This window comes from Diadema antillarum, unplaced genomic scaffold, assembly GCF_040938485.1.
Source record: "Diadema antillarum isolate AM-2024a unplaced genomic scaffold, OU_Dant_1.0 seq00000129_RagTag, whole genome shotgun sequence".
Taxonomy (NCBI): domain Eukaryota; kingdom Metazoa; phylum Echinodermata; class Echinoidea; order Diadematoida; family Diadematidae; genus Diadema; species Diadema antillarum.
This window is the reverse complement of record NW_027271207.1, coordinates 895,491-1,025,531: the sequence shown is the minus strand read 5'-3', so window position 1 is coordinate 1,025,531 and position 130,041 is coordinate 895,491. Positions and strand designations below refer to the sequence as shown.

At 38.8% G+C, this 130,041-nt stretch overlaps 2 protein-coding genes and 1 long non-coding RNA gene across 3 annotated transcripts in view; all 3 read left to right on the top strand.

Moving 5' to 3' along the window:
• The first annotated feature begins 8,529 nt into the window (after positions 1–8,529).
• Positions 8,530–83,948, top strand: LOC139727363 (complement receptor type 1-like). The gene is made up of 30 exons (XM_071638323.1): positions 8,530–8,608; positions 11,394–11,526; positions 12,632–12,747; positions 32,833–33,024; positions 34,384–34,560; positions 35,875–36,126; positions 36,715–36,900; positions 38,401–38,589; positions 40,694–40,888; positions 42,904–43,007; positions 43,931–44,099; positions 44,708–44,932; positions 46,943–47,131; positions 48,246–48,443; positions 50,731–50,866; positions 51,480–51,598; positions 53,167–53,355; positions 53,714–53,902; positions 54,818–55,018; positions 69,901–70,140; positions 70,793–70,981; positions 71,592–71,798; positions 72,289–72,540; positions 75,730–75,975; positions 76,707–76,910; positions 78,370–78,653; positions 79,460–79,694; positions 80,570–80,731; positions 81,603–81,761; positions 83,745–83,948. The coding sequence occupies exons 1-30, from the start codon at positions 8,530–8,532 to the stop codon at positions 83,753–83,755; spliced, it is 5,427 nt and encodes a 1,808-aa protein (XP_071494424.1). The 3' UTR covers positions 83,756–83,948.
• Positions 83,949–116,578: 32,630 nt separating this feature from the next.
• LOC139727388 (uncharacterized) lies at positions 116,579–118,708 on the top strand. Its single transcript, XR_011710745.1, has 3 exons — positions 116,579–116,684; positions 117,261–117,467; positions 118,570–118,708. It is a non-coding gene; the product is annotated as an uncharacterized lncRNA (long non-coding RNA).
• A 2,151-nt stretch (positions 118,709–120,859) lies between these two features.
• LOC139727391 (E-selectin-like) overlaps positions 120,860–130,041 on the top strand; it is a 15,455-nt gene continuing 6,273 nt past the window's right edge. The window contains exons 1-4 of the mRNA XM_071638347.1: positions 120,860–120,863; positions 121,629–121,853; positions 122,423–122,611; positions 123,008–123,208. Of these exons, the coding sequence (XP_071494448.1) occupies positions 120,860–120,863; positions 121,629–121,853; positions 122,423–122,611; positions 123,008–123,208 (619 nt within the window). The remainder of the gene's footprint in view (positions 120,864–121,628; positions 121,854–122,422; positions 122,612–123,007; positions 123,209–130,041) is intronic.

The window sequence follows — 130,041 nt, the reverse complement described above, 5'->3', positions numbered from 1 at the left end:
CGCTAGATAATTGATGAGTTAACAATATATTACTCAAGTTTGTTTTATTATTTTCTTACAGCATTTGTATTGAATGTAGATTACTTAAGTCATTTGTAAAAATATAGCTATTTTGAGATACGCTGGCTTCGACAATAATAGGAAATAAGAATAGAGTATCAATGCTAATGCCCAGTTGTTTTTAATGTGTCTTTACGCCAAGTTTTATTGTGAAATAGTGCCATCTCTACACATTTTTTGACCACATTGGAGATTATTTCTCATGGACAAGCCTGTTAAATCATAATGGAAATGAATAGATAAATAGGTAAGAAAGACATTTATTAGCTTTACCTTACCTCCAAGATTTTCTTTTGTTTTTTCTGCCTAAAACTCCTCTCACAGGTCCTTGTCGGTGATACAGTTCTACATCCGAAGAGACGTGTATTTTGTGGGAAATTTACCCAGTCAGCAACGCAGCTAACGAGTTTTTGTTTTGTTTTGATTTCCTTTCATTTCTTTTCTTATGTTTTTTGTGAAGCTTACAAAGCTGATAATGATATGAATTTTACCCAATCTATTTTAGAATCTTTGATTCGTCAGATGGATGGGACTCGGGAACATCCATTACAATTTGTAAGTGTGAGATACGCTTCCCGAGGCCAATATAGCGCATTTTGTGAGGAATTAAATACAGATACAGATTGGTATTAATAGAAGAAAAATGTTTTGTTCCTCGTTCAAAGGCATGTTCAATTTGGCTGTAACAAATCTTTGGACAAACAGAAAATTCAAGTTCGAATTCAAGTTTATTCCCCTTTTGTCCTAATGTACAACATTGTTATTTGAATTACATGTGTCAACTAACAGAAGAATAAGTAAGCATATAAAAATAAAGTGGAATGCAAATGGAAAAAAAGGAGAAGAAAGACGAGGCCGGAGATCGTAGAGAAAGCAATTCTTGTATAAATCAAGGGTTTTCGTAATCAAGATCAAAAAGTAAAAGCAAAATATGGATTTTTTTTTAATGCAAGAATCGACATTATCCTCCTCACTCTCTAAAAATAGTTTTAGTTTTTCCCCATGTTATTTTGAACTCTCCAGCGACAAACGATTTTCGATTGCATTGCGAAGATGACACGAAAACCGGTACTTTTGAACGTGTGTGAACGAGCCTATGATGTTATGCCCATCAACGTAATTATGATGTCAATATAATAGTGGCGCACAGTGGGCCGGGGTGAAGCGAAAGTGCGCCAAAATGGATATTGAGTGACTATGAATGACTTCTCCAACTGGGTAGAAACAATATAGGAGAATACTCTCAAGCTCCGTCGCAATATTTTACATATGTTTACGAAAAAGGAGCAAGTAGGTGTTTGAATGCATATAAAACACGGTTGTTTTGTTTGTTTGTTTGTTTGTTTTTGGGGGTTTTCATGACGTAAGGGTATGTATATTCAATAGTAACAGAATTGGAACGTGAAATGGAACGAATAATTGTGCGAGCTTTGAAATTTTGCGTTTTTATTGTATCAAAAGTGCAGTGCGCCAACATCTTACTTTAATTGCCCTGGCAGGAGTGAGGGAGAGGGAAGGGGCAAGGGAAATATCGCTACCCCTCCCGATCCCCCACTGTTAATAATTTGAATGAAATGGTGCATTTCATACATGGTAGCATGCATGACTACACACTGCATTATTTTCACAATACAAAAATTTTCGTTTCTAATGGAAAAAAAATATTAAAAAGAATGGAGCGTAACAGCATTTGTGTAAGTGATGGTGTCTTTGAACCATATGGACATTTTCTTTCTCTCCCTCCCCCCCCCCTCTCTCTCTCTCTCTCTCTCTCCTGTTTGCAAACAAGCGTATGTGGTAAGCTCTGAAGTTATCCTTTGTTTTGCACCAACAACACCATCACCACTACCACCACCACCACCAACAGCAACAACAACATCAATTATAATTGTAATAGTAATAATAACCATAATGATAATAACTATAACAATAACGATAATAACAATAATAATAATAATAATTATGATAATGATAATAATGATAATAATACTAATAATAACAATAACAATAATAATATCTATACTTTTAATAATAATGATAATAACTCAACAACAACAACAGCAACAACAACAACAACAACAACAACGGCCATTTCAGGAGGCAGCCAACGAGAAACTGCACCGCTTCATTCAACGTGTGAAAGGGGCATTTTCTGCGTTCTTTCAGCTCAACCAGGTGGACTAGCGCCCCCTTCAGGAAACTTTGTTATATCTGTCATTTCAGGGCTCACGCGGGTAAATAATTCCCCATAGAGACATGTGTTAAAAATTCAAATTTCAAAAAATTCTGTAAAATAGCTGGAAGAAATGAGGTGGTTCATCTTCACTAACCTGGATAAGTGAGCTATACCCTGTCATCCATCAAATTTCCAAGGCAGGTTCTTCAGCTCAAACTCTGTCCAAGGGTTAGCAAAGCCAGACTACCAGTTCTTTTCACTCCAAAAAAAAAAAAAAAAAAATCACCCATTTTCCGTACACACACCCAATGAAATATAGTCCCTTCAAATTCCATGAGAAAAGCTGTTATCTTCAAACCAAAATGCAGTCTGTAGAGGAATTCATACTCAATATCTGCAGCTATTCAGTTTTATGCCAAACTACATTAATTATTTTTTATTCTTTTTTTCTTTATTTATTTTGGTATCTTTGGTACGAATTTGTGAAGGGGTCTGGGACATTCCATTTTATTTACAGGTGTGAGCCCTTCATGGTGCGTGCATTCTTGCAAGGGTGAGAGATGAAGACTTTCTGCGACTTGCGCAGTGTGTTCTTCGCCTCCCTCCTGCATGGTACTAGTATACAAAGCTCTGACTATATTTCTAAGATGGATACTAGTAGAATGGCTGCTTCCCATTCCTGTTCACTGTTTGACCAAGGAGGTGCGAGTTCACACCTGAGCTCCCTGGCTAACTAAAATGGTGTTGTGGTGTCGGCATGGGCATGGATTGATGGGTTTACGAATGTACAGAATATTGTTTTGACATGGAATGGATAATGGATACTTCACCCAAATATTGACTACTTTATAACGAAGATTTTGGCGTGCATGATGTCTGCACGTATACATCAGTTTGACTGAATGAGATGTGATTAATCATGTGATTAATCATCATTTTTAAAATCAAAATTGAAAAAAGAAATAATCAAATTTGTTTATTCCATTTCGCATGCATAACCCTGTTCACACTGCATTTCACTGAACAAAATTCTCGGCCTATCCGTATAGCCATATTTTATGTGAATGAACAGACCTGGGCCCCATTTCATTTTTAAAAAGTTGATATGATAGCAACTGTTGTTGAAATGGCAATTGTCATAGTAACGACAAGAATCCAGCTTCCTGATTGGCTGTTGCTATTGGAAGTTGCCATTCCAGCAAGAGTTGCTATTCTAACATCTTTTGAAATAGGGTCCAATCTGATATCATGTCTGTCTTCTCATCGACAGAGATTTTCAAAAGGTTCACGGGCTCAATGGGAAAGTTGATCTCTCATGTAAGGACGATGGGTACATCCGTGATCTCGTCTCATTCGGTCAGTGCCCTTTGTTCCTATGATGAAGGAGGTACCTACTGGTACTTGGTGAGCGTTGGGTCTCCTTGCTCTGATTGGTTATCGGGCTGCGCTGTACCGGGAGTCGTGAACCAATCAGCAGCGGGCTTTCTACGGTCCATCACTGAGTGACGGTGTCAATTGCTATTCCTCTCCTTCCTCCCCCGCCCCCTCCCCTCCTCTCCCCACCCTCTCTCCCTCTCTCGGCAACGTTTCATGGTTTGTTTGTTTCTTTCTTTCTTTATGGCGGGTTCCTGCTTCCACCATTAGAAGTTTGTAAAGTCGAAAGTTTGTAAAGTACATTGCGCAATTCCTCCGTTCCTCTTTGTATCTTTACCCCCTCCTGCATTTACCCCTGTTGCAAACCTTAGCTCCCTGTACTCTAGGACTGTAGCGTTGTTGTTGCTGTTGTTGTTGGTGTTGTTGTCATCGCTTTGTGGGCGTTTTTTTTTTCGATTAGCGTCGTGAAACACGAGAATTATAATGCATGGAAAAATAAATATGTGAATATCGGCAATTGGAAGATAGTTCGTGCAATCAAGCAAGATAAATCGATTCACTCAATCGCTCTTTAGAGCCTATAAAGATGGCGTGCTAGATTTACCAGATAAACATCAGCAAGCATACAAGAAAAAATATACGTATAGATAGATAGATAGATAAATAAATAAATAAATGAATAAATAAAAATCGTCCAACCTGCACACTATGAATTATCATCCATTTTACCGTTTTATTCACTCAGCAACAAGTAAATCGAGAAGGCCGATCATCTCCGTGGGTTGATGAACTGGACATAATCCAGCTGGCATTTTGAGGTAGAGATATCGAAGCGGGACGGGAAGAAAGTCCCCACTTGCCTCGTGAGTCTCTTTCACCCACTACTCCATTCCTTTCAACAACAACACCAACTTTTGGGGGCATGTCATCCGCATTCCGGAGTTTGTGACCAAGGAGCGAGCGTGAAATGTGAGGATCGAAAAGACATGTAAACCTCCATGTTGGCATACTGTTTCCTTGACATACGCGGTGTCGGGTTGACGAATGCCGAGGTGTGAAGTATAATCGCTGTTGGTTGATGACAGCACACCTTCTGCTGGAGAAAGCTTTTGTTTATTTCACCCATTAAACTACATGAGATCTGAATGATATCGGAAGCAGGACAGTGCCATCCTATCACACCTATTTCATGCACCTGTCGCTTGGTATATTATAGGCGAGAGGGACAGACTTGGAATGTGTCGTAGCTCATTAGATTGAACTTTCACCGACTTCTCACCATTATTTTAGTTTATCACACAACGACCTTGCTGAGTGATAGGTAAGTTCAACAGTTTATTCGAGTGAGTCAAATCAGCCATTTGATATTTGCCTTGGCGATGTAGGATTGAGGTTACTTACACATTTCTGGCCCTGACGCTAGACATTTTTGAATTGTTTGAAGTTTCCTACTACTTCCACCACACCAGTCAGTAATGGTATACGTGTATATACATTCACAACCAGTTCGTTCAGATAGTCACAGTCGACCATAGCTTGTGAAGAAAGTGTGAAACATACACAACAGCACACAACAGCAATTTTGTTACTGACTTTTCCATAGTGATATAATATTTATTTGTATATCTCTGTTGATAATCTAACTATGTCTTTATAATATGTTATTATTATTATTATCATTATCATTATTATTATTATTATTATTATTATCATTATCATCATCATTATTATTATTATTATCATTGTTATTATTATCATCATTATTATCATTATTATTATTATCATCGTTATTATCATTTTTATTATTATCATTATTATTACTATTATCATCATCATTATTATGTTCATCACATTGTTGTACCGATTTCGTGACATTTTATGCGAACATTCAATTGTATTCCTGATTATTTTGTTGGAAATGAAATAAAGCAACTTGAACTTGAACTTGAGTAAAATTTGTGAGATTCTCCGGTTTCAGTATTCCATCTTTATATTATATAGATGCAAAGATTTTAATGGCACTCTTGTACTCTGGACATATCTTACTCCGTTTTCTTCTAATGCATTTTCAACTGCAATGGTACAACCATTACTAATGGCATCGATAAAAAAAATCACACAGAAATTATCCGTTTACAACGATCATGCATCTGTCGCTTGGTATATCTTAAAGGGATAGTACAGTATTGGTGGAGATGAGAATTGGGCTTTTAACTTTTTGCGAGATACCAAGAAAACACTTATGAAATAGTACAGAGCATGCCATTTTAAGAGGAATTCAAAGTTTATTTGATGAAAATCGGGTTTGGAATGACTGAAACATCCAAAAACAAAGTAAAACAAAGCGATCGTAATAAAGTGTGGGTCCCACACTTATTAGAATCGCTCTGTTTTGGATATCTCAGCCATTTCAAAAACAATTTTCGTCAAATAAATGTTGAATTCCTCATGGAATTACATGTTCTTTCATATTTCATAAAAGGTCTCTCATTATCTCACCAAAAAATGTTAGAAACCTGAAATTAGGTCTCAACCAAAACTATACGATCCCTTTAATATATTATGAATGAAATAGTATGGGGACAGGACTTTTGTATAAGGCATAGCCTTTCTGTGTGTCTCCCAGCATGCCGAACACTTTCAAATAATATTGTATTCGTAATGTTATACTGATACTTATTGTGATCATTCTTGTCTTTGTTATTGTATGGTGTTGTCAATTTTCTGTAATTTTTCCTCTGTTTTTACTTAAAGTGTTGAATAAATCAAAATCTGAATCTGAATCTGAATAACAGTATACTGCAGTCAGGTAGGCCCTCGGTATTTTTCAACGATATTTCCAACGTTTCACATAATGTATCAACTCAGTCTGATCATTACGTGTTATATATAGCCCGACTATAAACGCCATGCGAAAGCACGGCCTGTCGAGCGATCGACACTGAGGGATAGTTGATCATCAAAGGTAGGATAATGTTCTTTAGGGAAGAAAAAAGAAGCAGTCAAAACTGTCTTGTTGGTGTTTAGCAAGTGAAATAGTCGTATTAATAACAACTACAGCCATAGTAGTAGTAATATGATGAGCACTAGCAGTGAGAGCAGTTTAAGTAAATGTATAGTTAATGTTGGAGGAAGATCATTAGTAATGTTTAATAGGGCAAGAAACGGGAACAAAATAGTGCATGGTAATTGGAAGATTGTTAAAGGACAAGTTCACCTTCATAGACATGTGGGTTGAGAGAATGCAGCAATATTAGTAGAACACATCAATGAGAGTTTGAGGAAAATTGAACAATCCGTTGAAAAGTTATGAATTTTTGAAATTTCTGCTTAGTCACGACTGAATGAGAAGACTACTATAGCTTGTGATGTCACATGTGCACAACTTTATAAAGAAAGAATAAAGAAAATTCAACATATTTCCATTTTCTCACATAACAAAAGAACACTCAACTTCTCTCTTTCGGGAGGCAGGGGGAATAATATTACCCCTAACATACGTCAGTAACAAGTCGAAGAAATGTGCACTTTATTCAAAAAGTAAAGTTTTGTGAAGAATTCTCTTTTTCTTTTCCTTATATCGTTGTACGCATGTGACATCATACACCGTAGTAGTCTTCTCATCCAGCAGTGATTGCGCAGACGCTTTAAAAATTCATAACTTTTGAACGGATTGTCCGATTTTCCTCAAACTTCCACCGATGTGTTCAGCTAATATTGCTGCATTCTCTCAATCCTTATGTATATGAAGGTGGACTTGTCCTTTAATAGCAATCCGGCAGCATCACTCGTGGTCGTGGTTTGTTTAGCTTCAAGGTTTCGGGGGACCGCTAGGTCATGGTTTTACACGGTACTACTATAATGACAGTACTACAAGCAACCTGCTATAGTATGGAAATGTATACCCTCATTCACAGTACTTTGGTTTATCGTAATCCAACTATCACCAAGCTATAAGAGGCAGGATATGAGTCTTCCGCTGGTTTGAAAGACAATCTGAAAACATCCAATCACCATACACTAGAGTCAATATCAGGTGCTAGAGCTCAACATTTAGCTAGTGTTGTCGTATTGTTCGTTTCAGGATTCCAGAATAAAGGTCAATGAATGATAAAGAGATAAAAGCAACGCAATGACAAAAGTTATTTCGTAGGGATTTTTTCTCCTCGTTCTTGCGGCATGTTACGATGTTCATGATCAATAACGCGAGGGTTAACGGGAGAAACGCTTGCCAGAGAGGATAGAGTACTTGACGTATTTGAACTGCATAAATTTTACATCTGTACATTTATATTTGATTTATCAAAGGGAAATATGCCACATGATCTAGTAGAGTATTGCCAAAATATTCAACATCCTTATTCAACAAGGGGCAGAAAAGAAGGCTTGCTTTATCTTCCAAAATGTAAAACTATGTATGGTCAACTCTCACTTTCTTATATAGGAGTAAAATTGTGAAATGCTTTGCCAAAAAATTTGTGAAGGAGTATTAATACCACGAAAATTTTCCGAAGTAATTTCGCAAAACACATTAAATCTGTATAAACAATGGTACTACAAATCAATAATGTTATAACAATATTTTTCATAGATGTATTTAATTTGTTCATTATGTAATACGTGTTAAAGGACCAACACCTACTAGCACCTGTGCTACCTCTTGGTTCTTTTAGCAACCTCACTTGGTACATCATTGCCATGTAACTCTTTTTTAGAAATAGTTTTAGATTACATAATCATTTATCCATTATATATTATAGATTATATTCAATATGTTTTTAAATCTTTTAGACAGTTATGTGTGCTATGTATTAATGTTGATTTATAAACATGTATTCAAACTTTCTTGTACATATGTTGTTATTATCAAACTCAAAAGTGATTACCGTTTTGTTTTTTTTTAATCATATTTTGTAGACATGGTGTCAACCAGAGCAGACCTTTACCGGAAGTTAGTCTTGTGTTTAGTGTTGTTCCTACTCTTCGCCGAGCAGTCAGGTAAGACACTATAGAAAAACCCGGTCGTTTGTCCATGAGGAGTTTTTCTTTTTTAATCATTTTTTGGGTGACTTTTAAGGCCCTCCTCTGTAAGGATTCCGTGAAGCCAGACGTAGTCTCCGCGGGACATATCCCCGACGACAAGATTCAGACCGATCTTTCGGTCAAGTATGATTGTAAAGACACCTGCCTTATCCCCAGAACGTGAGGAAATCGATAAGCTTATCAAAAATACACCAGGAAAGCGGGTGTGGTGCTGACAGGAACACAAACCTGATTATAGTAAAAATTACAATCTCTTGCATGTATATTATGGTGGAATGTGCACAACGGCACCAGTATAATGTCTTTGGTTGAGAGAAGTGCAGAATTCGCTTCCTTTATGTTAATATTTATTTAAATTCAATTAAATTCGGTTGTTATTGTTACTCATTAAAATGTCCGAAGAATAACAGTGCGAGTTTACATAAAATGTGACATAGAAATGAAATCAAAAAGTGAAATTCATAATAGCATAATCCAAACTTATAAGGCATATAAACAGTATGCCAATATGCATCAATTAAAAATCACATCAAAACGCATTAAAAAACACATTAAAAACTAGCACCTATATTATATAGAAATGAGACTTGAGGAATAATGAAAAATATGGCAAAGGAAAAATAAGTGTGGAGAAGGAGAGAGAAAAAAAAAAGAGAAAGGGAGAGGGGTAAAGAACGTTGGCACAAAAAGGGAAAAACGAAACAATGAACATTGATTGTGAAATTGCTTCACATAATTGAAACGTGAAAAAAAGAAAAGTAATTGTACGTGAAATTACTTTCCATTAACATCATGGAAAGTTATGGAAGGAGCAGTCGTGTGTCTTTCATACCTTTTTTATGCGTCGTTCATTCCTTTTATTATAATGATACAACAAATTCGTCACTCCTGCTCGGTATCCAGTTAAAGAATATCACTTGCAAGTCAACAACTTGCATTGGAACAATATCACGTGTATTACACACACAAGTTTCACTTAGCATGTCATACCCATAGCTTTTAACCATGATGATCGTATATTAAACTTGTATAGTGTTTTTTTTTTTCTTTTCTTTTCTGTACAACTGTGCAGACGAGTCTCCGGTGTCAAACATACAGGAAATACCGCTCAGTCACACTAATTAGAATAATAATAGGGTTTAGATCAAAAGATACGAGAATGTTGATAAGGGTAGATATTTTGTTCATTGTTTACATTGGTGTCACTATTTTGTCTTGCTTATAAAATGTAATAGAAGGGTATGCGGGATAAAGTAATTGCACATCAGCATCTTACGGTTTGTTACCAGCTTCATTTTTTCAAGTAGCCTACAAAGGGGGGGGGGGGTGCATGAGGAAGGGTACCAAACACCACCCTCACACCCATCTATAGAAGCAAGTGTTTTGCTCACACCCACACACACACCCACACACACACACACCCACACACACACACACACACACACACATAAAATACTGAGTCCTCCCTTGCGTACATTTTTTTTATAACCCTGCACAAAACTGCGCGTTTATTAGTTACTAATTGAACAATGTGAAGTGAAAGGTCCACAAGCTATATAAATACGAGTGTTTCTGTTGTTGGGATAAACCGGAAGCAATGACGCCGCTTGCTATAGCGTGGGGATATTTGTTTAAATATATGTAAGCAGCTGAAGACACCCAGCTTTTTTTTTGAAAATGTATGCTTGCATGAGTCTGTCTTTCCTCTTTTAACCGTCATTACAAGTCCGATAAGCAATTTTAACAATCCGTATAATTGAACCCCCGTGATCAGTGTCTTATTTTGCATAGAAAATCTTCTTTCATCAGCTACTCGCCATGGAATCTCGGAATAAGCAAAGTTAAGGCCACCTCACACTATGCGACTCTCGGTCGCACGACTGACCGACTTTGGGTCTGAAATAAACAAGCGTGTTTATTCTGAGGCTATTGTGATTTATTTCGGATCCAAAGTCAGTCAGTCATGCGACTGAAAGTCGTACAGTGTGCGGCGGGCTTTAAACGAGTCTGACTCTGTAAAGAAAATAATTTTTCGCGTTCTACCGGAAACATCACCGCGGAGGCTTGACAGTCACCAACTTAGCACAGATGATATTATTAATAACAAAACTGAAAATATATTATAAAGTGATAGTGATGACTATTATACAATGTAATGGCATAATAATCTTAAGAAAAATAAGGCCACAATTATCATTATGAAAGCACAATTTAGTTACCAGGTTATTTTAATAGTTTTCATTGATTTTTATTTTCATTGATTTGCATTTTTTTAAATAAAAACAAATGTAGATGCTTGGCGCAGACGTCGCCGAAGACGAAGGGTGCCACCGCCGCCACCACCAGGTAAGTCTATATCGAAGCAAGTGCAAAACTAATAATATACTCGAGTATAATCATTATTAGTAACGAAATGATTAAATAGAAATGATAATAATATAATAAAAAATAATAATAATAAAGTGCATTTTCTATGCATCGTATTTATCATGACTGATACTGTCGGCGCATGAGAGCCTATAAGATTCAAAACCTTTGTTTTTCATTGCATTGTTGTACTGCCTTAATGTGGATTACCGATAAAATACATAATTTGAACTTGAACGCATCACTGTTGAAATCCTACTTTACCAATCTACAATGTTGCAACAATGAATCTGTCAGATACTGGATGATATGCCTGGAGAACAATCTCTTGATACATCCCCCATCTTCACGAGCTCATATTCTTTGCATTCAGACAGGACAGCACCAACCTTCACTAGCTGTCCCGGCAATATTGGGAATTACTACACCTCTTCGACGTCGACCACGGTCTATGTTTCGTGGACGAGGCCGACGGCCACCGATAACGCCGGAACGCCAAGCGTCTCGTAAGAATACATTAATAGTGAAATGTTTCATGCTCAATTTTTAGTTTTTGTGCCGAAAGTCTTTTTGGTGCCAAATCGGTTCCAGGAACCGTTAAATTTTCTTGCAGACAATTGGAACATAATCTGCAAAAATGATCCTCCTTTTCAGCTCACAAACGCGTTAAACATGTCCATATTTACACTCGGGTCTCAGCGAGGCTGTTTGCTTTGTCTGCAGATGAAATGTATTTACTTGTTACAGTCTCAAACCAGTGACTAATCTTTAGATCAGGAGAAATACTTCCACACGTGAATCATTTACAGACAACAGAAAGTCTCTATGGGTGTGCATCTTTTTTTTTATTTATCAAACCACTTGGTATTTAAAACGTCTTAAGCGGAACAATTTCCATAACTTTCTAATTTTAGATGCCACTTGAATAGGACACCTACCATTCTCTTTGTCTCATAGCTTGATTATTGTATAGACTGTACTTTATAAGTAGTGTATAAGGAAAAGCCAGTGGAGAAAGAAATAAACATTCTTCATTGTCAATTATAGGGACATGGTTACGCAACATCGCAGATGACGTCACTATTCTTTGTCTTGTTTCGTTTTTAGCATGGACTTGATCGCTTTGACTTTCGTCTTTAGGACCGATCAACAATGTCTTACATTAAACCTACGTGTTCCGTCGTTATATCTCACCTTTGAATTGAATTGAGTTTGTTTTCACATTAGGCTTTTAAAAAACACCAACAACATTGGTCACACACACAAAAAAAAGAAGGAACATAAACATGATAGAGAAAGAATGACAATAAGCACACAATAGAGGCTTGTGCATAGTGATCCCTATTAAACTAAATCAATGTGATCACTCGACCGTAGAAGGTTTCATAGTTTTCTATTTTTTGGTGCGATTGGAATGAAACGCTTATTATTCTGTTTGTCTCATTTCATTTATTCAAGCTATAGCTTTAATAGATAGTTTATTATATACATGTAGCTTTATCAAAGTTAGCATGATCATAGTGATCCCCAACTATGCTTGTCATAGACAATTATTTCCCTGTCTTCATGTGTATGAGTAGAGTATGTGTTTGCTATGATATTGACTTTCAGAATTTCAAGCGGAAGAGGACCGACTCATTTTTCACCTGGCAGTCATACCACGATATACACCGCCCGAGATCCTGCGGGGAACACAGCCACGTGTTCGGTCACATTCAGCGTTGTCGGTAAATCATTTTGTTGCTGTTAATCTATTCGAGAAAATCTCGCTGTTTCTCTCACTCCTTATCTCCGCCCCGCCCCCCCCCCCCCCCCGTCTCTTCGTCTCTTTTCTCTCCTTCACACACACACACACACACACTTTTTTTTTTGTTTTTCAACGATGTTTATTCTGTTCCATTCAAAGTAATAGAAAAAAAATAACAATTTTCATTTGCTACAATTGAAATGACGAAAATATACATTTGTGATCATAATAGCAAATTTGCTATTGCTGTACATGACATAACAAAAATTACATTTTCATGAACAATTATCAATTTACATACAGTCACTTCCCCTATGCTCTCAAAAAAATTGCTTAAATTTAACAGTGATAATTCAATTCTTCTAGCATTAATCTTAATAATCATCCAAATGAATTATGCAGCAAAATTATACAGTAATAAATAATGGAACCATATTATTTATCAACCAATACCCGCCCACCTACTAACTCATATCCCTTACTGAGTCCCTATGACCACCCCCACCAGTTCCCTCCCTTCCTGTTTCCTCCCCCACCCCTATCTGTACACATGCAACACACAAACACACACAAACACACCCATACACACACACATACACATGCACCTAATTTGGTTAACTGCTCTTGCCTACACATCACAATATAGTAAATATAGTTATATAATCAGCCCGCCAACAGGCTGACAGGAACGCATGGGAAAGGAGGGGGAGAAAATACAAAACAACACAAGAGAAAAAAAAAAAGAAGAAGAAGAAGAAGAGGAGGAGGAATGAAGGAAAGGGAAAAAAATGAAGAAAAGAAAGAGTGGAATACTATGGAAACATTACTATTTTCTTAAAAGTCACAGACGTTGCACACACACACACACACACACACACATACACACACATACACACACACACCAATTTGTTAGCGGCAAAGTCTCCACAATATCTAGTCGCTTTCAAGTGGAGAACTCTTGAAACGTAACATTTCTTCCTTTTTCAATATTACTGTTTGACCTGTTATATTGACATGTGTATAAAAAAGAATAACAACAATATTCGAGGAAACGTAAATAGATGAAGATTGAACGGAAGCTCTTTTCTCCTCTCGCCTTCATCGTACTCCCATCTTTGTCATTCTTTGTCATATTTGCCTATGTATTCTCTTATATTTTCATTTCAATTTCCTTGTTTCCTGTCACATGGTCATTATGTATGATTTTCTAGTCTTCGTGGTCTTCGGTCTGTCAACTGTGTTGATCCTAAAGCTTACACTTGTCGGGAAACCTCCTGTATTCTGTTTGTCACCGTGTAACAATTTTAATTCTTGATGTACAACCTGCTGTTTGCCATCTGATGAATATGTTTGATTATGATAAATATGTCATGTGAAAACAGTGTTTTACGTGGTATCATATCAAATCAAACAATAATTGGGGGTTGCCTATCTCTATATAGGCATAATTTGGTTGAATTTAAGTACACGAGCGTGGTAAATGATGAGGTAGAAATGGAGTTGCCGACACAGCACACAAGACTTGATTCGATTAATGGACCTTAATTCTGATACGTAACTGTGCAGAAAGCGGGAGAAGTACAAAAAGAACACCGACTTGTGCATTACATTGCGAAATTGTAAAAAGGGAAAAATAAAGATATCATTAACTGCAGCCCGTTATTTTGATCGTTATCTGTAGGCACCAAACAAGCCAAACAATTGCGATATAGAAAATCTAACTTAGGAAACAGGAGGAAGTCGCGTTCATTTATCAACTGTTACAGAATAGGTCCATTTTATTATTCAAGCAAGAAACTTTCAAAAGGTTTCATCGGAAGCACTCTCGGGAAGTAGAGGTGATATTTTCTTTTGTCTTTTGTTTGGGTCTGTCTGTCTGTTTCATAGGACAGGGGGAATTTTGTTGTTTACACAAGCGCAAGTGGGATTGGCATCACTTCCTGTGTATGTCCCTTTCATACTGATGGTAACGATAACCAATCTCTACGATTCAAGGGGAGAGTGAAGTGTGTTTGTGCACTGTATAGAAATTGATATGCCTCCTCCCCAGGGGGTGCCGGAGCTTATGAACCCTCTGCGCGTGCCACATGATATTACCTGCCCATTACGTTTGTGCTACGAGTTGTGCACGTTCGACTTCTTGGCACTGGTGACAGAAAGGGTGAAAGGAGGACACGGATCCAGGACTCAAGAGGGCGCTGTTGGAAGGTGTGATGTGATGCAGAGCTGGTGTGATGATCCTAAAAAGAATGTAGCTATCCGATTGGTCGATTGCCTGTCACATGACATTCGGTTTAAAGTATCATCGCACGCTGTGGTTGCGCATGACTGACGTCACCAATTTCTATGACTCGAAGTTTTTCTTCCCTTACACGGCTCTGATGTCACTATAAACGTTTTACACCTATGTAGATCCTTGTCATTTGATTGTTGTTTGACATCGGTCATTTGTCGCCTTGACGAATAGAGCGCCTTTTATCTTTCACCTCGTGTGAAATATTGTACCATCGACTTCGCTTGTGACCATTCACTATACTTGTATACTATTTTCACTGAAGATCGGCGATTTTAAGCTAGTTAACTGTCAATCAAAGATCATGGCGAATATTGCATTATTTACATTTGTTCAGAAGAAAAACGAACGATTTTCTTTCGATTTCAATTGCAACTGTTATATAAATTTGATATCCACTGTTTACGAACACTGACGAAATCTAAAAATTGCTATGTTCGGCAAACATTCGCCCCTCTTAGATAGATTCCCCTTTACCGAACAGATACAGGTTTTATTCAGACGTCCCGAAGTTGGTAGATGTGTGATCAAATAATGTCACTTGGATTGCGACGTGAATTTGCTCCACGAGATGTTCCTTTCCATGTTGTGTAGTCAAGTCGATTTTTTTTTGCAAGATGAACGAGACCTGCAACAGTTGATTCCAGCGTGTATGATATTTGTTGTTGTATTATTTTTTAGTCAAAAATATAATATTAGAAATTATTGCTCTCGAATACGATGTGAAATTTAGAAGGAAGTTTAGATATGAACACAGGAAGAGGAAAAAAGAAATGCGAGAGCGATAAGAACTTTCCGGAAGTCTTCGAGTCGAAAATTAAGGTGTCAGACGTTTTGGCTCGTGAAAGGTTGTCGAGTTAATTTAAGACACAGAACTCACCCGATAGTCGAGAACGAATTAAGCGGGAAAACCCGTTTAATAGTGTAACAAAAGTCTGTGCAACACTACATCTTCTAGCTGTTCCCGATAATAGAGAACGAATAGTGGGGAAATCCATTTTAGAGTGCAACAAAATTCTGTGCAACAAATCCTATAGGTGTTAATATTTTACCTCATCATCGTAAGAGATAATATAATTGATAATAATCATAGTAGATTTGGCTTAAATGCTGTTACGAAGTGTATAGCGACAATACTAATTATTATGATTATATATTTCTGAAAACGGAAGATGTGAAATAGCATTGGAAGGTGGAAAAGAGAACAAAATGCACGGTCGAATCTACAAGTCATGTCTTCTTTATTTTCCTCAGGCGTGTCGAATAGCTTCACCTTCAGGGAAATTATCTTATTAGGCTGAGCCTGGTATTAAATGGTGATAAACAATGACTTTTTGTAACATCTATAAAATGCATTATTTTTCTCGTATATGTAAAAAGAGCAAATGCATTGAACTGACAAAATTTAATAATAATGATAATAATAGTGACTACTTGTATAGCGCGCAGGTCCACCTTTCGGTGCTCATGGCGCTTATTTATTGGATGCTTCTTTGCTAGTTATGATTGAAGAGTTTGTTCGCAAAAACCGATAAGTCTATTTTTGGAGATTTTGAAGTACGGTCTCTGTTATAAAGTACAAAATAATACCTTTTAAATGATATATTTGTCACTACATATCAAGGTAAACTTTTGAAGTTATGGTCAAAAGAAGCACAAATTTTCTTATTATTCTCTTTATTTTTCTTGACCTTTAATCGCAAATATCTCCATTTGGCAAATATGGACTTATCGGTTTTTGCGAACAAACTCGTCAATTATTTACTTCCTGATTGATAGACTTATAGTGTTTGGTTGGATACATAGATTACTGCTTGACAGAATGACGACCTGACAGACACCTCATAAAGTGGTAACGTACCTCAAATTGGACGATGATACACACCCGACAGAGGCTCTCGTATTGTCAAGATGGTTTTCGATGCCGCATATAATAGAAAAGACAACAAACTACCAAGTCATATTAGTGGGAAAGATTTCATAATTTTGCATTAAATTTCTTTATTCCATTCGAAAGTGAATAATAATACTGACACATTGAATTTCATTCACGACGAGTGGCTATACGTACCTCAAAGCACTGTTAAATCGGTCTGCCACAATCAGGCCTTTTCATTTTTGAGCCAATCAGCAGCGGTTGTACTGTTTCTTTACTGACGGCTCAACAGGAGGTTTCCAGCCAATCAGCAGTGGGTTTACTAATTCTTCGCTGACGGCTTCATCCGTAATATAGTTGGGATAATGGGATTTTTGGTTTTCCGCTGTTTTGTCGCCAAGGACGTTCTGTTGTCCAACAACGAGCTCTACCTTCTGTGTCCACTTTCCGTTCTTTCTCTTTCTTCCTCGTAATAACTGTTTTCATGTAGAAACAAGTAAACAAGCATTGATAATCTACAGTAGTTACTGAATATAGGCCTATAGTATGGCAATGTCATGTACATGATATACATTACACACAAAGAAAAATAGGTTTAACTTTGCAACTTCAAAGGTGCAGGAAATTGTCACAATGCAGGAGCACCTTCACGGGTGCAACTTTGCCGCTTTCGGACCCGAAAGGTGCAAAGTTGTACCTTTACTTTAAGGTGCTCCCATTAATTGTGACATTCTGAAAGGTGCAAAAGTTGCACCTGCCAAGGTGCTCCCAATGTGACATGTTGCAAAGGTGCAAATCTGAACCAATTTTCTTTAGAGTGTACAACAGGGTTCCATCACAACATGAATTTCATCACCATAATGCAGTGTCTCTATTTTAGAAAGAGTGATCTTTTAGGCCTCTACTGTCAAAGTGACGACTGGAAAATGCTTCATATTATGCATAATTATCATTATTCAGAGAAAGTAAATGCAAATGTAACAGCATTATACATTCGCTAACACGGATATAATATATGAACCGAAATTGCGGCACTGTCTCCGTATTTCCAAACAACCCGGAAAGACATTAAATCCCCTGCACTATAAGATCGTGCCAGTTATGATTTCCCATTTTTCCCATCTTTCCCACTGTAAGTGAATTAGTCCATCTGGCGGTGTGGGTAGGAAACTCTCAAAGTCGTTCCTTGCCTTGTCAATCGTGATCATTATTTTGCTTTCTTCTGTGTGAAGTCTTCATACAAAAACAGTTTTGACTTTTACGCCTGCTTGCCCAAGCCGTGTTCCAGTGAGAGTGACAGTTTATTCTTTATGGTGGTGCGGGATATAAAGCAACGATTCTTATATTGGTAACTTGGTATAGTTTGTTCACAACAGCGCACGCCTTGTGCAGGAACTAACTTTTCGATTCCTTGTTTTTCGAGCATTGGACTATAGGTCCTGCATATTGTGATCCCAACTGTAGGACTTCTCTGCATGCAGCCGGACATTGCTACACATCACCACAAATATTGCGTTTGTTTCGTGCATCTGCTGTTACTTGTTGACCAATTAAAGGGCACATTTCGTGGGCACTGCAGCTTAGTGCCACCTCCCCCTTCTCCATTATAACGCTACCATCGCTGTTGAAGATTACAGCTGCAATACAAGCTCATGAATAGGTAAGTTAAAGGCATAATTTACCATTTGCAGATTAAACAAAAACCCAGCATAAGTGCTTCAAAATAGTTCTAAAATGTGAGTTAGGGATAGAAACAACCAGTGTAAAAATTTGAACCAGTATAATCGAAGTTAAGTGTTCTTAGATATATAAACTGTGAACAATAGTTATAATAACATTGTTTCCAGACTAAACCGTCTACAGTTATGGGTTAATGAGAAAAATAGTGATATATCCTTATATTTTATAGGCTTTATTGCAAACATTATATATGGTAGGATGTTTTGTGATACAACTGACCTATACATATGCATCAAATGTGATATCTTTAACATTTTTTAACTCACTGCTCCCAAAGGTAAACAGGACCTTTAAAGGGACCGTGCAGTTTTGGTTGACACCTAATTTCAGGTTTCTAACATTTTTTGGTGAGATAATGAGAAATCTTTTATGAAATATGAATGAGCATGTAATTCTATGAGGAATTCAATGTTTATTTGATGAAAATTGGTTTTGAAATGGCTGAGATATCCAAAAAAGAGCGATTCTAATAAAGTGTGGGACCCACACTTTATTACGATCTCTTTGTTTTACTTTGTTTTTGGATGTTTCTGTCATTCCAAACCAAATTTTCATCAAATAAACTTTGAATTCCTCTTAAAATTATATGTTCTGTACTATATCATAAGTGTTTTCCTGGTATCTCGCAAAAAGTTAAAAGCCCAATTCTCATCTCCACCAATACTGTACCACCCCTTTAACAACGTACTGAGTGATATAAATCAAACCCAAATAAATGCAGGATTCCACTCTATTTAAATGAGTGGAGATATCACTGTCCAGTTCATATCGCTTTGAATTTGACTTGAGTTGTTAGGCATACTTAATTAGAATTCGCTCAACTTGTATAAATGGTCCCGGCTTTAATGGTAGTTGAGAGTAAAAGGGTAGTCACAGTAAACCCCGTCCATGAAAAATGGAGAACAAATATTTCATGACTTAATCCCTTATGTCGTTCTTATGAATGAATTTACAATTTATGTTTCCTTTAGTTCTTTCAATCCTTTTGCTGTTTAAACTTGTCACTCTGGTTTCCATTGTTTCTTTTAAAAGGCAACGATGTCACTACAGGGGCGGATCCAGGAATTCCGTAAAGGGGATGTGCCTTTACCAAATTAAAAAGGGGCGCACGAGTCCCCCCCCCCCCATTTTTTTATTTCTTTTGTTAAAAACACAAACAAACTAAAAAAACTAAAGATGGGGCGCGCGCCCGGTGCGCCCCCTCTGGATCCGCCACTGCACTGGTATATTAAAGCAGTAATTGTTTGTAATGATACACAGTGATGAATATCGTAATAAGAATAGTGAAAACTATACATTTAGTGATGTTTTACAATAGGTAAATCAAAAAAAAAAACATCTCACAAGTTTTAATAATAGATTATATCCCCGCATGAAGTATGTGAGGTTAGTAGGCCTAGCTTGATATCACAGCCCTACACACCTGGAATGGATTTTCTCTCACAAAGTAACGTTTTTCTTCAGTACTGTCCAAAATAAATGTTAACGCAGTGTAGTCGACTATCACAGATTTTAGGATAAAGTCTTTTAATATGAAGAAATAACGACAGAACTAATCCAATTCGAGAAGCGTAAAGATACGTTGTTGCAACAGTTATACATAACAGTACATGATAATAGTTGTAGCGCATGGGGTAACATAGGAACAGTAGCAATAGCACCAATATCGATGTATCATTATGATGGTAAAGTTATAAAAGTAGTTGAGAAGGATGAAAAGGAGAAGAAGCAGGAAGAACAATTATTGTTAGAATATGGAGGTAGATGTCGGTAAATATACGTTTGCAATGTGAAGTAGTAAATACTACAATACAGGACGGAGAATCAGGGTTTACTCGTTTTTATTTCAACGTCACAAGTCTGTGACAGTGATAGTTGTAAACCGCTTGTCATGAACACGATGCACCGCAAAGGCAACTTTATATTACTATCTAGTATGGTCTACTGCCACAGCAGTATAAGGATGCAGGAAAACATCTTTCGCTGTAGTCCGAAAGACAACCTTCAAACCATCCTAGCACTAGAATTAAAATCACAATGATGGTAACACAACATTCAGCCAATAGTTATAATCATAAAGTATGGCGAGATAGTGATTAAGTTTAGGATGGAGATATATACTGCGTGGCAAAATAAAGGTAAAGGCGCAACTAGGCGAATCGTTCTAGATCGAGACAAAATGTTTATGATCGGGTAATTTGATAGGATAATAGCGTAAACACCTTCGAATAAGAGTCAGGATACCATTTCGATACTAATGACTATTGTTCTTTATTCTGCAGACATGGCATCATCTTGCACAGATCTGTACCGAATACTCATTTTGTGTTCAATCTCGTTGCTACTCTCTGTCGACCTGTCAGGTAAGATGTCTTTTTATCCTTGTTCACTGAAACTTAAGGGAAGCGTCCACAGGGATGGATGCAAATAGAGTCAATGATAAAGAAAAAACGACATAAAACAACAACGTGGATTAAGACACCCCCACCCCCCAAAATAATAAAATAAAAATGAAAAGGTCGGGACGCTAATCGCGTGTGGTTGGGATACTTCGCGATCAACGTGTCGATCAGAGAATACTACTTTGCTTGAAGTAGGCCTAAGCTTGAAAGGTTAGATGGACTCACTATACTAGTAAAATCATGATGCATGTTTGGGGATATCATTTTCAAAGAGTTACATTCAGTGCAATCATGCATAAGTGTTTTGTTTACCACAATAGACTGTATTCACTCCTGTTCGGTATCCGGTTCAAAAGTATCAATTACAAGTCAACAACTTATTGATGGAACAATATCATGTGGAACACTGACAATTATTGGTCCTGTTGCCACAATGACCGTGTATTCTTTCGTGTATCCTCATCTACTGGGCGCAGTGCTCTGTGCGTCAGACACGTCTTGACTGCCAAATGTATACCAGGAAATATCAAATGATCTATTCATAAGATACTGTTTTATTGCAACTTATTAGCAAAATTGACCTACATCGACGTAAACAAACACCAATTATTACGTGTATAGTATAAGACATCATGATGATAATCATGGGCATACATACTCGGGTTGGAACGAGGTTGCTCTGTATCACATGAATGTTATTATTATCTCCATAAGTCAAACCAACATAACATTACACATTTGAGAGAATTCATACCGGCCTGATTAGCAAACATTACGCCCCCAAAAGGGGGTCTAAAATCTTCTGATCACTCGATTGAATTATCATTCACCAGTAATGCATTACATAAGAACTTTTATATTAGCGATGTCTGATGATCAACACTCAGTAAGCTCAGTAACATCATAAGTTCAACAATAATAATGATAACTGAAAGTAATTGACAACTGATCGGTGCTTATATCTAACGTTGATGTATATAGGGCAAGTATAGGTGTCAGTCATTTGCAACAAGAACGATGATAATCACAATTGACAAGGATTAAAGTTTACTTATGGTTCTGATAAGTTATAAACATTTTTTTCTGTTTAATCATTGACTTATACTCTTGCAATGTAGACTTGCGGATACTCCGAAAGATAAATATATATTTCATCCAATCATATATCTACTTTCTAAAATTAAAATCTACAGAGGCTTGGCGTCGAAGGCCAAGGTCTCCACCACGTCCACCACGAGGTAATCTCTACGAGGTGTTTCTCCTTTAAAGGCAAAATTTAACATTTGCAGATGAAACGACAAAAAAAAAAGCATTAGTGCTTTAAATAGCTCGAAAATGTGAGTTAGGGATAGGAAAAAAAAACTAATGTAAAAATCTGAATCCGTATAATCGATGTTAAGTATTGTTGAATACGCAAAATGTGAACAATATTAATAATAAAAATGTTTCCAGACTAAACCGTTTACGGTTATGGTTACTGTGAAAAATACGGATATCTTTATATATTTTAGGCTTTATTGCCAAATTTTTATATGGTAGGATGTTTTGTGATACAACAGACCTACAAATATGAATCAAATGGGATACCTTGAACATGTTTGAAATCACTCCTCCCAAAGGTAAACAGGACCTTTAAAGGGAAATCCACTCTGTAAACAAATTCACTTCGATGAAGAGTGCGGCGAAATTGTATAAACAAGCGATTATCATAATAAACTGATCAAAAAACTAAAACAAAGCATTTCTAAAGGTTCACATGCCCTTACGAAGCAGTGATATATTATAATATGTAATAATTCCGTGATGTAATCGCATACTATCGGTATGCACGCTAAAGGAATGGAAAAAAAAAATCTCTGTTGTCATTATTTTGGTTTAATGCTGTCCTACTGTTCAAAAAACCTTAAAGTTCATCAGTCGCCTTTAACATATTCATCAGTGTTGCAACTTTTGAAATTCACAGCAGATTTGATTAAAATAACAAGCAAGCAAGCAAACAAACAAACAAAACAACAACAACAACAACAAACCAGGGGGAAATGTCTCCCAGTCTTTCCCGCATTCATCGTGGTAATACATCATAACTCTTATATCTTGCCTTTAGACATTATGCGACCAATCTTCAGAGGCTGTCCTGGTGATATTGGGAACCGATATACTACCTCGACGTCAACCACGGTCTCGTTGCAGACGCCGACGGCCACAGATAAGACCGGAACGCCAGTCGTCTTGTAAGATTGGCCCAAATTACCACCATTGATACATTGTACTAAGAATTTAATAGAATTGTAATGACAGAGCCTGGATACGTACAGGTCTCTTCTGTGATGAGCTCAAATAATAAATTGGAATCCAGGAATTCCGTAAAGAGGAGCGCGTTTGCAAAATCAAAGGGGGTGCACGCATCCTCCCATTTTTCTTTTTATTTCTTTTGTTTCAACTAAAAAATAAAGGGGCGTACGCTCGGTGCGGTCCTCCCTTGATCCGCCACTGCTACTTCAATACAATTGTAATGACAATTGGATGTCCCTACGGGCCTGTAGTGCAATGTACCGGTGATATTTTCTTGAGTTCTTCAGGCGAAATCCGATGATAGCTCTATACCTATGGGCCTCTGGACATAGCTGAGAAATTACTAATGATAAATCGTGAAATGATTCTTTAGTTTACTGAGATGAGCTCCAGGTATCAACCTTGATACATTTTTATGAGAACCTCGATCAAACTGTGATAACAGCTAATACGTATTATTAGTGATAATCTGTGACCTGATGCTTTAGGCTACTGAGATGATCTCAAGATATCAACCTTGTTAAATTTTACAGAGCACTTAAGTCAAACTCTGATGACAGCAGAATATGCCTAAGGGGCTCTAGACATAACTTTTGGGTTACTTCAAATGTGAACAGGTGCATTTAATATAATAGTCAAGTGTGGCAATTTTCAAGTTCAAAATCAAGTTTATTGATTTCATTTCCACCAAAATAATTAGGAATGCAATAAAATGTCCCCATGTACAGATAATCTCAAATCATAATCACAATCATAATCAAATCGTGATAATAGTACAGATAATCTCTAAGTATCTATCTCTAAGTAATCTATAGATTACCGGTGTAGCGGTGATAGTATCACCGCTACACCGGTGATTATGCATGCTCAAAGTACTATTGTCAAACTGAGATGACAGTATACGGGTCTTAAGTTATCTATGACAATTAATGTTTACTACACTTTTTACCTGGATCCTTACTTACTTAATCAAATTGTGATGGCAGCTGGATATACGGGCCTATAGTGAGATGAGCGCAAATAAGTATTACCAGTGATACATGCTAAATATAGTCGAACTCTAATAACAGCTGAATGTGATTACGGGCCTCTTAGTCTGAAATAGTGGGGGGTTTGGTTTACAGTATACTGAGAGTGTGTCTTACATTTTTTATAAATTGCTTTTGCTTGTCATAAACAGTTTTCTGTGTATAACAGTTGCTAGTGTTGCTGTTGTTGTTTTACTCTGACACCAACTTTTCAGAGTATCACACGGAAGAGGGCCCGGGTCTTCGTTTCCAGAAGGAAGGCATGCCACAGTTTACATTGCAAGAGATCGGTTGGGGAATACAGCAGTGTGTATGGTGGCTGTCAATGTTGTCGGTATGCGTTGATTATCTATTTTATACATGGGAAAGCCAAACCTCGCATTTTTGTGTGTACTTTTATAACTTCTTTAGCAAAAGTTTCTGCAAATCTGACGAACAGGGAAGATGAATTATATCCCCAAACTTTAAGAATTCTCAAGCTTCTCACTAAGAAGCTAGACAATTTACAGAGGTAACAAATCAAGAGTTTCCCATTATGGTGATAATTTTTGAGCGCCCTTCCTATGTGAAAGCCAGCGCGATTCCTGATATACTCATTGTGTCTAAGGAAACGAACAAATTGTTTTCTCTTACCAAAGAAAACAGTAATATGAATGCACTTTCTGTCTTTTTTTTTTCATCCTTTTATATCAATTTCTCTTCTCCTCTATCCCTTTCCTCTTCCTAGCTCTATACTTTGCATTCCTGCCTTCTCTTCTCTTTGTCTTCATCTCATACCCATCTTTTTTTTCTTACTCTCCTATTTGTCCACTCATTATAATACCTCTTCTTCCCAATTATATGTCATTCCTCTGCAATAAGAATATTTCGTGAACATGATAAAATACGCGTATTCTGGAGAATAGTCATAAATTTTCTTCAGTTGAATGTGATTTGTGCATGATACAATATCATCTGAGGTCACAATATTCAAGCTATAAATGCTAACTGGAAATCATTGTCTTGCATGGTATCACATTTCCTTGATACAGCATTTTGATTTCAAATTTCTTGGTAATGTGCAACTTGACATGACATTATGCAAAGTTACGTTTGATTTTGTAATGCTGAAACAATAAATCCGATCGAATCAAACCAAATCATGTCATGAATTTTGCTTCCTTTATCTCGAGGAAAATTGTTGTCGAATAAGAGTGACAGTGACTGTGACGTAGAAAGCGGATTTAGTTTGTTGAAAAAGGCTCAGGGTGACAGATTTTGGGACCATCCACGAATTACCTCCCTAATAGGCGCCAATCAAAACCGACAGAAAATCTAACCTGGAATCGAGCAGGAAGACCGCGTATTTATTTAGCACCACAAATTTGGCCCACTCGCAGGCAAGAAACTTCCGAAGCTTTCAAACTCAGGAAGAATGTAGGTGTTGTTTTCGTTTATGTTATGTTTCGAATTTCGATCTGTGATTAGTTTGGTGGGCCTGAAGACTTATAGCTTACGAGACATTACATCAGTTGTCCTCAATATTTCATTCAACCGCTGTACATAATTTTTAAATCTTTATCATTCTATTTGAGTTTTCGTGACCGAAGGTATGGGATTTCAACATTTTAACAGACACTGGCTAGATATAGCACGATGCGGTAGGTATACATGATCATTATTTTTTCCAAACGTAAAGCCTGAACTACAACACTTTAGAGACGTGCAGCTTTCCCTCCTGAACCTACTGAAGTTTTTGTTTGTTTGTTTGTTTGTTTGTTTACCTCAAGATACAGGTATACCGCCTTCATTTACTTTATACCAATAACTTGTCACATGTTTGATTATTCCTTTTTTGTGTGTGTCTGTATTTACACAATGTATAGTCTGTGACTTTTTTTTTCTTTCATTTTTTTTTTCTCTGGCGTTCGTTTGTAATGGTTATTTTGTGTTTTTTATGTGAATTCTCTTCATTGTATGATTTCTATGTTTTGTTATCATTTCACGGCCTTGCTGAAAAACAGCTTATAGCTGATAGCAGGCTTTTTACCGTGGTTGAATAAATAAATTCAAAAATTCAAATTCAATACATATTGTTATTTCAAGTATTTGATTTAAGATAGGATACGTTACCCTTCCAATTTTCCAATATCATTTAGACCTGGGAACCTTTGAATATAGTGTAGACTGTTTATTCTTTGTTGTTGTTTTTGTTTTTGTTATTGTTGTTTTTGTTTTCATCAGAGAAATGATATTTTTTGTTTCAAACAATATTTTATTTCGATTTCATCATCCATCATTGATTACAATTCAATATTTAATTGTGTTGCTTGCAGCGTGACATTTCAAACGTATATCAAAATATTACAAAATAATTCTTAGGACTGTCATTGTGTAAATTTCCGATTGTTCTACTACTAGTATACAATACACAGTAACTGCTTCACAAATATAATCATCTCCGCAATAATTATAAAATCAATTGTTAATGCCTAATGGGTCAGCACAACCAAAATGTATGTACAATACACATTACAAAATATACCCATTGACTGCGTCCGTATACTCGTCACAGCAGTGATTATGAGATAATGAAATCAATATTGTTAAGGGGTCAAACACAAGGTCTGCATACCTATGCATCAGGTGTCAACAAAAAGCCTACATACCTATGTACACACAATCCAATATACAAACATTTTACAAATCTTCATGATCAATGTCTGTACATAATTCATACCTATAAACATTACCCCTTCATCGCTCACCCGTATAACCTCAACAAACTTCCCCCTCTAAATAGGCATACTCCAGGTATACCTCACTCCAGCACAGATACACACACATATTTGCACGCGCACACACACACACACACACACACACGCCCACAAACATCGAACCTGTTCACCAAACACTCAACAACAAAAAGCACAAAAAAAAAAGAGAGAAAAAAAAAAAAAGGTATCAAATAGTAGTGCAGTAAGTATCCCGTGCCATTAAATGATTCCATTTCCTGCTGTGCAGGGCCAGCGTACCTCGTTTCATAGCTAATTTCCTTTCTTCTTCTCTACTTTCTAACATTCTTTCTCTAATTTCTCTTATCAAAGGGGGCCTGCTCTTTTCCTTCGAAAATACAAATATCATCCATTTTATCAATAATATCAAATGGTTTATGAGTTGTCCTTTTCCAATATCCTGCGTTTTAATACCAACATGAACAGATTGCCAATCTAACTTTTGCATCTGGGGTAAAACAAAAACTTCACTACACAATTTCCAAATCTGATTGACTTTCCTACAATGAAAAAACAAATGTTCATAAGTCTCAACCTCAGAATAACAAAATGTACATTGATTATCTCCTACAAAACCAAAAGAAAATAACTTAGCTTTTGTATATATTAAACCATACAACATTTTATATTGAAATTCACGCAGTTTACAATCAAGAGTAGACTTCCGAGGCCTCAGAAAAATCAATCTAATGTCTATTTCCTCAAAATTATATAAACCAACTAAATTATTATATGCTGATGATGTTTCAATTCCATCCCTCATCAATGCTTTATAAATACGTTTTGATGTTATATCCTGTATATGATATATTTTATTCTGCAAATATAATTCAATTTTCAGTTGAGTATCCTCCATATTCATTTCTCGCTTTAATGTACCTTTCCATGATGACGGTAAAGCTAAAAATATTTCAAACATTTTTCCAATCATTTCTTCACTAAATCCTAATCTTAAAAACTCCCTTCTCCCTTTAAAGTCCCCATTTACATCTACCAAATGATGAACTTTATATACATTCCTAAGAAATAACTCTTTATCAAATATTGTATGTCCATCAATCAAAATAAATTTATTATTAAAAATTACCTCATTCCTTTTTGAATCCTCTTTCAGAATCAAACTTCTACTTCCCATCCAAACCTGCAACATATCATTATAAAATTCTGGTAAAATTAGCCTCAACAACCCTAAAATTGCCTTACTATAAAAAATCAAAATACCTCCCACCGATTTAGTGAAAAACTTAAAACATAACTTCCACTTCATACTATGATCCCCAGAAATCAAACGCTTAATCCACATAATTCTTTGTGCTTTAACAAACACTCGAAAATTAATGAACTTTAATCCTCCCCTATCATAATCTAAATACAAAATATTCCTTTTTATTTTATCTCTACCCCTCCAAATAAAATCAAATACCACCCTATCTAACTCCTCAAATACCCAATCAGGTGTTACCATGAGTGAAGAAATATAAATCAACTTTGGTAAAACAAAAACCTTTACTAATTGAACTTTCCCCATCAGCGTTAAATCTCTCTGTTTCCACCATGATAATAATCTCTTTATCTTACTCAAAATCTCCTTATAATTCATAACTTCTTTAACATCAGGGTTCAAAGAAAAGAAATTGAAAATAATGGATCGATGAATATGGCTAGAGACGCACTAGGAAGTTGAGGCTGGTCTTGATGCTTGTGTGTGTGTATGCGCGTATGTGTGTGTGTATGTGTGTGTGTGTGGGGGGGGGGGGGCTTGGTAACTGAGAAGATTGAATGGCAAAGTATACTAGTACTTTTGGAAACGGAAATATTTGAACTCAGAGCTACCAAAGAGGGAAATACCAACGTTTATCCCCCTTGAAGGCGTGAGGATGCAACGATTGGAAATTACCATCTTAATTACCAACTGGTATTGATATAACTGTAACCTATTCGGTGTGAGGATGTACAGGTCAAGGCTTCAACATCACTCAATAGTCTGTTTCCGCACACTGGCTCTACACACTTCCATGCGCACCATCTATAACAGTACTCGGTATCTTGCTATAACGGCAAATAGCAGTATATATTCACCCCTTGATTTTCATCGTTTTCCGCTCGAGCGAGTGGAATAGCGCCACCTTCAGAGAAGTAATTATTTTGTCACAATGTAAAATTAATAATTGTTACTTGTTTCCTTTTACAGATTGTGGAAGGACGGGGCACTGTAGAAAGTGATGGTAAATGAAGGTTTTCTGGATAAACAAATGCAATACTGTTGTTTCTTTTTTCCCCTCTGCATGGTGCGAAGAAAGTGCATCGTTCTGTCCAAATCGTCATGATGAATCAGTTGACATTTACTATAGTCTCCTTTACTTCTTGGCTGATAAACATTGTATGTGCTGGGATGCACGGATTGGTGGATGGATAAAACGACGGTCCGACAGAATATCGGATGTAGGCCCCTATAGAGACAGTAGATTATGATAGAAATAATGTAGGCCCTATTATACATCCCACAGGTGAAGTTAACGTGACAGCCTTAATGCGATATATAGTATATACTTAAAAAAGCAAAACAAATATTTTGTATATAGTCTCGTGTTGCAACTTGCAATATTTACGACTGCAAACACATTTTACTGCACATTCGCAGGAAAAATAAATGTGATCAACAAGGAATGTATTACATCTGTATCAGGCCTGTTATAATCAATAGTCGAGTGGGGTTATACAGTTCGCTATTCCCAAGGTTCGTTGAAAACAAGCAATTTCGCTCGTGATTAAAAAAAATGACGAACACGAGACATTTGAAATAATATCAAAGCATGATTTTGAGTGCATTTCTGTGTAGAAAGATAGTGGTCCAGCATCAGTGAATATTATTGTAAGATGGGGGGGGGGGGGTGAGGGGAAGGGAGGGGTGGGGAGAGGGGGCGGCTACGAACCTATACGCCCACAAAGAAAATTGCTGGATACAGGTAGCACAAGTTGTGTGGTGATAGGTGTCATATGAATGGCGGACAATGACCGCATAAAGGAGGAAGTTTTGCTCTAGTCATGACCACTGGAACAAGAAAGAGGAAACGGTACATGCAGCGATGAAAGTTTAAGGAAGTCTTCGAAGTGATCTGTACATGCAACGATCAAGTTTGAGGAAGTCTTCGAAGTGAACTGCATCCAAATGATGGATAGTACCAGCGTTTCTGGATTTTTTTTTTTGCGTTTCTTTTTTGTTCGGTTGAGTTAAAACTATCAATAGACTTTCCTTATAGTAGGGGAGAGCGGGAGAAGTGGGACATCATTTCAAGTTCGCTGATTTTCTTCTTATATCTTTTTATTGAAGAGATGATTACATTTCCTTTCGGGCTTGCATGAAGATTCATGTGGTATGGGTTACATAAAGAGCTATAAGCTGGGGATGGCACTGTTCTCAATTTTCTGCAGTTGATGACAAGAAAAATCCTTATTTTGGGGGAGAAGTTGACCCACCCGTGGGGAAAGTGGGACAACGGCAAGGGAGAAATGGGACTGTAGGGGTAAAGTGTGACATCCTAGATGGTCTATAGAAATGTCAAATTTGGAAGGCGTAATGAATCATTGGTAATGAAAACAGTCAAACATGCTTTAAAATGATCTTTATTTCAACAAAACAAGTTTGAACAACATGTTTGAAAATCTGAACTGCTTTACATGTAATGCTATTATTAGGGACAAATGGGACACGTTGTCCCAACTGTCCCTCACATGACATAATTTTATATATAAATATGAAGGAGGACTGCTCAGTAACCATGCAGGCATTTGTCAAAAACGAGTTATATTAGTTGCATGTTAATAAGGCTCACCACCAGCTTCAATTGTGCCCTTGAAATCATGAATACAAAGACAACAGGTTAATTAACTTGAATTTTTAAAAAATATTATATTTTGGGGAAAATTTTCAATAGCAATGTATACATACTTAGAATTTGCCGAACTGCGTGGCTTTCTTAGTATAATGTATGGTTGCTAGGGGCTTATTGTAGATATAAGCTAATCGCTGATTTGTTGAACAGTTTTTGATTCAGAGAACATGTCCCACTTGACCCGCGTTCCAACTCACCCCGCTCTCCCCTACAGGGATAGTACAGGTATCAGAGGTTAAAAGTCGAGGACCCATAAGGAAAACCAGGTTTTCTGCCTTAAATTAGTAAAAACTTCTCAAAGCATAATTTGAAGTAATTCAGCTTTCTGTTTTCTAATGCAGATGTTGCTAATTAGAGAGGAAGGAAATGTAGCTGATTTCGCATTAAATCAGCTTGAAATTGTTATGTATATTTTATCATCATACAGTCATGTTATGATTAATAAAACAGACAGATGCCATATAAAAATCATTCTTAAAGGGCCTGTACTATGTGCTTGCATTGTGAAATTATTTGCAATTCGCTCTCGGGGTCCAATAAATGGTTTTGATTGAATGAATAACAATGAAAATCACGAGCACTATTATACATTTTGCATGCATTTTATGCTAAATGCAACGGCGCTTTGTTTATTTCCCTCCTACAGTGTCAGTAAAATTTATGCCATTGTTTCAAGTGAGTGATGTTTTGAAATCAGATAAATTTAGTTTCATTTAGAAACTCCTGGAAAACTATGAATGTAAGATGGCAGTAACTCGAATGAGGTTGTCCGACCAAAGCTTATTTTCATTATGCATACTATTTATTGTATTATTGTATCATGGTTAACTGAGGGAAATAAATATATCTGATTACGGCCGTCGTATCTTCAAGCTATATGCTTTTGACGACAGTCTTCTGCATTTATACTCTCAATACTCTCTAAAAAAAAATCGAGTGAAAATTTTCACTCTAAAAAGAGTGAATACAAAAAAGAGTGAATTTAGAGTGAAATTGGAGTGAATTTTGAGTGAAATTGCTCATTTTCGCTCATTTTGGAGTGACGTCAGGGATCACTCGAAGATTTTGGAGTGATCCCTGACGTCACTCCAAAATGAGTGAAAATGAGCATTTTCACTCAAAATTCACTCCAATTTCACTCTAAATTCACTCTTTTTTGTATTCACTCTTTTTAGAGTGAAAATTTTCACTCGATTTTTTTTTTTAGAGAGTACATGATGTGCCATAATTCAGTCTGATCATTTGATTCACTTTATCCCAAGTGGATCCCAATTGACTTTTTCTCTTATTCTTTTCTTTAATCTGTACACGTATATATCTTAGTTTTATATTCCGATGTACACACTGTATGTTCTATTGTCTTGTCAGCAAAAAGAAATGACTGTATTTCATTTGTAATATAAAATATATTCGATGCAGAAATTCCTTCTAAGTTCATTTGAATTTGAATTTGAATTTGGAAAAAAAAAAAACAGCTTGCAAAAGTTAATGCACCTTTACGAAGTGTTATCACTGTGGAGGGCCAGCAGCACCGGTTTTTGTTTTGCTTGTTGTCTTGTTTTGTTATGTATTGTGTATTTTGTGTGTGTGTGTGTGTGTGTGTGTGTGTGTGTGTGTGTATGTGTGTGTGTGTGTGTTTTGGGTGCAAATTGGGTTCAAATGGGGTTCAAGTGGGACAAGCTACACTATCCTGACGAAAAATGACGTGAGACTATTCATAATCTCTCTTTTCTCTCATCCATCCCCGTTTGTTTCATCGTTCTGCAGTTATCCTCTGTCCGTCAACCCCCTCAAACCCCGCTCACGGATCGGTAGGCTGTTCGAACTCGAGGAGTGTTGGGTCGCGATGTACGTACGCGTGCTCCACGGGCTATCGCTTAGTTGGTGGGTCCTCGGTGCGGACCTGCACCCGAAGAGGCAACTCGGCTTCGTGGAGCGGCTCAGCACCACGATGCGAAGGTAAGTCATGTAAATTTCAGACTACTGACACCAGTGTTTCACGATGGAATTCCATTTCCGGATATTTGTAAACTTAACTTTCGCGCGCGAACAATCGATATAGTTTGGGGCCTACCAACGAATCAGAGTCCACGCTTTATGGTGCAGATGCGGGTTATATGCACGAGTTGTGTTCATAAAATTGATATTAATAACTATATTGGTAGCTTTTCGAAATTGTCTCTTGATTTTTAGTTTGTGTCCGAATAATTATGAACAAGTTTCTGGCTTTTAATTCAAGATAATTGTGCTATCATGACATTCACCTGTAATATACAAAATCACTTCATGATACAAAAAAGTATTATTATCATCTCATTAATTTTACCATCTAAATTACAACGAATACAGTCGAGAAGATATATATCTCATACATATATATTCATATATTGACAGACACCTATACATACATAATGTAATTATACCTATGTATGTATAGTCAGGAATACGAAGTGATACAGGAATCAGGAATACAAAATGGCACACATAACAGTGGAGGACCCCCACAGTTAAACACGCACACACCATCGGCGTTGTAGATATTAAAAACAATGGCCCGAATTCTCAAAGGCGGAATAACTTTATTACACCGCTTATTCCGCCGATTTTTGACGCCTCTTATGCAAATCAGGCCTTCGTGACGTAAAATGACGCGATTTATTCCCCGGAATCTATTATCAAAGGTGGAATAACTTATTCCCCGGAATAACTATTCCGCGGAATAGTTATTCCAGCTTTGAGAATTCGGGTCAATGTGAATATCAAACATAATCATGGACACACGCACACGCACGCGCACTCACATGCACACAAAGTGTGAAAAGTGGATTTGTAAATGAATTGTGTAAAAAAAATATTCAGAACCTAGAAAGTATATGGGAGAGGGGGAGGAATAGTGTTAATTGTCATTTGATTTAGACATTTTTTTAATTACTGCTTTCTTTCACAGAATAATACGGATGGCAAAATGTTGTCTTTTGCATTGATTCAAGAAGAATATCGACAACGGTATTTAGGACTTTCTATGATAAAATCTTCCAGTTTGAAAGACAATAATTCTAATCTTGGAAGGTTTGATTGTCTTTGTCTCTTCTAGGAAGATATTCCCATACTCGATTTAAAAAGTACTGCAACAATGTCTTAGTTATAATACAGGCATAATTATAGAAAATCATCTTTCGATTATTATTATTTATTATGTCATTATTGATATCAATAATAATTACTTATTCTCGTATTCATATATATTCTTTTACCCATTCATTTATCCATTGCTGCATTCATTATGTAATCCAAAAAATGAATTCGTATTTGACTCAGTGGTAACCTGCGGGGCACTCACGAACCCGGCCAACGGCAGGGTGACCTGTAGCAGCGGTCACTCCTACAACAGCCGATGCACGTTCACCTGTAACAGTGGGTATTCGCTGCGAGGAACCGGGTCGCTCGTCTGCCAGGCTTCAGGCAGCTGGTCCGCGTCAGCACCTACGTGCGCGGGTAAGTTCACGTTCTTAATTTTGTGACGTCTTCCATGAAGAATTGGCATGAATTCCTCAACTTACATTCCTTTAAACTAAAAAACTTTAAACAAAACTTTTTAACTGTCATGTGGCTTTTCATTACCTGTAGCTGTATTCATAAATAGCAACAGTATTTAGGTAAATGGTTACAAGGATGCTATTAAAGTAATGCTATTAAAAATGGTAAAACTCGAGGCCACATCACCAGAAGAATGGGGAAGCTGGGAATGTGTGCAGCTCCCAAAACTATTTCGGCTCGCATAAATAGCCCCCTCCCCCCCCCCCCCCCCACACACACAAAAAAAAAACACCCCACACTATGGGTTTTAAAAAGGTAAAAAAAAAATCACACACACACAAAAATGAATACATACCACAAACATAACATTCCGAGACTATTAATTTTACCGTCCCGATAGTCTTCCCGCGGGAAAAGGGAAAGGAAGGGTGCATTGAGCCAACTTTTAAACACTATGTTGTCGATACAGGCCTACCCTTGACCATGCAGGATCCCCCCCCCCCCCCCATTAACTTCAAATCGTTGCGCGGCTTCTGAAACTTTATGTGATCATTTTATTATGCATGGTTATGACTTTCACAGTTCAGTTCAGTTAAATTTAATTCAGTTCGATTCAACTACTTGAAGCAATCATTCTTTGATTAATACAAAGAAACATGTACTGGGTTTAATAACAATAGATTGATGTGATAATTCAATTGTTATACATGCATATGCGGGGGATATGTATTATTGTCATGACAGTAAGTGCATGGTGGTCAAGGACCCCAAGAAGCACAGCTTGTATTGATAGGGCCTATCAACATAGTGATATAGGCCTATCAAATCATGATACTGTACATTTTACTCACAAAAAGATTAAGAGCAAAAAGGTCACAACACAAACACTGAGGACGCAAAGTAAAATACATGTAACTCTACTCTTTTGGTAATAGAAGAAATCCTTTGCAGAAAATTTCTGAAGCTGGATTCCGTAATGAGATTCCCAGAACATTTTTTTGTTGTTGTTGTTGTAGCAAACTGCAAATGATAAGAATAACAGTGGTATGGCTGCTAACTATCGAGCTGATAATGATTAATGAATTGAATATGATAACAATTAGTTGTCAATAGGCAAATCATGCTATGACCAAAACCTAGAGGCCTGGAGATAATCAGTTCTGTGATTCTAATAATGTTCCAGCTTATAGTTGGATGATTGGTCCGACTATCACACAGTCACTGGTCACGGAACTGTCTACAAAATTTTATTCTCTTCTGTCCTGCATAAAGACACAACAAACCCAGCGTTTAGGTCGTGTCCATCCTCGTTTACCACATACGCCTCCAATTTGGCCACTTCGGCCACCGTCAGATGGCCAGCAGTCACGGTTTCGGATAACTCTGGCGCGACCATAACCCCGCGACAGACAACAGGGCGAGGTTCAGGAAACAGTTTCTCAGAGGGAGTACACCCCATAACCTACACGGCAGCCGATCCAGCTGGTAACACCGCAACCTGCTCTTTCTCTATTACGGTAGCAGGTGAGAACTGTTATGTTCATAGCATAGTGTATCATAAAAGTAGTTCCATTTATAATTTTTCTTTCTTCAAATTATTCATTCATTGGGGTGGAGCTGCACAACGTTGTGATGCAGGCCCCCTACGAGTAAGACGATGTTGATAATGGCAGGGATGGCCTTCCATAATATATCATTGACTATGCAAGTTTTTAGTCGTGGTGGCCGGGCCGCGCCGGCCGCGCCACGGGCCGCAGGACGTAGGTACAGTACGTAGGCACGCCTACACGGCCGGGGTGCGCGGCCCGCCCTGGGTCGTTTTCGGTCGGGTCGTCATGTCATTAGCTAGCTTCGTTCAGCATCAGCAGTGGAACGCCGCCACCTGCAGCTAGCTAGCTAGCTAGCTGCGCCTGCCTGCACTGCCTGTTTGCCTGCAGCTGGCGCCTCAATAGATAACGCACGATCCTAACACCATGGTCACATTTGGGTTGATCAATCTGATTATTAATTATAGATCTTAGTACGTAGATCCACTAGTGGCAGTAACTACCCTTGTGTGTGCTCTCTTTATTCTAAAGTTCTTTGAACGTCTTCCGTTCTTGCATTTTGCAGTGATCCGATGTTCAGCACTTTCTGCGGTGGAACCACTCAGAGTTAGCTGTCCAAATGGGCGCATCAGGGGTTCAACCTGCTCCTACAGCTGTGGCACTGGCTACCGTCTCCAGGGGCGAGGGTCAACGGCTTGTTCAAAGACGGGGACTACGGGCTCCTGGACCAACCCAGCACCAACTTGCCAGAGTATGTGCATTAAATTGCTTTTGTCTTCTGCTGGGAAAGTGCTACATTAAGAGCAACAATAACATTATAGAATGGAGTCACAGACTTTTTAAAAGATAGGGTCAAAATTAGCCCGACCATACATACGCTGTGTACAGCGACTGGGCTGTGTTTAAGATCTAGAAAATCTCTAGCGTTAGTAACAGTTAGCGTTAGGTCAAAATGTGAATGTGGGTTATCCAGCACATTGAGTGAAAATGGCTTTATCATCGATAAGTTCTGTACTGGTATTCATACAAATTACAAGTAAAAAGCCAGGGGCCATCCAGGAATCATTAATTGAAACTGAAGACAAGAACAGTTACCACACATGCTTCGCTCATTCTGTACGGTAATGACACTTGAAAGAAAGAGGACTTGCCAACTTTGCTAAGATTAAGAAGAAGCTGCAATACAATTGTACTACCCTATTCAAATACACGAACAAGGTTTCTATTCATTTTCAATCATGGCTTGTTCTATCTATCCAGGTTGAAATGCATAAATTTATACAAAGTTGTAACTTGTATAGAAATCTACATGTACATAGATCTAGGTGCCTAACTGTATTTTATTGAACCTAATCCTAACATTAGTGACAACAGTAAAACCCTTCATATTTATTGTTTTTTCTATCTTCTGCACTTTTTTTTTTTACCAATCTGTGTGATTTTCCCATTCACAATGGATTGACTTTACACAGTTGGGAAGATTTTGGTTTCTTTGAAATTAAAAAGCAAGTTAGTTGTACTTTTACTAGGGGCTACTAAAAACAGTAGGCCCTACATACTGCATGTACCATTTTTACAGCATTTACAACATGCATTCAAGACTTATAGAGATGCTACAACACACTTTTCAAACAATTTTCATTATTGCATTTGAAATCCTTTTTATCTCTTGTGTAGAAAGTGTTTGTGAAGTAGGGTCTAGTATAATAAAGCAGGGGTGGATCCAGGAATTCCATAAAGGGGGGGGGGGGCGCAAATAATATTTCTGGTGGTACTTCCGGGTTTCATCTCATTTTTTCTTTTTATTTCTTTTGTTTTAGCAACAAATAAAGAGGGGGGACGCACCCTGTGCGTGCCCCCCCCCCCCCCTGCCCCCATCCGCCACTGTAAAGAGTCGTCCAGAAATAACTAGATTACATTAGCCTATGGAGGCAAGAAGCAGAACAAGGCATGAGTCAATTACTTAAGAAGTTTGTCATGGACATTTTGCTTTCTAGGTACTGGTTGTACAAACCAACCTGGAATGAGGGTTTTTATCCCTGATTGGACTGTCACTTTAACATATCTAAGTATCTAAAAAGTAAAATTGGTCCATTGATATGCTAGACATTTTTTCTTTTAGTTTCAGATTTTACCTTCTGATAGACTGCTTTTTTAAACGTGTTTCTTGATGTCTTGACCTTTCATTTAAGAAAGATAAAGATTTCAAAGGAGTGAGTGATTATTTAATGTGAATGTGACTTCTGCATAGTTTTGCAGTGCCCTGCACCCAATGTGCCAGCCAATGGTAGGGTGGTTGGATCCTGCTCCAGAAACTATGGCTCTACCTGTAACTATGCTTGCAACACTGGCTATGCCATCAACAACAGCCAACGCCGGTGCACTGCCAAGCGAGGGAGCACAACAGCATCATGGCAAGGAGCCGCTCCAGTGTGCACAAGTAAGTTTCATTGTCACGTTTAGTTTTCTTAGCTGCCAACACTGTATTTGAAAAAGAAGGAGTATGTAGTTTTTTTTTTTACACAAGGTTTCTAAATACACCTCAAAATGACACTTGTAGTACCGGTACCCCTCAGAAAGACAACATGAAGTGTGTTTGTGTGGTAACACAGCTTGAGCAGACAAGGTTGTTGTTGTTGTTGTTGTTTTTTTTTGCATTGCTTTTTTGTTGGTTGTATTGTTGAAAGATATCTAGATCAAAGTGTATAATTTTGTGAATCTTGCAACTATATATGTATATATATATATATATATATATATGATTTATTATATTCACTATCAGTATCATCTCCATCACTTTTAATATCAAACTTTAGTACTAGTAGTGACAGGAATACCGGTTTGAGTTTGGAGTAGATCTGATGAGCGTTAAAGGTCTTGGTCAAGTTTTGATAGGAAGCTGCATATATTCAAATTATCAAGCTTGGTGCAAGCATGAAGTACCACAGATCAATGTATTCAGTAGATCTTGATACATCCTGTTGGTGTTAAAAGTCAAGGATCATGATACCATTTGTGTATGTTAATATATAGACATATGTCTGACAATAGAAATCACATGTGGGAAATAAATCCAGCTATCCTTGGTTTATAAAGAATCATCTTTTAGGAATAAATAAGAAAATGTGCCTGTCTTTTGAGTCTATCAAACTCCGAATACATTCATGTTGGAATGGAAAATGATATCTTTTTGGAGGGCATAATCAACCAGCTTTACTGACAAAAGATTTTATAATGTATATCATGTTATCACCGTGATGGACTACTGCAAATGGTTAGAAGGCATTCAGTAAATTGCACCAGAAATCTCAACCTTGAAAATTTGTAATGACTTGTTGTAGACAGTATGTCCATATCTAACATAGATAAGATGCAGTGCCTTCCATGCATTGATTTTACATAACTTGGTTTTCATTGCTTTTTAGGAGTCAATGGTGCAAGTCTATGAGAGAAATTAGGAACTTTATATATCTCCAAATTGCCTATGACAATAATTGGCACTTGTAATGGCTCTTGATGAATACATTCCTTTATAGTCCTACTTGATTGAGTTATTGCTTCATGCACTCATTTTTTCCCATCTAGTTTTCCTAGTGCCTTGTTCAGTACTGACAATCATTTCAAGAATGACTAAGGTCACAGTACAGTGCCTTCAAAAGTCTGCCACTTGAGTCTTGACATATTCAGAGAAATCTGAGTATGTAACCTTGTACTAAGAGCACTAATTCATAGTTGGCTTCCTGTTGAAAAACAAATGAACAAACAAACAATAATCTTTATAAATCCTACTTCATGTACATCACATCCTGTATTGAAAGTCACACGCCCCAGTTTATGTGCAAGACTGCATTTCCATTTTTCAGACCTACACTTTACTCTCTGTCACTAGGACTAGGAATCCACAATTCATATGTACCATAAATAAAGCACTCATGGGGATATCACACTTAATCTGTCATTGGCCCCAAACTGGAACAATATCACCCTCCTACTAAATCAAATATCTTTAACTAAAAAACTTAACAAACTTATTCAATTTTGCATACTAGTAACGGGTCAAGTGTAAAATATAATTTCCTCTTGGTTCTCAATGTGTGTGTGTGTGTGTGTGTTTGATGCAAATTTTTCTTTGTCATCCCCTTCTCTATACACTAAAGCACCATAAGCACCAGATGATGGACTTAATAGCTGTATGAGTAACCACTCTTACTTGTATTGTCATTGTAATCGTCACATGATTCATCATTCAGCCCAACCTTGGCCCATTAACAGCACCCAGTGGGACACAACGGGTGAGAACGAAAGGGTAAGGGGGCTGTATGGTATTGTCTTTTAATAGCAATTGTTTCCAGGTAGGTAATTGTCCGAGGTACCTATTGCCCAGGTTTAGATTCATCTATCCATCAATAAACAAGCTGTCAAGTAACAAATCTAGATTATAAATTGTGTGTTACCAAGTGCAATCGGGGGTGGGGGGGGGGGGGGGGCTAATAAAGCTGTGTTGTTACTAATTTTAATGCCTTTCAATCTTTTTCAAACCACAGGAAAGCACTGCACAAAGCCACACCTAACACCGGCCCTTAGCATCTCCACCACTGGAGCCTGTCCAGCCGGTAATGTCGTCCCCACAGGCAATCGGTGCAGCTTCTCCTGCTCCGCCGGTTACTACATGCAGGGAGCGAGCGTCCTGACCTGTCAGCATGATCGCACATGGAGCGGCAACCCGCCAACTTGCCACCGTTAGTGAGATGACATTAATTTTGTGGATCTTGTTGCGGTAGAGAATACTGTTACAGTAAAAGGATTTCGAGTGTGAATGTTGTCAAGCTGTGATATTTCTCGTGACTTGGTACTCCAATTGTTCTAGATTGCATTTTTATCAGTTTGCAGTAGCAGTTGAAAATAAAAATCACTATGTCAAACTGATTTATTGGCTTCTTCCTGTTTCGTAACATTTGCAGTGTAGGATCAGTACTGTAGTGAATATACTTTGGATTGTGTCTGTGGAATTTGTATATTGTTAAAAGCAACTGATTAGGAAACCTGGGGGGTGTTTCATATCAATGTTTGTCGGCGCTGACAACTTGAATCACCATAGTAACAGTCAGTGGCCAGAGCATCTCAGCCAATCAAATTGGTCAGCGCCGACAGTTGTCGGCGCTGACAAGCGTTGATGAAACACCCCCCAGATTTATCAAAATGCAAAGGAATGACCCAAGGGAATTTTCAGCATATAAAACGGGTACAATTATCAATGCATTAAATACCTTGACATTACCAAGTGCTTTGTCGTCTTGTCTTCTATACAGTAATAACTTGCCCCACAAGTGCCTTACCTGCACCCAGCAATGGACGGAGACAGGGTTGTACCAATACGCGAGAAAATTATGGCACTGTGTGCACCCTGGCGTGTAATGTTGGTTATCTGCCCACGGCACCTGTACAGCGTACGTGCGCTGACGACGGTGATGGCGACGGAAATGGATTCTGGCGAGGAGAGGATCTGAGTTGCACCAGTGGGTGACTTGTGATCATCTGAACATCTTGTTTTATAATGCCATTTCTCCTTCATTTCTCCAGAAAAATACATATGCATACCACTTTTCAGTTGCACATTATGCAGTAAAAAAAAGATATATTCGTTTGTTCAGAGTATAATACAGATTTCCTTTTTGGTTTTGATAGTTGAGCTAGAAAAACCTCTGCAAATCATTCTGTCATAAATTTTCATTGTCTCTCATTTAGTGCTTCCCTTAAAAGAAGTTTGTTGGTGAGATACTATTCCACAGTCACAGAAATGAAAATTGTCACCTTTTGGTCTGCTGCAGTCATCAGAGATTATGCATTTTAATCATTTACCTGAAAAAGCATCGTACAAAGTCTTTCTTACTGTTTGCAAAATTGAGCATGATTCCTGGGTTCAAGGAAATACAATTTTGATGGGGGAAAAAAAATGCTTTCCTTGATTCTCATTTGCAAGTTGTGACATGTCCACAACCACCTGTCCCGGCCAATGGTGCCATCGGGAGCTGCGTCTTCCAAGGAGCGTCACAGAACGTTGGGGGGCGACAGAAATTCAGCACTCGCTGCACGCTGACGTGCAACTTAGGATTTAGCCAGACCGGAGGATCATTGAGCCGCGTCTGCCAGGCCAGCGGGGCTTGGGATGGAACCTTACCCACCTGTGAAGGTGATTTTAACTATGCCCAGTTATTTCCATTATTTCATTGACAAGTCTTGTGTGCTTGATAATGCATTTATTTAAGCTGCTGGAGACTATAGTTCTAAGTATACTCGGGCAGGTGTCTTTGGGAAATGCATGTTATAGCTAAACCAGCCCGTCCTCAACGGGTTAAATGAGCACATGTAAGTACAAACACTGACAGTGAAAGTAAGAGCATCATGGTGAATTGGTAGTTATTCATTGAAGTTGCCATATCTCAAAAATGGAGAACAATAACTGGTTTATGTGGACTTAATGTGGTTGATTTTTTACTCACTGACTCTACAGTTTATATGTAGAAATATCCCACAGAGGTCTTTCCTATGGTTGTATCTGTAGAACAAATCCCCCCCCCCCCCCCACACACACACACACATACAAAAACAAAAACTCAAACTTTGTGTAGAGTTGCACTTGCTTTACTTTGCTTCTATATCAAGTTTGTGCATGTTTTCACTAAGTTGAGATCATTGGTGGAAGGAATTGCCTTTTGGTGATTTTAAACACAGCTGTTGTGATCTCCAAACACAGATACCACCCAGCCGGAGCTGACTTGCCCAGGTGACAAGACATTTGTGGCAGGAGAACGCTCAACATCTGCCCCAATACCCTGGGACTCATGGGAGCCAGTAACAGTGAGATAAAATGTGGCCTTTTTCTGTTTTATGCTATGATATTAAAAGAAGCCCTCATTGATGAAATATTATACAGTTTGTATATGTCGTACATTGTAATATTTGGTAGACAGCAATTCTGACATATCTTGTTTGTGTTTTTGGTTCATAACAGTAACTATTTATCTGTATGCTTTATAGTGTACAGTGTGCTCGGCCATTATGATGAAATGGTTATAACAAAATTCCAGTGTGAATCCAACGAAATAAAAATTCAGACCTCAACATTATCTGCTCTATGTTTTTTGTTGTTTATTTGTTTGGTTATAATGAAATTTCGATATAACGAAAGAAAACTGCCGGTCCTGAGGACTTTGTTATAACTGGAGTCCACTGTATCTAGTATATCAGCACTTGGGTTTTGTCGTCAAATATTAAGTTTGGCAGTCCTACCAAGGTTGGTTCATGCTGCCAAAATAACGTCTAATTCAACTACTGCATACAGTTGTACACTGTTATTTTCGCGTACAGATATTTTTCGCGAATGAGGAGGTCATGGACATTTTTGCGAGATGTTGTTTTTGCAAATTAACACAGAGGCCTTCATAAACGCACTACTAACCTAGCGTATGGTGACATTTTTGCGTGTTGTTACATTCGCGATCCAACTGTGATTCATGATATTTGCAAAATTTCGACCCTCGCAAAAATTACAGCTTATACAGTATTCCATGGCATTGTACACTTCATGCTTCCTGCTCAGTTTTTCTTACACGTCAAATCCACACTGTAGAATGCTCAAAGTGCATCACTCCATGCTACGTGTATACTATAAAGATATATCTTTATATATGTATGTATACATTATACACTGTTTGTTTGTTTTTTTGTAATGTGATGAATTAATATGCTTTCCTATGACCAACGCCCATCTCATTTTCTAGGGTAGAGACCGCGGGGCTCCCCTCCCTGCCACTCTAGATACCATAGATGGTGTGGCAGTTGGCCCCGTCAAGCCAGCCACGCTTCAAGAGGGTAGTCACAGGGTTGTGTACACCTCCACTGACCCGGCAGGAAATTCGGCCTCATGTGCATTCAACATTCGCATCCAAGGTGAGAGTGCAAAAACCTGACACTTCTTCTCAACATTGCTATATCCGTTGAGTCAAATGAATTCATCAGTTTATCATTCTCTACGCCATTATTATTTTTCTTTCCCTCAAAGGAAATAATTATGCAAACCACCCTCCTTGTCACATTTTTAATATGTCAATGCAGATTTTTGTAAAAGTTGTTATTTCGGAGCTTGTGCCTACCATCTTACCTCTCCCTCCCCCCCCCCCCCCCCCCCAAAAAAAAAAAAAAAAAATGTTGAAACATAATCTCTTCTTTGCACAAGTTTGATGTAACACAATGATTTCAAAATGAGGAAGAAAGATTAGGAGTTTGCACTAGCACCATGTGTATGCAATCCTTGAAAGGAATACGTACACATGGTGTTACCACAAATATCTCTTTCTCATTTACATCACCACGCAAACTTTCAAGCAACACAAATTTCCAACTGGTCCTGATCTCTGGGCCGTCCTCCTTGTATGCCTTTTACTCTCATAATTTGTAATTTTGTGTCAATGCATAACCGCATCATTAGTCTTCTTACCAAGATACAGCACCAAAGGCTTTCCAGAAACCTCTCTCTCTCCCTCTCTTTAATCTCACAGTAAGTCGATGCCCACCACTTCCAGTCCCGCACCATGGAGTAACAGCTTTGACCCCAGGAAATGGCAGGTGCGATGGCGCAGCTCTCTTTGGTTCCAGCTGCCGAGTCACCTGTGAAGTCGGCCACACACTCTCTACCGGCGCGGCCTCCAGCACCAGGCGTTGCGAACGTGCCAGTCCCACCACTCTGGCCGGGTTTTGGTCGGGACAATTTGAAGTCTGTAATGGTAAGTCTTGCTGGTAAAGAGATAACAGTAACTGCTTAAAAAAAAAAAAAAAAAAAAATCTTTCAGATGTGAAAGATACCTGGTAGTGAATCGTTAAGTGCACTTTGAGCTCTCTTCTGGTTTGTTCTGCATAACCTTGAGGATGAACTGATTTTGCTATAACACACATTTAGTTCTAAGAGACCCAGTCCATAGTGTGCTAGTCTTCAACAGGTTAAAACTTGTTATGAACGGGCTATCACTATCAGAACCTGTACTTGTTATCATGTTAAAACTTGTCTACAGTGGACTCCCGTTATAACAAAGTCCTCCCGACTAGCAGTTTTCTTACATTATATCAAAATTTCGTCATAACCGTCGAAATAAACAATAAAATACATAGAGTAGATACACTGTGGCCTGAATTTTTGCTTTGTTGTAACCAGAACTTTGTAATAACCATGTTCGCTATAACAGGAGTGCACTGTAGATGTGAAATATATTTGAGTGAATGCGCCATATATCCTAATGTATATCAATCTTGGGTTACATTAAAAAGTGCATTTTGTTCTAGTGGCAGATATCATAACGGATAATTGTGTGTGCTATTTAACAGGTGCTAAATGATTGTATTTTTTATGCCTCCGCCACGAAGTGGTGCCGGAGGCATTATGTTTTCGGGTTGTCCGTCTGTCCGTCTGTAATGAATTTTGTGGACAGTGTAACTAAAAAACGTTTTGAGGTATCCTAATGAAACTTGGCATGTATGTGTATTAGGGGGTGAAGTTGTGCCTATCAACTTTTGGGTGCACATGCTCAAGGTCAAAGGTCAAAAGGTCAAGGTCAAATATGTAAAATTTCACTATTTCCACCATAACTATGCAATGCTTGAAGATATTTTCTTGAAACTTAGTGTATACATGTATTACCCAATTAAGATTCACTGGTGAAAGTTTGGGGTCATGAGATCAAAGGTCAAAGGTCAAAAGGTCAAGTAAAAATATTAAAACTTCACTTTTTTCTCCGTATCTTGGAAATTGTTCAAGGTATCTTCATGGAACATAGTATATATACATGTACTGACTGGCAGTGATTATCTAGAGAATTTAGGGTTCATGGGTCAAAGGTCAGGGGTCAAAGGTCAAGGGCAACACTTCGAAATTTTACTATTTCCCTCATATTTATGCAATGCCAGCAGGATTATCATTTTTTTTTTTTACACTTGGTGTATGCATGTATAACCTAATAGAGATTCTCTGGAAACTTTCTTTTTTCTTCTTTTTTTTTTGTTTGCCTCAAAGGTCAAAAGGTCAAAGATCAAGGGAAAGTGCTGAACTAACTTTTTCCTCCATATCTCAGAAGTGGCTCAAGTTATCTTGAAACTTACTACATATTTATGCATGTTGTGCCTGACAGTGATTATCCTATGAATTTTAGGGTCAAAGGCCAGATGAAAATGGTACAAATGAACTTTTCAATACAGAAATTGCACTTTTTCTCCATACCTTGAAAATTACTCAATGCATTATAAACTTATGAATGGGTCAAAGTCAAGTTAAAGTCCTTAGATCCCCAAATACATGCTCTCCTATTCATCCAATTAAACCTACAAATGTAGATCAAGGAAGGTGAATATCCAACATATTTGTGACAAACTTGTCATTTTAATATTTTGCCAATTTTGTGACAATGTAATCACACATTGTCTACATGTACTATAGACCTATTAGGAGAATCATGCATTATGGCGGAGGCATACCAGTTGCCATAGCGACATTTCTAGTTCGTTTAAATGCAAAGATTTTCCATTTCTATTCTTTTGTCTTTTTCCCTTGTCCTCTTTTTAACCAGTCTTTCAAATCTCATTAGATTTTGATGTTTATAAGATACAAGTTGATAAGCTCTCAAAGATGTGAATTTATCAGACCAAAAAGTTTGGCTGCAACGGAATCCCTTTGTTTTGATGATAATGAAACACACTATTTATGCATTGTTAACTTATGAGGTATATATATTCTGGTCTATCCACAGTGAATAACTGCACCCTGCCAGCTGTCACCCATGGGTCGGCTACTAACTGCCAACCACCGAAGGTACCATACCAGACAGCATGCGTCTTTGCTTGCGATGACGGTTACACCACGCCCTCTAGGGTTGAGAGCCTGAGAAGGACTTGCCAGGCTGACGGGTCTTGGAGTGGAAGTGACCTACACTGCACTGGTAAGATAATCACTCTCTCAGACCAACAGAATCTGGAATCACACAGAATTATTCTCCCCTTTAAACAGTATGAGAGTGGAATTAAGTGCCTTCCCTCTATCTAAATGCATCCTTTACCTATGATTACCACAAGCTTTGTAATTTGTATATTACTTTGTTGCTTTCATTTATTCATTTATTAAGAATCAGAGTTATTATTAACCTTTGCACCGTTTTATAGAATTTGTTATCAGTGACAAGTTGTAATAGTTGTTTACAGCTACTGAAATCCTTGCATCTGATTGGCTGAGAGCAAATTTGCCATAGAAATGTGGAGGTTTTCACTGATAAACATGTTTTATGAAACGAGGCCCTGCATGGTCTGCCTAACGTATATCTCAATACGTTAATGTTTGAACTGAGAACGTCTGAACATATTGAAACAAAACCAAATCCAAATAAACTCAACTAAATGCTTATGAAAATAGCAGAATACACATTTGTTCAGCCAGACTCTGAGATTTCAAAAATTTGTTTCATGTCAATGTTAAAGCAATCAGTTAACTTATTGTATTGGTAAGAATAGTTTTAGTGTTTAATGTTAAAGGTATCATTTTAACTTTTTGTGGTTTTTTTAAGTGAAGAGAAGAGGTTGTTGAGGTGAGGTAAGGTAGCAATTCTGCCACTATTCAGTTCCAGGTAAAAGATCGTAAGCTCCACTCTGCAAGCCATTGATATTTCTGCACCATTTCTCTGGTGATTTGATATTTTGCAATTGAATAGTATTGCTTTACTTAAACTGAAGGGGTCTGCTCCTTTGGTATTTCAATCTGAAAAAAAAAAATGGCTTCATTCTGTAATATTTTTGTGCATATATGAATGTGTGTAGTGTATTTTAGGGAAAGGGAGGAGGTAGTGTTTGTTTCTTATGAATACCTAGAATATGCAGTAGAATTCAAATGGAAATAGTATTTACTATTCTGTTGTTGTTTTGATTAAGTTGAACCAAAATTCAACTGTTTTGATGAATTGTATACATGGAGTTTTCATTTCCCCCTTGAGATTGTAACCTCTATGTCCATTTTATAGCCATCAGGATGTCATTAATATGTCTCTCTATCCTCCAACCCAACAGTTGTCAAGACCTGTCCAGCCGAGATGAGGATACCGTTTGGAGAGGTGATGCCACAGCAGTGCTCTACAGCCAGTGCCGTCCCCTTTGGCACCAGCTGTGAGTTCTCCTGCGGGCGGGGATTTCAGCTCCGTGGCCCAGCCTTGCTTGCCTGCAGTACGGAGGGAGAGTGGAACCACAGCGAGAGACCCTACTGCCAAGGTACCATCATCTCAATTACTGTAGCTCCTCTCTTTTCATGGTGGCCATTTCTTGAAGCTTGTTCCATTGTGCCAGAGGTTAATTAGGTGACCCCTCTGAAAGCATTTTAGTAAGACTACAAGTACTGCCCTTGAATCAGAATAAAATGCCACTGAAAATAAGATGAAAGAAAAAGTTTTTTAGCTTTACTATTTGTGGATTTTCCCCAATGCTGCCACTACCAACAAAAAACAACAAACAAACAAAAACCCACAAAAGAATTGTGATAGTCATAAAGGTAAAATCAGAGGTTCCCAAACAATTGTTCCATAGTTATAATACAGGTCAGAAGGAATCTATTATGCACAGGACATTTGCTTATGTGCATTATGTGATGTCACATACCTTAATATATCACATGTTAAATACACATTTACAAATATTTATATTATTTGTCCAAGAGATACCAGTTATGAACAATATGAATAGTCTTCACATTGCAAGACAATAATATTGTCAGCTTTGAAACCTTCATGACGTAAGCTTTCCAGAGGTATATATAACTTATGTGGTGTAATGCTTACAAATATTGTCAAATCAAAACTTATGCATGGGTACTGTGGTCTAATTCAGAAAACTATGAGTGGGAATACAGTGTAGTCTTTATGTGTACAGCATTGTTTGATCTCGCTTACATGTTCACCAATTCCTTTAACTCTGAACGCGCCAATAGCGATTGTCAAAACTAGAAATATCACTTAAGGTGATTAATACCCCCGCCCCGTGACGACAGTCTTACCCAAGGAATGATCTTTCCTTGATCTTCTGCCATTTAAATGCCGTTACCATGGCAACGCAGCTTCCGACACGTCCGAAAAATATGTCTTGCACATCTTCCCACCAAGACTATTGTGTGTGCCACATTTCATAAGCTTTTGTCAAAAACTGAGCAAGTAGTTCAATCCACAAGATCTTTCCTTGATCTTCCACCATTAATATGCCGTTACCATGGCAATGCAGCTTCCGACATGTCCAAAAAATATGTCTTGCACATCTTCCCACCAAGACCAATGTGTTTGCCACATTTCATGAGCTTCAGTCGAATACAGAGGAAGTAGTTCAATCCGCAAGATCTTTCCTTGATCTTCTGCCATTTATATGCCGTTACCATGGCAGCGCAGCTTCCGGCACGTCCGAAAAATATGTCTTCCACATCTTCCCACCAAGATCAAGGTGTGTGCCACATTTCATTTGCTTTGGTCAAAAAACTGAGGAAGTAGTTAAATCCGCAAGATCTTTCCTTGATCTTCTGCCATTAATATGCCGTTACCATGGCAACGTACTTTCGGGTACTGTCAAAAAATGCGTCTTGCACATCTACAACCAAAGGCATGCATCTGTACCAAGTTTCATGGAAATTGGGCAAAAACTGAGGAAGTAGTTTGCAACACAAAATTTTCCATCATTTTGGCTCATAATATGTGAGCTGTTACCATGGCAACATACTTTTTGTCACTGTCAAGAAATGTGTCATGCTGACCTATATCCTAAGACAAACATTCAATATGAATTCCATGAGAATTGGAAGAACACTGATGAAGCAGTTTTGCCATGAAGCATTTTGCCCTATATTTTACCAATAACATGCCGTTACCATGGCAACGCACTTTTTGCCACTGCGGAAATATGTGTCTTGCACATTAACATATTCAGATGAACATCTGTACCTAATTTCATAAAAATTGATCAAAAACTGTGGGAGGAGTTCGCGACGCAAGATTTGTACCCATTTTTGCCCATAATATGCCGTTACCATGGCAACGTACTTTTGGGTACCGTCAAAAAATACGTCTTGCACATCTACAACCCAAGGCACACATCTGTGCCAAGTTTTATGGGAATCGGTTGAAAACTGAGGAAGTAGTTCGCGACGCAAGATTTGCAACGGACCGACCGCCCGACCGACCGCCCGACCGCCCGACCGACCGACCGTCCGCTGATTCCTATATACCCCCTTCAAACTTCGTTTGGCGGGGGTATAAACATACAAAGAATAGTGAAAGGAAGCGGGGCAAGACCAGGGGCTGTGGGATGTTAGGTTAGAGTTCACAGACTGTAAGAGAAGATCAGTGTGTGTAAGATAAATGAGGTCATTGTCCAAGTTATTGCTGCTATATGAACTATCCCATTGATGAATTATCACAGCATTCACATGAATTGCGAGATTGAATGAATTGGTAGGTAAGGGTTAAAGGAAAGGCCGTAGAACTTTGACTTACATTGGGCTCTTATCATTTCCCAACCTCAGATGTGGAGGCACCAGCTTTTGACGTCCCATGTCCCCATCACATCAGGGTGGATGCAGAGAGAGGGGGTCTCCAAGCTCACGTCGACTTCCAGCAACCTGTCGCAAGTGACAACTCAGGACAAGTGAACGTGACAAGGTACGACATAGCTGGAATCTTGCCCACAGAGAGAGATTGATTTGATTTGCATTGAACCCATTGAAGACAGACTGATTTGGTACAACATGCATTTCCCAAAGACGCTTGCCGGCGTATACTCGGGACTCGTCCTCAACATGTTAAACAAAATCCAATGTATACATGTAACACATCAGCACAGACTTCCATTAGATTTTGTTGTTAACCCTTCGAGAACGGACTGATTTTGCTATGACAGGCATTTCCCATACCCTTGCCCAACTATGTATACTCAGGACTCGTCCTCAACTGGTTAACTTTCATGTGTTTATGTCTTTAGAGACATTGATTTGCAAACTTCCGTGTATTCATGACAGGATAGAGTTTGATCTGACTAAACATACATTAGATAAGTCACTGGTCATTTTCCAAGATACTGCATTGGCAGTGAAGAATAAAGTCATATTTTTAAAAATCTGCACATTGCAGTAAATTGTGACAAACAATTTTCCTTAATGTACTAGTGGAATAATGAAACTTCAAAATAGGACAAGAGATGAAAAATTATGAATCATTTCACTTTAAAACAAAGAGAAACTATGTGTTTTACATTGTATTTGTGTTGTTTATTCAGAGTGAATGGCATTTTGCCGCCAGACAATATTTTCCAGGAGGGAGAGACCAGAATTAGTTACCTGGCAACAGACGCAACTGGACTGGAAACAAGATGTAATGTGGTTGTTACTGTTCAAGGTTGGTGCTGTTCTTGCTGCTCATAATCATAATAATAATGATAATACAGTCTCTTTTATCCAGTCTAACCTCATTCAGTATTGCCTAGCTCTGCTTTACCAGAGAGACTTGCCATGATTATTACCCTAATGTTGCCACGGGTACTGGCCACATGGCCTTTCCAATGTGGCCACTGGCCTCCAATTTTGTATCTGCAGTAGATTTTCAACTGTCAGCCACAGACCCATGCAGTGTGCTGTTATAACAAACATATTTATGCCTCCGCAACGAAGTGGCCGGAGGCATTATGTTTTCGGGTTGTCCGTCCGTCCGTCCATCCGTACGTCCGTCTGTACGTCCGTCCCGTTTTGTTTTTGTCGATATCTCAAGAACCGTGTGGTGGTTTTACATCAAACTTGGTATGAGGGTATATCCTTGGGGGATAATACTTTGTGTGGATTTTAGGGTCACAGGGTCAAAGGTCAAAGGTCACAGGTTATTTTGTGAAAAAAAAATTTGAAATTTCATGTTTTTCTCCATATCTCGCAAATGGTTCAAGGTATCTTCATGGAACTTAGTATATATGCTTGTACCGATGGGCAGTGATTATCTAGGGAAGTTGGGGGTCATGGGTCAAAGGTCAGGGGGTAAAAAGTCAAGGTCAACTCCTCAAAATATCACTACTTTCCTTATATTTATGCAATGAATGAAGGGTTTTTTTTTTAAACTTGATGTATACATGTATTACACAATATATATTCTGTGGGAAGTTTCTTGCCAAAAGGTCAAAGGTCAAGTGAAAGTGCTGAATTGCACTTTTTCCTCCATATCTCAAAAGTAACTAAAGGTATCATCATGAAACTTACATATTTATGCATGTTCAACCTAACAGTGATTCTCTTTGGAACTGTGAGGTCAAAGGTCAAAGGCCAGGTTTAGATAATGCTATTTTCACATTTGATACTGAAATTATACTTTTTCTCAATACCTGGAAAAATTACTCAATGCATAAACTTATAAAAGGGTCAAAAGTCAAGTAAAATTTGTCAGTTCCCCAAATACCTGCACTCTGACATTTTAATCATTCATCCAATTGAACCTAGTTCTAGGAAAGTGAACATTCAGCACATTTGTGTCAAACCTGTCATTTAAATATTTTGCCAATTGTTTGAAACTGTCATCACACATTGTCAAGACATTGTACTATAGACCTATTAGGAGAACCATGCATTATGGCGGAGGCATATCAGTCGCCATAGCGATATATCTAGTTTTATAATGAAACTCAAGCTATAATGAAGTGAAAATTCAGGTCCCAAAATAATTGTCGACTTCTTTATACATGTAATGTACTTAAATGATTATTTGGCTTTGACAAAATTTTCATATAACAAAAACAAAACAAAAACAAAACAAGACAATAACTGCCGATCAAAAAGGCTTTCTTGTAATGGAAGTTGCCTGTACTCTTTTGAACAACTTTCCTGATAACTCTGCTCATACAAAATGGGCAGTGTTTTGCATTTACATAGCTCGTGTATAGATGTAGTCATGAAATGTTTCTTTTTGTACCCCATTGGTCTTTGCAGTTCATCGTTGCGGTTTTCAGCAGCCCCTGCCCCATGGCTCGGTGGTTGGCTGCCAGGACCCCTACGTGGGAAGTCGGTGCAACTTTGCCTGTGATATAGGACACGACCTGGTTGGCCCAGCCATGGTATCATGTGACCTGTCACCTGATACGAGACCCGTCTGGAGTGATGCAAGGCCAGTTTGTCAAGGTGGGTGTGTAAACCACATGTATCTTGTTCTTGCATTGACAAGTTCTGTCAAATGCTTATAATTGCAACTGTATATACCCCCATCTCTGATGATTTGACCATGTGCTATTAGCTGAATGTATGACTGTATACTAGTGTAAAATGTTTCAGCAGCTTATATTTACATTCCAGATTTGAAAGGGTACTGGAGCAAGAAAAAAAGTGTCATTGAAATGAGCTTATCGAGACTGGTATAATAAAGCAAAGAAATATGTATATAGCAATTGCAAAAACAAAAGAGAGAAAAATATATATGCATGATTGGTATATATACCTTAAAACCAGTGCTTTGTATATCTTTGTACTCGTCTCTACATAGTGCGAACATGTCCGCCCCTACCTGTCCAACCACCGGCCACGGTGTCTGGATGTGGGCGGCCAGGTGTTCCTGCTCCATATAACACACTGTGCACCTTCCACTGCCCACCGGGGTACCAAGGAGTGGGACCAAATGTTACCAGGTGCAAGGCAGACGGGGTGTGGTTCTCAACCAACTTTATCTGTCAACGTGAGTCACAAGTTCTTCCCTGATGGGGAAAGCAAATAAAACCTGTACTTTTCCTAACTCTGTACCATTATAACTTTATAACAAAGTGCCTCATAGAATCGCCATCTTTTGCGTTTGAGGTACGCACCATTTTTGATAATTTTCAGTCCTGTTATTAGTTAAAGACAGGGAGTTTCTCTTTAGTCTCATAAAAAAAGTTTCAGTCATCAATTACTTCTTATGTTTGCCGTCCAGTATAAAACAAACAGTTGTGTTTCTGCTTTTATTTTCTTTGTGCTACTTCAGAAGGATACATGTATCACATTAATCTGGCAACCTCTTTCAGTTTCATATAAAATGCTTGTGTATCTTGTCTCCCTGTCTGTATGTGTCTATATGTATGTATGTATGTCTGTATCCACATTTTGTGCACAGTGCTCTCATATTAAATAGTGTTGAATAATCAAGATATATGCTGCAGGATCTTTGCAGAGAGCAGGCCTTTCTCAGTAAATTGTAACAATAAATAAGTGAAGAGTTTGTTTGCAAAAACCGATAAGTCCATATTTGCCAAATGGAGATATTTGCGATTAAAGGTCAAGAAATATAAAGAGAATAATAAGAAAATTTTTGCTTCTTTTGACCATAACTTCAAAAATGTGCCTTTACATGTATATGTAATGACCAATATATCATTTGAAAGGTATTATTTTGTACTTTATGACAAAGACCGTACTTCAAAATCTTCAAGAATGGACTTATCGGTTTTTGCAAACAAACTCTTCAAGTAGTGAAAGCTTATACTTGTCCCTACCCTATAAATTTGCAGTGAGTCACTCCAACCAAGTTAATGAATGTATAGAGACAAATAGACAAAGAGAAATATTGACTAAATCTTTACACCTTGTAAATCTGTTCAATGTGTCTTACCTGCAGGTAAAGCCTGTCCACCCCTCGTTGAGACTGCACAGATCACCATTGCACCGGCCTCGTGTCTCAATGACTCACGCTATGAGGATGTCTGTAACTTACAGTGTAGGACTCCTGGTTTTGAGATTGAACCGGCGCAGCTGAGCGAAACCGTTTGTTCAGCCAGCCAGACATGGACGAAAGATGTGAGCCAAGCCATTTGTGCAGGTGAGAGCTGCGTACTAGAATACAACAACTCACTCAAATGGTTAAGTTTGACTGGACGTTTGCTTGCCTTTCATATTAACTAACTACGGTGGACTCCCGTTACAATGAAGTCCTCGGGACAGGCAGATTTCTTTTGTTATAAAGAAATTTGGATATAAGCGAACAAATAAACAATAAAGATATATACATGTAGAGTAGATAATATTGCAGCCTAAATTTTTACTTCGTTGTGAGCAGAATTTGGTTACAAATTTGCTGTGTGCGTATGCGACTGCATGTACATTATGCCTGCATGTGGCAAGATGGGAATTCCCTAGGAAAAAGCCAATTACAGCATCAGATTTCCTCACACCTGCTATACGTCATGATGATGTTATGATGTACGCGTAGCGCCATACATACTCCTAACACACTCTCCCCACAAATGAGAGAAAAACATGTTTGAGGTTGAAGTTGCATTCATACAGACAAAATAGCAGGATAACGATTGCCATCCAAATGTCAGATTTTTTTTTTTTTTTTGCGCCCATTCACACAGACAAAAATATTCCAATAATTATGCAGATTGGGACAGGTCCACCTTTATGTGGGTTGAGTGAATGCGGCAATATTGATAGAACACATTATTGAAAGATTGGAGAAAATCAGAGAATATCTTCAAAAGTTATGAATTTTCAAAGTATCTTCAGTCACTGCTAGATGAGAAGACTACTACAGTATATGTGACCCGCTACAACAAAATGATCCTAAAGTCGGGTGAGGTCGATTATTTGAAAATTGCATGACATAATTCCCTAATCTTTCTGCTTTAAATTGATATATAACATTAATTATAAAAATAATCGGCTGCGGAGATATCGATGTTTAAAAGAGAGCATGTCGAGACGTCTGGGAAATCACTGTTTCGAGAAAAGCGCCCTAAAAGTTTTCCTTTCGACGCAATCGCAATCAAGGGACACGCAAGTCAGTTTTCAGCTCCGGACAATAGAAGGTAAGCCCTAGCAACCCCCGAAAAGTTCATTCAAGCACAGCTCTGCGGTCTCCTCACCGACCAATCAGTGACCAGGATGAGAGAAGCGGCTGAGCATAGAGCAACCCGCCTGCACGCACCAGTCGACTGGGCAGTGTGCGAGCTTCACGCTTCGGTTAGCAGCAAGCAGCAAACCGACCAATGAGATCACTCTGGTCGGTGTTAGGGGCGGAGCCTATCTGTGGCGCTCAATCCAAATTTTCCAACCAGTTTCTGCTTCGCTGAAACGCCAAAAAACATGGCTCAGAAAAACGCTATTTTTTGGTCTTTCCTTTCATCATTTTGCGTCAAAATTTCGACAAATGATAGAAGACATGTCAGACTCCAATAATATGTCAAAATCAGAAAATCGTAAGTTTTGACAAATTTTAATGCTCTGACTTCAAACTCGATTTCACGGCTTCGACCGTGCGCGACTTTAGGACCTTTTTGTTGTGGACATAGCGGGTCACATATGATGTCACTGGCATAGAACGATATAAGGAATATATTAAAGGGAATTTCACAAAATTTTGCTTTTTGAAAAAATTGTCACTAACGTGTGACATGTTAAGGTAATATTATTATACCCCCGCCAAACGAAGTTTGAAGGGGGTATATAGGAATCAGCGGACGGTCGGTCGGGCGGTCGGTCGGGCGGTCGGGCGGTCGGGCGGTCGGGCGGGCGGTCGGTTGGGCGGTCGGTCGGGCGGTCGGTCCGTTGCAAATCTTGCGTCGCGAACTACTTCCTCAGTTTTCAACCGATTCCCATAAAACTTGGCACAGATGTGTGCCTTGGGTTGTAGATGTGCAAGACATATTTTTTGACAGTACCCAAAAGTACGTTGCCATGGTAACGGCATATTATGGGCAAAAATGGGTACAAATCTTCCGTCGCGAACTCCTCCCACAGTTTTTGATCAATTTTTATGAAATTAGGTACAGAAGTTCATCTGAATACGTTAATGTGCAAGACACATATTTCCGCAGTGGCAAAAAGTGCGTTGCCATGGTAACGGCATGTTATTGGTAAAATATAGGGCAAAATGCTTCATGGCAAAACTGCTTCATCAGTGTTCTTCCAATTCTCGTGGAATTCATATTGAATGTTTGTCTTAGGATATAGGTCAGCATGACACATTTCTTGACAGTGACAAAAAGTATGTTGCCATGGTAACAGCTCACATATCATGAGCCAAAATGATGGAAAATTTTGTGTTGCAAACTACTTCCTCAGTTTTTGCCCAATTTCCATGAAACTTGGTACAGATGTGTGCCTTTGGTTGTAGATGTGCAAGACGCATTTTTCGACAGTACCCGAAAGTACGTTGCCATGGTAACGGCATATTAATGGCAGAAGATCAAGGAAAGATCTTGCTGATTTAACTACTTCCTCAGTTTTTTGACCAAAGCTTATGAAATGTTGTTAGGCGGGGGTATAACCAGTCGCTGTAGCGACATTTCTAGTTTCTCCTGCCTTCTGAAATAGACAAGTCAAGGGCTCTTTTATTATGCAAGAAAAGTGAAAATATGTGACCGTGCACCTCAAAACGAACATAAAGTCGCACACATTGATTTTGCGTGAGGACTGAAAATAAGTGAAATGGGTCAACCCTGCCGAACTTGACTTTTTCATATTTTCTGAAAGAGAGGGTCTTCTTTTACATCATGCTAAAATTTGATATCATAAAACGGGCAGAAAAGTGTGTTTTTTTTTAGCAGTTTATCTCGAACATTTTTGGTAGAATAGTATGATTAGGTGTGTCTTTAGAATCCCTTTTTCATTTCTGGAAAACCTTGTACACACTCTTCACTTTCAACTCTAATAACTTTTAAAAAGATAATGCTACTGCTTTGAAAGTTGGTACTAAGTATGGACAGAATGTGTTAATGAGGAATGCTTAATTTCAGTTTAATCTGATAATCCCTTCATTGTTGTTACTCTGGTGGTTTACTTCCTGTTTTTTTGTCCCATTCATCTCACAGCCAGCACGGTTTGGTAAAGATTAAGCGCTTGAATAGACACTGTACTTCAGAGCCTCTTTTCTCAGTTCACACTTTTCCTGAGTTTGTGCTTTCTTTCCAATATTTAGATAGGTTAGGAGAGTCCATTTGATTTGAGTTATACATCATTTTAAAGCTTAAAGTCTGCTCTTTCAGAATATGGCATTAACTAAAAATTCATGTCTGGCGACTTTTTGTTTGTTTTGAGGTGCAGGGTCACATATGTTGAATTTTCTTCTCATCCCGCAGAACTGAGTAGAAAAACTTTGAAAATTCATAACTTTTGAACATGTTGTACAATTTTTCTCAAACTCTAACTGATGTGTTCAACTAATATTGCCGCATTCATTCATTCCACATACACTTGTAGCTATGAAGATGGAGTTGTCCTTTAACCAAACTGCGCAATCCTGAAATGTACTGTAAAACAGTGACCTTTGCCTTGTATTAGTGTGCTGTTAAATTGTGTGAATGACATAGCAAAAATTCTTGAGATTTCTCCTCTATACCGTAGGTGCGAATTATTGTGCAGCAGTGTATATGTATCTCAATTCAAATGAACGCAATGATTTTGAAACAGTCACACAATTTCTTGGGATTTGGATCGCGATGCCGATTGCGCTATTCAGTGGGAATTTCATGTCCACACTCAGGCAAAAACCTTGAGATTGGGATAGTGATGCAAGTCTCGAGATTTGTATCCTGCTAACTTGTGTCAGTGGGCATCCCGCCACAGTAAGCCCATAAAAGACCAATTTTCTCAAACAGGAGGAAATATCAAGAGCTACCAAAAATAAACTGTAAAGGCTTTATACATGTATGTATTAAAAGCAGTTCTCCGAAAAGAGAGATCTTTGCAGTGATGGTGTCCTGTGTGTTATAGCCAAAGTCACAACGAAAAATCACTTAATACAAACTGTGATGTACATTTGAAGGGGTCGGTGCAATATATTGTAATGCTAACCCACCCAATAGTCATGTTGAGATAATCGCTGTTGAATGTTTGGAAAGTCCATATGTTGTACATTAATAAAACATGAATGCATGCATTTTTTACCATCTTATTAATTGAATTCAAATATGATATTTTCACAGAGGTTAGAGTGGAGGTTAAGGATTATGAAAATGCATGTAACTCAATTTTGACAAAAGTGTGGGTTAGCACTATCATACAATTGTACATATTGCATCAACCCCTTCATTTGTAAAAGTACTGTGGGTTTATGGTTTCAAACCAAAGGGTTGCTGTACCTCATTTTCCATTTCAGTTTTAGGGGTTTTTTGCTTGGTTTGTTTTGTTTTTGTTTTTCTACGGTGTATACTGTAAAAGTGGATACTTTTGCATATAGAGTAATTTTTTGCGCTCAGCCGGACAAGATGAGGTTTGCATGTTTTCAATTCCGCAGAATCATTAAGACATCAACTGCAAATGATCATACATTGTATATGTGACTGTGCACCTCAAAACAAACAAAAAGTCGCCAGACATGAATTTTTAGTTAAGAACATATTCTGAAAGAACGGACTTTAAGCTTTAAAATGGTGTACAACTCAAATCAAATGGACTCTCCTAACCTATCTAAATATTGGAAAGAAAGCACAAACTCAGGACAAGTGTGAACTGAGAAAAGAGGCTCTGAAGTACAGTGTCTATTCAAGCGCTTAATCTTTACCAAACCGTGCTGGCTGTGCAATGAATGGGACAAAAAACAGGAAGTAAACCACCAGAGTAACGACAATGAAGGGATTATCAAATTAAAATGAAATTAAGCATGCCTCATTAACACATTCTGTCCATAATTAATGCCAACTTTCAAAACAGTAGCACTATCCTTTCAAAAGTTATTAGAGTTGAAAGTGAAGAGTGTGGACAAGGTTTTTTCAGAAATGAAAAAGAGATTCTAAAGACACACATAATCACACTATTCTACCAAAAATGTTCGAGATAAACTGCTAAAAAACACACTTTCCTGCCCGTTTTATGATACCAAATTTTAGCATAATGTAAAAGAAGACCCGCTCTTTCAGAAAATATGAAAAAGTCAAGTTCGGCTAGGTTGACCCATTTCACTTATTTTCAGTCCTCACGCAAAATCAGTGTGTGCGACTTTATGTTCGTTTTGAGGTGCACGGTCACATATGACAAGCAAAAATATTTGTGTGCTTTTATTCTCGCACTAGTTTCTGGTTACGCAAACTGCTCAAAAATTTCAGCACTGCAAAAATTTCCACTTTTACCGTATGCAGCGTAATACATGTACTGAATATTTATTGTCCCCGCCGAACGAGTTCGAGCAGGGGACTATGAAACGGGCTCCGTACGTGTGTGTGTCCGTGTGTCCGTCCGTCCGTCTGTCCGTCCGTGTGTCCGTGTGTCCGTGTGTGCGTCCGTGTGTGATCAAAATCTTCAATTTGCTACTTCTCTGTCATTTATGAGCCAATTTTGATTCTGTTTGCTTTATATGATAGCACTACATGGGAGCTTTGAAACTTCTACACAGAATTTCAGTCGTGACCTTTGACCTTGACCTTTGACCTATATTGTACATTTTGCTACAAAATGCTACTCCTTCGCCATTTCTAACCCGATTTCGATTCCGTTTGCTTTATGTGATGGCACTAGGTGAGGGCTTCAAAACTTCTACACAGAATTTTGACCTTTGACTTCTTTGACCTTTGACCTTGATTTTTTGACCTATATTGTACATTTTGCTACAAAATGCTACTCCTTCGCCATTTCTAACCCGATTTCGATTCCGTTTGCTTTATGTGATGGCACTAGGTGAGGGCTTCAAAACTTCTACACAGAATTTTGACCTTTGACTTCTTTGACCTTTGACCTTGATTTTTGACCTATATTGTACATTTTGCTACGAAATGCTACTCCTTCGCCATTTTTAACCCGATTTCGATTCCGTTTGCTTTATATGATGGCACTAGTTGAGGGCTTCAAAACTTCTACACAGAATTTTGACCTTTGACTTCTTTGACCTTTGACCTTGATTTTTGACCTATATTGTGCATTTTGCTACAGAATGCTACTCCTTCGCCATTTCTAACCCGATTTCGATTCCGTTTGCTTTATGTGATAGCACTAGGTGAGGGCTTCAAAACTTCTACACAGAATTTTGACCTTTGTCTTCTTTGACCTTTGACCTTGATTTTTGACCTACACAATTATATTGTACATTGGCTACAAAATGCTACTCCTTCGCCATTTCTAACCCAATTTCGATTCCATTTGCTTTATGTGATGGCACTAGGTGAGGGCTTCAAAACTTCTACACAGAATTTTGACCTTTGACTTCTTTGACCTTTGACCTTGATTTTTTACCTATATTGCACATTTTGTTACATAATGCTACTTCTGGCGGGGACATATGTTACGCACCGCGTAATTTCTACTTTTCCTTGTTTACCTTGCCATGATTTTTAACAGGCAGTGTTTCACACCCACAAAAACACACAATGGAAAATCTCAAACTTGGTAAAATTGGTTTACAAAAATGTAATTTTGCAAGACACATCATCATCGAAACAGCGTTGCTTACAATGTACATACAGTTGTATATATGTAAGTATCCAAAAATTTCAAGGCAAAGTCAAGCACTCTGAAATCAAACTTTGATTTAATGAAAAATGGAAAAAGAACATTTTTCTTTTCTTGTTTTACCACATACCAGGCAAGATTGGGGTCAGTTTCATTTTTTTTTCTTTTGAAGTAGTTCCCATTTGAAGCATTCATTTATCTTTGTCATGTACTATTCACATGTTACAATGGAAAAGAAAGAAAAAAAAACCAGCTCACTTCATGACTTAATGGAGTAAGTTTGCCATGTTTGAAATGTGTCATTCTTTGAAATCTCCATAATGATGAATACTATGACACTTTCTGTAAAGACACCTGCTTAATGCAATACTGTGATGTCGAAATTTCAGAAATTGTTGAACTTTCATAACACACAAAAATTTTGACAATCGGGATGTCACTATCGAGAAGTCTGTAAACAAATCTCGCTATGCTATTACACTGTAAATCAATTCTCAGTGTTTCATTTCAACATTAATTTTATGCGTTGGGTACCTTTCACAGAGCTACCAAGTCTCACGCATTCTGCGTGAGACTCGAGCATTTAGGGGCCATCTCACGATCTCACGCATGGCACCCATTTTTCTCATGCATCGGGCGAAGTCTGCAACTTGGGCCTATAATAATGAGCACAGCTCAAAAGATTAAAGTGATAGTTACAAATGAAGGTACATTTCCCTTTTGTCTATCAAAATAAGTAAAAAATAGTCACTTAAGTATGCACCTGATCGCACCATTAAGAGCTAAAAATTGAAAGGGCTCCTTACCATGGGAGGCCACAGGGGGGAAAAAACCCCTCTCACACCCTCGCTCGCGCGCACATTAGCATGCCGAGATGCCGAGTCATGAAAATCTCACTCATAAAATTTTTTTGAACTTGGCATCCCTGCTTTCACAAATGAGCAATAATACCTACATGTTGTATTTGTCTGTCAATTACTGTACTCCACAAAAGTCCTGATTTTAAAAAAAAAGAAGAAAAATTGACTCGCTGAATATGGCATGTACAGTACACTTTGCCTGTTGGTATGCTTTCATATCAGGAGTTCTTCATACTGGGAGAACACAAGTAGAGTGTACATATCGTCGCTGGGGCGACAAGACCTCGTATACGATCTACAAAATGTCAAATGCTCAGGAGAGCCAAAAAACATGGCGGCCAAAGCACTGTAGCGAATGGGATAGTCTTCCCTTTGACTTGCCGTGGTGACTTCATTTTTGGAGTGAGACAGTTGGGATTTGAACAGGACATCACTTAACCCATTATTTGACCATTAATCCAAAAAAGTCATTTTCACCAAAATTTCAGATACAAGGTCTTGTCACCCCAGCGACGATATCCTGATCTATATCTCTTTGAATAGTATTTGTTAGTTTAGAATGAACATGAGAAAGTACCTGCCTTTAGTAAAGTTAAACTCCACTCATCCTTTGGATGATAACACAATTAAACAGAGCCAAGAGTCAACCAAACAACATCTAACAGGCAAAAATTAAGGAAGATCCAATGTATGACATTGTAGTTTTCATGCTTAGTCAGAATTTTAAAGTCAGTCACAATGCCATGTAAATCTGATGAAATGATGATGTTAGCATCTCATTACCCTCGTTTTCATTTGAGCATTGAGAAGGTACAATGGCAGTAATTCAACAACTGCTGTAAATTGCTTATCGAACTCATCATTCTGGGTTATAACAAGTCCTTCTTGCCATGTACACTGTACAAATTACATGGACAGTTTGTATTTGCTGCATTTTATATTAAAGGTGAATATTGTCTATGGGAGACATGCTGGACATGGCATTTGCATCTCATTTGTATCAGTACAGTGGACACCAGGTATAACAAAGTCCTCAGGACTAGCATTTTTTTTTTTTTTTTTTTGGGGGGGGGGGGTTATATCGAAATTTTGTATTAACCAAACAAATAAACAATTGAATTACAAAGAGCCGACCTGTTACGGCCTGAATTTTTATTTTGTTGTAATCGGAATTTCGTTATAAGAGGAGGGCACTGTACATGCAATCATTAAAAGATCAGAAACTAGAAGAGCACTTTGAGAGCACATACCTCTGCCAAGCAGCTAATTTCCACCACTGGATCTTGTTCTTTCCTTGAAGAGAGATCAGCGATTTCCACTCACATATATGCATGCTGAAATTGCCTAGTTTCCCAATATAGAAGCCTTTTTTTAAGTCATCAGCTTCAAGCTACACTGTGCCTCGCCGAGCAGAGAATGAGCTTTAGTGTGCATATGGAAACCTCAATATGCAATGCACAGCTTGAATTCACAAGTTCATTGACCCTATCTGCCAAAAGTTTTTTTTTTTTTTTAATCCTTCATAAATTCATAAAAATTCCCGGATCACTACCAAAATTAAATCTTCTGCTCCTTGTGTCATCAAATTTTCCTGCACAAGTTTCATTCAAATCTTCACAGCTTTTTAACTTATTTTGCACATAGACAAACAAAAAAAAACAAACAAACTAAACTAACTAACAAACAAACAAATCAATGCTGATGAAAACATAACATCCTTCCTTGGCAGAGGTAATCATAGAATTACTAAACATTCTTGCATCTGATTTGGATATGACCCATCTGGCTTATATTACTCTGTGCATTGAATTCAACTTGGATTAATTCATGGAGTAGCATTTCACTTACAGTACATAGTTCAGAGATTTTACAATTTCTGAAATCACTTTTCGCTGCTCTTGCTCTTTACTTTAATAATGTCTCTCCTTGAAATATGTACAATGACTTTCAGTCACAGGACATCAGTCTGTCTTCACAGTCAGTAGATACATTGTATGTACCACGAGCACTAGGCCCTGCCACACACATGAAAGTATCATGCCAATGCATGTTTCAGTTGATTTTATCAGAGTTAAAAAAAAATGAAGAAATCTATAAAAATCTGACACAAACATAAATCTTCATTTCTATAAAGCTTCAAGTTTCATTTGCAGTCTCATCTCTCATAGCACTCAATAATTCAGTGTTGAATGATGCCAAATAATGCAAAACCTGTGTTTTTGGTTGAAATCATTTTATAGACGATAAATAAGTTCCCTCCCTGTCAGTCATTTTGGTGAACTGTGACAACACAGCACAAAATTATGTGGACAGGATGCGCTTTCTTATCTTTTTGATTCATTTCAAATTGTAATTACAGTGCACTCCCGTTTTCACGAAATGCTCGGGACCGGCAGTTTTCTTTCGTTATAACGAAATTTCGTTATAACCGAACAAATACATAACGAAAACAAGGAACCACGTATATATATCATATTATGTTTGCTGAATACTCATCATACACTGGAAAGCTATGTGAAATGTAATGGGATAACTGTATTCCAATAATAAACGCAAGTTCCCTTCAGAAACTGTGCGTGACACAAGGAGCGAACACACAATGGTGTGAAGCGTTCACCCATGCACAGACGCTATAAATGCTTGTTCTGTTACGTATTTTCGAAAGCAATTCGCATTTCGTTATAACGGAGCACATTTCTTTTGTTTTTCTTTGTCTGTTGTGCTCGGAAAAGACTTCGTTATAACGGAAATTTCGCTATAACCGTGTTCGTTATAAGCAAATTTTGTACCATAGACTTTAATGGTGATAATTTTGGGACCAGAAGATTTACTTCGTTATAACGAAATTTCGTTATAACCGTGTTCGTTGTAACGGGAGTGCACTGTAGTAGATTTTGTGCGCAGGTCAATGGGAGGCTCTCGAGGCGAATACATTTTAACTCAATCTGACTGAAATTGTGGTTTGCCCAGCATCACAATTTAAAATGGGAAAAACACCTGAAACCTAAAATATCAGCATATAATTCATCTTCAATGAAAGTTTGAAACTTTTTTCTACTCTGTTTCTTGGTCATTTCTACATTGTTGATTAAGAAAACAAACTTGAAAAGATCATCAATTTTCATCGATGTGTGAGCCTCTTTTTTGATATCTAGTTTGCTTTAGGGTTGCTCTGGATTTAGGCCAGGCCTTGTATCTAAAGGGTTAAGATAGTCAAGAACTGTTGTCTTTTTATCTGTTCTTTCTCTAGCAGCACATTCCTTTTCAACTTTGGCCTCTAAGTCCAAACAGCTGTTCAAAATATTGTCATCATAGTCCTTTCTGACAAGGAACCTCTTGATCTCCCGAACTGCTGCCGCTACGTCTTCAATCGACGTCAAGTTCAATTTATCGGCCATGGTATCACAATTCTCACAGGGATCCATCTGAGGGAAGTCTCCAGACACCTCACTGGCATTTTCCTCTGCTGCTTCCATCTCTCCTGTCTCATCCTCCTCTTCCTCTTCATTTCCATTCTTGACCTTCAACTTCCTTGAGGAACCGTCCTGCCGAGTGGTGAAACGCTCTCCAGGCTCACCTTCCTCCACTGATCCATTGCCGTCATTCAAGAGTCCGCAAGCAACAACTCTCTGCAGATGCCGGTATTTCTCCACAAACTGCCACCGCGTCAGGTCGACCTCGTCTTTGGGCGGTTGGCTTGGACGTTCCATCCCCTCCGCTAATATCATGTCGCTGATTTGTTCATTTGAACTCGAGTGTGTCTTTGCAAAGACAATGCCATGCCGCTTACGGAAGGACTCCAGCCATCCATTGGATCCCTTGAAGCCCTCAATGCCGAGCTCCTGGGCTACTTCCAAGGCCTTCTGCTGCAGCGCGGGACCGTTGACTGGGATCATCCTATTGCCAGCCTCCTTGAACCACTCATATACCCTAACATTCACTTCCTCGTTGCGGGTCCTCCTCAGCTTGCGCTTCCTATCCAGCGGCGAATTCTGGGCGTACTCCTCAATCCATGTCTCTCTATCCTTCAGGATGTTCTGCACTTGGGTTTTCCCACACTTGTAACCCTGGAGGTTAAGAATCTCCGTGATTTTCCTCGCGCTCAGTCCCTGCTCGTCCCGCATTCGGATGACCTCAATTTTCATGTCAAGTGAGAGCTGATGTCGACTCAGCGATCCGGGATGAATGCGTTTTCCCAACACAGTTGTCATTCCAGGGTATAAGAGTTTGGTCATGGATGTGGGTTGGAGATCGTCTGATTCAGCAAGTGCAACAAAGGCATCTTTTGCAGCTGTGACCAAACCCATGCTACTTTTTCCCAACTGAGAAAGTATTGTATTTTCACTCTGACTAGTCTTGGGGTTTTCATCATCAGCCTCTTCAACTGCAGATAATGTTCCCAGTGGTCTTGCACTAATTGCTCCCAAATTCAATGCTTGGCATAGTGCAGATTTGTCCGGTGGCAACGGATCGGCCGTCTCACTACAATCATTGTGTTCATCTGCGTGACCATTCACAACAACATTTGGAGCAGACGCTACTTCTGTTTCTGTTCCATCCGATGAAACTAAACTTAATTGCAAGTCATTTTTGCTCTCCTCCACATCACACGTAGTAGAATCCATTGTAGAACTGTGTGTCTCTGTGTCTCTGTGCTGTTCAATTAGCGTTGACGAAACTTGAGTGATACTGAACAAACTTGAGTTAATATTTTTTTAAAGTGTAAGGCTCATGTTAATCCAGTACACATAGCCATGCAGAATAGCCTGACCAGAAATTACTACCGGTATCGCCATAGACTCAACTTCTGGTTTCACTGCTCAAACATAGATTTCTGTTTCATCACTGTTCTCAACAAATGGTAACACAAAACAAAGCAGTTGCATTTACCCATAAGATGGCTGCAGCGTTGTACGGCAGGTGTTGTGTTGACAGTCCTCACACTCACAGCTGTACAACGTTAAGTGATAGAGAGTACACATACAAGAATGTCATCGGCTTGTAAGTTTGTTGCTTGATCCAATGGCAGCAATGACAGGTACGTGCAGGTATAGCAGACTACATAAATGTGTGTGTTCTAACTTGTCCAGAGATCAAGAGATGGTAATGGCTGCACATCTTATGAATTTATTGTGCAAATCATGATATGTGCACAAGCACAGCCAAGCAGCTCGATAAAGAATACCCATACACACGTAGACCAGTAGTACAGTACGCAGGTTTATGTTATAGGAGCATTGTGCTGTGTGTAACAAACCTATCGTGCACCCATCAGTTTGCAGACTACGCAGTAGGGAATAGGAATCCCTCCACACAAAGGCCCATGCTTCCTCCTTCATTCCTTGCATATGAATGTGTGTGTATTTGTGTGTGTGTGGCGTGTGTGTCTATTCCGCGTGTGTGTCATGCGAGTGCATTTATAATGGCAGGGGGCTCTGTGTGCAGGGAGTTCCCACTTCCCTATTAAATGTGTGCATAACTTGTATGCTAAGCCTCTGCAGTACCATACACAGAGTGTTCCACTGCACTGATAGGCCAGATGGCAGCACTGAATTAGCCAATCAGCTTCCCTCTGTGCTATCACTGTGAAAAATACACGGGCCCTGTAATATACACACACATGCAGTTCAGTGCCACACACAGATAAAGTGTGGTAGTGTAATAGGAGGATGGAGAAAACCTGCAAAACCCTGTGTGTGTGTGCTTTTGAGGAGTGTGTGTGTGGTACTGTATGTTGTGTGTTTGCAAATTGGATCTTCATGATAGCATTCACATAGAGCTGTGTATCATGAGCATTGTACCCCTCTCTCACAGACCTGTGACCTTTGTGTCCAGTCAGGAGGGGTTATAATATGATTAAAGGGAGGAGTCATTCCAAAGAATTCAGAGCTCTGTGTACATGCATGCACACTAAAGCTACCAAGGTAAGTTTTCTCAAGGAGATATGCCCTTGGTTTTCTGCCTCAAGTGCATATAGGGCCTATTGGTGTTGCTGTTTTGATTGCACAGATGGCCAGTGATATTTTTTGTTTGGGGTATATATTAAAAGGGAATTCAATTTGGTCTCTGTTGAGAATTGTTTGTCAAAAAATAACCTAGAACATTTTGTAACTGTATTAGAAAAAAAGACAGGTTTTAAGTAATAATTTTTCTACACTGTAGGCCTACCTTCTATACAGCAGTTTATTATCAATCTCTCATGCATGATATACTTTAACTGGTAAATTTGCTTTTTGCTTTTACAAATGGGACCTAGGGGTGCGTATGTGTGTGTGTGTGTGTGTGTGTGTGTGTGTGTGTGTGTGTGTGTGTGTGTGTGTGTTGTTTTGTTTTGTTTTGTTTTTTGTTTTGTTTTGGGTTTTTTTTTGGGGGGGGCGGGAGCATTAAGAATTGCACATCAGTATACAGTTGATATATTTCATTTTTTCTGTTGTCTATGAAAGTGCTATCCTCTACAGTTCCTTTTCACTTTCATAACCCATCTTCAATCAACACCATCTTTCTTGATGGTGACAATCAAACATAATTATTATCTTACCATTCGAACATTGAGAATTAAAGGGGATAGCTAGTAACTGATCAGTGGGAATCAGTGAGATTGCTGGGGGATGATTGTTCCAGTTCTTGAGGGATTCATTTAAGAGTACATTATATATCTATTGTTGTGTGAAAATTATCTGCTTCAGAATGGTCTCATATTCAAGTAAAATGTGCAGTTTAATGTTTCCAGGCTAGCATGCCTGTACAGTGACGGGGCATTAAACAATGAATCCCACAAGGATTGGAACAATCATCCCCCAGCATTCCCAAGCACTGATTCCCACTGATCAGTTACTAGCCATCCCCTTTAACCCATTGAGGACGGTTTGATTTTGCTACAGCACGCATTTCCCATACAAGCTTGCCCGAGTATACTCGGGACTCGTCCTCAATGGGTTAAGGGTTTCTGGGACAAACACTGAACTATAGGGCTTTCTATAGTTAGTTGGTAGAGCACAGGGCTAGCAATCTGGAGGTCTCGGATTCAAATCCCAATGGAATCTCATTTTCTCTGCTCATTTTCCACTAATAAATTATATTCCTTTCTGGTCAGATTGCTAGAGAAACATTTTATATTAGATTTTGTTATCTTGATTGCCAATTATGCTTATTTTCATTGAATGTGTGGAATTGTTTGTATTCTCCTCTTAAAACTACAATTATTTTTTTTAATGTTTCTAAAGGAACCTCGATCTGTTCTGTGTATGCTCTCGTTGTCTCTCATCTCTCTATTTCCCTCTCTGTTGTTCATTCTACCTCATATTTCTTATGATCCTCCTCGACCTGGAATAATACATTATCTAAAAAGCTAATAACAGTCACCTATAAGAGCTGCAGTGATTTACAAATGTTTTACAAGTTTTCATTGCCTTTTGATCAATATCATTGTTTAATTATCTATTTTATAATTTCCCACCAGATGTGGAACCCCCAACCTTTAGTGAATGCCCAGGAGACATTGTGGCTTATGCAGATAGAAGCTCCAACCAGACCAACGTCCAGTGGCAACTTGAGGCATCAGACAATAGTGGCATACGCCCTGCCGTGACCTGTGACCGACAGCCAGGGGTCATGACCTCTGGTAGGAATGAAGTGACCTGTACAGCTGAGGACGATGCAGAGAAAAGAGTCACCTGCCAATTTGATGTCATCATTCGAGGTGATTTTATTTGTACCAACTTCAGGGCCCATTTACACTGGATAAAAAACAAACAAAACAAAACAAGAATTAAAAGGCTAAAAACATTGCAGTATGATCTTACAATATAGTAAACTATTTTAGAAGACAAGTTGTTTTTGTATGCAATGTAGCATTTCCCTTGACTTTTCACTGACATATGTTAAGGGTAGCATTTATATTCTCCTTCTTTCTGAAAGAGGTAAGAGCTCAATCATGTAATGCTGGAAAAAAAAGAAAATATGTTGAATTTGCTTTAAAATTTCTCTACATAGTTCTGCATATATGTGCGTTACAAACTGTACTAGTTTTCTCATCCAGCGATGACTGCAATAAAACTGTAACAATTCATAACTTTTGAACAGATTGCCTGATTTTCTTCAAAACTTCAACTAATGAGATCTATTGATATTGCTGCATTCACTCAATCAACAAGCATATTTGGGTTTCATTCTTTAAATTTCAGATAATTTTTATAATGGCCTCCATTATTTGATTGCAGCTTATGAGTTCGTTTTGGTTTGACTATAAGTGAGTGGTCAAATTCAAATAAGAGTTTTCAAAAACTTGGATCTGGAAAGACAAAACACCCTGAAATACAAGCCAACAACAAAGGTTTTTGTCTCAACTGTAGTGCGCAGGTGTCCAGAGCTGCAGCCGCCCATGTTTGGTACCCTGGCTGGGTCATGTGACACCTCCTTTGGCTCTGTCTGTCATGTGACCTGCCTGGTGGGCTATTTCCTGGTGGGCTCTTCCGAAGCCAGCTGTGAGTTTGACGGCACAGATATGCACTGGGAGGTGCAAGAGGAACCACACTGTGAAGGTAAATATGTACACTATTTGATGTAAAAGCAGAAGTTTTTTTGCCAGTATTCTTTTGCTCATGGCCATGTAAGATAAATTTTGCATGTTCATGATTTCGTGGATGGTCAATACAATTGAGCAATCACTTAACAACTCACAAATTGCGACAATGGTGGAAAAACTTTGACAGCACAGTCCTTACATACTACAGTAAATGTATCTGGTCTGTAGTATGACAGAAAATTACTGTAAAAGTGGATATTTTTGTGTGGTCGAGTCATTTTTTCGCGCTGGGCTGGGTAAGATGATAAGGTGTTTTTAATTCTGCAGAATCATATAACAAGCAAAATTATAAAGCACAAAAATTTCCACACCACTAAGATTTTCACCTTTACAATAGCTCATGCTGCAGGACTAGTAAATGTGAAGAAACTCCAAATACTTTAACAGTTATACCTCTACACTACTGTAGGATTAAGACATAAGATATAAGTACATATAACAAGCAAAAAAAAAATATGTGCTTTAATTTTTGTTATAGTTTCACATTGCCCAATATCTGCCAACGAACAGTAGTTTAAATAAAAAAGGTCTTGAACTATGATCATTGATCTTTGTTTTGCCTATAGTCATCGGCTGTGAACCCCTGGTAATTCACCCCAGCGTGGTGGTCTCACCGGAAGAATGCACAATGGCTGACAGGGTTCACGCGGGCACTGTCTGCACAGTGCACTGTGACAATGACCTCACCCTCTCCCCTGATACCGGGTCTCTTACCTGCCTTCAGAGTGGAATGTGGGAAGGTGGAGTGGAGCCAGACTCTTTGCTCTGCTCAGGTGAGTTCCCCTCCTTTAGTTTTCAGTCTCTCCATTCCAGTGGTGGATCCAGAGGGGGCGCACCAGGCATGCGCCCCCTCTTTATTTTTTGTTAAAACAACAGATATAAAAAGAAAAAAAAATGGGGGAGGAGGTGCGTGCACCCTCCCCCTTTAATTTTGTATAAAGTCGCTTCCCCTTTACGGAATTCCTAGATCTGCCCCTGCATTCATAGTTTGTGTGAGAGAGATATTGGTGAGACTCACATGAGCTAGCTAGCTTAACTTTGTGTTATAAGATATCTTGAAGTCAGCAAACTTTATAAGCCTTATGTATGCCTACTTATATTATGTATATATACACATACATCTTCCTTTCCTCTATGTCCTTTTTATCAATTTCCATGAGATGTTTTAATTGGACCAGAGCATTCTCATTAGATGACCAATCAGAATCTAGCATCAAGAACTCTTTCACTTCCCACTCAATTCTATCCCTGCTTTAATTGTAGATTTGCATGCTCCTGTCATTACGAGCTGCCCCACCCAGGAGATTGTGGCCACGCGCACTGAGTTCTGGGGGGCAGAGGTGACGTTTGACTTCCCAACAGCCAGTGACAACATCGACAGGGACCTTCAGGTCTGGACATCGCCCCCTGACCTCCGGTCCCCGTACAACTTCACCTCTGACACCAGGTGTACGGTCTCTTTTCAAGATGCCTCCAACAACAGTGCCTCCTGCATCTTCCAGGTCAAACTTATCAGTGAGTGGCACAGTAGTTGCATCATATTTCCATAAGTCAGACTACAAGCAGGAATGCAATCAGCTTATTAGGTGATCCGAGTATCCTCTCGGATCACCTATTGTATCTGTACAGATTCTTTCTTCTTCTTTATTTCTTTCTCCTCAAATCTTGTGCAGAGGTTAACTAAAAAATCACCCTACCTATCACTTTCAAACTCATACCATATATGTATCATGTCCTAAGGACGACAGATCTAGTGTATCAATGTGATCAGTTCACCATGACGTCATTATGACGTCATTATCTGAAATCACGTTTACATTAATATCTCATAAATGGAATGGAATTTTTCAATGAAATTAACAGATCATATAGTTCAAGTCAAGCTCTATTGACATATTTCATAACATTTAGTCACGTTCATAGTAAACGAGCGCGTACGCGCACGTTGAAATTTAAACATGCTCTAATCATCCTCAAAATTGTTTTGCACACGTTTCAGGTCATTTACAGCATTTCATAAAAAATCGACGTACGCGTACGCGCGCGCATATATGCACGCACAGCTCATATGCAATAGAAATTTCCCGTTTTATCACACGGATCGAATGTCTGAAATGTCAAGGAATATTTCTACCAAGTTTCAAGTCATTCCGCCTCAATATGACGTCATACGGGCCCGACAAAGTTGAAATTCCTCGCGCGCGTCAATGGTGATATACAGTGCAACTACACCAAAAAACCGCCAATTTTAAATCCGATTTACTCGTCAGGATGGACGGTGACCCCCAATTTTCTTTACATATTCTGAAAGCTGATGAGTTGTACATGTCATTTCATGGGTTGGTGATACTAAAAAAATGATTAAAAGATATCAAATTTCTTAATAAATAAAAAAAGTACATTTTCAAAATGACGTCATCTAATTTCAAGTTCACTCGAGCATTTTTCACTTATCCTTTGCCAATTTTCACCCAAATTTCAGTATGTTGTAGCTTATTGAATGGTCTTTCATCAATATAATAACACAAGTTTGATTGGATGATGGCATCACCTCGTAAAAATGGATTGAAAGTAACCTTGTCAAATTTGACCAGTTTACGTGTAATCTCTATGGGAGTGCAGTTTTTCTGGAAATGAAAATTGACATGACTATCTTTATCGAGCACTAGCTCACTTATGCTTTGGTGAATTTCTCCAAGATTTTAACATGTTGTAGCTGAGACTTTGTGCTATCGTAAATGTGCCTTTTGTTTTTTCATATGATGTTGGGATCACGTCAAAAATTTACTTGAAATTAAAGCTTATCTTCGATGTATTGAAATATTTCTTTCTTTCTGCAACTTTCTTTGCAATAACTCAAGAAAAACACCCTATCACCACCATATTTTGCACATGTTTAGTTCATGTCACGAACATTATTTCATAAAATAACAACTACTTGATCAGACGCCAACTTGGGTATGTAAATTAGGGTCAAAGGTCATAGATGTTTCATCCTGTATCTTGGTGAATACATGTCCTATCTTTCCCATATTTTGCACACGTAAAGACCATGTTACAAGAATCATTTCACAAAATAACCACTTTTTGCTCAGATGCCATCTTGTCTGTACAAATTGGGGTCAAATGACATATGTACTTCTTTCTGCATCTTCGTTATGACGTGTTTTCTCTATGGGAGGGAATTTTTTAAAATGTGAAAATTGACATGATTGTCTTTATCGAGCACTAGCTCACTTACCCTTTGGTGAATTTCTCCCAGATTTTAATATGCTGTAGCTGAGACTTTGCGCTATTGTTATATGCCCTTTGTTTTTTCATACGATGTCGGAATCATGTTAAAAATCTTGGTTGAAATTAAAGCTTATCTTCGATGTATTCAGATATTTCTTTCTTTCTGCATCTTTCTTTGCAATATCTCAAGAAAAACACGCCCCATCACCCCCATATTTTGCACATGTTTAGTTCATGTCACGTACATTATTTCATGAAATAACAACTACTTGATTGGACAATATCTTGGGTATGTAAATAAGGGTCAAAGGTCATAAATGTTGCATTTTGTATCTTGGTGAATACCTGTCCTATCTTTGCCATATTTTGCACACGTATATAGACGATGTCGCAAGAATCATTTCACAAAATAACCACTTTTTCCTCAGATGCCACCTTGGGAGTGTAAAGGTGGGTCAAAGGTCATATGTATTCGTTGCTTATCTTCGTTATTCAGTGTATACAGAATTTGGTACCAAAGATGGCAGATATGACTCCCTTTTCTTAATGAGAATCCAAACGTCACATGGCCAATGTAGCTAAACACAGATGAAACTTGTATTGTCATGCCTATTGCGATCAGGACTCGAATCATTGATTAAAAAAAATCGGATCACCTTAATTTGTCAGTGATGACAAATTACAATCTCTAGTTTAGACATTGGAGTCCATCTATTGTATTTCCAAGTTAGCATTATAAATCATCGTTATGACATGATCTTGGTCGTAATTTCCATTATATTCATATGAATATTGCATTTATTGTTAAACCTGTATTTTATTGTGTTTTCATGGTAATTGACACTAAGAATAGATTGACAGCTCAACGAGTCAATATATTGCTGTACTCTGGTGTAGTCATGCTACTTCTGTTAAACATGCTGCTCATCCTGTTTGTTTTAATATGTCTAGGTGCTATACAATAAACAAAAGAGAAACAAACATATAAATCGCCTACTGTTCATTTAAGTCAATGAGTAGGCCTAGTTTGTCATATGGCTACAAGTACTGTAAGCCCTTCTGTTATTTTTTCTATCACACCTTTCTACGTTCCCTAGATCTCCTTCTCTATCCCTCTATCCCTCTCTTAAAAATGATAATAGTAATATGAAAAATTTTACATAGCACTTATGACAAAAATATTTCTAAGTGTTTTGCATTTAACAATTAAAGAGAAACAAACATATAAATCGCCTCCAGGTACACTTGCAAATGTAGTCCACAATTACATTATCACATGCTCTGTTCTGGAAACTAGTGGATTTTCAGTTTCTTTCTGAAAATGCCAATGGATGTAGAGGACTGAATATGAGTAGGGAGGTTGTTCCAAAGGTGGGGGGGGGGGGGCACAACGGAAAAAAAGCACTATAACGGTTGTGGATGCGAGGGCTAAGTTTAAGCTCTTCTCTCCTTTTCCTCCTCATTTTCCAGGCGAGGTTCCGCCCAGGGTTGAGTTCTGCCCGCCTGATCAGAACATCACCACCACCACCAAGCTGACGGAGGTCCGGTGGGACCTGCCAATCTTTACTCCACTGCCCGGCACAGACATGATAGAGACTTGCAACCAAGCGAAGAACCCCGCCCTGCTCCCATGGGGGAAGCACACCATCCTATACCAGGCCTCGGAGAAGCAGAGTGGTCTGAAGGCCGTATGCAGGATCACCGTTGCCATCACACGTACGGATGATGAATTCATAAGATTATAAAATAGATGAGATGTATACTGGTGTTCTATACATTCTTGGTGAAGTTAGAACAAAGAAAACTCTTATTTACATAAAATTGTACCTTTTTACCACATGGTAATGGTGCTTGATTGAGTTTTTCACAACTTATTGTTACCCCAGTCAATGGAAGCAAACCAACACATACAGTGCACTCTTTTCATCAAAGTTAGTTTTTGTGATGTAACATTTAGAGGGAAATTCAGGCATCAACCAAATATTTCAACCATTAAGGCAAAGGATATTTGAAACAGCATGACGTGAATCACAGTCTCTTTTACATATGCATTTGTTATCAGTAGCATAATTTTTTTCAGTAATATGTATTACCCCTGTTTTAGCAATCCTGTGATGCTTTGCATGTGATATGAGGGCCACCTTCCTTAAAAATATGGATTGTCTGTTGCTATTGATTTCTATTGATTTATGATATATATGTTATGTTCGTTCCTTAAGTTGCAATACAAGTTTTGTAATATGTACTCTATATTTTGTTTCATCTTACTATTTACTTCGTGATTGAGTTTCTCCTTTCTAATTTTTCTCCATGACAAGATGCTTAGTGCGTGGAAACTTTAGTAATAAGCACTTTATAAATGATATTTGTTATTATTATTATTAAAGTGAATCAATGCTGCCCACAAATGACTAAAGCGAATTATGAATAAACTTCCCTCCCCCCAGCTGTCCCATGCCATGAACTCAATGTACCAGCCAATGGAGCGCTGGCCTGTGATGACGGTTTTGCCTACGGTCGCTACTGCACGATGACATGTAACAGTGCCTACGACATACCCCGGATGAGGTCCAGCCTCGCCCCACAGAAGCTCTTCATCTGTGGCATGTCTGGTGTGTGGTATCCCCACGCTCGGGTGCCTGACTGCTCAAGTGAGGATTTCAAGTATTTCTCTTTTTTTTTTTCTGTGACAGTACTTAACCCGTTGAGGACGAGTCCCACGTATACTCGGGCAGGTGTCGATGAGAAATTGCTTGCTGTAGCAAAATCAAACCGTCCTCAACGGGTTAAGCAGAGAGATATGTGTCAGGGTGGTCTTTGAGGGGTTTTGCAATGTGGCAGCAACATGCTTCAACATATAAACAACAGCCTAAAAAATATCAAACATTCAAAACACCGCATACCAATAAGTGATGGCATTCAGAAAAACAAGAAATTTGCAAATTCGACTCGGGTGTATCCTCAAACCTACACAAATCTAGCCAGAAGATATTTACCTTTGGATTTCAGCTCATTATCTAGCTGTGATCAAGTGTTCAACAGTAAGGCTAAGTAAGCACCAGAAAGTATACTTGTTAAGTATCTGCAACCCTAGAGATTCCAGGGCCTGGACCCTGGGCCCAGAGGCACAACAGACCTCACCAAAATGGATTCCCCAATTTTTTTTTTTTTTTTTAAATCCATGCAGCATGCTAGAATTTCAAAATATGGACCACCCTGCAGACTAGGTAAAGTTATCATGGCAAATGATGATCGAAGTGCTAATAATCAAGGATGAAAACATGAGTTTAGTTTTGCAGTTTTCGATGATAAGCTAATTTATTTTACTTGGGGCAAATAGGATTTCTTTTTTTTTCTAATGCATACATATCATAAGCTGCAGTGAACTGTAACTGATATTACTATGCTCACATTAAAAGAAGAAAGAAGGTGTTTTATAAAAAAAATCAAGAAGTGAAGGACTTTAACCCGTTGAGGACGAGTCCCGAGTATACTCGGGCAGGGGTCTATGGGAAATGCGTGTTGTAGCAAAATCAGTCCGTCCTCAACGGGTTAATATGTCTTTAGATTTTTTTCTTTTTTTGTAAGAAGTGGGGAGTAAACATAATCCTATTTATTGGATAATGCAGATGATCACAATTGATAAAAAATGTGGAGACTGCATTCACTAACTTCTTTGTGTGTTTCTTCATTCTTCAAAGTAGTAAAAAACTTGTTCCATAAAAAAATCAAGTTTGTCTTTATAATATACTAGAAAGCTTATCTTTATCTAATCATCATAATATTGTTGAAGTCACATTTGATATTTTCTATTTAAAAAAAAAATTATTTACAAATTCTCAAACCTTTAGATACATGCTTACAGTGATGAAGAGAGTAGGAAAAACCTCTCTAGACTTTGCAAAGATACATATATTTTTTTTAACAGTAAAACTGTCAAAATCTGCAGAGATGATAATTCCTTTACGACTGCAAGAGAAGAAGATATGAATATGTCAAGCTACATGCTTTCCCTGGTGCAGAGTATTTGTATCCTTTAAAAAATACAAACAAACAAAGCAAAAACCAAAACCCAAGAGTGGTGACTTTATGTATGCTTCCATCCACCAGAGGTTAAGAGACCACATAGATTGAACCTGCCTCTCAGCATCATGTACTATGGAGGGGATTGTACCTCAGACTACGAACAGACTCACACGGAGATATCCCAGAAGTTCCTGGACATCATCAAGCAGACCGACTTTGCTGACATCTGCACCAGGAACAAATTGTGCACCCCTGAGCACATCCACATCACTTGCGGAGCTGGGAAAACGAGGCGGAGGAGGGACATTGACGGTGAGATGGTGTGGCCAGATGACTCCAAGGAGGGAAACACCACCATCCTTTCCATGGTAACGTGCATCAGCATCATTTTAGCTTGGACTGGGGTTCATGCTCCAATGTCTTTTTGTAAACAAGTTGATACTAATCATTTTTTTTTTTTTTGATACAGGATGATACATGAATAGTTGTGCAATTAGCATCATTCATACAACCGTAGCTGGAAATCTTCCCAACAAGGTCTTTTATCCTAAGAGAGAGGGGGGAAAATGGTTGGTTATGCCAGCTGTTATAAGTATGAAAATAATGGGAATGCAGAACTTCAGTTGTGGTATATATATGACATTCTGCAAGCCATATGTACTGTATGAACCAGAATATACTCGGAGTCATGAAATATTCAAACAGCAAACCAAAAGAAGTTTCACAAAAGTCAACTGGCACCATCTCTAAACTTTTAATAGAGTTGTTCTATAAAAAGAACAGTTTGTGTTATGACGGAAATAACCATGAATGAATACCATATGACAAGTTTGACACTAATTCAATTCAACCATTCAAATTCAACCATTAAAAAAAACAGTAATTCACTTGAACTTTCACATCTTTTTTATGTCTCTGTCCTGAAGAAATGCTAGAGGCATGATTGTAATTTCAGTCATGTTTCTAGCATCAAGAAACTACCAGGTATGCAAAAAGCAATCTAGCTTCTGGTGCTCAAAATGATAAGCACATAAAGAATACATGGTAACAGGCCTTGTGAAAATCGAATTAGCAAAACAGAAACAATCTCCCCAGATATAAAAGCCTTAATAGCACTATTTGACTGACATGAAATCTAGAATGAGTGTAGTGTCCTTGCTTGTTCTATGTCTAGATACTGACTGTGCCTCAGGGGAACAACGAAGTTGTGGAAAATGAGAAAGTAGAACGTCAGAGGCTGCGAGAATTGAGCCATCACTTGGGGCGTGGGATCGAGAGCTTGATTAAAGGGGTCGGTGGAAGACGGGATGACTGGCAGTCGACCACACCTTCTTATTCGTTGCTGCTCGAGGAGCTGTTTGTGGATTGTGAGGATGGCTACATTCCAAATCATGACCAGCTAACATGCGGTGAGCCAGAATTGAGAACACTGATCATAAAATGAATTAAAGTATGGCACTGATGTGTTAGCCTTTGATATAAACCACGTTGTTGTTTGTGATCAAAAGGATGTCAGTGTAGTTTAGGAGTCATGTGCAGGCAATATTTTTGAGTAACCCGTTGAGGGCGAGTCCCGAGTATACTCGGGCAAGTGGCAATGGGAATTGCGTGTTATAGCAAAATCAGCCCGTCCTCAACGGGTTAATGATGAATGCACAGCCTTGAGCTTGCCTTGATCGGCAGTTAAGTGTGGATGAGCATCAGAGTCCTAATGCAAGGACAGGTAACTTTTCCTTCCTGTGCAATTTCGTGAAACGGCTGAGTCAGCCAACTTAGTACGAGGCATACTTTAATAAGTACTGGCATGAAAATTGTTCAATAATCAAATGCTCCCTTGATTTGAACTTAAACACAATAAGCACATTTTCAAAGATTTGATATATCAATTAAATTTCACATTTGGTGAGAAGTAATACACGACGTCATGTTTGAAAATGAATACAACAGTATATGAATTGATGTATTCATTAACCCATTGAGGACGAGTCTCGAATATACTCGGGCAGGGGTCTGTGGGAAATGCCTGTTGTAGCACAATCAGTCCATCCTCAACGGGTAAATAAGAGTAATCTAGTCACTTTTCTATAAGGTAAATGAATGGAATTGGTTTTGGATTGTGCTTCCTCAATGGAGAATATGACATGACCAAGGCTTGCCTGTAAAAATTTAGCATGCACGTGGTATGTTTTGTTAAGTGGAGTAATTATTTAGTATTTGGAACTTTGCTTTGAAGTTTACCTTTTTTTTCTACTGTATCTTCCTGTTTTGTTCTCTGTTTATATAGTGGCATGTCCAACTGGACATTACTTCAAGCAGGAATCTGGAGAATGTTTGGAGTGTGAAATGGGGTCTTACCAAGACGAGCAGGCACAGAGCCAGTGCAAGCCTTGTGTGGATGGGACGTGGACTAGGGAGACAGGAGCAAGGGCCGTTTCAGATTGTGAATGTAAGAAGATTCTCTGCTGCTTTAATATCTTTTGTATAAACTCATTCCCCTTTCCAGGATACTTTTCATTTCGGAGACCATTAACCAAGTCTCTAGAAAAGTCAAGCAGACCAGAAATGATGAAAAGAACAAACCTGGTAAACTGTGTTATTACTTGTTTCCAGAAATTGCAAAAGTTGCCATCAATTAAAGGCATGTACTATATAATTGATTGTACAGTCACCGTTCCTTTTTATACAGAACATGTTATTTTGTGTGTGTGTGTGTGTTTGTGTGTGTAGCCTTGAAGATATAGTCAGAATGCGCCCCAAACAAGCTCCAAATTAAGCTGCAAATCAAAACAGAAACAAAAAATCTGTTTCAGGTACCTAATTGTTGAAAAATATTCTGACTAGACCAAGAAAACAAAATCATGCTTGGAGTGTCACTGTATATTTCAGTGCAAAATGTATCCATACTTTATTTTTCTTACTTGACACCAGTTAGTGTCCTATGTTATGTTTTTCTCTTGTGTCCATATTGCAAGTGTTTGCAATGACAGCAAGTACTGTAAATTTGATACAGAGTGTGATGTGGAAGTTTTTTTTTTTTTTTTCAAGCTTCACAATCCATTAAACTATTGAGAAAATGAAAACCTGTGGATGTTGTTAGAGATACATTTATAGCTAATGTCCAAAATACTCTCTGAATTGTAATCAAGTAATGCTTGCTAAAACTGGCTTTGTTCAAAATAAAGCAGTCATGTGAAAGTTTCTCTCTATGTGGCTTGGTAAAAAAAAAAAAAGGAGAAAGAAAAAGAAGCAATGAATAGAGATATTTTCCACACGTACAGTAAGTCAGTGTATGCTTTGATTCCATTCCCACATTTCAGTCCAGTGTGAAAAGGGATACTACTCTGCCTCTGGGTTCGCACCATGCATCCCATGTGAAGAGGGCCAGTACCAGCCATTCAGGGGACAGACGGGATGCCTCTCCTGTCCCGCGGGAAACACATCCATTCCTGGAGCGATCTCCTCGCAGGATTGTCGAGGTGTGTCTCAGATCCGCCATGTCTTCACATTGCAAGCATGTCTCTCCTTTCTCCACTATATACCTGTAGCAACCATATTGATAACTGTTTTTTTGTGGCTGTAAAAATATGATCTGGAGGGTGTTTCATAAAGCTGTTCTTAACCCGTTGAGGACGGACTGATTTTGCTACAACACGCATTTCCCGTAGACCCCTGCCCGAGTATACTCGGGACTCGTCCTCAACGGGTTAAAGTTATACAAACAACTTAAGAGCGACTGGTGATCAGTTCTCGTGCTGAATTATGGAAATTCTGATAAGTATAGCACAACAGAACTGACCACCAGTCATTCTTAAGTCGTTCGTAACTTAAAGAACAGCTTTATGAAACAACCCCCGTTTCTTATTTGGTTTGTTTGTGTGTTTGGCTCGTAATTTAATGATGCATAAGCACACGGACGATGCAGTTATGGATGAAAATTAACACCCACTACTGTCTAAGCTGTGCAGTTGGCACATATTGAGTGACAATTGAGTGGCAATTGGCACATAAAACCTCATTTCGTTTACACACTGCCCAAATCCCTGGCACAGGAAGGGTTGATTTGACCCATGTAATGTTCTTATCTTGTTAGACAAACAAGATATAGAGCAAAGAAAATGACAACAAAATAAAAGTCTGACATTCTTACTACTACTACTACTACAATGTTCTACCCAAGATGAACTGAAGTGAATTGCTCTGCTGCCACTGTGGTCTCCCAGGCCCCCCTCCAGATCTCGGCCGTCGACCGCGCGATCGCGACGAAAATTGGCACACACATTGCCTATGATGTACTCTAAAGTACCACAAAGTTAAATAAAAAAAAAATCATTATTTATGCTAAATTATGTTAATCTATGCATAATGATGCATGAAATCATACAATTTGGTATAAATTACTAGATAAAGCTCAAAATGGGCATATTTTTGTGTAAATATTCTTTTAAGTGTCCTGAGCAAATATAGGAGAAAAAAATTGTGCTATCAGAAAAAATTTCTTAAGTATTTTATTGTTTTTTTATTTCTTATGTATTTTGTTGTTTTTTGGACTTTATGTTTTTCACTGTTTTTTCGATGAAACTTGTCCGCGACATTGTTCCGAACAAGGAAGTATGTTATTAATTGATTTTAATCGATAAAACCCCAAAATACTCATGCTTTTATGAAATTGGCCTGTAAGCACAGTTTGCATTGAAATTGTACACAAATTCATGTTTTTGAGCAATTTTTGGTCTGACATGCAAGTACATATTTATGCGCAACTTCGGAACCGCGCGCCCGGGCGTCGTAAATTTGGTGTCAAAAGATGCGAGAGACTCGAAAAAAAAAATTCATGAAACGTCGCGGCGATAGCTTTTCGCGTTAGCGATACATTGCGCGGAACGTTGAGGGGGGGCCTCGGAGGCCCCCCCCCCCCCCCCCCCCCCCCCCCCCCGGCCTAGTTAGGGTTAATTGAAGAGGAGTTAGAAAGCTGTAGCTCTTATAGTGAACAAAGCTCTTCACCATTTGATAGTATATAATCACTCAGAGTGAATAATAAACACTGTAGGTCCAGATTTGGGGCATTCATGAAGGGCTTTTGAGTATACAGTGGACTCCCGTTATAACGAATTCCTTGGGACCGACATTTTTCTTTCGTTATATCCAAATTTTGTTATAACCGAATAAACAAACAATAGAAATACGTAGAATGGATATTGTTGCGGCCTGATTTTTTACTTCATTGTAACCAGAATTTCGTTATAACCGTGTACGTTATAATGGGAGTGCACCGAACTCAAAAGTCCTTGGGGAAAAAAAAAAGAAAAGAAATTAAGCTGTTACTATTGTAGACTGCCAATAATTGCAGTGTACAATGACAATGTAATGGAGCCCCAGATCTTTCTTCAGTATGATTCATTTTGCTTTTTTTTTCTTCTCTCTCTCTCCTCCCCCCCCCCCCCCCCCCACTTCCTATACAGAGCCTGTCTAATCTGACCGTTCATCACAGTGGATCGGGAACGGCATGGATGAAAGTTGTGTGATCCTTCGTCTTCGAACACCAAGTGAAATGTTGTGATGAAACCATAAACCATCTTGGCATTCAGACAAAAAAAAAAAGAAAAAAAGGAATGGTTTTTCTTTTGCCTGAAAATATCTATGCTGGTAATGTTGAGAGAAAAAAAAACCCAGAAATTATTATGGAGACATTTCATAACTCTACCCTGTACTTTGATGATTTGCATTATGTCACGGCTTTTATAATGCTTTCTATAATTCTAAACATTCTCTCTGAGTGAATTTGATGAAGTACATGAATGCCATTTATTGGTAATCTGTTTGGGCTACAAGACTTTTGGCATGTCTTCAATCCTGCATTAAAAAAAAAAAATGAATTCTTGCTTACACATGCTTGAAAAAAGAAGAAAAATCCAGTGTATCTACTAATTATCATAGTGTTTTGTAGAATGCTTGTAAGATATGTTGTGAATGAAGTCATCTGTGGCCTGAAGGTATGCTACTGGATATGTTATTTGCTGTTCTTAGTCGTTTTGTGGGGGTAGGTGTTTGTAATGGTCTCAGAATGCATCTTACAGCTGCTGCTGTAGTGCATGCATGATTATTATCATTGCTTAAAATTGTTTATTTGTGGATTAGAAATCTTTTCACATAAGCATGTTTACTTCTCAAGTACCCAATTGTTTACACCTTGACGGACACGTACTGTTCTTTGGTATAATTGAATGAAGATATGCTATATCCCAAAATGTGCATTACTGTAAAACATGATATATTTGTGGCATGAAATTTTCGCGAATTGGAGCCGACGGCCTTTTTCGTGGCATGAGATTTTCACGATTTGCCACTGGCATTCAATGCATGTAGTGTAGACAAGAACTTTCATGTGCATTAATTTTGTGAATCTTGGTGCCATTAAAATGCATGCGAACATTCCTCATTTTACAGTATTGTAAGTATGCATGCGAGAATAAAAATATGAAGTTACATAAAAGCAGGTGCTACTCATTATCTTTGGGCTAATCTGTGATTATTGTGTTGTCATATACGTATACAAACACCTACAAACATAACAGAAACTTTTCCCATGGACATGATGTTGCAGAATTTATCTCATAGTCAAGATCCGATCCTTGTCTTCTTCACTGTGCTGAAAATCCACTGACATGCTCAGTCCTGTGTAGTTACTGGTCAGAACAAATTTCCTGAAACAGACCATCAGTAGATATAGATTATGCAATTTCTTTTGTTGTTGTTGTTGTTGTTAGAGTGCAAATGGAAAGCTCACACATAGTGATTTATAATTCCTTCATATTTTCACCTGAGAATTGGACCTATTATAGCAATCACATTCACATATCGTTGCTGGGGCGACAAGACCTTGTATCTACAAAATGTCAAATGTTCAGGCGGCCAAAGCACTATAGAGCGAATGGGAAAGCCTTTCCTTTGACATGCTGTGAGTGGTGGCTTCATTTTTGAAGTACGACACTTGGGATTTGGACAGGACATCACTTAACCCATTATTTGACCATTTATCTAAAAAAGTCATTTTCATCAAAAATGCAGATACAAGGTCTTGTCACCCCAGCGACGATATGTAATTTAGGTAAAGATATATCTCATCATAAACATCCTACTGGCTTGTAGTTACATATAGAATATTGAATTTGAAAAAAAAGATACTCATGTCAGTGATGTAAAAACCAAGACCTGCTTCCTGTATGAGTCATTACTACAAGAAGAAAAAAAAAACAAAATGTGTCAGACCATCAGGTCCTTATGATCCTGTAATTTATATTTTAGTAAAAATTTAATGGGAGCTTGAATGTGCAGGAAGAAGGCACCTTGTTGTAACTAGCCCAGGTGCCATGTCACTGGTCGTTTAGTTTTCTGCAGAATTTATTTACCATTTTGTCTATCAAATGCATGATCGCAGACCTCTTGTTTCGCCCAAAATCGTACAGCTGTATCATCACTTTCAGATGAATGCCCATTCCTGTATGTATGCTGAATTTTTCTTTGTACAATATGGATTTTTCATGAAATAAATAATCATAAAAAGTGACAAACTGTTATGATTCCCACAGGATTTTTTTCTCTTGTTTTTCATGCACGCTACGATGTTTTCCAGTTTGGTAGGCCGTATCAAGTTCTAGTGTTAAATGTTGAATTTGAAGAGTTACTCTTGTTCTCAAAAGTTGCTGGCAGTTCCTCTTGTTTAATGTAAAAATGAAAGATACATGACTCGATCACCCCCCTACCCCAATAAAGAAAGAAAACATATCAAAAATAGATAAAAAAAGAAAATTGATAAATGAATGAATACATAAGTAAGTACATAAAAATACTTGAGTTTGTGGACATATACCAGCTCTTAAATTGTACTTTAGGCCAAAGCAGAATGCACAAAATACAGCACAAGGTTTCTGACTTTTAAAAAGTGTACAATGTGTCATTGTGTGTCCAAGAGTATGGCTGTCTGAGACATTGTAAAGAGTGATGTGATAGAGAGGTCAGTACTCTCACATCTATACAAGACTAGGCCTATCTGCAGAATATATTTGTTTTTTTTTTTGTTTTTTTTTTTTGGGGGGGGGAGGGCTGCAGGGCTAGAGGTCAAGGTCAATAGGATCAATATATCACTGATTAAGTATTCTTCCTATGTTTTTTTTTTTCATGTTCTCTCTTTTCAGTACATGTCATCATCATCATCATCACCATCAAAGATTACATTATCACAACTGTTATCATCATTATAGAAATTATCACTGTTATCATGCGGTTATAATCATGAACAAAATGTAACACTGATGACAAGAACACATACAGCAATATACCAGTATTACATGAAAGGTAGACAGCGACAATTAAAGGGGAAATAAACCCTATAATCATACACATGGATTGAGTAAATGCAATAATATTAGTAGAACACTGAAATTTTGAGGAAAATCAGATGATCTGTTCAAATGAAATTAATTTTCAAAGTTTTGGTGCCACCATAGCTGGGTGAGAAGATTACATACTACAGTCTGTGACATCACATCGCTTATGGAAAACAGTAATAATACAATGAAAACATAAAAAGGCAACATATTTTCAATTTCCTAGCACAATGAAAGAGCACATGACTCGCCTCTTCAGAAATCAGGGAGAAGAATGATACTACCTGTAACATTCAGTAATAATTGGCAAGGGAATGTGCACTTTTCATCAAAATAATGAAATTTTGTGGAATTTCTGTTACATTTTCTTGATATCTTTTCCACGTGACATCACAATCTGTAGTAGTCTTCTCATCCAGGGATGGAAATATAGAAACTTTAACAATTTTAAAGGGCAAGTCCACCTCCATAAACATGTGAATTGAGTGAATGCAACAATATTAGTAGAACACACATCAGTGAAAGTGTGGGGAAAATCGGACAATGCGTTCAAAAGTTAGGAATTTTTAAAGTATCTGCGCAGTCAGTGCAGGATGAGAAGACTACAACAGTGTATGATGTATGGTCAGGATGACATAAGAAGAATATAAAGTGAATTTCACAAAATTTCATTTTTGTCAAGCCCACCGGAGGTGCGAGGAGACTATAAGGGATCGCCTAGCTGCGGCGTCTGTCCGTCCGTCGTCCGTCCGTCCGTCGTCCGTCCGTAACGCTACAAAAAATTGAATAACTCTCTACTAAGCACTCCAGTTTCAATCAAACTTGCAGGGAATAGTGGTTATACGTACGAAGTTACACATTTTACCAAACATGAAGGTCACCTCAAGGTCAAAGGTCACAGGCAGGGGTCAATGAACTTTAGGGCCCAATGTTAAGTTTTAATGATGCGTTTCAATTATGGCTCATAACTTTTGATCCCTGTATCCGTTTGTGACCAAACTTGGATGGTAAAAGTCCCTTACGGAGTTGAAGGTCATCACAAGGTCAAAGGTCACAGTAAGGGGTCAACGAACTTTTAGGGCCCAATGTTAAATTTTAACGGAGCGTTTCGATTATGTCTCATAACTTTGATCCATATGTCCGTTTGTGACCAAACTTGGCTGGTAAATGTCCCTTGGGGAGTTAAAGGTCACCACAAGGTCAAAGGTCATAGGCGGGGTCAATGAACTTCCGGGAGTTAGAAAAACATTGATTTCTTCTACACGAATGGGTGAGACACAATTTGGCACTTGCCTTGTTTGAAGAAAGTGCAGACTTCTTCGACTTGTTACTGATGTATGTTAAAGGTTATATCTTTCCCCCTGCCTTCTGAAAGAGGGATAGGTCAAGCGTTCTTTTATTATACGAGAAAAGTGAAAATATGTTGAATTTTCTTTATATTTTCTTTATATCGTTATATCTCAAGCTCTCGCTGATGTCTTCTACTAACATTGATACATTCACTCAATCCGCATGTTTAGTTGGATTTCATTTTCGTTTAAGGAAGATGGTCAGGTGCTTTAATTTTCAGACAAGTTAAGATGCTTGGAAGTGACATAATTTTGTGGGGTTTGAGCTAAAGTAATCGATTCAGTGAATTCCATGTCTTATATTTTCAAAATTTAAAATGTTCAATTAAGTTTCCACAAAAGTCAGATATTTGCATGTGGAAATCATGAGTTTGTGTTAGGGGTGAATAATTATAGCGAAATCTGTAATACTTTTTCTCATTCTGTGGGGGTTGGGGACTGCCCCTTACTATTCAAAAAAAGTATGCTTATATGTATGTATGTATATATATATTATATTATATATATATATATATATATATATATATATATATATATATATATATAGATAGATAGATATCAAGTGTAAAAACAGTCGAATAAACACCGCAGGAGCCAAAAAATTTGACTGACGTTTCGGTCAAAGACCTTTATCAAAGGTCTTTGTGGACCTCTTTGTCTTTTTTTTTACTCTGATGAAGGTCTTTGACCGAAACGTCAGTCCAATTTTTTGGCTCCTGCGGTGTTTATACGACTATTTTTACACTTGATATCTATTTACTACACACCGACGCAGAACTTTCATATTTTGATATTATATATATATATATATATATATATATATATATATATATATATATTAATCAAATATATATATATATAATCATATATATATATATATATATATATATATAAATGACAGATTATATATACAGTAAAATTAAAAATGAAGCAAGTCGGCATAAAAGATGATAGTTTAGCGTGTTCGTTTTCGCTCACTTTTGAAGGGACGTGCTAAATTTGATTTTTTTTTTTAAACCTATGTTCAACAAAAAGCGTCTTTTTTCCTGATTTTACTGTATATATAATCTATATCTAATTGTCAAAATAAGCATGTCACAAGTTGGTACCTCATTTATGGAATTACCCACGTCGAATACAAAGATCGAGGAAGTAATATTTGCATATTGTATATTCTTTAAAAAATTGCAACAAACCCATGATTCCGAGGGTTCAGTCGGAAGATTTTTCCTGTCGGAGGGGGAGGGGGGCTTTTAATACCACTGACCCCCTGACCCTCGGATACCAGGAGCGCTACCTTACTAGAGCAGTCTGTGGGTTGCGGATGTGAAGGGAAACACGCAGAGTTATTCTATGAATAAAATATTATAGCGAGGACTCGTGTAGATTGATCGACAAGATTGACTCAAAGGTCTGTTTCATCACCATCGCGGGATGACAGCAAAAAATACCCCAAACAACACATTTTCCAAAAGTAATGTTCTGTTATGTTTGTTTGGTTTGTGTGTGTGTGTGTTTGTTTGTTTATATGTTTGTTTGTTTGTTTGTTTGTTTGTTTGTTTGTTTGTTTGTTTGTTTGTTTTTCGAGCAGACAGATAAGAGACATATTTCTTCATATATGGAGAAGACTACATTATCTCGTTCTCGGTTTGCCGACAGAAAATTGCAAGGAGTCCACACGAAGCAAACCTTTGGTCCGTTGTGTAAATTTGACAGTATACGAAGGCATACAGTTGAATTTCTGAAGCTTTGCTCATTCCCTTATCCCAGTAGATGACCGGTACAGAGCAAACAAATGAGGAAGTATCAAAGTGAAAGAAACTGACTTTATGGAGCTGTGTAATGATCGAAAAGATTGGAGAATAACAGGAAAAGACACCAAATCTACCGGCGTCTCTGATTTCCGATGGAGTCGGTTTTCCCCAAAAGTCTTCTTTATACCTTCGAACATTCACTTTTGGCGACCAATCTAAATCGCTGCCATTGCGGAATAAGTCAACTGAAAAATCTTGGCTGAGAGTTTTGTGTTGTATAACATCCGTTTATGTGAGAAATAGAAGTAAAAACTCAAGTGTCAAGACGGCAAAACGGAACTAAAGCTCTTGATGTTGCTTGCTCAAGTTTAAGCAAACTTCCATCAAAGCGCAATAAAGTCATTTGAAGATTCCAAGGAAGTTGCTCTTACTTTGTTTGCCAAGAACCCACACGGCAAATCTAAAGATAAAGGAATTCTCAGGTTCAAAACGTACCAATGTCATTACTTTATCTACTAGTACCGTCATGAAGAAAGCATCGAGGTCCAAGAGACAGAGTCATAAAAGCCTTATTCCCTTTGATCCTAAATTCGATGCAGCCACATGAAATATGTACCAAACTGGATCTGCCACGCAGATAGAAAAACGATAGATTCGTGTTTCTTTGCATAATGACCAGCCACATGACTCTCAAAAGAATCCCTATGAATGAGTGGGAGACATCATGGCACGAATCGAAATTGTGCGATGTAACAAAAAAATATCAAAATCCCTTGACTGGACTTGTCTGAACAATAATGTGAAATAGCAATTTGCAGAGAATTATATTTGAAGACTACACCATATCAGTGATAAAATCGGCTTTTATAAGGTTACAGTTTTAAACACTTTCCCAACACACAGCTCTGATTTACACTTTTGCGCATAATTTCTGGACGGGATTGACTTTTTTTTTATATGTTTTATCATTCGGTAAAATTTCATTTCATTCAATACAAAAAAACAAACTAACAAAATGTACCTGACATAAGAGTTGGATCTTCAGATTGCTCAGATAAATGGCAGCATCAAAGCCCTATCAGCAAAGGCTTAAATGCACCTGTGGAATTTTTGTGTGCATCTCTCGAAAAACTGACAGCTGTATGAATAATTATACAGCCAGTTGAAACTCCAGCTCTTGAACCTCCTTGCATGAATGCCGACCGAAATTACCGAAACGCAGACCAAAATAAACGCAGTTGCCTATAATATCTGCACCTCTTCTCGCTCTCTCTCCCCCCCCCCCCTTCTCTCTCACTCTCTCTCCCTCTCCCCTTTCTCCTTCTCCGGTATATCTCTCTGTTTTTTATCATTCTGTCTCCATCTCTATCTCTTTATTACTTTGTATATACAGAAAATTGTGTGAAAGGTGAAAGCAGCTCATTTTTTATTTTGGTTTTTTTTTTATTCTAGAGTAAGATATACAGCGCCTATAAAGCAGCAAAATGATTTTGATTGTCCAACATTTACTGGATTTACTGAGAGAGCACGACTATATTAAAGGTTGCAGGTAATACGGGCTAGCCCATGAAAAAGTCATCTACGATTTTTTTAGTGAACTCACTGCCGCCCTCTTGTGACAAGTCGTGCCCGTTCGTTGTCATCATGGGCATCATGAAATTCTTAGGACCAGCGTCTCAAAAATGCACAAAGAGGATAATTTTATTATTCAGTTCGATAAATCAAAGACAGGTTGGTTTGGCAGTGATTTGGCTTCCCTTTTGCACATACTTCTGCGTATGTTTTTAGTTGTGTTAGTGGGAGATTAAGCATGCAACTAAAACTTTTACCCACTAAAAATCACCATAGCTGTGTTATTTACTCCATTATGTATAAAGCATGGTTGTTACTAAAAAGAACATTTTTATTAACACTGCACGTTTTTCTCAAACTAATTCAACATTAACTAAGAGTTGTTAAAATTAATATCAGGTTTTCATCCAGTACAGTCGTTAGTCTAATATCCATCCCTTAGTGCAGGACTTTGTCCTATATTCCTTCTCCCACTTTCCTTACACTCTTTACTGCGATTTGGTCTTTTCTGTTAAGAAGGTGCGTTTTAATCCCGTCGATCCTTCCTTCAGCTAGCAAATATTTTTTCCCATTTGCGTTTTTATTTTCTGTTCATCATACTTCTGAGCATGGACAGATAGACAGAGAGACAGACGGACAAATAAATATATAGGCATTCAGACACACAGACAAATAGATAGATGGATGGATATATAGATAGGCAGACAGATAGATAGAAAGATAGATGGATAGATAGATAGATAGATAGATAGATAGATAGATCGACAAATAGAAATAGAGGGAGAGAGAGGGGGGATGGAGAGAGGTGAATACAAATCAAATGACAGTGATGATGATAAGGTCTAGGGCAATTACCCCCTGGACAATTACCCCAAACCCTTCCCCTTGCCCTACGCTAATCCTAATCCTGAACCTAATCCTAACCCTAACCCAAACTCTAACCCTAAACCTAACCGTAACCCCAATCTTTACTCCAACCTTATACCGGTCTTTGGGGGGGGGGGGGGGGGGGGGGGGGGGGTAATTGTCCTCGGGGGTACTCAGTAATTCCCCTGATACGATGGCGACACGACATTATTTTGCTCCTACAACAGTTGCTCTGGTCTTATTTTCTCCAAAGACTTAGGGTTAGGGTTGTGATAGGGTTTTAGGTTTAGTTTGATGTGAGGATAAGGATTAGGGTTAAGATTATGTTTGTGGGTAGAATTTATGATTGGCTTAGTGTGCAGATATCTAATGGGAGCAACTGTCGCAGGAGCAAACTAATGTCATGTTAACGGAACCACTGACACACATACATACGCACACGTAATTAATGAACACAAACGCGTGCACTCTACTTTCCCTTGATAATATTTTGGTTGTTTGTGTTGTTGTTTTTTTCTCTGAGCGTTTTCTCTGTATTGATTCCTCTTCTCCTAACATTTCGATGACTATACTAAGAATGACACAAATTTCACAGAGCATGAAACGAACCGCGTGATAGGTCAATAGGACGGAAAGGTTGCTGGTAAGCAGGTTGTCAATCACTCTGATTGACAATCTGTTGTATAGTTTCCCCGCCCACCAGTTAGATCCTGGAAGGCCGACACGTTGTCTTTCTATGGCAGAAAGTCATCTAGCCAGCCACAGACCAATACGGACTTTGTTATCAATTCCTCGGCGTTTTTTTTCCCTGCTCTGGCGGCCTTGTATGCGCACATGTGTACGACCCTATTATATATCACGCTATAGCTTCAACCTCCGTAGTGTCGTCAAATTGTCATAGTTTGTGTCCACCGGAAACGGAAAACAATTTACCGCGGCGCGCAAAAGAGAAAAACGAAACACAACAGCTTAGAAGGAAACAAAATGTGTGCTGATTCTCGCTCACTTTCACCTCAGCTTGGACTCTGATCGAACATGCTTCACTCTGTCAAGCAGGATCAGGACCAATCATCGTTAAACTGCCTAGGATTTTCTTCGAGCCCCAACTAGTGCTCATAGCATTCTTTCATGTTTATATAGGAAGAGAACAAAACAATGGCCTCGTCTGCCGCCTGCATCAAGTCCTTAATACTCCTAATGGTCATCTGTCTTCTTCCGGGAGCAGGTAAGTTTTTTTTATCTGATCCTGAGTGATGCTTTACCTTTCTCTTCTTCTTTTAAAGAATAATAACCATGTTGGCAAGCGGAATCGGTCCACAGTTTGCATACTATAGCTGCTCTCAACTCTCTCTGTATACCATTTTCCTCATTGCACGTTCACGCTGAAAAAAACGGGTGAAGGTTTAAAGGGATGGTATAGTATTGGCTGAGGTGAGAATTCAGCTTTTAAATTTTTTCGAGATACTTACCAACCATTTCATGAAATTATGAAAAAGCATGCAATTCTAAGAGTAATTCAAACTTTATTTGATAAAAATCGGTTTGGAAGTGCCTAGTTGAGATATCCAAAAACAAAGTAAAACAAGACAATTCTAATAAAAAGTGGGTACCATCTTTTATAAAGATTGCTTTGTTTTGGATATCTCAGCCATGCGTTATTGGAAACAAAATTTCACTTGAATTTGAATTTAAACTTTGATTTGAAAACCAATTTTCATCAAGTAAACTTTGAAATCCTCTTAGGAGAATTATAAAGTATGCTCTTTCATATTTCAGTAGAGGTTTCTCATTATCACAAAATAATCATCACAACAACAACAAAAAATCGTTGAAAATCTCAAGCCAATTTCAACCGAAACTGTATCATCCCTTTAAAGGAAGGAAAGCCAATCGGGATCGCGTTCGCTCATTAACAGGACAGGGGGACAATATCAACGAATCTTGTGTACCAGCAATGTTTATACAAATCACATAATTCTAAAATGTGCATAGAGGATTCAATGAGTGCAGTGTGTCTTCACACCATTTTCTCACTCCCTTAAGTCATGAAAGGGGGGGGGGGTCGGAAGAGAGGAAGGTTTCTACTCAAGTTACGCTCAGACCATGTCCGTATCCTGCCCAGTGGTATTCATATTGCTAATGTCAATGACCTGTAGTCAAGGGCAGACTACAGTTTCATCTTGTTTTGGTATAATCTGGACTCAAATACTTGTAAAGTTCCTATCAATCTGCATGGAAGAAAACTATATATCCAGCCTTTACGTAGTATAGTAGAATGGATTTACTTTATGTTGGCCAAGGATCAATGCGCCCCAGTTACCCAACGCTTACAAAGTGTGTATTATTATCGTATATCCCGATCGTCAACCTCCGTAAAAAGTTATCTCTGAAAATTCGAAGCCCGTGCCGTAATACACACACACACACACACACACACACACACACACACACACACTTTTTGTTTTATAATATTCTTTATTTGAGTTTCATTTCAATATCAAATCCATATTAGCAATGAAATTAATATTACCAACAGCAGCAAAAAAGCAGCTGTATTCTTCTTTCTATGCTGCTGAATCATTTTTTCAAGCATAACAGTACAATATATTTGGGTTTTTTTTTCCAAATCATACCATGTTAATTTTATAAGAAAAATGACATGAAATTCTGCATAACTCTCAGAAAAAGCTATTTTGATCAGCCTAATCAAGCCAATCCAAATGTGCCTTATTACACACATACCAAAATAAGAAACTGTGCTACTACATCACTTTTTCAACATAACTTCCTTCTTTTTTTTTCTGCAGAGCACACGCTATAGGCCCTATACATAAATATATCAGATGAAGTATAACTCTTAAAAAGGAAAAAAAATGTCTTGATCAACTTGATCAGATTGCTTGATCAGATTACACACACACACACACAAACACAAAAATACATGATTTATTATGTACATGTACTATGTAATATATCAAAGCTCACTACATTTTCTTCGACCTCCCTCCTTTAGTTTCGTGTTTTTTCCTTCTGACCTGTATATTTGTCTTTCTTTTTTTTCTGGTGGCAGCGCAGCGGTGCCAAAGATGTAACATTAGCCTACTCATCTTGATTGCAGCGGTACTTATGTGCCATGATAATCCACAGCTGTCTGAAGGGGCTGTTTACCCTTTTACCGGCAGCTCCTCGGTTTTTCCAGGGAGGTGGTACCTCCCTGGTTTTTCCGAATTTTCTGTATGTATCAGCATGGACCTACGTCCATGGTATTAGTAGCAGTTTATTTGAACTGACATCTGAACGAACACTGCCGCGACGTATTTTCTTTCTCCCAACCCCCTCCCTCCCCTCCCCCCCCCCCCCTCTCCCTCTCTCCTTTCTCTCTGCCTCGCATTACTTTCTTTACATCGTCTTGACAGGGGGTAGCAGAGAGATGCCGCCTCCCTGGTCTTGGGCAGTTTCAGGACTGCGCTAATAAGGGGAGGGCGTTGTACCCCCGTGGTGTGCATAGTTTTGGCTGAGACCTAACTTCAGGTTTCTAACATTTTTGGGTGAGAATGAGAAACATCTCATGAAATATGAAAGAGCATGTAATTCCAAGTGGAAATCAACATTTATTTGATGAAAATTGGTTTTGAAATGGCTCAGGATATCTCAACCATTCCAAAACCAATATTTATCAAATAAACTTTGAATTCCTCTTAGAATGGTATGCTCTGTACTATTTCCCAAATGTTTTCTTGATATCTAAAAGTAAAAACCCCAATCCTCATCTCCACCAATACTGTACCATCCCTTTAAAGAAAGATTATTGAAATGAACACGATGGACATATGTGAACCAAAAGTTGATCCAAAGCCGAGGACAGTAGGAGGTTTTTGAATAAAGAAATAGCTTCAGCTGGACGCTTCAAATGACAATCTTAATGACCTAAATGATTATGATGACGTATTAATTGAAATGAATTGAATCAAACTGAGTTACAAAACATATCACTGGACAAAACGACATTTAAAAAGACAAAAAAAAAATCTTCCGAAATCTTTTGAAAGAAAGCTACATAAGAAGATGCGATGATGCATGCGAGAGCTGCTGAAAGCGTATGACGGAGCCATATAAGAAATGCTTGTATATTTATAGTAAGTAGGCGCCTTCAGGTGAATGCGCCCTAAAATTAGGATAAACTTTGTGAAACATAAATCATCCGTAAAGATAAAGGCATTCATTATTTGCTAATGTTACTAATACTAAACAATTAAAGAAAAAACATCTGAAGAAAAGAAAAGATAAGGTAATGAATTATCGTGTTTAAGTACTTCTCTAATTCAGGGGTGAGGAAAAGGTATAGGACCTATATAGACCTGTAGAACTGAATCTCAATCTGCCTGAACGCCAGGGGATGGAGAGACAATCTTGTTGGTAAAATCAGATGAAATGGTTTCTTTGTCGTAACTTTTTTTTTTAACAATGAAGGTTTAATCTACTTTCTAAAATGATGAAGGAGCTGGGCTAAAGTGACGTCATCAGAGAAGGTATTCAAGACTTTGGTACCATGACACATACTGAGTAGTCTTGATTACGAAATGCTTTTTTTTTTTGTGGAAGAGCTGTTCTAAAGTTTTATTTTTGTCTGCCTTACAGCAAGAGACAGAACATGATAAATTTTCATAATACTTTTTTTAATGACAATACTGATTTTTTTTTTTCCACAGAGAAAATGTGAAAGCCATAGTAAATGAATAAAAGAGCAAAATAGGAAGGAACAGGGCAAGGAGACTCTTTCTAGGAGCAATGCCGAGGGAATATAATTATTGTGCAGATGACATTTTGCGGACAATACAACAACAACACAAGCCTTGTTTTGAAAGTTGTTGTTTTCTTTGAGCTCGAAGACGTTGTCTATACCTGACTTTTGCTTTCTTTTAAGCATTATTTTCATCTTTGCTTTCCATTGCGCAAAATGTTATCCACGCTGCTGTTCTAAATGTTTTATATTTTCTTTATCTGAGGGGCTCTTTTCTGGATATATTTTCAAAGCTTTGATTGTATAGATCACGATTCGTGATAAACTATTTTCAAGATAATTATCCAGAATAAAAGAATGAAAACATTTAGAAATCAACATGTTCATTCACCGAGCCAGCCGTTCTCAACAACAATGAAAACTTAACTCCTGACATTGCCCTGGATCATCTTCTTACCGTAATAAGTCTGTAGAAAGGCAAAATCATGATCAAGCGCATGTAATCATATTTGTATTTATGTCTACAAAACACACCTTTTATCGAAGGACTTTTTCCACAAAAATCAGTTCTCACGAATTGAAAAAACAACATTTTTTTTTCCCTTGGGGTACTTGTCAGCACAGAACCAAAGTGTAACTATACCTTATAATACAGTGTTCCAGATTGACAGTGCTAGTAATGGGATTATGTAGGATGATTTATATTCATCTGCATATAGATACTAGTAGACGTCTTGTTTCTGGTCCATCTCATTCAAAATGTTCCTCTTTCTTAATGCTGTTGTTCCTGACTCTGCCATTTGTCAAAACATTGTAATTCCGTTGGATAACATCCGCTTTTTTATAAGAATATTGGGTAAAAACACACACACGCTCACAGCTCACAAAGGAATGACACGCAATGCGCTATCCATATACGTGCAAATCGCGCTCTATACTCCGACAACGGTATGCGTAAGATAGAACTGTAAAGTTCCTGATATTATCCCTAAATTTCCGGGGCAATTTTCCACACACTTCCGTGTGGGTATTACACATGAACCGGACCCACCGGCCAGGCTTTTCCCCTGCGTGGGTTGGGTAACATTGGTTATGAAACTTGCACTTGTAAACTCAAAGTTGTCTGCCTTTTGATGTGGAGGAAAGGGTCACTTTTCTTTTTAATCATAATGATAATTTATGAAATCAAGTGATAAGGCCAGGATATTAGTGATATTCTATACGTTCGCCCAAAGGTTTTAGATCAAGTGTTGATATTCCCCGACGTATCCTCCTTCAGTTGTAGGATGATACTATGTCACACTATACAGATATTATCTAAACATCTTTGCAATTATAGCAAAGATGATGTTATATATTAGACGTGTGTGTGTGTGTGTGTGTGTGTGTGTGTGTGTGTGTGTGTGTGTGTGTGTGCGTGTGTGTGTGCGCGCGCGCGTTTTATTTTGCTTTGTTTTGTCTTTTAATTTGCTTTGTTCTCTTTTGACTGGGAACTGAGGGGGACGGGATGTCTGTGTGGGTTAAAAAGGATGGGTTGATGGGACTTTGGAGATGTTATTTTCTTGTTTTGGGGTAGTTCATAGTAGCATAATGGTTAGGAAGGGTATAACTTCAGGGAGAATTATTTTGGGAAGAGATTTAATTTAGATATGATATGCTTCCTTTTTGGTTTCGGTGATTGCTGTACTATTGAACACATAGGGACATTATCCCTTTGTGTAACGGGCTATATAAGCACTGTCTATTATTATTATTATTGTTTTTGAAAATTAAGATGCTTGATGGAGATATTAGGAAGATAGCAAAGGTCTACGTATAGGGACGCAAGTGGCTTTATGTAAACTGTAAGTCTGTATTTTGCCGGACATCGACCACTTCCCTGTATAAATAGTCGGCATGATCACATTTCAACAATAGGATTAAGATGAGATTTACCTTATCCTTGACTGAGTGTAACTAAAGACGATAAATTCCCTCACCCTTTTCACATCCCCCCCCCCCCGTAGGGTTGACTTTGTACTCTTTTGATATACGCCTAGGATGAAATATGAATTGTTAAACAATGATTATTCCAACACAGTACCCCGCTATATATCCTTGACCTTATAAAAAGGACAAGTTCACCTTCATATAGATGTGAATTGAGAGAATGCAACAATATTAATAGAACACATTAATCAAAGTTTAAGGAAAATCGGACAATCGTTCTTAAGTTGTGAATATTTGAAGTTTCCGTAAGTCATGGCCTGATGAGAAGACCACTACAGATTGTCACATGTGTATAGCGATATAAAGAAAATGATTATAGGGAAAATGTGACACATTTGCTCTTTTCTCGCATAATAAAAGAGCACTACAATAATTATATCATACACTTGCCTCTTTTAGAAGGCAGGGGAAATGATATTACCCTTAAAATACGTCAGTGATAAGTTGAGGGATGTGTATACTTTAAAACAAACTCTGTGAAATTCTCTTTATATTTCCCTTATATCGTTCTACGCATGTGACATCATAAACTCTCAGTCCTCTCACCCAGCAGTGAATGTGCAGAAACTCTAACAATTCATAACTTTTCAACGGATTGTCTGATTTTCCTCAAATTTTCACTGGTGTGTTCAACTAATATTGCTTCATTCACTTAATCCACATGTGCATGGAGCCACAGTACAACAAATTTTCTTGTAGCTCCTTGAACAGTGATGGGTTTTGAGACAAGTGTTGCTGGACGTTATCGCGTTTTACTCGCAGGAACAATTACGTTTAGGAAAAAAACCACAATGCCTTTTGAAGGGAGGGTATAGTATCGGTGGAGATAAGGATTTGGCTTTATTATTCTTTTGCGAGATACCAAGACACCACTTATAAAATAGTACAAAGCATACCGTTCTAAGAAGAATTCAAAATTTATTTGATGGAAATCGGTTTTGGAATGGCTGAAACAGGCAAAAACAAAGTGAAACAAAGCGATCGTAATGGAAGGTAGGTCCCACTTTTTATTATGATCACTCTGTTTTGGATATCACAGCCATTTCAAGACTAATTTTCATCAAAATGAATTGTGAATTCCTCTTGGAATTGCATGTTCTTTCAAATTTCATAAGAGGTTTCTCATTATCTCACCAAAATGTTAGAAACCTAGCTGAAGTTAGGTCTCCACCAAAATTATACGATCCCTTTAACTTGATGCTATATCATAACAATGAGGGTAATTGAGTTCTTGACACTTCTCTTATTCTTTTTTTTTTTAATCTGTCATCTTCATCTAAACGTGGTCGGCCTGGTCGCAGAAGATTATGATCTACGGCTAACTCCGCAGGAATTTTGTGTATCGATGAAGACCATGGTGCGCTCCTTTGTTTTTAAAGAGAAAGTTAAAGGGATTGTATAGTTTTGGTGAAGACCTAAATTTCAGGTTTCTAACTTTTTTTGGTTATATAATGAGAAACCTCTAATGAAATATGAAAGAGCATGTAATTCTATGAGGAATTCAACGTTTATTTGATGAAAATTGGTTTTGAAATGGCTGAGATATCCAAAAAGGAGTGATTCTAATAAAGTGTGGGGCCCACACTTTTACGATCGCTTTGTTTTACTTTGTTTTTGGATGTTTCAGTCATTCCAAACCCGATTTTCATCAAATAAACTTTGAATTCCTCTTAAAATGGTATGTTCTGTACTGTGTCATAATGTTTTCTTGGTATCTCGCAAAAAGTTAAAAGCCCAATTCTCTTCTCCACCAATACTGGACCATTCCTTTAATATACCTTCGACAGTATCAAGGGGGAGGGGAAACAGCGTCGAAAATGAAAAGTATAATAGGGGGACACTTCTGTTAATTTATCCCCACGAGAAAACCCAGGTCACTGTGATCCATATACAACCTCTCCTCTTTATTTGTGAGATCAAACTCCTTTTCATTTCTTTCCCTTTTTTTCGTGTTTGCGTGCAATCTATACGACACCAGGGGGTTCACGCGGCCTTATACAGGGGAAATCCCTTCTGGTCATAGGAAACGTAAAGGCCTAGCAGGTTGGTTAGGTTTCCGAACAGGTTTGGAAATAAAGTTGAAGAGCTCCTAAAGCTGATTGCCATAGAAACAATACAAACAAAGAAAGAAAAGTGAATCCAAACAGACAAATAAAAAACAAACAAAACAAACAAACATATACCAGTGGGGGAAGGAGGGGGCGGAGGTTGGAAGTCCATTCTTTTTGTGCTTTGACATAATCTCATGAAGGGGAAATGGTGGAAAAACAAAAACGGAGACTAAACGAAAGAACGCACCTCTTTACGGAAGTCATTTTTTCCCGATTGGGTTCGCGTCTTGCTCTTTACCTTAGTTTTATTCATCATCATCGTGACAAAAGAAAAAGTTCGTAGTTATAATCTATGTAACCCCATTTGGTTTTTTGAGGAAATCAACTTCAAACTGATATCGCTGGCAATAATTAACAAACCAGAGAGTGAGCAAAACAAAAGCATTGTAAGGCAGTTAAAGGGATGGTACAGTATTGGTGGAGATGAGAATTGGGCTTTTAACTTTTTGCGAGATACCAAGAAAACACTTATGATATAGTACAGAGCGTACCATTTTGAGAGGAATTCAAAGTTTATTTGATGAAAATCGGGTTTGGAATGACTGAAACATCCAAAAACAAGGTAAAACAAAGCGATCGTAATAAAGTGTGGGTCCCACACTTTATTAGAATCGCCCTTTTTTTGGATATCTCAGCCATTTCACAACCAATTTTCATGAAAATAATAAACGTTGAATTCCTCATAGAATTACATGCTCTTTCATATCTTATAAGAGGTTTCGATCTCACTATCTCACCAAAAAAAAAAAAAATGTTAGAAACCTGAAACATCTTACAATTTTGCCATCAAAACGTGGTCATGTTTTCTTCAATGGTCATGGATGGAGCCAGATTTGGCAACCTCCCCATGCCGACATTTCGAAAATGGCCCATCATGAAAAATTTATGAAATCTGAACGTTTGACATTTCATGCAAATTACATCAGACGCTTGCGGCATCAAACAAGAATATACAAAATGAAATCTTATCTGTTTAATGTTCCTCGTCATTTTTTCGTACGTTTGCAAGAATGTATGATTATCAGAAAAAGTTGGGTTTTTTTTTCTGTGGGAAATAGAAATAACCTCGGAATGGCGGATCGTCAGGACGCAAGAAGATGTTGATGCTAGAGAATACCAGCTTTGATGCTCGATTTCATATAAAAAAGAATCCTTATAGTGAAAAATGTGCAGGTCAGTGACAGACTCGTATTGTGATGACATCATCATTATATTGCTTGGATGACGAGAAATCTTGTAAACATAATTACAGGTGGCCATCTTGGTATGTTCTGATGTATTTTCGATATTTGTTTGTTTCTCGTGCTCTTTTTGCTCTCACTTCCTTTACGTCCCACTCCTTCCTTTCATAGTTTTTGTTATTAGGTTCTTTGTTTTCCAAGAGCTCAACATCATTTTTATCTAGAAACCTATAATACAGGCTTTGATTTTTAGCAGGCCCTCCACATTATTTTCATGTTTGTAAAATGTTCTTGTCTTCTCTTATGGATATGGCGTTATGACTTGTCTTATGTTCAATCGATTGTATCATGCTTGTGTTTGAAATGTGGAACAATAAAATCACATATTCATAGTTGTTTTATATGTCTCATTAGCGACATGTATAGGTATCATGGGATTTTTAAAGGAAACCCAAACCAAAAGAGAAATGGGGATAGAATGAAAGCAGTTACATTAATAGAACGTATCAGTGAACGTTTGAGGAAAATTGGACAATCAATGCAAAAGTTGTGCATTTTTAAAGTTTTGGTGCTGGAACCGCTGGATGAGGAGACTACTAGAGTTTATGACGTATGTGTGGACAACAATATAAGGAAAATATGATGGGAATTCCACAAAAATGCATTTTTTCATGAAAATCATTCCATCAATTTGATACTGACATAATAATGATAGCAATTATTCCCCCTGCTTTCTGAAAGCGGATAGTCAAGTACTCTTTCATTATGCTAGAAAAGTAATTTTTTGTGGAATTTTCTTTATCTTGTCTTTATTGTTAAAATACACCCGTTGTTTTTATATTTATCATGTAATGCATTCATAGGTTAATTCATTAATTTCTTTGTCTTTCCACTATGTCTTTATTTCATCATCTTTCCTTCTTTCTTTGCTGTTTTCTCCCAGAGTCTGGATGGTGGAGACGAAGAAGAAGAAGCCCCTCTCCTCCTCCTATAGTGATTGGTAAGTTAATTCGGATGCACGTCACGAGACCGACACCCACGAGTCATACAGCCCACGAGTCTTACAGCCCACGAGTTATACAGCTCACAAGTCATACAGCACATAACTTATACAGCTCACGAGTCATACAGCCCATTAGTTCGACACTAAGCTATCAAATAAGGCACAACGAGACCAACACATAAAGCCCCGTGGTTGTATTTGTCGAACTCGTGGGCTGTGTTTACCTAGTGTCGAACTCATGGGCTTTGTTTGCCTTTTGTGTCGAAATCATGGGTTGTATGGCTCCTTAGCTGTATGACTCATGGACCTGTTTTCAATGTCGAACTCATGGGCTGTATGACTCGTGGGTGCCGGTCTAGTGGGATGACCCCGTTAATTCTCGCTTCCGTTGCTTGTGTTTGTTTGTTTTTTCCCCCACGTAAGCAAAAGACTGCCTACCATCTTGGCATCAATTATTGTCATCACTATTATTCAGCACCCCTTATTGTAAGGAAATTATATAGTCTTGGTTGAGATCGGGATTCAATTTTCATTTTGTTTTGGTGAGATAATTAAAAAATTCTCGTAAAATATGACAACGCATGCAATTCTAAGAGGAATTCAAAGTAATTTGATGCAAACTGTATTGAAATGGCTGAGATATCCATAAATAAAGAGGTCCTAATAAAAGGTGTCTTACTTTTTTATTGTTCCTTCGTCATGTTCGTTGTTCATTAAATACTCAGTAAACTTTCAGTACCTCCTATAAAATTGTATACTCTTTTACATTTCATGAGTGGTTTCTAATCATCTTGCAAAAAAAAAAGAAGTCAAAATCTGAATCCCCCATCTCAAACAAAACCATACAGACCAATTCCAATCTGATGGGAATTTCTTACTGGGGTATGCCTGACAAACGATAATAATTTAGGCTACCAAAATTACCCCTGAATGAAGCGAGGAGATTGCCGGGGGCGGGGGGGGGGGGGGGGGGGGGGGGAGTGCCCACATTAGTCGTGGCCCTATTCAGGACCTCAAAATATGGAGGATGATCGAATCTCGTTTTGACATCATATCTTTCATTGTTAGAAAGCAAGAGAGGAGTGAGAATAATCGAACCATTCTAAAATGTGATTTCATTTTGTAGTGTTTTATTACATTCAGATGTAATATCACGTTATTATACACTTTTGAAAATATATCCAAATCTGGCATTAAGTACATCAATTCCCTTCAATGCAATAAAGATGTTATTACTAGCTTTAAATCCTCGGTCTATGCAAGTCCGGACGCGTGGGGTGTGTAACGCAAACTTGGGATCGACGCTGCTCTTGAACCTTTCAAATCTGAGAGGAAACTCCTAGATTTAGAACGTGGCGAGTGTAGTTTCATATATACACTGTGTGTATGTGTGTGTATGTGTGCGAAAAAAAAGGAGACATACATAGGTCGTATACTTAAAGGGAAGGAATACAGTTTCAGTTGAGATGGGGTTTGAGGTTTCCAACTTTTTTTTATGCTAGAGTCTATGATGATTCTATTTTGGAGATAATGTGAAACCTCTTATGAAACTTGAAAGAGCATATAATTCTAAGAGGAATTCAAAGTTTATTTGATGAAAATTGGTTTTGAAATGGCTGACATTTCCAAAACAAAGTGATCCTAATATCATAAGAAGGTGAGACCCACCTTTTATTAGGATCGCTTTGTTTTACTTTTTTTTTTTGGGGGGGGGGATTTGTCAGCCATTTCAAAACCGATTTTCAGCCATTAAACTTTGAATTCCTCTCAGAAATGTGACGAGTGTTTGCCTTTTAACATTTGTAGTCATAAGCATCTCACAAGAAGTTGATTCCCACCTTAAAATACTATGATCCCTTTAGAACATGTGGACATGTAAATAGGGAAAATAGTGATGCGACAGGACTAGGTTTGGTAGAATTATGGCGCCAACAGTGCAGTGTTCGAGACACCGTATAATTTCTGAGTCTTCACGGCCTCTATATAACACAAGATACAGGGTAGTATGATTGTTTGGCCATACATAGGTCAAAGGTGTAGACCTACTCGTCATAACAAAACCCACTAAATGTGATGGAATGTAAACCCATATTGATTTGTTTTTAACAGAAAAGATCCCGCCTGTTTTCAACGTGCAATGCCCCGTGATGCTTGGGAGCTTCCGGGCCACTTCGGTGCCGATGCGAGTGCCGTGGAACGTGCCTACAGCCACGGACGCGCAGTCACCGCCTGTCACTGTTGAGTAAGAAGTCTTTAGAGATGGCCACGGCCAGAGTCTCCCATCCGTGGATTTTGAATGGTTCCTTCCATAATCTCTCACCTCCCGTCCGTAGTAGAACTATATACAAGTATTCCGTCTGATTGGTCTTTGACCAGTATACAGTACTCCCCCCAAAACACACACAAACACACCCACACACACACACACACACACACACACACACACACACATTCACAATAATTATCATGCATATGTATTGAGTGGTTCACAATATACAAGCTTGCTTTTTTGATCTGTCAATTCTTTTTTTTCTCAACTGAAGCATAACCAACTTTGTATTTTTTGCCAGTATGCATGCATATCTTTATCTGTATTTATCCTTTGCAAAGTCGAATGTGGTATATGCTTATGATATAATTCCTGATTTATTCTGTGTTATGTTTTGTTGGAAAAAGAAGAATGAAAATAAATGAATTGAATTGAATTTATTTTGTTCTGTGTTATAGTCGATACGGCCTTCCGCCCAATTCGTTGTTCTCGGAGGGTGATCACGTGATAACGTATCAAGCAAGGGACACCGTCCCAAATTACAGTTACTGCGAAATCAAATTTTCTATAACCCGTAAGTATACCATACCGTACTATGATTGCACATTGCCGTCATATTCATGCACCGACATACCTACTTAAATGCATTTGGAAGGATTTCATCTTTCTTTCTTTTTTTCGGGGGGGGGGGGTGGGGTGGGGGCTCCTGATTAATATCCTTAGGTCAAAATGTCGAAGGTGTACAAAAACAAAAACAAAAACAAAATCAAACATTCCCTGTTTCTGAGAAGCTTCATAGTGAACCTGTCTCTATCCTGTTATCGCAATTATAATATTGCATGGAAGGGCCATAATGCGTAAATAAATAATTCTGCCAGATTGATGCGATCAAAAAATGAACTGCGACTTTGTGGTTTTTCGAGAGTGACCGACACCCAGTATCTTAATCTGTTTCCATGAAGAATGATAATGAAGACCGACATATACATTTCTGACAACTAAACGTTATTTATAGGGCCTACGTCTGGTCCATTATTATTAATCGTGCTCCTTGGTATATTTATTTGTCTGTATTGTTGTATGGTCTGTCCGTTTGTTTACCATCTTATACGAAGTTGTTTGTTTGTTTGTTTGTTTATTTGTTTTTGTAACCCTTTAGTGATCAAGTGTGCTACGCTGTCCCCGCCACCGAACAGTTATGTGTCGTGTACTGAGGGAAACCTGGTCGGATCATCTTGCACTTATACCTGTTTTCAAGGCTACACTCTAGAGGGCGGTGTCAAGAAACGATCGTGTGTCGAGAGGAGCGGAACCGCGGCCTGGGTTGGCTCCCCTCCTCGCTGCGTAGGTAGGAAAACAGTTTGGTCCGATTTCACAAGGGTAGGCCTATATAACTTAAATCAAATTCATGGTTTCAGATTAGTTAACAGAAAACAAACAAACAAGCGCGAAATAGTCGCATTTTCATGCGCGTGTTTTGGTACAAAATTATTCGCCATGTGTCAAGCATCGGATCTTCTTCTTCCTAAATTCTTCTTTTCCTTGTCGGTAGTCTACTTCCTCCAGAAGGTCTGATCACTATGAACAGTTTAATCCGATATGCAATTGAAATTCGCGTAATCCGTGGACGAGATAAAAGAAGCTATAATGTTACTTTTCTGGAGTTAAATTAATGTGATCAAGTTAAATCTGGAAAAACCGACTAGGAAGCCAAGCAGCAAAAGAGTTTAAAAAGAAATGCATAGAGTGAATGTCAGTGGATTTTTTTTTTTTCATGAAGTGTAATGACCTCATATCAATTGTGCAAATCAGTTGATGTTGTCATCGCCCCACAAAATTATTGTTCTGTCGGTTCTTTTGGATTGGATTGGATTGGATTTATATGTTCAATATTTCATAAAAACCATATAAAAGCTTATAAACAAACAAAGAAAATACACAACATATCAAAGTACAAAATGATACATTACATTCAAATTCATGTCGTCTATATAGAGTTACTGAAATGTCTGCAACGAAGATAAAATATAAACATCAACATCAGAAATTATGGAGCATTTTATATGTGATACTCTTTGTAAATAAGGATGATATTAGGGTCCATGATTTGGCAGCTATAGTTACCTGTTCCGGAGAAATCTAGGATAATCATTTTAACTCTGATGCTTGATAAAACTTACTTTCTCCTCGAATTTTAAGGAACTATTGTATGTTGTATATCCCCATGATAGTACGATCCATGAACAGGTGTCACAGTGGGATCTTTGGCTCTTGTCGCAAGCCCCACTTTAAATAAGATAGGATGCTGGTCGTACATCTGAGTTACCATAGCAACCACTGGGAGGTGCCTGTTCTCATGATGTACTGCTGCTGGATTCTTGGAGGAAGGATACTGCTGCATACACCGTATGCAACTGCCGCCCCGAGCGCCGCCGCCGCAGCCGGTGGGCACGCACGAATACGGTGCGGGGGGATCTAATCTTGTTAGCGACACATACACGACGCGTCGTCCTGGATCCTACCTGGATATATAGCTAGCGGGACCACGGATCAGAGCCAAACTCAGGCTGCACTAATGGCATGGGCTTTTATGATGCTTTGTTCCGACATTGTTTTAACATCTCTCCAATTATTTGTTTTCCTCACTGACTGGCCTAGAATTGACCTGCCCAGCGACAGTGGTGACCTCGCCCCCTGAAAATGGTCAAGTCACATGCACGAATCGAAACGTCTTCCAGAGCGTGTGCTCGTACACATGTGACAGCGGCTACAGCATTCCACCGGGCCAGACCAGGGACAGAGTGTGCACAGCGAGCGGCTGGACGGGATCACTGCCGACCTGCGAAGGTAAGCGATGTCAAGGAGGTAAAAATAACCTCCTCAGGCGATATCAAGCCCCTTGTTGGTGAAACCTTGTATCTTCTGACATCACAAGGTCATCATACGTAACTCTATCTGAGACTTTTTTTCACCTTCTTTTTAAATTAGTACAGTAGTCGGGAATTGCTACCAAGTATTCTGTTTATGTTCCCTTCTCATTCTGCAAACTGACGGAATACACATATTGCACTGTGTTTCACTCTTGCCCTCACACACACACAAAAAAAGGTTTTCTTTTACAGTATTCATACAGCCGATTGGGATGTGAAGTTGAATTGACATGGACAGGTACCACGACATCATGATAATTGTTATGATACCATGATGATGGCATATTGACAACTTAAAGTTGTACGATTTCAGTCAATTAAAGGCAGGTCTGTCCTTGCTTGGAACATGTTGCAGAGAGAAAATAAGAAATACTTTCTCAGAATTTAGTTGAAAGGACATCCTACCACACCTGTAACCATGGTAACTAAGGTATCAAAGATGTGGTGTCTTTCATATGGGACAGTAATTTTGTGTGTGTGTGTGTGTGTGTGTGTGTGTGTGATTTTAGTCATATATGCAGAAATTTTGATTTAGATTGTTTTGACAGCAATACATATGATATATATGAGCCTCATTCTGGCAGTCAATCTCATAAGTAATGTAGAAGATGGTTATTGCCATTGCAGTGATCCATTTTCTTGCTTTGTTTCTATCAAAAAAGATCAAATCGGCCTATTAATTGCTTACAGTTTCTTATTAATACTGTAATATTTGTTTTCCTTTCCCCTTCTGATTTATGTTTTCCATATCCTCTCTGTCTCAATCTAAGTTGTCCATCTTGTTGAGTTCTGTTCATTTTTTCGCATCTTCTGCTTTCCCCATGCTCCTCCTCCTCCTGTTCCTCCTCCTCCTCCTCCTCCTCCTCCTCCTCCTCCTCAATCCTCTTCTTCTTTCTCCTCCTCCTTCTCCTCCTGTTCCTCAATCTCATTTCCTTCTCCTATCTACCAAAATGATAATTTTATCTGTCACATTATTGCTTCGCCTTTCATTTGCTCCCACTTCCCCGCTTATTTGAGTTCCCCCTCTACTGGCAGTTGCTAATCATCTCCCTGCATCCTCCCCCTCAACCTCCTCTTCGTGTTCCCCATGCCCTCTTCTTCTTTCTCCAAACTTTTCATCCTCTCCCTCTCAGGCTGTTGCCCTAGCTCTCACTCCTTTCTCTGCCCGAATCCCACGCCATCTTCCTGTCCACTTCCCCCTCTCCCCCAATACCCTTTCCTTCCCTCCCCAAATACCCTTTCCGCATCCCTTAAAAGAAACCTGTACTGACATTTTCTACTTGTCTGGTAATTCTAATCTACATTTTTTGATGCCTACAACTGGAAAGAGAGGATTCTAAAACCCAGGATAAGCCTGTAATGATTTTTTGAAAAAAATGAAAACGAGCAAGCCAAGGAACGATCCACACAATTTTGCATACGTCACAGGTGCCAACCTCCGAATTTAGCAAAACGAACTAGAAAGGTTCTACACATGTCAATTTACTGATGAAATCTCATACGAAGTACTGCAAATACTGTTATTTAGTAAAATTGCAATATGGAGCTGAAATAAACATGTTAAACAATATTTATTAATTTTTAAAAGGAATCTCTTCCAAAGCTTTTTATTTAGACCAAATTTGTGGGGAATATTCCAGATATGCAAAATGAAATTGGCATCATTGTCTGAACGTGCTGCCCATAGAAAACTATGTGTAAAAAAAGTAACGTTGCACTAACTATGCATTGATGATGAGCGATAATGGTTCGACATCACAGTTCAAACTATCTAACGAAGATGAGGACTGAGTGATTCTTAAAATCTAAATCCAAAAAATAGTCAACGGCAATCACGGTTTACGCCTAGTTAGAAGAAAACGGCACTCAGTACATATAGACTCTAGACTAGAACTAGGATTAGGACTAGTGAGCAGTCAAGGACCGAGAAGACTCTACTCGCCGCTCCGTCGACAGCTAGCTGTACGTGCACAGCGCTAATAATAGGCACAGCGTAGTAAACGTCTCGTATGCAATACATACCCCGAATGGCCCTGCTGCCAGAACTTGAAGAAAGTCCAGACGAAAGTCCAGACTCCAGGGTCTAGCGTTGCCGCTAGAGGCCCTTGTGCTGCAGGCCCTGTTGTTTCTGTGCTGAATTTTGCAAGTAATGTACCGTAAAACGGAGTGAATAGGAACAAATTTAAAGTATTCATGATTGTATTTTTTTTCATGCAGCCCAGAGACTCAATCTTATGTGGGGATTTTATGTCCACCTAAAATACCTTTAATTTGGTATTGTGAAAGAAAATAAATATTTTTGGGAAAAGTATGTTTTTTGATAAAATGATGCTGTCCCTTTTGACCCCAAATTTGGGGTCAACAGGGACAACACTAAGTTTGATCCAAAAAAAGCTGTTTGGAGGCATTTTTTTTTTCAATCCATCCAATGAATTGGGTTAAGAGAACAACTACAGAGTTTAACAATGATATACAAACATTTAAGAGCAATCTATTCCATTGTTAAATCAATCTTTAACAAAAATTTCAACAGCCCAACAAAATGAGCTGATATAAAAAAATGTGACCCATCAGGTCAAAGGTTAAGATTGAAAAGTAAGTCAAAACTTTACTAATCCATTGAATTACACTCAAATATCAACCCATTTCTTCTTCAAGTGGCAAATCATGATGTACAATCTTATTCATACACTCTAAATTCAGTGTAACTTGACTCTATGATGTCGAGAATATTTTGGGAGTTCTTACAGCAATTATAAGCTGGCACCTATAGTATGGGTCTGACCCAAACAGACATGTTGTTGGCATTAAAACATGCAGAAGACAGAGAAAAGGGTCATGAAATACAAGTGGAAAAGTCCTAGCCTGTCTTAGGCAGTGAAAAAAAATACCCAAGAGGGTGGGTGGGGCCAGGGTTCCCAGACCCTTCCTCCCCAAGTTAGGGTTAAGACAGCGAAGTTCACTCTCATCTATGTATACAAAAGTGAAGCCACATATCCAAAGATCTTATTGCTCTCTTGTCAAGAGATTTAGAATAAAAATTCACACTTTTGGAAATAGCTGGACATAACAAACATTTAGAGCAATTTATGACATTATAATAGTTAATCATACAGAAAATTTAAAGGGCCAATCAAACGACACCATGGTGTCCCTATTCACCCCAGTCTAACTGATTTTTTGCTCAAGAGAAGAAAAAAAGTGCTGTCACAAATTCCTGTTGAAATAATTATTTCAAAATTAAAGGTATGTTGTAGGACCTAATAGGCTAGATTCATGAACCTTTTTTAGCAGATTTCATTAATCAATGGCCACAGGAGCAGAAAAGTTTTGACCGCCCTGATTTTTTTGTGATTTTTTGAAAACTTTTTATTTGGACCTCCAGTACCCTTTAAAAAAAAATTCACATCAGGAGGACCACTTTCTGGACACTGTTGGATGGTCCTTCCATCCTGTGATAAAAATAAGAAAAAAAGTTCAAGCAAATTTGAAACATGCACATTCAAAAAACTTTTCTCGGTTTTGTCCCTATTCACCTCGCCGTCCCTTTTCACCCCGTTTTACGGTATCTGCTTTATGGATTTTCAATGTTTTTGTGGTCGAGATAAATCTCATGGTGGTCGTATTAACACCAAGGACTAACATAGATCTAGTTTTAGTAGGACCCATACCTCGGAAGAGTGGCCCGACCACGTAGATACAAACAGTGCCATTGCCTCGCGATCCATGCGCTGGTGTAGGCTTAGTGCTAGAGTCCTTCCGTATCCATGTAGATATCTCAAAATTCACCCAACCAAATTGCACCAAAATCACAAGAAGTATTTTATGACTCCTGTCCACTTGCTCACGCTAATTGGAACCAAATCGCAAGTTGAGAAGCGTAAGTGAAGTTGTTGACTTTCCTGTCGTCGCTAAAAACAATCTGCTCTGTACGACTAAACAAGAGTGATCGCGGCCGGCGTAGTGGCTCTACTTGCCTGCGCACGCACAGACTGAAGTTAGCCATCTAATATCATGAGACAAATCTTTCAAGTAATCGGGAGCAAGAAATCAATTTATAAATTATTTGAGCTAAGTTGAATGAAAAATAAAGTTTGTAAATCACACAAATCGCTAAAATCATGACATTTTTAAATTTAGTTCCCGCGTAAATTCCCCGTTCGCACAGCACTAGTCGGCTAACTTCAGTTCTAGATTGTGCATATCGCGTTTACCAAGATCTCTCGCGAAGTGTGAGGTTTTTTTTAGTGACAACTTGAAATTCGGCATCAATATTGATACTTCTCGATTACCGATTTCGTTCAAATATAATACGGTATTTTGAAATATGCTTAGAAGTATATCCTGTAATTTTGGTGCGATTTAGTTCAACGAAATTTGAGACAGCTGCATGGATAGGACAGTACACAAGTGCCGCCTGCTAGCTAAATTGGGCCTAAGCGTCGTCTGCTACTCGGCACGATTTAACGCACGCGTATGCGAGGGCTTGTAATCAGTGAAACATTTGGCACCTGTGACATCACGACATCTGGGCTCGTCAGCTCATTAGCATAATTCTCGCCAAAAAATTTCCATTTTCGACATGAAATTACGGACTAAGTCGTTTTGAAATTTTGATTCTGTTTGCACCGCTGGGTCTTTTAGAATTAAAAGTACAACATATAAAAAAATAAAAAACCGGTACAATGCCCTTTTAACCACTCCCCCCCCCCCCTCTTGTTGCTCCTCTTTATCTTGTTCTCATCCTTGATAATTCCTTAACATCTCTTACTCTTCATTTCCCTTTTCCCCACCCTCAAACTGCGCAGACACTTCTGCTCCCAGCTTTGAAAACTGCCCGCCGTCACAGATCTTGTATGCTGCGGACAGGCAGGAGACAGGGGTGGCCTCATGGACCCCACCCACAGCCATCGACAATTCAGGCAGCAGCATTACAGATGTCAGGCATGATGGCCCCACCCCGGGGTCAAGATTGCCTCAGGGGCATTATGTCATCACATACACTGCTCAAGATGAGAACGGGAATGAGGGTACATGTGTGTTTACAGTCACAATACAAGGTAGGAATTGGATTGAATTGAATTAATTACATAAAAAGCTCAACCACAAGACACAGGCATGTCATGGGCAGAAAAAAGAAATCAGCTGTTTAGCAGAAAATGAATATCTGTGTTCTAGATTTTTCTAGATAATATCTAATTACTACTAGCTCTGTGCCTCCCTTAACTCTCCATCCTGCAAAGAAGATGTACATACATAAAAGGTGTATTCAGGGGAATTGATCTCATCTTTAGCTGTGCTCTAGAAGACCTTAGTACCAATTTCTGTATTACAATATAGTATTTGTTTTGTTAAACAGTCAAACAAAAGTGACAAAAAGGCGATGTCGAGAAGATAATAAATACTACATCTGGATTCAGCTGCATTTAAAGGGTCCTTCGTCAGAATGATAGTTTCCTACCCTTTATCCGATCCTCAAAAAAAGCTACGAGTACATGGTTAAGGTAGAGGACAAACATGCAACAAGTTCTGTAGCACTGTAAGATATTGTCAGTCTTAGTGGCTTAGGTTTTCTGTGCCACTTACTCAAGACTAACTTGCACCAGTTGATAAAAACGACAAGGCAAAGGGGTGAACACGCAGCTGAGTGGCAGATGTATGGAACTCTCTTGCACTTTCACCCCTTTGCTTCGCCATTAAGTCTCACATAAAACATGTGGTGTAGACTGTAGGCTCACAAGTTACAAGGCCTTTACATAAAAGCTACGTCAGATCAAGGAGGAAGTAATGCCTCCTTGAATAGATAAACCGAAACCTGGCCAGTACTCGTGGTCTTGGCTGTCTAGAGTGGTAAAAGTTCCAAAGCTTCATGCAAAAATTGCTACTTTAATTGCATGACATAACATATGTAACTGAGCTGCCCAGCTGAGGTCTGTGCTGTCACTTTCATTTTCACTTTCCAGTCTTTCCGATAATTGTTATCACAATATCTTTTTCCCAACTTGAAGTCATCCACTGCTCCACTATCCCCATCTCACCCGGTCTGCTGGCTAGTTGTCCCCATGGCAACCTGAGGGGATCGACCTGCACCTTCAGCTGTAGCCTTGGTTACCGTCTCCAGGGGCCAGATACCACCACCTGCCAGAGAGATGGACTGTCTGGGAGATGGACCAACCAACCTCCTGTCTGTGAAGGTAACAAAGTCTACAATTTACAATTGTTGTGCAGTTGTGTTCCTTCAAGCAGGACTCCTGAAACAACAACGATGTGTGTGTTTTCCTTGGTTGATGCTTTTTTTTTCTCTCTTTGAATAGAATTATGAGAGTATGTGAATGAATGAAGAAGTGTTAGCACAAATTAGCAGAGAGGAAAATACAAGATTCACTGTAGGTCCTATGTATGTATGCATGTATTTATTTATTCATTTATTTTTCACTGTGATTGTGATTCCATTTTCGGGGATGAAGGACTTCATATATGCAAAAGCTTATGGCTGAACATAGCTTTTGCTGTCTGTATGTATGATATCTAAATTCAAACATGTGCATAGTACATGATTGAATGGTAAACAATCATAAATTCCTATAATGTAAGGTGAGTATTGATGTTTGGTGCAGGACAATAAATTGAAGATATTGAATTACCAATGAAGGTACAGTGTATGTGAGATGCTTGTTAAATTCTTCCTCAATGCATTCCTGGAATTTGTCAGGAATTTATGAACCAAATGCTAGTAGAGCAGACATTATACTAACCACAAAGGCTAAAAGAAATTTACATCATGGAAAATGCGAGTCCATATTTGACAAGGTTCAAAGTTTTGCAATATTGTCATGATTGCACTGTTAATTGAACTCTTAGAGGAAGCAAATAACCTTTGTAAAGTTGCTTGCATTTCCTCTTCATCTTTCCTGTTTCAGAGCTTCAATGTCCAACCATAAATCCACCAGAAAATGGAGCATTCCTGAATGGTCGTGCGTGCCAACGCTCCTACGGTACATCCTGTTACTTTGAGTGTCTTCTGGGCTTCCGTATTAACAACAACGTGCTACGGTGCGTGGTCCAGCCAGGAAGTGAAGAGGCATTCTGGGAAGGCACTGTACCGGAATGTGAAGGTACCACGCATATTGTGACAAAAAAGGAAGCTCAAAAAGTTCTGCCCCTAGAAACAAAATGGTCCCCAAGTAAATTGTATTTCCAAAGATACTAAAGTTAGTTGTGGATGTTCATACGGAAAAACGAAGGGCTGCTAATTTGATATTAAAGATCTAGTTAGCTGTGGATGATTGGATTTACACTGTATTCTGCATAAGAGTTGTGGAATATGCCAGGATGAACAGACAAAGATTGCATTTTTTTTTTTGAAAGTCAGTCCCATTTTGTGAAAGATGTAACATACATTATGTAGAATCACAATAACCATGAAGTTTAACAAAAACTTTTTAAAGCTTTCATGATTTCAACATGTAAAATTTGATGATTTTAACAGTAGTACCTCTTTTCTTTTTTTTTCTCATTACATCCTTTCCGCAGCAAACTATAGTTTTCTATGAAATTCATTGTAAAGTAAAACCACTTTCCAACAAATAGAAAAACTGATCTTGAAGTACAACTGTACGATACAGTTATACAAAGATTTTATGTCACATTCCTGCAGATGTTCTATTTGAAGAGGGATGCAATGCAACTTTATTTGTTTGAAAAAGTTTCTGCCCCTTTGGCAGGTTGGTTTTTTTTTTGTTCTCTGTAGTGTCCTGGATTTATAATCGTACATGTTCCGTTCAAGTCTGTATGATTTTAAAGACTATGTATTTTTAGTAAAACACAAAGAATGTATGAAGGAATGAGCAGACTTATTCAACTCTTCATCATCCATATAAAATCTGCTCCATTCTATTTTTTTTCTTTTTTGTGAAAGGTTATTTGCTGTGCTTAAAGTGCACCATTGATTACCTATATCTTCAAAAAATGTTTGTGGATATGATTTATGTGTGGTCTCCTCTGCCTCATTTTGTGTCAGTTTTTATGTTTGTGTGCATCTTTGTCTTTAGTTGAAACTTGTGACAGGCCCAGCCTGACTGGTCCACTTGATCTCCATGACAACTCCTCTATGTGTGCCACAAGTGTTCAAGTCCCAGCTGGGAATGATTGCGAGTTTGAATGCAGCCGGGGCTTCGTCATACAGGGGTCAGCCACCACCACCTGTGGATTATCTGGCACGTGGGAGCAGCCACTACCAACCTGCGAAGGTGTGCTTTCTCGACTTGAATTTAGCTTCGTATTGGAGAGATAGATCTATTGTAACCAGACCTAATTGATAGGCCTATGCTTTAGTTGAGGCTCATAAAGATTCTTTGGTATAGAGCACATGATTGCTTTCCTGAAATGATTGGAAATATGTTTTAATCAGTAAAGTGCTTTTCACTCCTTCTGTACGTTATAAACACATTCAATGGGTGGGGGAAACATTCTGATACATACAATGTACAGCCATAGGAGTGGCATCAACCTTGTACATCATTACTTCAGGAAAATTAATACTATCCATCCCTTTCATGGATTGACTTTCAGTACATCAAATACTTATTAGCATAACATGAAATCTAACTCTTCTGCTCATATACATTGCATCTGTAGTCTTTATTTTGATTTGGTATTTAATATTTTTGGTTGAAAGAAGATGGTTTCAATCAGCAGATTTGATTACAGCGAGATTGATTTCACGAAAAAATTGCAAAGTCTTGGAGAGAAAATTGTTTAGACAAGATAGAAACTGTGACTCCCTGGAAGCCATATCTCCACCATATCATCTCTTCTTCCCCCAGCTGTGACCTGCCTTGGTAGCAACCTGCCACCCCCACTCCATGGGGGAAAGAGCGGCTGTCCTCATGAGAGGGAACAGTACGGCACAGTCTGCACCCTCTACTGCGACCTTGGATACCAGCCCAGTGAGACCACGCCCATCATTCGGGAGTGTCTTGACGACGGGGAAGGAGGCGGCCTCTGGAGTGGTGGACCCATTTCATGCTCAGGTGCTACTTTGATCGGTGCAAATGTATTGCAAAATCAGACATTTCATGTGCATGAAGCTTTCGCAAAATTTGTGTGGAGTCAAGATTCACAAATGTCAAATGCACACAAAAGTTTTTGTCTACCCAATGCATTGAAGACCAGCGACGATTTCATGCTGCAAAAAAAAGGCCATTGGCTCCAATTTGGAAAGTTTTATGCCGTTCATGTTTCTGGTTCTACAGTATTTGTCGATAGGCAAAATGTGTTTTACATTTCACAACCGTAACATAAAGTTGCTAGTCCGCATTGTGTATTTTCGGGGGGGGGGGGGGGGGGGGGGGGGGGGGGGGGGGGGAGGTTCAAATGTTTTTTTTAAGTGAGTGAAAGCTTACAAAATGATATTCCTTTTTGATTTATTTCATCAGTCATAAACTAAGACCAGCTATTTCTAAAAGAAAAAAAGAAAAAAAAGATTAAGTGGTTTGAAGGCAGACAAGGCAGCGCTACTAAACTACTGTACCTATCTGTATTTTTCAACAAATCTAGTGTAGAGAAATCCATAAGTGTTTCATGATACACTGTGCTGTTGCCATATGTATTGTACTCCCTTTTATGGCATTTTGCAAGTAAGGTGAGCCACCAAATGTTAATAGCCTGTTTATTTATTTCTTTTTCTTAACCGCATCATCCAAATCTAAGAAATAGACACCATTTTACAAGAAAATTAGTATATTAACAATCATATCTCATTTATATTAATTATGAATATTGAGCCTTTTAAGAATTTCCCTTGTCAGGGTGATGCAAGAGCATGTTTTCGTGTGAAGGCTTTAATTTGGCACTCAGATCAAACATGAAGTTCATGCTAGGATACATTAGAATGTTGAAAGATACCCATACTCCTACACAACACACCGAAAAAAAATATAAGAAATGAAAAGTAAATCCACATACTCATATGTTGTATATTTCTTCTTGAAAGAAATGTAACAAGTTCTTCAAATGTGAGATGGGACTTAATTCTAATAAAAAACCAAAATGATGATAAAATTTCTATTGATTTTTTTATTTTCCCCTAGCTTTAACCCTTGAGTTTTTTGATATTTTCCCTCTCCTTCTCAGTTGTTCAATGCCTGCCACTAGATGCTCCAGTAAATGGCCACTTGGAGGATTGCACACTGGATAGTGAAGCCAGCGATCCAACGCTCCGCCAGGACTACAGGACCATCTGCACCGTCTTCTGTGATGAAGGCTACACCCCCATGGGCACATCCTCCCGGCGTTGCCTTGCTGATGGCAGATGGGATGGTGTGCCACAGACATGTGAGGGTAAGCTGATGACACCCCCCCCCCAGTAATATTTTGGTAATATTCCAGTCACTTCTCTGCCTTCTTGAACTTCCCACCTCATCACTCTCCGTATGTACCCCATCATTCCCCCACCCTATCACTCCCCACCCCCCATCACTGCCCAAACCCTACCCCTTGCCTGCCCCAATGCACCTCCAAGAATTCCCTGCTCCCACAAACTGAAATGTATCCATGTCAGATGGCTTGAATTTGCCCCCTCCATTCCCATCATTGATGATGATGATGATGATAATAATGATGATGATGATGAAATATCATTTATATCATAGGCCTAGCTAGCACTATTTATCTGTAGAAAATTCGAAGGTGCCTGGCTCCCACAATGTGTCCCATATCATTCACAAAGTTGCTGGAAAAAATAGGACTTTTCTTCGGATTTGAACGTATTGAAGTTGTTACAATTCTGTCGTGGAATTGGTAGAGAAGTCCACAGTCACGGCTCAACAGAAGATAAAACTCATCTACCCCATGTCCCCGCAATCTAGATGTAACCATTTTAGCTGGCGTTGCAAGAGGCATGGTAACCAAAGATAGTAGAGATAACAAGATATGAAGGCGCGCGAATAAAAATGGACACAAAATGGCTACCCTACATGACGATACAAAAGAGAGCTAAGTACAAACTCAGTACACCTAGAAACATCATTCATTGCCAAAGGTAGTGGTATTTTTATTATCTTAAAAAGATTTAAAAATTACAGTCATAGCTTTTTATCGATTAAGGGGATTATTTTGAAGAACGAGATTTTAAAGTAATAAGGATTATTTCGTGGAGGTAAAAATTTGGCAACAACATGATCTAAAAATAGAGTTCAGGCTACACTCCCCCAAAGATGCTTGATAAACAAGAACAACTTCAAAGACATCGCGCGTCTCGGGCAAAGATGTACATCACCTGAGACGCGCTATCTTAGAAGTTATATACTGTGGTCTCAGGTGATCTGCGTAATACACTTGAGGACTGCGCGCTGTCCATTTGTTTTGTACAGGATTAGCGCGCATTTTCGTGTCTTATTAGTTAAGCGTCTTTGATGGTAACCAAACCTAGATGATAAATTTCTATGTGTACCATTCTCCCCTTTCATTTTATGACTTTTTTTTTTTTTATTGACAGATCACACAGCACCTGCCATTGACTGCCCACATGACAGAGTGATCTTTGCTGAGTCCGGTCAATCAGTCGGGACAATTCACTGGGATCAGCTGGAACCTGTACAGGTATAACACTTCCCTGTCTCATACGATGTCTACAGTTTAGGAACCTACATATTCTCTGTTCTGATTTCCTGTGTGAGTTTGAAATTGATCAAGCCATGTGAGAATTAGTCTCTTGGCCAGTTGTTTTATGTATAATCTCGAATGGAGTGGAGAACTTGCAAGTATCTTGTGTACCCTGCCATTTGTCAAAAGAAGCCTACACAATGTGAATATGTTTGTATCAGGTTTAGGGCACTTTGTGAGTTTTACATCGATATAATATAACCTGCCCAAACAAATTAAACAAATTCCAGTGCAGGCAATAGATTGCAGGTCAAACTACAGACTGTATATTGATGATTGTAGACAAGACTAAATTGTAGTTGATACTTTGAATTCTTGATTGATAATCTTTATGCTGTAACACACATTCATTGATTGTTTGATATTTTGCTCTCAGGCGACTGATGCCAACACTGTCATAACTGCCCAACTGGAAAGCATTGACTCGGTCCCTATCACTGGATCTAGACCGACCACGCTGGTGGAAGGCGATCATTCCCTGGTCTACAGGGCCACAGATGCTGCTGGGAACAGTGACACATGTTCATTCGATGTACAGGTCAAAGGTTAGAGGTCATCTCATGCACAGGGCTGAGTATGATGAATGGAGTGCACTCTGGATATCTAGACCTTGAACTTCCAAATTGTCTTCAGGATAGTATATTCCCTATTAGCTTGCAGGTCTTGCAAAGCGAAAGTTTAAGTGTAGCTAACCATTGCTAATCATCTGAAATAGACCACTGGGAGTTTATATTAGCATTTGCTTGTTTTTCCAATGTGTATGGGTGTGTGTGTGGGAAGGGAATTACTGATCACTTCAAAGAATTTTGGTACCCAGCTCATGAGTAGTGAAGACATTTCTTCTGAGTTTTGACATTTTCACATAGGATCTTCATTCTATGTCCATAGCTGCCAAGTCTACCTGATTCTGTAGGATGTTCTCTAAAAAGTTGAAATATGTCTTCATGTCCGGACATGAAAATGATTAAAAAAAAAACCCTCCCTGATTTGGAATTATTTTTCCCTACTGAGATGCATGTAAAACACAAGTGTCACCCTAATCACTCTACGAAAACTCCCTGATTTTGATATTTGAATATTGGCAGTATGTTTTAACTGAGGGATAGCACATTCTTGCCTCCAGAAGGAGACATCATAATGTATCACATTTCTTAGCTACATGGACTGACACTATGGGCATATGAACTCATGCCCCATAGATATAACTCAGGCACACTACTGGTTTAACTAAATTGCTGCTTTTGGATGCAGAAGTAATGTTGTAGTCAGAAGAAACCTTTGGAAAGAGATCAACATACTGTAAATACTCTTGTTTTTGCCTACAGATTTTTTTTTTTTTTTTTCAAATGAAGAGGTCAGAGACATTTCCTGCGAGATGTTGTTTTCGCGATTCTACACCGAGGCTATTGTAGGTGCAAGCTACTTTATTGTAGGCCTACATGGTGATAATTAAATGCTCATGAAAACAGCAGCTTGTACAGTAAATGCTGATCAGTTTAAATTATTCTTCTTTGTTATTTTATTCTCAGTTGTGAGATGCCCTCCACTGTTTGCTCCTGGCAATGGTGCAGTGACCTTATCTTCAGGTCAAGGGTCATGTGAGGGCGGGGCCGTGCTAGGGTCAACATGCCAGGTAACGTGCAACACGGGCTTTGACCTCTCATCAAATGAGACTGTTGCCAATTTGAGGTGTGTACAGCAGGAAGAGGGTACTACCGTTGGTACATGGGACACTCCACTGCCACTCTGTGAAAGTAAGCACTTTCTCTCTCTTAATCCAGATTCAATCATTCATCAGTTTTACGACCCTGGCATAAATTACAGGGAAACTTTATATCAGTTATTTTCATAATTTTTATTCCTTCATGATTTTCATTTCTGCTGTTCCCTTGTTTGATTTCTATCTTTCTTTTTTTATCTCCGTTTGTTTTGATGTCTTCTGTCTTTCTGCCTGTTATTATTCATGTGATAATGCAATTCTAGGGAAGTATGAATTTGGTTTCCAGCAGCATTTGTACTTGTACATGTGTGTTGAAAGATGAAGCAATGTATTGTAACATTATGGGTAATCAGTCAACTTCAAGGATAAATGTTAAGGTCAAACCTAAAATTTATACCACGTGCAAAAAACAAAGAAAACCAGAAGTGCACTGTAATTACGACCCACCCATGTCAAAAATGGCATTTTTGGGATGATTAACTTTACTACGTGATAGGCAGTATTTTACAGACATTAGGATCAGAGCAACGAATTTCACTTTATGTGCTATGCTCTGTTTGTCATAAAGACAGTCACGTTTATGAATTGCTACGATTCTTGCAGTTGCAACCTGTGAGGTAAATCCGCATGTGAACAGCTCAGTGCAAGGGTGCCCATTTGCCTCAGTGAATTACGGAGAGCAATGCCAGTTTGTGTGCAATGACGGCTTCCTGACATCAAGCGGCATCAAATCTGTTACCAGGATGTGTCAGGAGGATGGATCACTGAGTGGAGAAGAGCTCATTTGTGATAGTAAGTTATTCCTCTCATTATCATTCCACATCAAGTTTGATCACGATTTCTCTCAATTCCATTAAAAAGACACTGAATGTAGAACACTTTCCCTGTTGTAAGTTAAAGAACATGGAACTTTGTGCACACTGTTTTGCTTAAGTTCAACAATTCATGATTAGAAGTATGAAAAGTATGAGAGGTATAATGTACATGCAATTTTGGAATTCTTCCACATCAGGATGCGAGTCTGAGCTGATGCATGATCAGTGCATTATTAGAAACATGTCAGCCACAAGCCCATGTCATTAGTAAGTAAATGAACTTTGCAGTAAAGTCCTTTGTTTTGGTAGAAACGAGAATGAATGAAATAGCAGCATTCATTTCAATAATGGATTCGCACCTCTTCAACATCAGGGCCAGTCACATGTCCATCTGGGTTCAGTCTGGAGCATGGTACCATTACACCAGAGATTTGCACCGCCAGTGATGCTAGGGTACCGTACGACACACCCTGTAACTTCCACTGTCACAATGGCTTTCTTCAGTATGGACCCTACGTGAAGACGTGCACCGCAGATGGCTCGTGGAGTGACAGCAGGCCCGTTGTCTGTGAAGGTAACCCCTTAACTTTTTCTATGCCCATATACAGTGGAAACTCGATATAACGAGATGGTCGGGACCGAGTCGTTTTCCTCGTTATAGCCGATATCTCGTTATATCAGTAGGCATAAAAGAAAGCATAACATAAAGACATTAATTTGCACATGTGGGACTATACCCATCATATTTCAATCAATACTGATAACTTGATATTGCGTGAGAGGGAATTACTCACCTTTATGGGTAAGAAGATGTTTTTCGCCAATGAAATCCAATATCAAGAATGTGTTTCCTATTAATTGTAGGTGTTTAATTTGTAAATTTATAATTATAGCTTGCGATTGTGTCAAGATCGTCTGTGGATTGGTACACGTGTATGTGGTTATGGTATGTGTGTGTGTTGTGTGGAAAGATTGAATACGGTCTGCACAATTCTGTGTGTGTATAGTTCTGTATGTACTGTACATAATGATTGCGTGTGTGTGAAGATGGGGATTTCCCTACGTAGAAAGCCAATCACAGCATCAGATTGCCTCACACCTGCTAAACGTCATGATGATGTCATGTATACATATATGGCCGTCCCACCACATTTTCTGCATGTATCAGTGTGCGCGCACACACACACTTACACGTACAACATGCAGTGCTAGCTGGAGTGCACTGAAGAAAATAATTATGTGTGTACAAGACAGTTTTTGGCGCATCGAGCTTTACAATTTCGGAAGATGATAGCACAGGTGAAGTAAAGCTTTACCGAAGACATTTTGCTTTACCTCGTTATAACAGGTTTGATTGGCTATGTTTTTCTTTGTTTGGAAGTCACAAAATTTATCTCGTTATAGCAGTTATTTCGTTATAGCCGATCTCGCTATAAGAGTAGCATTTTACATAGACTTGTGTGGAAGGGAATTTGGGACCGGGAAAATTTCCTCGTAATAACGGATATCTCGTTATAGCAGTGTTCGTTATACCGAGTTTCCCCTGTATTCCATTAGTAATTGCCTGTGTCGAAGGGTTTCTCAGAAGACGACCGCAATAATAAACCGAATACAGTGAATTATCATTTCAACTCAAGTGGGTCATCCGACTCTTTTATTCAACCAAAGTACGAAAAGGAAGAAAAAGGAAGAAAAATACAAAACAAATTTTTTTTTTGTATGTAAACAAATTGTTATATTATCCTCCTTTCTGCTAAGTCCCTATATAAGCGCATGCATTTCTACGTATGAAAACCCCCCTATGAATAAAGTCCCTACATTATCCATGGCACTTTCCCGTTGTCGATAACCGCGCGATGCCTGTACAGGGTTGCTCATGCGAAGCCGGATCCTGGCGTCGGATACGCGGTTCACGCGAGGTGGCTGACGCCTGTTCCTGCAGTCCGTCGCGGCGTGAAGCGTATACGGGTGTGGCAGCACGGCGTGGCCGGATACACACGGTCGATTGGCGTGGGTATTGTCCGGTTCGCGTGTGTCTGCCTGGTTCTGTCCACAGCGGGGCGTGGGATTATACTCGAAGACTCAAAGACTGGGCGGTATCCGACTCCGGATACGTCCTCGGACAAGTCCGGATACTCCGTGCCTGGATACGGACGGCTATGAATATAACAACAATCCCTTGTCAAAATACATTTCTACCCGACTATTAATCCTCAACTCCTATAATACAACATTTATGTTCACCATTGCAGGACTGTGTTAAGGTACAAATGTATCCGAACATCCTCAGCTTATTATCACATTAACTTTCTTCTTTCCTGTTCATTTTGACCCTTCTTACAAAAAATACACACAAATTATGGCACATTTCGGTTCTGTTGCAATAAATTGCCATAGAATGAAATACATAAGTACAGAAATACTCGTTTTAATAAACCTCTGCGAATAGATAAAAATTCACACCATTAATGGGACAGTTATCACTATCCAGCGATAGAATTCATCTCCCAAGTAATACAAATCTCTCCCGTAAAAGCTCACTCTTTTCTAGCTGCTTTTACTAACTTTGCATATATGCTCTTTATACTGTATCTATCGTCGTTCCAACATTCATATCCGAATTTCACAAAAAAACATACTTTCTCTTAACATTAATTTCTGTGTCTGAATCGATTCACAGCTACGCTTTATCGATCCTCATACATATCGTCCTTGGCGTAGATGTGTGTATCAACACAAATCGATAATATTACTAATATCATAATTATTACAATTATCAGAAAAAATGTCGTAGCAATTACACCAGCAACAAAACTCATCGTTCAGGATTAAAATCTAATTGCCATTTCTTTCACTCAAATGATCTCATTTTTGACGTAATACAAATAACCTAACCCTCTCGCTACCAAACCAGTCCTCCTTCTGGCTTAAATAGTTTGGCTCATTACGTACACAAAAACAAACATCATTTCAAGCTATATTTCAAGAACCTCACGTGGTGTATTTGCTTTATACTCTTTCACATTACCATTTCTTTCCTACTATTCTAATCAATTAAAACAAAAAGGGTTTCTTTCCTACCGGGTGCTAAATTGAGTAATAATACCAAATTCTGCAAACTTACAGCTTCTCGGTTCCTTTTCCTTTTTGAGTGACGGCCAGCGGTGTCTACGGGGAATGCACCAAGCGACGCAGCCGAATTAAATGCAATGATGCTCAGGCCCTGTTCTTGGCTTGTCAACCCGTCTGCGCACCTTCTCGCCAGCAAGCCTCTAATGCAACTGTCCACTCTCACTGCTCACTCACTTCACACTCACACCCTAACCATACATTCCTGTCACATACTATTCAAATCGTATTTAAATTATTATTCCAAAATATTTGTCTCCAGATCACCAGCTCCCTCTATTGACACCAAAACAAACTATACTCTATCACCAATGTCAGATTCATTTTGACAATTTACCCCCTTTTTCAGAAAATATTTTGGTGAAATTAGATTGCCCGTGTGACATTATCATTCTACGTGAGTGTTGGCGTCTGGATGAGGTGCTCATTCGACGTGGGCTCGGGGCCGAGGTCGTCGACGTCCTCGTCTTTCTCGTCTTCCTCGATGACGGATACGCCAGCGACGTCGTGGCTTACCAGTCCTGCTGCATCTTCGTCGTGGCGGCGATGATACTGCTTGAGCAGGTTGGCATGGAACGTCGTCGTCCTCGTCCCGAGGTCGATCCGGTAGTCGAGCTTTCCAATCTTGCCTACTACCTTAAAGGGGCCCTTCCAGTGCATTAAGAGCTTGTTGCGGTCGGTTGGTAGCAGCAATAGTACCTCATCTCCGACTTTGAATGACCTGGGTCTCGCCTTCCTGTTGTACTGCTCTCTGTACCTGTCATGGGACTGTTTCAGATGTTCATGCACCATTTTGCATGTGTCCTCCAGTTTCTCCCTGAGATCCATGACATACTGATATGTCGATTTTGTTTCCGGCTCTGCGTTGTCGTCGGTCCATAGCTCCTTCACAATCATCAGAGGTCCGCGTACGGCTCGTCCGTACAGGAGTTCAAATGGCGCAAATCCCGTACTCGCCTGTGGAGCCTCTCTGTAGGCAAACAACAACGCGTCAATGTACCGATCCCAATCCTGGGGACGCTCTTCGCACATTTTCTTCAACATCTGTTTCATGGTCCCGTTGAACTTTTCCACCAGACCATTACAGGCCGGGTGGTACGGAGTAGTGGTGATGTGGCGGATGGACATCAGTCTGCTCACCTCCTTCATTACGTCGGACATGAACTGCGTTCCGCGATCCGTTAACATCTCATGTGGGAAGCCTACTCGTGAGAAAATCGTGAACAATGCTTCCGCGACTGACGTGGTGTCGATGTTTCTAAGGGGTACTGCTTCAGGATAACGAGTGGCGTAGTCCATGAGTGTCAGTATGTATCTGTTCCCGCGTGACGTCACCGGCACTATCGGACCCACGAGGTCTACCGCCACGCGATGAAATGGTTCGTCTATCAAAGGCGTGGTTCCGAGGGGGACTTTGCTCACCTTCCCTTTCTGCAAAGAACGCTGACACACATCGCAGGATCTGCAGTACCTGACTGTGTCTGCTCCAATGCCGGGCCAGAAGAAGTTTTGCAAAATCCGCTCCGTTGTCTTGTGTGCGCCGAGATGGCCTCCGAGTATCGACTCGTGTGCTAGACTCAGAATCTGACGTCGATATTTGCGAGGAACCACCAGTTGGTTCGAGACTTCCTGCCGCTCGCCGCATCCTGCTCTGAACTCGCGATACAGCAAGCCCTTTTTCGCAATGAAGCGTGACTGATTCCCATTTCGGCTCGTCTTCACCTCACTACTCTCCGCTTGTTGTCGAATTTTCTCCAACGATTCATCATTGCTCTGCTCACGACGAAACTCGTCGGCTGTTGCAATGTCTGCCTGCCGTGGCACTTTCATCGCTCGTTGAGGTTTGGCTGCCTCCCTGCGCTGTGCCCTAGTCTCCACGGCTAGCCCACTATCCGCCTGCCAGCTGCTATCCGGGTCGTTAGGCTCACGAACACCTGCAACATTGCCCAGAATAACATCGTACACAGGGTTATTCATGCACAGTACTTCTAACTCACCAACGAAGAAGGGAGAATCGATCATGACTGTGGCGACTGGGAACTGCTTCTCGGAGCCGTCGATCAGGATGCATGTCCGTTGCGATCCGGTCATCTGATCCGCTCTCACCAATTCCGTGCGCACCACCGCTGTCGAACAACCGCTGTCACGTAGTACGTCCACGTGCGTTCCGTTTACTATGCCTTGTCTCACAGGCATAGCTCTAACTGGCTGCTCTCCACACGCAACACTCATCAGAGGCAGATCCAAATCCGCTATCCGGATATCCGGACTTGGCTCTGCACAAGAAAAACATGAATCGATTACGAGGCATGCGTTACCGTGCTCTGACATTTGACGCTTACCCTCTGAACCGCTGCTACGAGTCGATACCGGGCTAACATCTGTCTCATCCGGTCGACCAGCTTTTGCTCCGGTTCGCATTTCCGGAGTGCGGTTGTCGGGCTTCTTGTCGTCAGCTTTCCGGTTCGGATCCGGTTTCTGTCCACCCTGGATTCCGACTGCAGCCTTTTCTTTCCTGGTCTCTCGGCTTCTGCAATACCTGGCGATATGCCCCTTCTTTCCGCAGATGAAGCATCCGTCCGGGCGGGGAGTCGTTGCTCCTCCCGGTTGGGGTCGAGCATCACCTGTGGAAGTGTTAGTACGAGATTCAGGTTTAATGTGACCTCGGGACTTACCACCCGTCTGCCCTCCGAGATGCCATCCCGAGCGGGCCTCAATGAACCTGTCGGCGATATCCACGAAGTCGTCTATGTCAGTCGGCTGTCTCTCTTTAATGAACGTCTCCATATCCTTGGAGCAGACGTTGTAGAACTGCTCGATGAGCACCAGTTGCACCATCTCCTCGAAGGTTGGCTTGTGGCCGGATAGCTCCAACCATTTCTCGAGATAGCTCCGTATCCGTATCACGAACTGCGCTGCTGTCTCTCCCGTTTCCGGCTTTGCCCCACGGAATTTCCGCCTGAAGCCGTCGCTAGTGAGAGAGTAGCGCTTGAGTACTGCGGCCTTTACTCGGTCGTAGTCTTGTGCCTCGTCGTCATCCAGTCTCGAGTATGTGTCTAATGCTTTACCTGTCAAAAGAGCACTCAAATGAACGGCCCACACATCACGTGGCCAGTGCTGGGCATTAGCGTACCGTTCAAACCTGTGTAAATACACATCTAGATTATCTTTCCCACACTGAAATGCTGGAAGTTTTGGAGCCCTAACTGTATTTATTTGAACTCGGTTACTACCTCCCTCTTCTAACCTAGCCTGTTCTAACTTAAGTTTCAGTTCAGTCAGTTCCTTCTCTTCCTTCATCCTCTGTCGCTCTTCCACTCGTGCCTCTCTCGCCTTGTCCTGTTCCGCCTTAATAAACTCTTGCAACTCTGTCCCCTCTAACCCTAAGGTCTGCCCTACCTTGGCTAACTTTTCTAGATCCATCACAATCACTCTCTTACTCTCGCACAGGGTTGACTTACCAACAGAGCCTCACCGGCAGAACATATACCCGGCACTTCCAAAAGCAGACGAGCGCGTGAATGACGGTGCTTTCCCCGTGGGCACAGGCCGGAAGAAGAACTAAGTGGAAGCTGAAACACAATCAAAATATCCACAAAATTATACACTGGATTATCAGGCTACAATTACAAATATATCCTCACAACAGTAATTAAATTACTATCAACTGGGAGAGATTAATTATAGCTATCGAGACAATAGTGTCACCTATCCGATACCCCCTCTAACAATTTAGAATTATTTCGATAGGTCCCTTCGTGGTCGCCAATTATTGTCGAAGGGTTTCTCAGAAGACGACCGCAATAATAAACCGAATACAGTGAATTATCATTTCAACTCAAGTGGGTCATCCGACTCTTTTATTCAACCAAAGTACGAAAAGGAAGAAAAAGGAAGAAAAATACAAAACAAATTTTTTTTTTGTATGTAAACAAATTGTTATATTATCCTCCTTTCTGCTAAGTCCCTATATAAGCGCATGCATTTCTACGTATGAAAACCCCCCTATGAATAAAGTCCCTACATTATCCATGGCACTTTCCCGTTGTCGATAACCGCGCGATGCCTGTACAGGGTTGCTCATGCGAAGCCGGATCCTGGCGTCGGATACGCGGTTCACGCGAGGTGGCTGACGCCTGTTCCTGCAGTCCGTCGCGGCGTGAAGCGTATACGGGTGTGGCAGCACGGCGTGGCCGGATACACACGGTCGATTGGCGTGGGTATTGTCCGGTTCGCGTGTGTCTGCCTGGTTCTGTCCACAGCGGGGCGTGGGATTAT

Excerpts from the sequence above, each read along its gene's own strand:
- LOC139727363 (XM_071638323.1), top strand. The coding sequence starts at position 8,530 with ATGGTGTCAACCAGAGCAGACCTTTACCGGAAGTTAGTCTTGTGTTTA. Across the intron at positions 36,127-36,714 it reads TTTCTCTATTACGGTAGCAG|TGATCCGATGTTCAGCACTT; the intron begins GTGAGAACTGTT and ends TGCATTTTGCAG. Across the intron at positions 47,132-48,245 it reads AAGTGACCTACACTGCACTG|TTGTCAAGACCTGTCCAGCC; the intron begins GTAAGATAATCA and ends CCAACCCAACAG.